Here is a 141,457-nt window from a genome sequence, read left to right on the forward strand (position 1 = left end):
CTTATTGTACTGAAGAAAGGCTCCGTTGCATCAAGCTGCCTTGTTAAATAATCTTGAAGTAATGCAGCCTGACAACGTCTTCAGTCAGCACCATATCCTTCAACAATGCTTTAGTTTAACTTGAGCCAGTATAAAAAAACACTGTATGACAAGTCAAACCTTCTTCCGTGTTACACCGTTCAAAAGCATTCAGTGCCTCAGCCAGGAAGCCAGAAGGTAATGCAACAGCTGTTAAAGTATCAGAAACGCTAGTTGCCCTCATTTTTTCCCTTTTTGCATTTAATTTTGGCTACTTTAAAAGATATCTCCATGAGATACTGGGAGAGCACTCCTCGAGAACTGAACTATGAAACCAGAAGGTTTTGCACCTGAACAGCTTCCTGCTTCACCACTGGTATGTTTGAACTCCCACAAGAACAGATTTATACATCAGAATATAACCACAGGGTTTTGGTAATCAGGTAGAGTTTAAACTTTTACTTTTAGAAACCAGTCCTGCATGTTGGAGCCAGACTACTTAAAGAAGCATTTTCTTATTGCCTCCATATGTATGATTACAAACCAATTTTTCCCCATACCTCCTCTTTTTAAGTACAAAATGCAGCAAAATAAAACATCATCCTGATTTTTTGTTGAATCTAAGCCTACTCATCCTTTTAAGACTTTATATGTTCCTCAGCATTTTAAGTGTCTTCAAAGAAAGGACCTCAATAAGCATCGCACACAAATACAAGCTCTTAGCTTTCTTTACCCCTTTTCTGCATCACAGAGTTACGCTGCTTCCTGCATATCCATTCACTGTCCTTCTTGCATTGAGCAAGTGCTGCATATATGCAGTAGTCTAATTAACAAACACACTAGTGCTTTAGAGAAAATACCAATGTTACTAAGATAATGACATTTTTTCCCAGTATTTTTGTGAAATCATGGCTTTGAAAGCCAGCTTTTAAGCTGTTAACAGCAGCAGCACCATAGTTCTGGGAAATGCTCTCTTCATGTTACCGCCTTGTTGCACAACTAGCCACGCGTCCTAGGAAATGGCCATGCAGATGCTCCACACTCAGGCATGCCTCCTTTCTTTAATCAGCTCAGAGCACAGAGCAATTCCTAAAAATAATTCAGCAGTGGAAACAGCTGGAATCTGGAGGAAGGAAAATAGAGATGTTTTGGTTTTAGGATTTTGTCTTTTTTTTTTTTACATGCTGGTTGGACTAATAATACTACAGTTACACCATTCTGGCTTTAACTGCATTATCAGTGTGAATTAATGGATCTGTACAACTGATACATACACATGGACTTGGATGTATTTTTAGTTTAATGGAGATAGAGCGCAAAGGTATAAAGTTTTAAGTTACGTTAGATACCTAAGGAAATGAAGGTTAATTTCCTAACTGGGGAAAGCAAGAACAGGATTTCCCACATTCCCTGTCGCCTACAATCTTATGACAGATGATTTGGCCTTGAAACATTTTAAATCCAAGCTGCCAACAGAAATACATAGCCTTTGACCTGATTCTCTTTTCTTTCCTAAAAGAATGGATTTTCTTCCAGGAGTTACTGAACTCCTCAGAATGACTGGCAGCCAATGGGTCTTATGAGTTTTAATACAGATCCAGTTGCAGGTTCATTAAAAAAAAAAAAAGTTAAGTTACTCTGGTCTTGTAGTTTTTTGACATACTGGAATTATTTTGCAAAATATTTAGTGAGGTGACGTATTACCTAGAGTACTGTGTCCAGTTCTGGGCTCCCCAGCACCAGAGGGACAACTGGAGTGAGTCCAGAGGGGGACTATGGAGATGACAAGAGGCCTGGAGCACATGTGGTACGAGGACAGGCTGAGAGAGCTGGGCCAGTTTAGCCTGGAAAAGAGAAGTCTGAGGGGAGACCTCATTAATGTGTATAAATATCTGTGGGGAGGGCGTCAAGAGAATGGAGCCGGTCTCTTCTCAGTTGTGCCCAGCGAGAGAATGAGAGGCAACGGGCATGAACTGGAGCTCAGGCGGTTCCGGCTGAATATGAGGGGGCGCTTCTTTACTGTGAGGGTGACAGAGCACTGGGACAGGTTGCCCAGAGAGGTTGTGGAGTCTCCTTCTCTGGAGATATTCAAAACCCACCTGGATGCCATCCTGCGCAACGTGCTCAAGGTGATCCTGCTCAGCAGAGCGGTTGGAAGAGATGACCTTCAGAGGTCGCTTCCCACCTCGGCCGTTCTGTGATTGACATACTTTCCGCCGCACAGCTGAGAGGTACCACCCTAGCACCCTCTTAAAGCCAACTACCAAATGCTAACAGGTTATTTGAAGAGATCCAGTTACTGGAACACGGGTATCTGATGCCACCTGAGATGCCCTGCTGTATCCTGCCTGGTTGCCAGCTACCGCTCCAGAGTGCCAGAACTGATGGCTGCCAGTTCCATACACATGCCTTGGCTATCCAACCCACCTGAGGCGGGCACCTATGTGCATGTTGCTAAATCTGACCTACAAATGGTTAAAATAAAAGAACTTTCAAACAGATCCTTAGTAAAGGGACAGAGCACATGAGTACTCTGTTACTACTTTTCATTCAAATCAAGAACATTAAATAATTTACTTCCTTAGTTTTATATGGCATCTTTTCTTCTACTTTCATACATCCAAATCATGGCACCACAATTTCATCTCTGCAGCCAGTGAATGCCGGGTGGCTGTATACAGACACATCAGCACATTACATGTTTACACTTACAACATTCGTATTTGGCTCTGACACTACAGTCATGTGCTTCACGTGTACATCTAAATCAAAACTTTTTTTTTTTTTTTTTTTTTACTACTCATACCAGAAGAGCCAAAGCATTTCAGTTAGAGGCAATGTAAGATTCTGGTAACAAAAAAAAAAAAAAACAACTGTATTTTACATACCCCATTCACCACAACGGGGCAGAATACGTAGCACACTGTCATACACAAATCACAGTTCACAACTCAGACCACCTACACATGCCCCTAACACCCCTTCTCTTGGAAAGGATCAGGAACAGACTTCATTCCAGACAGACAATTCTTCAACAACCATCCACTCTTAGGCAACTCTTTTTCTGCATGACACAGCGTACACGCACAAACAATGAGCCTAACTCCACCATCAGGAGGAAGTTCCGAACAAAAGAAACTGCTGTAGGACAGGGCTGCAGCTGCTAAAATACCTAGCCCAGCCTGTTGGAAAAGCCAGCGTGAAAGCAGGCTGACGTAAAAACAGATCAGAAGCAAGGTTTACCATCCTGGCACTTAATTGCTTCTATTCACACACTAGTTCCCATCAGTTCCTGTGTGCACGATCGAACAAACAAGGTATTGCTTAATGTTGCAGAGGGAACAATACAAAATTTCATAAAGCATTCTTTTATTACTGATAACGTATACCTAATGTATAAATTTGATATTAACTACAGCAGTATCAAACCACATTTTAGACCCAAGCTAAGTAATGACCTATGGATATTTGGATGGAATGATGTAGTTACGACTACTGATCTAGCACTAGGACAATACTAGTACTTGCATTTATTACCTACCTAAATGAAGGAATACATCAAGTGTTTTGGAAAGATTATAGCACTTCTTTTGAATTTCAGGTCAAGACATTAAGGCCTAATCTCCAAAATACATGGATGACTAGAAACGCCTGTGGGTGCTTAACCAATATATCAGAAGCATTTTGGCTTGGCATTTCTTTAGTATTAGACCCACACACTGAGGACATCCAGAAAGAACTCTTTGGAGTAGATTTCAACTTTGTGGCAGAGTTGTTCTGGCACTCTGTGGTGGCTTACTTTCTCTTCTGTGCCCTCATGCAACCAAACTAGGTAAGATTTTAGGTCATCTAAGTCTTCAGAATTCAGAGTTACATAAGTGAGCTTCCAAAGCATTGAAGATGCAGTCTTTGAAACATCCATGTTCATTGTACACTGGTCAAGTACTAGGAGAATCAGGAAGAACTGTATCTGACACTTTTTAAAAGGAGAAGCACTATACAAAAATCAACGCATTTAGTCCCAACACTGTGTGAGGTAGAAGTACTTTACAAATGGAGAAACTGAGTACAGGAATGTAGATGGAATAAGGCAACACAAAATACAGTGTGAAATCATTAACAGAACCAATCTGCTCCACTGAAGTCCGTTTTGATGAGTGAAACAATATTTACCCTTAGAATGCCCTTGGCCATCCTAAACACAGTAGCTCAAACCAGATTTTGAAAATGAACACAGTACTTTGTATAAAAATGTGGGAAGCAGCATGACTTGCTAAATAGTCTACTATATAAAATACCTACAACTAATTACACTAATACAAATGAAAAGAAGTTAAATCTAAAAGAATGAGTGTTAGCACCCTACAGTAAGTTTATTACATTGTTTTCTTCTAAGGAGTATGTGATCCAGGAAAGCAAAAGTGGTTTTTATACCTCTCATCTCATTGTGATTTTTTCCTTCAAAATCATTCCCTTAACTGCCTTTTCCAGCTATTTTACAGTTCAAGATCACAGCTAATAATTGCTCAATAGCTTAATTTAAAATATGCCAGGTTGCTCACAAGCTCCACAAGGATAAACAGCTATGCTTCAAGTTAATCCCATTCTTTTTGTAAACCCATTCTAAAGCAAGTTCAAAAAAAAGTACTGTCAGTTCAGATCCAGTTTGTGGTTTTCCTTTGGGGGTTTATCCAAAGCTCCTTGTAATACTGAAAGTGACAAATAGAAGTCAGTCAACACTGCCATCTTAATTATAAAGTGTACTACAATCACAGTCCTAAAGTCAGAACCATACAGACTTCAGAAGAAAGTTTCTGCTGTAAACAGCTGACTAAATAAACCAAGACGTTGTGGAGAAAGGGTACTAGTCTTCCAGGAGAGCATGGTATTTGCTTGTTTAATTCTTGTACTGGTTGAGCAATCACTGCTCTCTTTTGTTATTCAAAACGTTTTAGGAATTAATGAAAATAAGTGATATTATTTTATTTCAATACCAGATTTATGGTTTGTGTGTTACACTGGGGCCGGCTTGACTGATATTAAACAGATATGTCTGAAAGAGCAAACATAAATTAGACATGCCATGAGACATGTACAATTAACTTCTACTAAAACGTGGATAATGAAACCCACTTCTACAACATTTCTTTTACACTTTTAATGGTGATAATGACTAGTATTTTAGTAAGAGGGTAAAATTCAATAAGATGTACAAGGAGAGCCATACAACTCAAAGATAATGTTTGCACAGCTTCCGATTCCATTGTGAAAATACACCCCCTCCAAAGTAGATAGAAATAGGCACTTCATCTTTAAAAATGAAGCACTCTTTTTCGTTCTTCAGTCATCATCGACAGTTGGCTTGATTGTCACTCCTCTTCTGATTTGACCCCAACCAATTAAACTGTAAAAAGAAAAACAGTTTATATTATTTTAATAGCAGTTAGAAAAATCCAGAATAAATCAACGTACTTCTATTATGCTTAAGCCTTCAATTCACACATTTTGAATTTTTTCCCCACTTGCCTTCCTCACAAAACATCCTGCAAGATCTACGGATGAGAGACATAGAACATCTGCATGACTGTAATCAATTAAGAATGCACCTCGCACAGCGAACTAAAAATCTGAAGGTTTTGTAACATAAGTTGCAATAGCTGACCGTAAATATACTTACAGCTAAATGTCTTTCTACCCATATGAAAGTGCTGCATTACTTCCAGAGAGAAATAAAAATGTAAGGATTCAGACAAGATTGCAGTAAGATTATAAACATTATAAAGATTATAAACAAATCTAACTCTTAATGAAACTATAACCTAAAAAGGTAAATCAATTTTCAGGAAAGTTCAGTACTCTTAAGGCCCATTTTATAGGCCACTGCCACCCCAGAAAAACATACTTAAAAGAATTTAAGATTAAGTTCATTTACAGCGTCAGCAGGCAGACCGTATTATTAACACAACTATCTTTAATACATTTTGGATTTTCAGCAAGGAGATGCACAGGAACCACGTGCATTTCAGTTTCATTTGCTAACAGTAGGGGGTCTCTCCGGACATCAGCAAATTACCGAATAAAGTAACCACATTCACTTAACATTGGATTTCCTACTTTTTGGGACCATATTTATAGCTTATAACTAATCCACATTTGGAATCAGTGTTCCCTGGAATCACGAGTGCATCTTGTTTGCTTTGCCATTTGCTGCTTAACTTCTATGCCTTTATGTATTTATTTTCTATTTTTTCTCCTCTTCTTTTCTTGCTTTCTTACCACCTTTTCAGTACTCCATTCCCTCAGGAAACAAGTTCCTTCCCACAATACCAACTGTATAGAGACAAGTGCCCTTTTGGCAAACTTTGCTTATGTTTTATGAGTGGGAAGTACGAAAGACAGATGCCTTTGAACAAAACTTGCATTAAAATTTGCATAAGTTGACAGTCGCTGGCTTTAAAAAAAAAAGCACTGTTTCCAATACATTCTCCTCTTCCTTTTTGCTTTTGCTATCTTAATTTAGGTTCTCTATTTCTTTTCCCTTCTTCTTTCTCCTGTTCAAGAACTTATCTTTTTCTTTTCTTCTGCTCACCCTGCGCAGGGTTTCCTGATTCCTCTTTCCGATTTATCAGCTATCTTCAAGACAGCAAGCACCAAATTCTTGTCTATGCTTTCTTGTTGAACCAAAACACCCATCCACGGATATTAAAGCCTCAGTTCTTTTTCATACAGTAAGAACTTCTTGGGTGAATGCTCCTGTTCCCTTATACTTTCCCCTCATACTGCAAGAGCTGTGCAGGGTCAAGGAATATAAATACCCTTATGTTCTTACGGAATAAATACATAACGGTTACAGTACGCATAATCATCTAAAGAGCAGTACAGCACTAAGCTTAAAATTAATCATCAATCGAATCCACTCATTTTTTGCCTCCAGATACTTCTGTACATTCAGCCATTTTACACCTGTAAATTAAACAGATCAAACCAGCTGATACATATTTTTTCTCTCTGCCCAGAGCACATGAAATACTGGAACCTTAGCATGTCCCTCCTCCACTCCCCTGCTGTTACTTTAAGGTCACACTACAAGTCACATTCAGCTCCACAGGCTGAACACCACTGACTTGTGTGTGCATAATGACAAGCTTTGGCTTAAGGTTACTTGAGTTTTCAAACCACTCCACCAAGATTGCCTGCTGTTAGCTCAATTACAGCATGGTTGTTTTGGCAGAGCCACGAAACCTCACGATGTTTCCTCGTCTGTTAAGGTGAGATATCTACCCATCTACAATGCTTCTTTTAAAAGAGGATTGGAGAATAAAATGAAGCATCCCACAATTACGGTGTCAGTGTGTTAGGAGAATCCATATCCATTTTTAAAATTCCTATTCTAGAGCAAAATCAGATCCACTCATTTTTTGTGTTTAGATCATAACAGCCAGATATTCTACCAATTTCCTGTCAGCTTACCGCCAGTGCTTCTCAACTCGTCGACTCAGGGCAATTTTTTCTCCCACTTCTGTGCATACTGGGTTGGTTAACACAATCTTCCCCAAATCAGCCTTTACTGCACTGACTCTCCCTCCAGTAGATAAGGATCCTATGTTTACCATTAAAACTTCATTCTTTGATAATTTTTGCACCTGAAACAAGACATACAAAACTCTGAAAAATAAGTTTTAGTATTTAAAATAACCTGCTCACACTAAGCCAGCATTATTTAGCAACACAATTCCTCAAATGAAGAAAAATACCACAGACAGTATTGAACATTATTACCTAACTGCCACAAAAACGATACAGCTGAGAAACGCAAAAACCATACATATCCCCCACAAAATATGTATGGGATGTGCATATGTATTTTATGCATATGTATATTATTTTATAGTACTTTAAGCTACTCTGACATGAACTCCTATTCCTCTGAAGAGCTTTATTCTGTAAAATTAGAGGTAACACTTTTGCAACAACCGTATACAAACAGGGAAACAAAATTACTACATCAAAAATGTAGGTATTAATAAAACTTAGCACAAGATATTAAAACAGAAATCAGAAAAAAATACATGAAATACCTTTTATTTTTTTTAAAAAAGGGTACAGACCTTTGCAGCTTTCTTGTCCCCTTCAGTGCGCACACCTAATAGTCGTCTCAGCAGGAAATAGGAAATTTCTAGCTCTGTAAATATTTCAGGCAGTGCTCCAACTGCACCAAGAACTTGCCCTACCATTCGGTCAGCCCGACACAAAGTTGGATCGATCTTAGTTCCAACACCTACAACATAACAAGGAAAGTCCCAAGGAGTAATCGAAAGGTAGGTGTCACATTTACGTATTAAAATATTTGAATGAAACCTGAAAACAGTAAACTGAGAATGTACTGTGAATTCCCTGTGAACTTGGACAGCCCTTTCAGAATGCCAGCAAGACTGATCTGTCTAAACACATGAAGAGATATTCTACCGTTATAGCTGATACAATTAACAGTTCAATTTGATATAAGTTGGCTAGTGACAGTCAGGGAAATTATTTCCTAAATATCTAATTGTCACACACATTGTCTCCTTCTACATCTAAGTATTTGAAATTGCTCATAACCCTTTTGGTTTCACTTAGCAATGAATTTCAGTAACCAAGTGTTTTCAACAAGCATTAAACAGGAAGATCTTTCTGTAAGAGAATATCCTTACCTATAAGACCTCCTGGAGCAGCATACTGTAGATCATTGTGTTCTGCAAAGAGTGACACTATTTTGGAAAAGATTGGCTTACACATGAGTTTCCCTTCACTGTCCTTGGACACAATACCAGGCCTGACCTCAATTTCCTGACCAACCTAATTACAAAAGTGAAAAAGTAGTTAACAGGTTGTTTCACAGGAACATGAAGAAACTACTAGTCGTAGGTAAGACAACTTATTCCAAGGCCTACTGTTAATACAAATCCTTTGTTTTGGGCTACTGTAGAACTTCTAAGACTTCGGCACTGCTTAATGCAAGCCAGAAAATACCTAAAGCTCTGTATCTTACAGCCATTCAAACAATTGCTTTTCCTTCCAATTAAATAACTGCTTTTGCAAAGGATATTTATCAGCTTTAATTCCAACATATAAATTTTAAGTTTTTTTGAATGACATTTCATTTAGAAGTGTTACAGCACCAATAAAAATTGAGTTAATTCGATCTGTGTAACTGATCATTGATAAACAAGACAAAGGAAATACAAGTCAGTCAAATAAATGTTCAAAGACAGTTTGCTCTCCAGCCTAATACAGTAACTTTTAAAGTTCCCACCCACTGACAGTATTCCACAAGAAAAAAATATTTACAGAATACTTAAGTAGGGAAGTGAGACCTGTGGGAACCCACATACACTTCAGAAGTACCTTTAAAGTTTCTCCCCTTCCTCCACAGAATAATTGAGAAAGTAAGAGTAGTGGGACAGAGAAAAAGTAATTAGATCCCTCAACTTTTGTTAAGCAATGAAAACAGTATCATTAGTAATAAAAGTTAATATAGAAATATATTTTAAATATAATTTTTAAAAAATCAGTGTTTCTTGTTACAGTATTTTAAAACAGGAAAGTGGCAATGAGGATAGGTGCCACCTGACCGTATTCTTGTTTAAGAGAAAATCAACTACATAGATTAATTTTGTACTAAAAATGTACAAAAACTACTCATTATCACTAAAAATCTCCAAAAAGAGAGAAAAGGTTACCTTTAAAACACCCTTTAGAATACTGCCACCAGCTACTCCCCCCTTAAGGTCATCCACTTCACAGCCAGGCTTGTTGACATCAAAAGATCTAATTACTGAAAAGGACAATAAACACGTTTATATTTAAGAGCCAGTTTTCAAAGAATGCGTGTTTTTTTCAACAACAATTTTGATTGCTTCCTTATCCTTATGAAGGTATACAACTATTTATGAAAACATAATTCAGAGAGAATAAAACATGAATATTTAGCTGATTCGTTCTCAATCCATTTAAGCAGCTCATATGTATAACAGTATTTTAAAAATCTATTTCTGCATAACACACATTAAGTTAAATATCAATACCTGAAAAAGAAAGCAATGATCAGCTATTTAGAAAACTTCAATATTCACAACGTCAACTTCTTTGTAACCTTGTTTTAATGTACTCCATTCATATGCACTATGAACATGTTCTGTGGGTTTGGGGGGGGAAGAGGCAAAAGTGTGGTTTTATTGTAGTGGAACTGGATTTCAAAATATGCTGTACAAGAACAGAGGTTTTTTAATACAGAAAATTTAACCAGGCTACCCTAACTATAGGATTTTCATGTAAATTATTCTTCAAATGAAACAGCCTGTCAATACTTTGTTAAATCAAACTTAAATTCGCAGCAATTAATGTGTAAGATACTGACAAATTTATCATCTTTATTGCATTTTACTACTGTTGGACACACAGAATATATACAAAAGAACAATTACCTTGGATAGATTTAACTGGATTGATTTAGCTATCAATAAATTATACAGCTCTCATAAAAGAGTTTTAAAAAGCAAACTGAATGCTCCTTTTAAGCCCACCCCTTTTCAGAGCATTCTGCAACATGCTATTCTGAGTGTAGGTAAAGGTAGGAAACATTTAATCACAAAAGCCCAAAGATAAGCATTTACATACCAATAAGCCTTGGTTCGGATGTGAAGTCTCGCAAAGGGACTGGGATTTTCTTCACTATATACTCACAGACTACCTCAATGTTGTATTTCAGCTGTGCTGAGATTGGAATTATTGGAGCTCCTTCTGCAACTGTACCTAGAACAAGTTCCACATCAAGTCTTAATATAGTATTTATACAAGCACGACCAAGTGTTCTGTCGTTGTTAAAAGCACAAATGAAGTTTGAAGCACACTTTACATATATTTCCCAAAGCAGTATCACAACATACACCCTTCCCTTCAACATCTTAGCTCAAGCCAGCCAGACCTACTTTTCAAGGCAGTCTGAAACAACCTTCATGTTGCGACTGGATAACTCCATACAGAGGAGTTTTACAGTTGTTCTATGAAAATTGTGAAAGGTAATCTGCTTCTTGGTGAGCAGAAAAAGTCTTGAGAGAATTTCCTCAGAGAGATCAGATATCTAAACATTTGATACATTGGTATTCATTTTACAGTCAGTTTTTGTGAACCAAAACATGAAGCACAACTCCAGTGGCTTTTTTTTTCTTAGATTAACAGACCATGTACACCAGTAACGTCTAAGTAAAGGGATTTTCTATATGTTTATAAAAAAACATCTCTATGTCCCAGCACTGAATAACTTCCACCACCGACTGGATTTCTGCTGGTGAAAACTTACCTTGTACAAATGCAAGAATCTGTTCATACTGTTCTTTAGCCTGGCTCTCTTTCACCAAATCAATCTTATTCTGCAGAATCAAAATATGTTTCAGTTTCATGATTTCTATAGCAGCTAGATGTTCTGAGGTCTGGGGTTGAGGGCATGACTCATTGCCAGCTGAAAGAAGAAAAGGGACTGTGATAAAGAAACTAGAGAGACAGACAAAACTCCTGCACTTAAGACATCTTTCTGTTGTGCCTTTATAAAAAAAGTCAGCCCCCAGTAAGCTACATGTGAAGTACCCACACTTTCCCAGAACTGCTGGCTTCAGCATCCACACAGTATGACAGATGAGTGGTTGCAAGAACAGTCTGCCGTTCTACTTGCTCCCAACAGAAACAGATTTAAAGTTTCCCAAGGTGCTGACAGCTAACTCACATCTACTTGAATCATGCCATCCTCTAGGTCTCTAGACATCTCAGTACTGACTGTACTGGACCTTTCAAGAAAGGTCTTAAAATTCTTTAATGTTTTCTTATCACTAACAATAAAACCAGCAACATCCCCAAACTGTATGACAGACAGCAAAAATATTAAGTTCGTGAAAAGGGCAGTTATCAGTACAGTTGGCCACCCAAGAAACCAACGCGCCATTATGATGGTTAATCTCACTTAAGTTTGGTCTATCACACTTTCCAGACTTAAACTGTCATTCATCTGTTTATCAGTTATCTCAGACTATTTAAACTTCAGTATCTGAAGTTGCCCTTCTTGTTTGTTGACATGCCCTGTCCAGATAATGTAATTGCTATGTATCCCTGTAGAGCATTACATTGTTTCACAGGCATATAAAAATGAGTTTTACTCACTTCTGATCAGTGGCAAATCAGAGCAATTGTTTTAATCAAGCTATATCTCCTGTATCCTGGATTTTGCCCATATTCACCTGGATTCACTGTTCATACTGATGTCTGTGTACTCTCCTATATGACTAAGACTACGTATTTAAAGCAAACTGAAGCTTCAGAGAAAAGTCAAAAGTAACTGTAGCCAATGCATTTCCATAAAATATAAATGTTACAGTAGTATTCTACTACAGAGATTCATCTTGGCCAACTGATGGCTACCAGGCTATTGAGTATGTATAGCTGTAGTTTAAAAAAAGACAGCTTGTTGGAGAGTATTTTCACTGTAACATCACTTAAGTTTCTTATACACATCTCAAAAGCATTCTCTTGTTTTATCCACTCGCCCCACCCCGCTGGATTTCAAAACCCATATAAAGCTGCCTTACGGTATTAGAAAAATAGAGCCCTGCTTTCGTGTAACAGTTATTACCTATCAACAGTAAAGCTGCATCCATTACTGCTGCACCGTTCAACATAGTAGCCATCAAAATATCATGGCCAGGACAATCCACAAAAGAGACATGCCTGTTGTAGAAGAAAGGAAGAAAAATCCAAGAGCCAATTATCAACAACTTCTCCAATTTATGTGAATGGTTAAGCAGATACACAAGTTAAAATAAATAAATAAAAACGAAGAGAACAAGTTTAAGTAAATAAAGAAGCAAACAAAATTTCAAGACAGTTGCTGAGAAGTAATATATTAAAAGTATACACAGAAGAACACAAAGACTATGGAAAGGCTACAGAAAAGCTTTCTGAGTTCTAAGGTTCAATACCACATATTCATACTAGTTATTGCTTTAATATTTCAAAAAGTTACATGGAAATTAGACTAGATTTAAATGCACCAGAACAAAAAACCACAGGATATAGCACATTATATGCCATTTCTCTCATCTCTTTTAAGATGTCTCACACTCCAATTTTAGAAAATTATGCATCTTTACACGGTTACAATTCACTTTAAAGATTTATCCAGAGACAGCACTGCAGTTGCTAGCTCCAATCTTATGGATTTGTTGTGCAGCTGATAACAGTCAATGCACTACATTCTTGTGTGAACCGATTTAATGAAGAAACCTTGCAGCATGCCACCAAAAAGCAAACGACTAATTTTCCGCTTCGCCAACAACATTAAAAATCTACAATAAGTAAATAAACAGCAAGATAAAGAACCTAAAGCTTTAAAGCAATAGCTTAACAACGGCTGCACAACAATCACACTCCGACAGAAGCTATTGTTAGAACTAGTGCTCTACCGGGAATCTGAGGAAAAGGAGGAAATACATGACTACAGCAGAATGCGTATTTTATACGTAAGCATGAGCCAGGAATCCTGTCATACAACTGCCTTTGTGACTACTCTCATTTGAACAATCATTGTACAGACTCACACAACCATGGCTGTGATTATGATGCTTGCATAATGACCATGCTATGCTTGTGAAGTAAATCAAGGACACCTGTCCTCCAGTACAAAGAATCAGGCTTTAACAGATTCCTTTTTAGAACCAGGAAAACTTTTCTGGCTCTATGGGAAAAAAAGGAGTTTAAAAGGTCACACATCAGAAATGAAATTTAACGATGAGTTTGCAAAGTCCATATTAGTTCTTACCCTAGTGGCTTGAAAAATGCACTTATGGTAAGAGTAGAACAAAGCATCGTTTCACTTCAGAGTCCTGCAAACACCCAATGACAGAGAACACAGTTGTGCTCTGTGCTGGATGGTGCACCACAACTAATAAAACCAACGCAAGTTAAATGATGCCTTAGATCAGGGGTGCCCAATCTCAGCATCTATGAGCATGCGGTCTGTTATCATTCAGCTCACAGCTCAATCCTGACTATTTTCACTTCTGTAAAGGAAATGCAAATAAAGAAAATACAATTTGTACCGCTCATTTTACAGCAGTTACCTGACTAGTTTGAAATTCCCTTTGGTGCCAGGAATATCTGTAGGGAACTCATCTGGGGTGCTACTTCCACAGGATCGGTAACACTCTGGTCGGGAACAGCTTGGGTCATCCAGCTTGTAAATCTGGAAGTAATTTTTAAAAATTGAGAAATTTAATTAACCTATAATTATTTATAAGCTTACCTCCACCCTGAAATATATCAGCAACATTTTTCCTCTATCTCTACCAATAACTCACCTTTGCATTAGCATAGCCCAGCTTGATTGTGATATTTCTTTCCAGTTCATTTTTAAATCTGACAGTATGAACTCCAGATATAGCTTTGACTACTGTAGACTTTCCATGGGCTACGTGGCCAATTGTACCTATGGTTTAAAAGCAAATATTTGTCAATAAGCCATTGTTTAATTTGCACAGTATTCAATTACGCTCAACACCTAATTACCCCAAACTCTCTGGAGCCAGTAAGCCCAGTGGTACCACCACAATAACTATGGGTTTCTTAAAGGCTTTTGTTTAAACAAACGACATCCTAGAACTGTCTCTCGATGCACAGATCTTTGCATTGTTGTGATTTGCATTTTCATGAAAGTAATTTCAACATGTAATCCTAAGGTATAATAAACTTTATTTTAGCAACTACACCCCCCATCATTCAACGTGGTGTTCTTGAAGTAAAATCACGGTGCTTTTCACGTTAAAATGGTCTGACAAGTCTCTTCCTGCATCTTGACAAAATTTATAATAAGAATACCTTATCTACATTACTGTGCTTCAGTAAGAATTTCTTAATTTTTTTCAACACGGGTACCATATGCTAACGCATGAGCACCACAAAGACTTACATTACTATGCCCCCGCCCCCCCCCTTTTTTTTTTATAGGAATTTGTTGTTACCTATATTAATTGTGGCTTGTCTGCTGATGACTTCTGGTGACAGAGGCGTCAGCTTGGTAACATCCTGTATGAAGGAGATTTTACAATTTATTCATCTTGGATTTAAATGTTTAGAGTGCTATGTGTATTGGCTTAAAATTTATCCAGTAGCTCCATTAAGCAAAATCCAACCAAGCTCATTAAAACATCTCTAGCATTTCTCATTTTTAAAGTATACAAAATAGGACAAAAAGGAAACAAAAGCGTACAGTCAGAAGAGATTGTAAAGTGTTAAAGAAAGAAGGAAGAAAAGTAAACAAAACAAAAAGATTCAAAGGAAGCTCTAAAACCAAAAATACCCTGCACCCATCCCCAAATTGAACTGGGCGCAACACGCAAATGCAAATTAACTTTCCATGGGTTACACAGCCAACTGTACTCATGTTTTAAAAAATGTCTGTCAATAGACAGTTGTTAAATTTTCTTCAAGATTAAGGTTCCATTATAGTAAGTATATAATTACGTGTATATTTGCAGCTTTAGAGTAAGTAGGTCCAGATACGTCATTAACACCACGGTTTTGATTCTGATTTTTTGAATGAGAACTTTTTCCTCAAATACTGTTATTCCCATCAGAAAAAAAAATTAAAAAATTGTCGTCCTCAGCAGAATGCTGCTGGAACCTACTGGTAGCACCTGGCCAAATACATTCAGTATAGCGACTGCACTGAATTTATGTGGAGGAGCTGCTGGCTTCAAGGGAAGATTCCACAAAGCCAGGAAGCCTTCATTGCAAACCAGAATGTAAGTATTTGTGAAATCCCGTAGTGTTTACAGGGCTATGCAGGCAGGTTCTCTACATAACAACCAAATAAAGTTAACCGTAACCTTGTAATATCACCCACTATATTCTCGAGTACTACACGAATAAAACGTTCGGGCTCAAAGCAAGTTCTGCCCACCTACCGCGGTCACATTGATATTTCTCGTTCGCCTGCCTTAGGGCGGCCAGGCTGGCCGAGGCCAGCGGCGGGACGGCGACCTGCAGATGGCACTGCGCCGCCGGACCACGGGCACGCACGGCTCGGTGCGAACCCTGTCACCGCCGAACTCGTTCCGCAAGCAGGCAATGAGGCGCGCACGCGATTTCTTCTTCGAGACCGGCATGACGCTAAGCTCAACTACGAGCTCCGGCCAGCTTGTGGGGCCGCACTGGAGGGCCGAGTGAAAAAAGGGCAGGAAAGGAGTGAAAAAAGGGCCGAAGAGGGCCAGCAGCTACACCCCAGCAGCGAGGGGAGGAGGCTCAGAAGCCTTTTGAAACCATCAGCAAGCTTCACTGACGGAACTAACGTACTTAAGCATGAGACTAAGACGGCCAAGTTTCACTGGCAGAGACTAACAGGCTTAGTTACGGCACAAAAAGGTTAAATTACGCTGAGGAAGATCCACGTATTTGGGTGTGAGGCTAAAAAGAAGGCCCGCACGGCCACGGGAGGAGACCGGGGAAGAGCCCGAGCCCCGGCCCCGGCCCCGGCCCCGGCCCCGGCCCCGGCCCCGGCCCCCGGCCCCCGGCCCCCGGCCCCCGGCCCCCGGCCCCCGGCCCCCGGCCCCCGGCCCCCGGCCGCCGCCCGTCCCGTCCCGCCCCGTTCCCTCACCAAGGTGCCGAGGTCCTGCCGGGAGAGGTGCGGCTGCCCCAGCGTCACCCCCGCCTCGTCCCCCGCCATCTTGGCCGCCAGAGGAAGCCGGGGCTGCCCGCGCGGCCGCCTGACCCCCGGCTCCGCTCCGCGCCGCCGCCGCCCTCACCGAGCCTCGCGGCGCTCCCCAACCCAGCGGGCAGGGCCCGGCGCGGGGCCGCCCCGCAGTGGGCGCAGCGGGGCGCCCGGCGGCACCGCCGCGGGGAGGGGGCGGCTCAGGCGCGGCGCGGGGCAGCCCCGGGAAGGCCCCCGCCGCCCTGCCGCCGGGTGATGCAACCCGGCCCCGCGTGCGGCAGCGCCGCCGGGGCGCCGAGGGCATCGCGCATGCGCGGGGCGGGCGGGGCGGGAGCGGCGCGCGTGCGCCGGGCGCCCGCCGCCGGGTAACGGTCGCGAGCTGAGGGGAAGGGGGAGGGGGGGGGCGGCGCGTGGGGCGCTGAGGTAACGGCCGCTCTAACGGCCGCTCTAACGGCCGCCGCGGGGACCGGGCATCGCCGTGGACGGGGGGGGGGTGAAGACGTCAACGTCTGTCACTGCGCGCCTAGCGGCTTGGACATGGAGGTGTGTTGGGGGCGGTGAGGGGCGCGACGTGACGGGCAGGTGGGCTGCCTCCCCCGCGACAGAGCCACGCGTGCGCTGCGAGTGAGCGCCCCCAGTTCGGCGGCTGATCAGCTCGGCGGCCTTAACGGCAAGATGTCGCTGTGCATGTGTTGGTAATCTCCGCTGGCCATCAGCCTAAAGCGATTTTGAATGTCAGCCTTTCCCTCGTTACTGGCTTCTGGAGGCTGAGTGCTGTAGAGAACTGATATAAGGCCCTGCTCCAAGACATGAGCTTTTTTTACACCAGACAGCCCAAAACCCCCACCAAATGCATGCTGTGTTCAGCAACGTAACGTGTTAAAACGTGTTTACAAAGTAAACGTGTTAAAAATGGAATAAAATCCCTGATCAGTGCTGACAGCCATTTTAGAGACTTAACAGAGACTAAACGCCAAATTCACAACCCTCCCCCATGGGGAGTTGAATTGACTTCTTCTCCATGGGAACTTCTTAAAGGCCTAGGGGATATTGCTACTGTAATAGGATTTCTTCAATGACCAGAGCAACTGGTTTCACAATAAGTAACCACTGTCAAATGCATCCACATTCATCAACAGCGGTTTTGCTTACTGGAAAATGTGGAGGTTCCCAGATTTTGCCTGGCTAACTGCTTGGGTGAAAACAATAGGTCTCGGGCACACAGCACACGTGTGATTGAAACGCGATGATGGAAATCTGTACAAAACTGGTATGCCTGGTTTAACAACGCGCGTAACCTCCCACTTTCACAAATACTATTTCCATACTTTCCTGATACAAGATCCAGGAGTGACTTCTGCTCTATATACCAATAGTAAATACATTGCCAGCAGTCTTGTTTTGAAGAAAAGAATACAAGAGTGTGGTAAGAAACCGTACAGTAATGATGTTGCCAGTGACAAAATGTATTCTGTCTTGCAACCCAGTAATTCTGCACAAAAATAAAACACATTTTCATTTCTAGTCTTCCATCAGGCCGCATGATGTTTTACATAAGAATTGTAAATATCTTGCTTTTCGGAAAAACAATATATGCTTATGACAGATATACAAATTGTAGTGAGAACACGATGTAGTACTTGAATGTGGTTGCCTCGACATCAGGCATGAAAATGAGCTGAAAATACTAGACTCTATAGTTACTTAGCTGTATACTTATGCAGTAATGCAGTGCAATATAAAATTACAGAAACAGCTTTTGTCACGTTTGCAGCAATCTTTAGAAATGATTTAATCCCTGCCAAGAATTCTGCCAGGAATCTGAAAAAATACACAAATGGTTGCTCCTATTTTAAACAATGAAATGCTACATTTTGCATATTCTGATGTTTTATTACTAGGGTTCACTGTATTTGGGAATATGTGTAGTATGAAGAAAAATGAAAGTCTAAAGACTGCAAATGTCAAATCAAAACAAGGTAAAAATGTTTCTAGGAACTGTCAAGTATATGATACACGCATGCATGAATTTAATGTCTAAATTATAGAAATGAAATAGTAAACTGCACACTAATATAACTCAAAAACTTATGTCCCAGATTTTATTAATTTCAATAGTCTCACTTAAGCCAATGGTGACTACTTAATAACCGAGGTTGTACAGATACCTAAATGAGAGGAGACAACCTAAATCTCTATGTAAATTAGTATTAGTTAAGGTAGTATTGACCCTACTGGTTGCTGACTAGGGCCCAAATTTAACAATCTTACATTTTTAATTAGGAGATTGCAACATTATTAACAAGTTTTGTCTTTTACACTAGAGGCAAATTGTCCGACGTGGAGGAGGAATGTTTTTTTGTCAATACTCTTTAATACGTTAATACATGTTTTAATAATGATGAGAATAAGAATGTAAAAACTGCTGGCTTGCTTTGTTTTTTTGCCAGGTTTGAGGTCCATTTCTATGGCAGTGTATAGGAGAGACCTGAAGATCATCTTACACCTCAGCTTGCCACAAACTGCAAACAGCAAAATGACAGTCAGGTAAAACCAAAACAGCCCAGCTAGCTTTTTCCGTCTTCCCTGACCCGTGAAGGTCAAAAGTCTGAAAAGGGCAGAGGGATGCGTGATGTTTCAGTTGTATGGTTTCTGCACGTGTGAAACGTATTCTGCAGTGATTCTCCTTGTCAAAGCATGAGATAGGAGCGGTGTGGTATGTGCTTGATACAGCAGAAGACATATCCTGTGAATAAGGGAGAGCCTGTCTTTTTGGGGCTGAGGAGGCAGGAATGGTAGCTGCTTCGGGATAGCGGGTGCATAAAGGTCGGTTGTTTCACTGTAACTGTGCAAGTAACAGGTTTTGAAACGGTGACCGGGGAAATGGGGCAAATTTACTGCGTGAGTAAGCGCATGAGGTGGAACGGTATGAAGTTGGCTGAGCAGAGAGAGGTCAGGTCACTGGTATGAGGGAGTGAATGGGAGCAGGGCGTTTGTAACGTGGAGTAAGTAGGCCATGAGGGAGCAGCAGGAGGTCAGTTGAACAGAGTGGGAATAGCAGTGGGAAGTCTTTTGTGAAGCTGAGCACGGAGTAACTAGTTGATTGTGCGAAGCTGTGAAAGGTGGGATAGACGTTCAGATTGGGGGTGGCAGTTCTAGAGGAGTTGTGCTGTTGTTTTATTAATCGAGAGTGGGGTGGGGGTGGTAACGAATGGCTGAAAATTGACAGCGAAGGGGATGGGAACAGCAGTATACACGGGGAGGATGGCAGCGTGCGTGCAGCCTGTTACTTAAAGCAGAGAGTGACATAGCAGGTAGCACAGGGTTTGAGGCTGGCAGGGCCAGACCAAAGGTCCAACGGTGCCCGTGTGGTGTCGTTAGACAGGTGGGAAGGTCGGGTTTTCTTTTGACCTCGTACAGTAAAGCAAGGAGGTGAAGTCTGGACTACGGCAAAGCCCCGTGCAGTCAGTCCGCAGGGAGCCGCGTGCAGGTCGTTGCTCGGGGCTGTGCTGTGCAGACGGGGCTGGCGGCCCTGACCCGCTGGGCTTCGGTGACCTGGTTCCCACAGCGGCCGCCGGGGCTGCCCGCGACGGGCGAGGCGGCTCGGATCAGGCTGCAGCTCCCGCAGCCGGCCAGCTGCGAGGGGGAGGAGTTGCGCCAGCTCCTGCGAGGGCTCGCTGCCGCTCGGAGCGCGTTCCGGTACAACATCCCCGCCGCGCCGCTGCCCCCGCGGTGCCCGAGGGGGCCGCTGCAAAGCCGCGGCGAGGCTGGCGGGCCGCGGGGCGAAACCCAGCCCCGGAGCCCCCACAGGTGGATGCTGGCGGGCGAGGAGCCAAGCAGATGACGCTCCTCGGCACGGCTCTCCCGATCCCCAGCGGCCGGCGGCCGCTGCTAGCCCCCGGTAAGAGACCTGCCTCCCAGGGGCCCGCCGGGCTCCGGGCCGGCTCCGGGCGGGGTAGGCGTGCGGGGCCGGGCCGGGCCGGGCCGGGCCGCGGGCGGGGGAGCGGCGGCCGCCTCGTGCCGCCCGGGGCGCGGCCCCTCCCGCGGGCTGCCGGCCGCTCGGCGGGCCCGCAGGTGGCGGCGGAAGTGACGGGCGGCGCGGGGCGCCTGCGGCGGGGGGACATGGCGCCTGCGGCCGCGCCGGGCAGCGCAGGAGGTACGCGGGGGGCGGGCGGCGAGGCCCGGCCGGGAGCGCCCCTGGCCGGGCGGAGCGGAGCGTGGCGCGGCGGGGAGCGGCTCCCCGGCTCCCCCCGGGCGCGGACCGCGGGGAGGAGGGAGCTCAGGGTCCCCCCTTCTTCCTCCTCCTCCGCCTCTTCTCCTCCTCCCGGCTTTGCCTCAGCCCTCGCCCCTCTCCCCAGCCCCGCGGCGCGTCCCGCCGCTGCCGCCGCCTCCGGCTGTATGTTACACGGAGGGCACCCTCTCCGCCGGTTCTGCGGGAGGAGCCGCGTCTCCAGCGCCGCTGCCGCCGAGAGGTAGGCGAAGCCGACAGCCTTGCCGCTGCCGTCAGCTCCGCCGAGGGCGGCCCGGGCCCCCTCGCCTCCACCGGTCTCCGGGGCCCTCCTCCTCCGCTCCGCCCGCAGAACCCGGCGGGGGTAGCGAACTCCGTGCCTACGGCCGCCGGGGAGGGGGCGGCGGGCACGGCTGGGCCGCGGCGGGCTGCCGGGAGAGCTGGGGCCCCCAGCGCGGCCCCGCGGGCCCCGGCGGCCCGTCCGGACCTGCCGGTCCTCCTGCCCCGTTGGTCGGGGCTGCTCAGCCGTGTGGGACGTGTCGGTAGGAGAGCTGAAGTAGGTCAGCCGAGCACCTGCCGCAGGAAGGGCTACTTTGCGATCGGCAGCGTTAGAAAATATAGTGGTTACTGGTAGCGGGAGTAGCCTACCACTCAGGATTGGTACTGAGGCTTCTACCTGTTTTGGTAAATGCATAAACGTCACTTAAAAACTTAAAGTCTTTTTCATTCCTTTAAATGAAGAATAGGGAAACTATAAAGCTGTTACCCGATAAAAAGGCAGAACTGCTGAGGTGTGGCGTCCTGTTGACTTCTTTGTTGTGTCATATACCTGTTCCTAAGATGTAACCCAGCTCTTTCACTGCCATCACCCCAGTTCACTCTCGGATCCCCTTGGCATACCACCATGTGTCAACATCCTTTCTGTGTTTTTTCCTTCCAACACCTAGCCAATGTGTTTAATTTCTACCACATGTCCTATAAACTTTCCCACCATCACTCATCTCCTTTCACTTTCCTTAATTATATCCTGTAGCTGGTTTGGATCTACACGTGCTGATTTGCCTTTCAGCAGGCGAAGCAGAACAGATAAGTTGAGCTCACGCTGGAGGTAGTACTGGGTCTTTTTGTTTGGGTAGCTGCCAATTTGGTGCAGATTTGTAGAAGTTTCAGACTTCTGTCCTGACAAATGAAGTTGGCACTTGACAGTGGAGTCAAAAGCTGTGCATCTTGGACAAAGGGCACAATCTCATCATTCTTATTTTCTCAGAGGACTACTAAAAAGGCATGTCTGAGTTAGCAGTAAATTTACTGATGATAACAAAAAAGTCAATGAGTTTTAAGAAGTAGTTAAAATATCCTAAGTTGTATTAAAATAATTTTTACTGAAGTAGTAACATACAGCTCATTACCTTTTATTATGCTAAATTGTATGTGCTAAAAGCCTAAACACTTTGCTGTAAACATGTAGGATTAGATTTTTTGTTATTGAGTAGGAAATACTTAATTTGATACTTCTGTATAAAATACACTGTGATGTTCTCAGTATCTTAACAATGAGAAAATCACTGGTCATAATAATTCTGACATTTGATAAAATTAATCATTACATACATTACAAACATAAATAATGTTGACGCTTAAGGTAGGGTGGTCGTTCTTCTTTGAGAGCAGTGGCAAATTCATAGTTTTCATCCCTGCCATCATGTAACTCTTACATATTAGTGTTACAAGTTTTTCTTGTTAGAGACGATTCTCATTCTTATGGCTCTATTAGAAATATTTTAGACTGCGTGGTCTGACATCAGTAGATGTAGCTGGAACAGCATTGGGCTGCGCTTGTTCTTAGCTCTGGTGCATGTTTTTTATAAAGGCGTAGCTGCAGTGATAGTTTAGCCAAATGGTTTAAAAATCTCTCGGTGTCTGCGAGGTGCAATTACGTCATCCACTTAATGTTAATTCATGGGACAGAAACTGAGTTTAGATTCAGTCAGGTGAGGTTAAACTGGTCAAGCAACTACAGCAGCTTAATATGTCTAGCAGTCTTAAAAGGCTTGTCAAGCATCCACTTTCATCAGACACCTTTTGATTATCGTCCTAAAGCTTGATTTAAGGGCTCATCTGGGGAGCATATTATTATTCTCTGGTTGCTAGCATTGTAAAATGCGGAGTTTCTGACAAAATCTGTTAGTATTCATCTAAATTGACTGTATGTGATACTTAAACTCTTCAGTAGTCTCTTGAAACGAAATGGTTCTATTTTTTGTGTGTGCTTATAACATTTGGATTCTTCAGTGCAGAAAGACTAAATTGGGTTGTAATGCCGTTTTTTAGGAACAGAAAGCAATACGAGTTGAGAACCTCATCCATTATGAATACATATATCTAAGAGCAGCGACACATCTGCTTTGGGTTAGAGGTTTTTCCAAAACAAAACACTCCTAGTACTGTACACTATCGTTGAAGCAGACTTCCAGTGTGACGTGTAAGCATGCAGAGCTGAGACGATCCGTATGTCATTTAAGTATGTTGGTTATAACTAGTTCTGATAACGCTTCTAGCATAACCATGATGACCTCACAGGCAACTGATGTGCTACAAAAATGCTGCTGCTGTTAAGAGCTGCTGTGGATTGCTTGGAGATAGCGACACAGGTAGAGGCTGTCAGTGTCTGATGTATGCCCCTAAAAGAAATGCCTCGTGCAGTGGCTGGTTTTCAAGAGTACCCAAGGTGTTAGCTTCTGCAGTTCTGGCAGCATCGTTTCTTTGGCTCTGTGACTGTTAAGCTCACAACTCTTCACTTCTGAAGTAACTGGATGCTTTTGGAATTCTCACCTTGGGCTGGGTGAAGTCCTCAGCGTGAACTACCAGATAATGCTGAGAGGTTTAAGAAAAGTTGTTTCCAAAATTTAGGATTATAAAGGATTTTACACATGCAGAAACTTGATACGTTTCTTTGTTTCCTGCATCTCCAATTATTCTAGCAATGGAAAGTTTTGATATCCACTCTTACTGATCCTTTTCATTTCTATATAATTCCTTCCAGTGCTGTTAGTGGGGAGCTGTGAGGAAAAATGGTGGTTCAGACAAAGTTTGGTGGGTTTAGTGTCAAACCATGTAAATAGAGGCCTAATTTGGGGGATAAATTATCTATACCGTATAAGCATGCTTATACACTCATTGTCTATCTGCATTCAAAGGCCCGTTTTTCAGTGACCAGTTCGTGCAATTGTGACTGCTTTGCCTGTATGTTGTGTATTTGCACATACATGTATAAAATCTGAGTATGGAGAAATGTTGCGTTCGTGCAGGACAGTGTTAGTTTAAAGTTAGTGTGAAAGAGTGCTCCTCAAAGCAGCTTTTGCTATGTGCTTTGCTATATAAAGCGTACGTACTGCCTTTAAAATTTACATTTAAATGCATGCATTTGACAGATGAAAGGAATGGCATAGATGGAAGAGATTTCTGTTTTTTAAGCTCTATTTTAGTACTTTATGTTACCAAAACACGGCTATATATGCCTTGTGAAATATCTTTTTTGTAACCTGGAGATAGCGTTGTATTATGTGAAAAATTGTGGTTCAGCTGTGTTCACATAGATGCTTTCTTAGAATTTCTATGAGGTAGGTGGTAGAATGAAAAAGTAGTTCATACGAAGCTTGCTAGTTCTGTCTCAGCATCACAGATGAGTTATTAAGGAACAGCAGGAAAGGAAAGCAGAAATTTGCCTTTCAGATGCTGTGCTTGATCATGTCAGTGCTTTGCTAGGACAATACATTTCTATCCCTAGAAAGTGCACACAAGCTTCCATATTAAATACAGATGCTTCTTTTTAGGGCACTTTTTTCAGGAAATACTGCTTTTGGATAGATTTTGAAATCAAGAGGGGCATGAGCCACAAGTAAGTATTCCATAACTTCCTTCTCAGTAGCCTGTGCATTTAGCCTCCATTTCTTCTACTTGTGACTAAAAGCCTCAGACCCTGAGGAAAGACGGTTCTCCTTGTTTGGCAAGAAAAAGCAGTCTGGAGCAGGCTTTTCAGACATTTATTACAACTGCAGAATAGAGATGAGAAATCAATGTTCCAAGAAAGAGCTTTTACAGTCGCAGCAGAGTAGACTCTGTAATGCATTATGTGCTGAAAGAAGAAGAAATGTCAGGAAAAGCTAACAAGGTTGAGCGTATTTCCCTTGGTTTTTTTTTCAGCAGAGAATCTTACTTCCTGTGCTGCATTACACTGATCAGCTCTAGTATGCGCAGGACAATGCAGAACGGCAGCTTTAGGTTTTTTTCCCTTTATTGTTTATACATTGGAATTTTTTGTTCCATTTTTCTTGCGGATCACTGTAGGCTACATGTCTTCTGTCAAATCAAGTGTGCTATTGTGACTTGCATGGGTGGAAAAAAATCTAACTCTGAATTTTGCATTTTTATTGAAAGTAAGAAAAAATTGTTACATTATTGTCTTCTGGGAAATAAGCTGCAGCATTTGAATAGTGCATAGAATTACATCGAAGATTGCAAGTGTCTGCGTGGGAGGAATAGGATAGCTGTGCTTTAGAAAAATGACTTCCATTGAGAGTATTTTGTATTGCTTTTTTAATATTTGAGCTACCATGTTGCTGTTTGCTTTTGACTTGGAATACTAGCTATAGAAATAAAGATTTTTGCTGGTTGGTCATAATATGCATTTAACTTTTACTCTTTCAGTCTCTATTGAAGACTCTATAGAAAACTATTTTAACCCCGTGTTAAAGTATATGCACTGGCCAATACAATTTTGAGTTTTAAAGAAAATTGTAACTTCTGATATTGTGTATGGCTTTATACTAGAAAAAAGAGTATTTACTCCTTTTGTTTAATAGAGGGAGACGAGTAGTCTTCCCCTTGTTACTTGTAAAATTCTGAGGCGTCTTTAGATGGGGTTTTGGTGAAGTCTTATTTGTGTGTCTTCCTAAGAAATCCATTAAATGCAGTGTGATGTTTGGGAGGAAGCATTCTGAGCTTGAAAATTGTAGACTTACTAAAAATAATATAAGCAGAGATGTGAAAAGAAGGATTAAGTGACTTAAAACATCACATTCTCTGAAACATTCTGAAATAATAATTTCAGAGTGTTGACTAGCTTGTTACTGTTGAGCTTCGTGGCTGACTTCTTGTTTTAATACTTTTTTTTTTTTTTTAACCAAATAACCACCTCTAGGGAGATATGAAAATTGGAACCTAGTAGGATTCCCTCTGTGCAGTTTTTTTTAATGCCTTTTGGTGATTCCTACCACCTTACTTTTTCGATAGATTTGAATTTGAATGGTAATAGTGTTTTTTTTTTTTTTAACTACTGTTTAATCAAATTTAAGAAAAAAAAAAGCAGTTGCTATACAAGCAGCTTGATCACAGAATCATGGGATGGCTGAAGTTGGAAGAGACCTCTGGAGAGGTCGTCTGATCCAAGCCCCCTGCTCAAGCAGGGCCATCCACAGTCAGTTGCCTAGATCACTGTCTGATGCTGGTTTTTGGATATCGTGACTTTATTTATCTAGATCATTAGAAAAACACCCGACTTGCTCCTCTCGAGTTGGTGCATTTACCTTCTGGGATTTGTCTCTGTTTATCTTCACTTGCTGACTTCTCCTTTTTGTTGCTTTGAGGGTGGTGAAGAGTACCCTTTTAAAGCCCTGAGTTCCTCTCATTTGCAGAGTATGCATAATGTAATTAACTTTCTCAAATTAAAGGCAAAGGCCCCCAACATGTCGTACTGGTATTGTTCCTGTGTGGTCTTTATGTATACAGTAACATATGTACTGTTTTGAAGAAATCCCTCCCATGAGATTGTTGCCTTTGTGATGGGAAATCCCATTATTTTCAGTTTATTATATGTTGCTTCAGTCATCTGGGGAATGTTCCTTCTCTTGTGACTTTTTTTTTTTTTTTTAATATTTATTCTTCTGTTGTTCTGTTCGTGTCTCACATTAGCAGATGTCAACTGTCCTTCTGTCCTGTCATCTCCATTCACCTTGGAGTTGAAGCTGAGGCGTATGCCGTAGTTATCTCCTAAAGAAATGTAGCTAACCCAGCTTTGCTGTCTTAAAATCCTACTAACCTTTGAACCCCTTGGCCAGTTTCAAACCAAATGGAGAGGTAGTTGTATATAGAAGTTGTTCTATATTTTATGAAAATGGGGAGCCCATTTAAAGCCCGTTTAAAGTAACCATTAAGTTTCATAAAGAGAAAAGAATTTAGTGTGAGCTCAGCTACTGTTAGACATCAGGGAACTGGAGGTGGAAGGGGAGGTGTTAGAAGTGCTCTAGTGAAAGAAAAAAAATCTAATATTAGTGCTTGTCTTTTATTTAATATCGCAGTTCCTATTGGAAAGCAAATTCCTGAAGCCAGGCTTTATGTTTCCTCTTCAGTTTGTTGCTTCTTCTTGAGATGGTAAGAGTTAGAAAAGTAATTTTATCCTTTCCTGCTTTTATACAAGAATTATCAACGGCTAAGAGGAAAATATTTGATGATGATTTACCTTTCTGGTAGGGATGTGGTTTATTCAGGATCAAGGGATTCACAATGGGAAGCTCCAGAGCAGTTTGCATTTTCTCTCTTACCTTCAGTTGCATTGAAAGGAGTGTGCTATCATGGATACTGGGTCACTGGAAAGTGTTTGGGTTGTCAGCTTTGTTCCCTTGTTGCTGCTCTTACTTTGAGGAATTTGAATTTTGTTTTGAGGCCTTAATTTGCCTGAATTGCTCCTGGCCTTAACTCTATTCTGTGATTGTCAGCAGGCTTCAACGGTGTGGGAGTGGTGCCAATTCCACAAGGCGCGGCTACAAACACCCACACACCACTGTAGTTTTGTGTAGACAAAGAAAATCTCAGGTTTTGTTTTCCAGAATGGGTGTGGATGAGTTAAGGAGAGGAGGTGATTATCTGTTCATGGAGACTCATAAAATACATTGCCGACAGAATGGCAGCAGTCAGGATGCGGTGCTTGGGGTGCAACATGGTAACTGCTCTCTGAAGTTGTGAAACCTCGGCCAACCTGGTCACTCTCTGGTTATGTTTTTCCCCGTGGCTTATTTTCTGCTAGGCTTAAGAGCTGAATGGGTTTTCCAGAGCAGTCCGATGAGCAGCAGAAATGGCACAAAGTAGGCAGCAGAAGCTTAGACTCCAGGATGAGGACAGAGGGAGAATGAGGTGCACCGTTGCCCTGCGAATAGTGATAAATAGTTAGGTTGGTTCAAGCTGTTTAATGGAACTGCACCCTAGCTAGCCCCCAGGAAGGTGAGCAAGATTTTGACAAATTCTTGGATTTTGAGTACTTTTTTTATACTGCTTTTTACCGATTATTGATCTTCCTTAACTTTTACAGGGCAAGATGGTGCTGGTCTTTATTTTCTTTTTAACTTAATTGTGGTTGACCCTAGCTTGCACAGAAGTAGCGTTTAAAAAGCAGTTAAGCTTCACTAAACCCAGTAGATAAAATATAGTAGATAGAATATTATTTATTGTGACCTAATCCTGTCAGTGCTTCCTGTGGCCTTTAGTATTTTGTAGGTTATAAATCTCATTATGTAAATAATTCTGAGAATAAGAAACAAGAGGGAAAGTTGAACTATATCTTTATGGGAGAAATGAGACGCAAAAAACTTAAATAGTATCTTCGAATTGCAAAATGTTTCATTTCCTAGAAATAACTTTTGAGTAAATTGATGTACGTTTTTTAAGGAGGGTGTTTTTTATTGTTACACCTCGTACAGTTCTTCTACAGCTTGGTTCTGAAGTTAAGGAAGTTCCACTTCCTTTCTGAAACCTTTGATATTCAAGAGTGGGTGTTTTATTGCTCTCTTGAGATACCTCCTTTAGAAAGATTGGGGGGGAGGGGAAGGAGGGAGAACAATGGTGAGCTTTTTGGCATTGTATATTCATTATCTGACCACTAGGTAGTGTGGAGTGAGGAATTACTTTGGTATTACTGCATAGTTATTCTTGTTCGTCAACCGATCTTTAAAAGGAGAATATTTGAGGGTGAAAAGTATTTGAATTCCGAGTCTTAAGTTGTTTCTTCAGTTAATTTTTCAGCTGAAGATAAAACCAAAAGGATGGGGAAGACTTTTAAGTCTCAGTGAAAGCAACTTCAGTTAGGATTTATCTGGTCAGGAAGAGTTTGTGATATGTTCGTTACTAGAAATAAAAATTTATTTTTATTTTTATGTTTATTTTTTTCCCCCAGGTGATTCATGGCAGGGGACGTGGAAGGGTTTAGCTCCTCCATCCATGACACCAGTGTCTCTGCTGGATTCAGAGCACTGTATGAGGAGGGATTGCTTCTTGATGTCACACTTGTCATTGAAGACCACCAATTTCAGGCCCATAAAGCACTGCTTGCCACCCAGAGTGATTACTTCAGGATTATGTTCACAGCTGACATGCGGGAACGAGATCAGGACAAAATCCATTTGAAAGGTCTGACAGCTACAGGCTTCAGTCATGTCCTCCAGTTCATGTACTATGGAACTATTGAACTGAGTATGAACACTGTTCATGAAATCCTTCAGGCTGCCATGTATGTCCAGCTTATAGAGGTGGTAAAATTTTGCTGCTCTTTTCTCTTAGCTAAGATCTGCTTAGAAAACTGTGCAGAAATTATGAGACTTCTGGATGATTTTGGTGTAAACATCGAAGGAGTCAGGGAAAAATTGGACTCCTTTCTGCTAGAGAATTTTGTGCCGCTCATGTCCAGACCTGACTTCCTTTCATATCTGAGCTTTGAGAAGCTCATGTCTTACTTGGATAATGACCATCTGAGCAGGTTTCCAGAGATAGAGCTGTATGAAGCTGTTCAGGCCTGGCTGCGCCATGATAGAAGACGCTGGAGGCATACGGACACCATCATTCAGAACATCAGGTTTTGTTTGATGACACCATCCAGTGTTTTTGAGAAGGTTGGTGCATTTGAAAAGCAATAGACAGGATTCATCATTTAGCTAGGGCAGCATGCCATTAAATAGGTAAGATTCCCAGTCCTGTTAGGAGGAACAAAAAGATACCATCTATTTTTCTAGTATACCTGTAGAAGATAAACATCTTAAAGTATTGTCATCTGATTATTAGACAGTAGTATGTACAGTGGCTGGAGAACAGGTAGGTTTACAGTACATGTGTTCTAAGTGATTTCATATGGAAAGGATGTTTTTAAAATAAGGTCACCTGTATCAAGTTTTACTTTAATCATTCTTGTTTTCTACAAGTTGCTTCTTGCTTTCCAGAGATTTTGGGACTGCATGTGTTATGTAGGGCATATGTCATGACAAATGTTACCAATATAATCAAAACATACTGACTGTGGAGTTTGTGTGTTTTAAGTACTTTTTTTAAAAAATTATAATTGTTTACAAATGAAAACTGTCATCTGCTGTTAAATCTGCAGGCCGTTTTTGTTGTTATTGTATCTTCAGTACTTGTGCTGTTACACAGCGGTTGGAAGTAAGTCCTGATCCCTCAAAGATACACGTACATTTGATTTTACACAAGGCAAACAATGCAATCAAAAGTGATTGACAGTGTGAAACATAATGACTTCGAATATCAGAGGAATCTTTGTAATAGGTTATCTAAAATTTATCTGATGATTATGTATGTTGAGAGGTTAAAAGAGAACTTGCTTTTTCCACTGTTCTGTTGAAGAATAAACAAAAAATGTTGTTCGTTAGCTCCTGAGAATCTCAGGAATATTTGTCAACAGAGAGCTAGAAAGCTTATAAGCAGCTCTCTCACAGGCTAGTAGCAGTGAAGGTATTCAAGTTAGGAGTTACTTAATTTGTGCTATTTTGTTTTAACAATGTTATTAATTTTGTGTGATCAGACAAACTTTAACTTGTACGTTTTTCACCACCTAATGAATTAATAGGATTTAAGGCCCTGTGTTGGGCCTTAAATGGGTTGGTTTTTTATGTGTGAATTGAGTAGACAACTTAATGCATAAAATATATTGGTGATCCTGTATTAGCCTGTGGACATAAAATAAATCTAATTACCTAGAATTGTTTCAGAACACCAATGGAATGTTTATATTGGGTTAAAACATTTCCAGCTAGTAAGAGCTGGATTCTGCAAGATACCGTGTAGTGCCTTGTTTTTTATAAAGCTTTTACCTTTTTATGTAATTTAAGCCTTTTAGTAGGAAAACTTGTAGGATTCACTAGGTATTCTTAAAATTGATTTAATAGGCTAAGGTTCATGTGAAAGAGGCATCAGCTCTTTGAGTTTTTGGGATAGAAGCTCAAGTATCAAGCTGTCTCCCGTCAAATTTCTGTAAGCACAAGTGAAAAGTGCGTGTTGATTTTTAGGATTATACTTAGGTGTAACTTCTGAAGTTGGTTTTGATATCACTGATATCTGTCCTGCATACACTCCTTTTCATGGTTTCTCTTGGCAGCTACCAAACAGATAGAACTTAAGGAGAGATGTTGTTTTCAGTGTCCTGGGTTATATACTCACATGTAAAAGACTTATATGTGAATGCCCTACCCATAACTGTAAGTGGCAACGGAGAGACTCCAGTGCACTTTCTAAAAGGGGGACAGTGCTATGTTCAGTACAGGGAAGCACAGCTAAATATGCATGTCGTTCGTCACTGCAGCTAGAAATGTATTTGTCTTTTGACCTGCTAGAGAGCACTGAGTAATCCAACGTGACAAGTGACAAAGGACATCTGCAGTTGAAGCCAATGTGAAAAAAAAATACAAACCACTTTTTTTTCCTAATAAAAGAACATGTCTGTTAACTGTTCTGTCAGTAACTTGAGGAAAACCTGCTACTGTGTGTAGAAGGGGGAAGATATTGATTACTCTGCTTTCCTGGAGATCAAAAATCAGACAAGAATTCCTCCTTCTGAAGCCAGCGCATGGTAAACTCCTGCATAAATGTACCAAATACAGTCTGAGGCTGACTCTTACGGTTCAGCAAGCTCAGTATTCGCAATACACTCACTGACATGTCATATGTACTCTTATGTAACCTTTCTAACAGGCATTTCTGAGATGCCTGTCATTATAGTACATAAATAACTTACATAACGTAATTTTGCAAGTCGCAGTAAGGATACTTTTTGCCTCTTAGGCCATTCTGTTTCTTACAGCGTTTTAAAAAGAGATCTACAATCTGAGTGGTATGGCTTGTCTTTTTAAAAAGGAATTGATGAGTGACTGAGTTAATACCTCAAGACTGACATGCATTTGGGATGCACAAGAGAAGGTGTAGCCTGTTTGCTTGTTCTAAATGGTCCTGGAAAAGCTGCCCCTGAAGTAGGAATAGGTGCTTCTGTTGTTGTTTGGCTCTTAAAATAGATATATGAGGAAAATGGAAGGATAGATATAAGGATTCGGGGAAATTGTTTGAAAATAAAGGAAAGGTTCATGACTGAGAAGCACAAGTTCCACTAGACATTACATTTGCCTTTATTTTAAACCTTCCTGTAACTCTTTTAAGTCTTGAGGAAAGTTGAGTTTTTCTCTGTTATTGTATGCAACCATGTTATGCTTTCCCTTCATATTTTGATTTTGATCTGTGTACTGCTCAGATGTAAATGTTTCAAAAATCTGTCCTTAAAACTTGGAAATTTTTTCAAATAACCATACTTTAGGGTGTGTTATGACTAGTCCATGCTGATTTATAAATTCTGAGTCTAAATCAGAAGCTTACTAATCACTAGGTACATCAATTTGTACTTTAGAGCTATGATGAAAAGCACATTAATTAGTCCATCTTTGAGTATGTGCTTTTCTGTATCTAGCAAATCATTGCTTTTGAGAAGATGGCATTATAATTTTGTCATTGTGATTTTGTCCTTGATAAATGTATCTAATTTTTTTTCTCACCTCCATATCTAGTAAATTACGTATCAATATTTTCTACATATTTCATATGCTGAGGTTTAGAATAAGCGTCTAGTGGATCAGGTTAGTGGTCCCCACTTCTCTTACATAGGTGCTGCACGTGATATTTTTCTGTCTGAAGGTTATCACTGACTTGGATAGACTTGCTAGCAGTATTTATTATGTGCTGAGCACCTCAATTCTGGCATATAGGTTTCTGGTTCTATCCTAATAGGAGAGTTCTTTGCAATTAGATTCCAGCTTCCCTGTGATTTCTCTTGCTGTTCCCCCCCCCCCTTTTTTTTTTTAAACTGGGATGACACTCTGAGGGCATTGTTCTTGCTGTAGTCTTTTTCTCTTTTTATAGCTAGGCTGAAAAACACTACGTGATTTGTAGCACTTGCAGAATAGCCCTTCAAAGTCCTATGCAGGTACTGACCAGTTTTCACACTGGTCGTGGGCTGTAACTAAGTAATCACCCATGCTAGGGAAAGGAAAAGTGAAGTACAGCAGTTTACCTAGTGTCATGTATACTGATACTTGGTTGCAAAGCAATTTTGGTTGCTGCCCTTTCAGAGACATACATGTAACTTTTCAAATTTGACTGAATTTTGACTTGGAGTAAGCGTGTCAGAAATTTAATCATGTTTGTTGACAGGCTTGTAATTGTGTTTAGAATATGGCCAGAGATAAGTAGATGTGAAAATAATATGGATTGTAGCAGGGTTGATGGATCTTTTGTTTTGAGTCAGCTTAATCTCTAGTCAAATCTCAATTATTTATTATTTATTATTTTGCAGGCAAGGTAGAGTTAGCTCTAGAAATCTGATATATACATCTTCTTTGAAAAGACATAGCATAGCTTCTGTGTTCCTGGTAGTTGAGTTTGAGCTGCTTCACTTAGACATTCAGAATTAGCAGTTTTAGAAAACTCATGTACAATTTTATGACCTTTGAAATAGTTTTCTGCTTATGTGGCTAGAAATAGTACAGTTGTATTATGAGCCATCCAAATCTTTCTGTGTTTTTACCAGTTCTACATAAGGAGCAATGCTAATATCTACCTCAGATAATAACGTGTTAAGAATTAGTTACTGAGTTTACAAATAATAGATGTTTATTTTGGCCACTTCAAAAGTAGCCTTTCTATATTTTTTGTTAGCTTTTTACTAAAAGACCGAGTAACAAAAATACAAATAGAGCAAGAGTGGTAAATGGCTGCTGAAAAAAAAAAAAAAGCTATGCTCTGAAGACAATCTTTTGTTAAAGAAAATTTACCCTGCACTTCATTATCTTTCCTTCTGCTTATTAATTTCCTTAATTGTTAAAGGGGAAAAATAAGACTGACATAGCATGGGGTATATTTGATCCTTTATAGGGCTCGCTTTTCAGACTAGATACTCTGATGTAAAGGCTTATATTTTGGGTTTATTCTTAGAATATATTTGGAAAAATTCTTTAACTTGCATGCATTGCAGTTCTGCAGGAAAATAGTCATGAATAGTTGCTTTATTTCGGAGAATGAGAAGTCTGTACTGAGTGTCTCATGGATTCAAACTGAAGAAGAGAAAATGCGTTCCAGCTCCAATTTACTATGCCTGGAAGGATGATGGTAATTTTGGTAAAGTTTTGCTATTGGCTACCTGTAGGATGGCTGTGGAGGTGAATGGCTTTTAATTATTTTCTTCACCTTTTTTATGGAATGACACATGTCATTTTGTTCATGCTGTTTTCTGACTGTGTGCCTAGAAGGCTGACTGTGAACCACTGTAACTAGTAGATGGTGCAATGAGATATTTCTCCTGTGGTTCTTTAGGTAGCTATGTCCCTACGTTAATCCTGTGTCCTAGCAGACCCTCTAGGAAGGTTTTGTCCAGAAAACTGAAGAGTAATACTGGAAAGAACGCAAAAAAATGACAGGAGGGAGGATTTATCACTTGGATTAAATTTAATTTTTACAATAAGACTGGTGTTGGTAAGGAAGTCTGAATCAAAGTTTCTGTGAGGCCCTTCAGCAAGAGAACAGAAAGTCTCTCTAAACTCTGGGATTACTGTGAAGCACTTCACATTTTTATTATCACTACAGAGTTGATGATGTACTTTTTACCATGCACGTTTGTTTTACTTCAGATTCATCACAGTTGGCGTACATTTCCATCTATCAGATGTTCTACACAAGCTTGTGAACATTCTCTTTAATTTTATATTATATGTTGGTAATTAGGTGCATGTTCTTTCTAGATCTTCTCCATTTGAACTTAACAGAAAAATATGGTCTGTTATTAAGCACTTAGATAATTTTTGGACAACTACTTTTTCTACTTACAGGTAATGGCAGAAGCCTACTCCTGAACACTGAGGGATTTCCTTCAGCATATTTTGGGTATCAGACAGCAGTTCTCACAAAAGGCTTGTTGTGAGCCATGCTTTTAATTTACCGAAACTAAAGCATATACAACTTTCTGTTGTATTTTAACCACTAAACACATAAATTTTAATGCTTGCTTCCCTTTTTTGATTATACACTCAAGTAACTAAAAGTATTATAAAATTATTCAAAAGTGTAGGTGTATAGGAAGTTTTCTTTACTGTGATCTGGATAGGACTTTCAAGTAATTCTAGAATATCTCACACAGGTGAGATGAACACAGGTGAATGTGAAAGTGGGCAAACTGTTCTACAGTTGCCTTGCCTTTGTTCATATCAAGCAAGTGTAAACAGTCTCTGCTTGTTCCTGTAGACACATACCAGCATTCATCTCAGACCATCATTTGAGCCTCAGGAGAAGTATTGCTCCTATATGGCAGAGGTGGTGCTGGTGGAAGGCTAGCAACACTGTTTTTCCTCAACAGCAAAGTCTAGGAAGCCTCCAAGTACCTTTTCTTATTGGAGTATAGATAAACAGCATATCACCCTGTTTTTTGTTTCTGAATATTGTAAGAATTCCCAGTGCCTACATATTTTCATCTGTTTAAGATTGTTTGTGTAGCTAATCAGACGTAGGTCAGTCTGAGAGGGTTGTTTATAATTGGTGGTTGCATTTGCTTCTTGATGTCTTTCTTACTGGTTTAAGGTAAGAGATTGAAGCTTTGCTTTGATGTTAATGCCCTTGTCAAGAAAAGTAGTGGTAAACTACTAATAGATGGGCTCCTTGGCCTTGAGAGGCTGTCTCTGAAATAAGATAGATCCCTCGTTTCTTTTCGTGTACTCTCACGGTGTGAGGTTTAGGCTGTCTAAATAAAGGAGTAGAGTGATGAGGATATATGAAGCTTATGCCAGTTTCCAGCTGGCATTTCCATTTCTAGGTCTAAAGACAGAGTTGTAAAGACAGACTGATGAGGAAAGAAACAACACCTCCTGTCTCAGCCAGCCTTTGATGGCATCCTTGTTTTATGCATGCTAATCTTCCATAATCTTCTAAGAAAACTTCAGAGGCATATAGGTAGAACAAAAATTGTCTGTCTTTTTGTTTAATTCCAGAAATGATAGCTTCAGTTTGGGTGCAAACAGTGTGAAATTGTAGTGCTGTATTAGAATTTGAAAGTAACTTTTGAGGATACCCACCTTAATTGTCATTTTTGTTTTACTTATTTTTATTTAACTTACTGTTTATTTTATTTTGTTTGAATCTTTAAGTCTTTCTATGTTTTACCTGTGGTGGGATGTGGCTTGAAAGGATCTTTTTAAATGTTTATCTGATAGCAGAACATCATGGTTACTATACAAGGAAGAGAAGCGATTAACAGAAAGCTAACATAATTTGCATAGTCCTTGTTTATGGAGCTATTTTATTCACAAGGTATAAACAATATTTGTTTCAAAACTGCTTTTCATATATGTGAAAACTCATTCACACCATAACCACTTACTTAAGTGGTGGTCTGGGCTTTTGTCCCCTGGGAAAGGGAATAGGAGGAAGTGGGGGAACAGATGTTGAAATACGGTAGTTTCTGATATTATTGTGTGGCTGCCTTGAAATTTTGGAGTTACCTGACACTATTTCAGAGCATTGCTCCTCTTTTTGGAGCTGGTAGGAACTAAAGGTGTTGAGAATGTTTGAAAGCAATCCATTTTATTTGCGGAAGATATTGAGAGATAGGATTAAATCTGATAGAGGATTTGTGGATTAGGCAACATTTGGGAGTGGTGGTTTTTTTTGTTTGTTTTTTAATTTGTTTTAGAGGTGTAATTCAGAATGTTGCACAGAAAGAGTGAAGCCTCTTTGAAGAGAGTCACATGGTAACTGAGCGCTTCTTGGAGTTACATAAATGAAAATGTTCAAATCAGATATGTTTTGGAATCATCTCCAGACCAGTTTCAGGAACTTGAATTAGCTTAGATACGAGGTAGAGTCCTGGGAAGGTAAATTACAATCATTCTTTCAAAAAAACTGAGCAGAGAGAGCTCTTTTCAAATTGAGAGATGGCAGCGGGAAGGAGCACTTCATGACTAGGCATTGACAGAAAAGTTGTAACGCTCACCGGGGAAGTGGAAGTTCAAACCTACATCTGCAATTTACCAATAAAATGCGCAAGCAAAGGAATATTTGTTGATATGTTTTCCTCTTGTGTTGAAGGTGTGTGTTAACCTGTGGAGATGCACAGAGGGGGAACCATAAGGTAACCATGATGAAAAGTGGTTAGTGTGATCACATGCTCTGAAGGAAGGGGTTTGTGTTCCTTCCCTTTCTACCACGATTAAATGGCCCTCTGAGCAGAGCCTAGTGTTTGGGAATACCTGCTTGGGCTCTGTTGTGAGAATTCATCAGAAGTTAGTCTAGAGTAGGCACAGAATGGGTGTGTAGAATATTTTTCAAAACCAGGGCAATAGTGCGCTTTTAATTTTGGCACTTCATTGATTAAGCAGAAGATGAACGAGCTTTTAGGGAGAAGGGATAATGATTTTTAAACTAGGGGACTTGAGTTGTGCATAATCCCTGCTTAAATTTTGCATGCGAGTATTCCACTGAAAATGTTAGCCACTGCTGTTAATTTCTAAACTGCCTTCTGGATTTTGGATAACAGTGCTTTAGCTTAACCTTCCGTACACAAATGCAATTGCTGTCAAGAATACCCGAATGAAACTAAGTAAAATAATCTTTTAATGACACCTAGTCATTTAGATTTTCTGGATTGTTTCTCTCGGTCAGAATTTTAATATCTTTTAAATGTATTCATAGGTAAAAACATCAGAGTTTTATCGATACTCCCGGCAGCTGCGACATGAGGTTGACCAAGCCATGAATTACTTTCATAGCGTTCACCAACAGCCTTTGATGGAAATGAAATCGAACAAAATTCGTTCTGCCAAACCCCAGACTGCTGTATTTAGAGGAATGATAGGACACAGTATGGTAAACAGTAAAATTCTTCTCTTGCACAAACCAAGGGTCTGGTGGGAACTCGAGGGTCCTCAAGTACCTTTGCGACCAGACTGCCTTGCCATTGTGAATAACTTTGTGTTCCTATTAGGTGGGGAAGAACTGGGGCCAGACGGTGAGTTTCATGCTTCATCCAAAGTGTTTAGATATGACCCAAGACAGAACACTTGGTTACGAATGGCAGACATGTCTGTCCCACGGTCTGAGTTTGCTGTTGGAGTTATTGGGAGGTATGTGTACGCAGTGGCTGGGAGAACCAGGGACGAAACGTTTTACTCAACCGAACGGTATGATATTACTGAAGATAAATGGGAGTTTGTGGATCCCTATCCAGTCAATAAGTACGGACATGAAGGGACTGTGCTTGGTAACAAGCTGTATATCACTGGTGGAATTACATCATCTTCAACCTCTAAGCAAGTGTGTGTATTTGATCCCAGTAAAGAAGGGACAGTAGAGCAGCGAACAAGGAGAACTCAAGTGGTCACTAATTGTTGGGAGAACAAGTGCAAAATGAATTACGCGAGATGCTTTCACAAAATGATTTCTTATAATGGTAAGCTGTATGTCTTTGGTGGTGTCTGCGTGATTCTAAGGGCCTCCTTTGAATCTCAAGGGTGTCCGTCTACAGAGGTTTACGACCCAGATACTGATCAGTGGACTATACTGGCTTCTATGCCGATTGGTAGGAGTGGTCATGGTGTAGCTGTTCTGGACAAACAGATAATGGTTCTTGGAGGCCTTTGTTACAATGGTCATTACAGTGATTCGATTCTCACCTTTGATCCAGAGGAAAACAAATGGAAAGAAGATGAATACCCGAGGATGCCATGTAAGCTGGATGGCTTGCAAGTCTGCAGCTTGCACTTTCCTGAATATGTTTTGGAGCATGTTAGACGTTGCAGCTAAAAACGAATGAACAACCCAGTGAAATTTGAAAAGCTGAACTCCTTTGTCAGAAAACAAACCAGTTGAATTCCTTCAGAGACATTAGCTTGTCTGTATGAAGAACTGCTAAATGCTTCAGAGAAACGGGATGTACAGGGAGAGTACTTACCAAGTTTATTAGAAAAGTGAATAGTTGGTCTGATATTGTAAAAGCTTTGTTTTTTTTAACAAACATAATTGTAAGTAGGAGAAAGAAAAATATATTTTTGGGTGTGTTTACTTTTTTTGATAGCATTTCATGTCCATAATACATTATTTTTTTCTTCTATGGCCATGATACCACACTGCATCTGAAATCAATTGAATTTAACAAAATATTTGTGGACGGAAGAGAAAAAAGACTTTATTCTCATTTTTTATTGAGCATCAAAGTAAAACTCATTAGCTATACTAGGCTACAACCAGGTTTAAAAGAAGAAAACTAAACCATTTTTGTGTTTTATGTTGTCTTTGGATGCTTTTCCCATTAATTGCAAAGTATTCTCAAATCTGCTAGGTGTTTCTGTTTTCCCTTAAATACTTTCAAGAATAATCCTGACCCCTTTGCATGGCTTTTTTCCTGGTTTTGTATAGTAGTACCAGTGAGTCTGCCAAAACGCAATTTACACATTTTCTACAAAATTGAAAATGGAACTTTTTTTATTCAAAACACTACTTCTGTGCTGCTTTCTATTGTCTGCATTGTGTTTGTTGGTGAGTAAGGTATTTACACACACATGCATACACTGTAAAAAAAAAAAAAATCTTTTCACGTGCAGCTATAATATATTTTAACTAGTGCACAGAGTCAGCCATATCTGTTGAATTTAACGTATAGTATTTTCAATTCGTGAACTACATAATTCAGAGTTCTTAAGTAACTGGAGGCCTCATCTGTTCTCTTCAAATTCTCATTAGCGTATACTATTGAGTCAGTAACTTCAAAATCTTTACATTGATTCTACGCAATGAACTGTTAATAATTTGTTATTTTATAAATTATTTTTTAAAAGTAAACATATCTTACCTGAGTTTCTTTTATGTTTGAATGTGCTGCCCAGTCATCATTTTTATGGAAATGGAAAATGTAAGTAAGCAAATGCTCATCAGCACGGCTTTGACCCACAGTTATTTTTGGAACTGGATGTACTATAGTTTATTCTCAGCAGTGACTTCACTTGTACTCATATTGGAGTGGTATAATCTTTTATTATTAATAATTTTTTAATTATCAGCTGCTGTGAACTACTGTGTTTTAAAAATGTGGAGCCTTGGTGGTTGGATGGTTGGTACCATTTATGTTTCTTTTACAAAAAACAACAAAACAACCTTCAGACCTATAGCTACTGACCTCAGAGTGCCTGAACTGAGTGAGATGTGTGGTCTAAGCGGGCTTTTAAAAACTCCATTGTGTTAACTTGCAGATATTCTAACACTGCATTGGTAAGAATTATCTGCCAAGGCATAAATAATAATGAGTAATTTAATCCTCATTTTCTTTAATTATATGAAAGTAGTCACTTCTAGAATCCGAATGAGAAATGTGTGGAAGTCAGAGGCTTAGTTCAGACATGCAGGGGCAAAATGCTGAAACGTGCACCTGCATATTTTGTAAAATCTTATGCTACTGTGTTTTTCTTTAAGCAAGAGACTCTACTTCATATGCAGCAATGCAAGTCCACTTTATTCAGCATCTTCCAGTCAGAAATCACTGTAGAAAAGGAATGTACCGTACTCAGGGAGTTCAAAAGAATGCACTTACAGAGGGACCAAAATCGCACAAAATGTCCTGTGTTAAAAATAACACCTACTTGCCTAAACTAAATTTGAAATCATCAACAGAAGTTAAAACAATGTGTAAAACTCCTCATCCGTATATTTAGCTATACCATTGTAGCAATTATGTTGGTTTCAGGTGTGAGGATCTGGAGCTACGTGACAAGTCAGCAGGATCTTTTCCGTAACAATGATTTATTGATAGAGTATTTCCTTTCCATAAATTTTAACAGAAAGAGAGAATGTATGCCATCGTAGCTGTGGTGATAAGTTGTCTATGCCAGGAGTGACTGGACCAAATATTGATATTCAGCCTTCTGATGCAGACTGAGGTTTGCAGTTATATTTAATTCTTTACTGAGTAAGAAATATAATTTAATTAATAGTTTAACTTAAAGCCAACTTGGTTTACACTAAAACCTCAGTTTCACTGAGAGACGTCTGTGTACATCGCCCTGCGTGGGTGCAGAGATACCTGATTCCAGGAGGTGCTGGCTGTGTGCAAGTTCTGCTGTACCTATCTCATAGGATATTAGGGCACAAGAAAAAAATACTTTTCTTTTTTTTTACTGTTCATATTCTTTTTGCTACCAGCTCGTTTCTTAAGTGTATGGGGCAGCAAAAACCTAATCCTGCTCAAGTAAGCTTTAATGGGCATAATGGGCACGGAGTACTTTACCTGTCAGTCTGGGGAATGGATGTGGTTCTGGAAACCTGGTCTTCCATGTTTCAGGTGTAGTAAATGCACATGGCTAAGACTCGATTAAAAATAAGGATGGAGGTGTCCCAAATAAAGTTTTCAGCTCTACATTTAAGTACCTTCTTAGTTTTGTGGGCTAAGCAACTGCCAGTGAAGTCATTGGTGAGTATCGACACTGACATGAACAACCAGATCATTTTTAGGCGCTCTGCTTTGAAGCAGATACAGTCTTCAGATGCCCAGTTCTGGAAGACCATGTTCAGGACTGTAACAGTAATTATTCCATGAAGTTTCAACTTGCACTGTTGATTTCAGCTTCCCTGAAGTTGTGTCTTTGTTGAGAAGCTGGCTGTAATCTTTGAGCATTAGGAATGACTGGAATTTGCTTGGGTTTAGAACGTGTGGGGGTATGTGAGAATGTTATGTTAATTTTGTTAACATTTCTACCATGCTTTTATTGTTTCAAACACAAAATATAAAATTAGCTTACATTCTCTTTTTCCACTGCAGTGGGAACTTTGGAGCTGGTTGTTTTTGTTACTTCCTGTCTCAGAGAGATACTTTATTGAAAGTTTCTGTTTGTATTTTCTTTTAGTATTTAGCTCCAGATCATTTAGTGTTTAAATAAAAACGAAATTAGTTTGGCTAAAAAGAATTGCTTATTACTATCAAATTTTAAGTGTTATGAGTAGGTTAAGATAAGGAGGGTTTTAAGACCATCTAAATGCCTCCCTTTCATCAAGGGAAAGGTAAGTTACTATGTTTGATTTGTAAGTTTGGGAGGTTCTTCTATTTCCACCCCACCCTTAAAAGAATACCAGCAAATCTGATCTTACCTACATACTTAAAACTTAATGTATCACCTGCTTTTAAATAGCAAGTGTACTTGCCTTTAATTTAAAAGGTGGACATAGTGAGTTACAGTCTAGTTGATTCACATTTATACCAAAATGTATCAGCTTCTTGTCTCAATGTAGCACCTAGCTCCAGGAAGGAGGTTTGTTTCCAAATGAGCCAGAACGGACAAAACCTGTAGTGCTTCTGTAAGTTGGTTAAACACTGCCAGTTGCCATTCAGCATCCTGCTGTATCTGTTTCTATGGGACAGATAACTCTTTTCAAAGTACCACATGAGGAGGAAATAGCTCATTTTTTCCCCACAGAGTGTTGGCAGTAGTTTCATAGTGGGAGGTATGAGGTGGGGAAAAAATCCTTTAGAAATTCTTTCCTCATTGATTCAACCGGAGGAAGGCAGTACTTGATTTTACAAAGGGTCAATGCTATTTCAGAAAGCAGCGCTAGCACGAAGGGCCAGCAGCAGCGTATCAGGTACCTGACAACCTGCTTTTGTGTTTCCTTCTTTTGAAACATGTGGATGCCCTACTTTCTGCAGTATGACGGCAGTCCTGCTGTACCTAGTTCTAAGGGGTTGCGACTTTAATATTGTGCTGCTCTCTGAGGCTTGCAGCCATTTTTTCTTACGGACCTCCTGCCTTACAAACACAAGTGCTGCCTTTTTTCCTGCTGATAATACAATATTTGCATCAGGGATGAAGCACTGACACTCAGGAAGCAAAGGATAAAATTCAGCAGGCACAAATTATAGGAAGCTTAAAAAGAAAAACATTGCTTAACTCATTATGTCCATTCTTTTGCAAAATGAAGGCAAGCATTATGAGGAGATGCTAATGGCTCTTTAAACTTCAAGCTTAAGTCAGTTTTGTAAGTGGCAGTCTTTTTAGAAATAATCACATTTGTAGGGGTGCTTAGCCTTTTTAATGTATTTTTTCCGTACGAAACTAAAGTAGTGAATTGGGCCCCTCATTCTTTCAACACTTCAAATGTGTTCTTCGCATATGTGAACAGTCCAATGTAAAGAAAACAGAACTGTAAGGTACTTAAAACATAAAGACACAAATGTTATAAGCTGTGCTTAAGTATTTACAAGGTTGGGTCATCAAAGAAAACATCCGTGTTGTTCTTCATTTAATAGAAAAAACAACTGGTGAGGTTAACTTGAGTAAGCGTGGTCCATCACATGCGGCAGGGCTCACTGAAGGAACGTGGGAAAGACATAACTGAGAAGTACGTGTAACTCATTTAAAACAAAGCTTGCCAGTGTCCTGTAGCTAACTTGTTGAGGTTTTAATGTTTGTAAAACAATCTGAAGCTGCTTAAAATAAATACTAATGACTACTTTTGCATCTGTATTCTATTTTTGGAAGTTGATAAGCAACTTAGAATTTCCCTTTGTATGGATGAACTTCATAAAAGCATAGTCAGTGTGGCAGGTGGCAGAAAAACTGATGGTTTTTTTGTGTACAGCTTTCCTGGATTTCTCTCTGCTATTTTTTTCCCCACTTCCCAGATTTCAATTAATGTTTATATAGTCTTTTAAAATAACTCTCAACGATCAAATATCTTTGGATTAATGTTAAGTTGGTAGCTAGGGGAAAACCACTTCTATTTGCAGACAGTAGTTTTTATTTATGGCTCTGGTAGAAAGCATTGGTGTAAGTCCAGGAAATACAGTGTTACGTAGGACTGCAAGGCTATACTTAGGGGGCTTTTATTACCTCAGTGGAACCCACCTAACTTTCATGTCAGTTATGGGAACAGGTGGAGGGAAGAGTGAGCTATGTTTTTTATTTTAAATATTTTTCCCTATATATTGTTATTTTTTTAGATCTTTTAAAAATATATTATTATATGCTGAAGAATGCAATTCTGCTATAGTATCCCACTTGTTTCCAGTGTACAATATCAGATTGTTTGTATCGAAAGGAATGTATTTGATAAGTTAATAGGAAAAGTTATTTTCAGAGTCTGCCGCGTTTATGTCTAGCAATTGGAAATACTTTTCCTACATAAAATTATATATATATATGACCTCATGTACATTTGGATTAACTGTCTAATGACTACCCCAGGGCTGCTATAAACTCTGAATAATTTAAGAATTGCCTCTTTTAAACTGTTTAAAAAAAAAAGAAAAAAAAAAACTTTTTTCTTGTATCTTTTTGGCAGAAGGTAATTTTCCCTAGCTATGGATACAGTATGCTCAGACTTGCATATGCGCTGTGTTTGGTTTTTAAACTGAAAAAAAAAATGTATAAAATGTGTATAAAGAAAAGTGTAAATAAAATATTTTTAAGCTTTAAACGCTCTTGTGTATACTTTGTAATACTTAGTGTAGTGTACCTGGATTGCAGGACTTTACTAAATTTATATTTAAACAACAAAAATGGGAACCGAGGCCAGCCTTTGGTGTTCCTCAGAGGCTGGGAGAAGAGAAAGTCCAACCAAATCTGTCAAATACATGGAATCGGGGGCTCTGAGACAACGTGCATTTATTACACGCTTGGAGCCTGAAAGCTAAGTCATACCACTTTGAGTTTCCCATAATGAGGTATTAATTTCAGGATTGGTGTGTCAGATTAGGACAACATTTGATACCAAGAAGGGAGGTAATACAGGAAGGAGGTTGCTTTCTCAAGCAGGCTGATGTAAGCCTTCCTTGTCAGTCCCTTGACGCGTCTTTCCTTTTCTCTGCAAGCGTTCTTCAGCAACTCTCTTGCTGTCAAACTCCCTGGTTTAAAAGGCTATTACGAAAAATGTTTGAAAATAACCGTGATGGTCTCATCACAGTCCAAAAATAGTACTCTAATGTTATTTTGGTACACAGGATGACTTAAGACTTTTTGCACGAAGTGGCTTCTTTTCCTCCCTCTTCGGTGACCTGACTTCGTGCCACATTAAGCAGCACAATTTAACGGAGAACAGCGCAGATCCGCTGGCCCCAGGGAGCGGGCCACAAGAAAAGGGGCCTCTTTGAACTGCGGTGTGTCCCCCATTTTTGGTTCAGACCAAACGTAGTAGACAGATACAGTGGAACAGAAGATGACAGCAATCTTTGCATGTCACAAATTTGTTATTTACAATTATTTTTGTTCATCTTTTAGCTTCCTTTCTTTGTGAGCGAGGTCACATTTCTGGCAGTACCTTTCTACCACGATGCGACACTTGGCTGCCTTTAGCACCTGCTTAGTTGATTAGGAACCTCAAATAATGCTTCCATTGTTTCACTATGGAGACTCGGATTAACTGGCTCATAGTTGTTCCTATCAAATTCTTTACTTTTTGGAGTATGCGGCTTTATTTTTCAGTGGTAGTTCACTCATCTGTGTTCACTTGCTTTGTGTGATATTAAATTAACATTAGTTTGGCAAAGGTAGTTTTGTTAATTCCTTCTAGATTTTTGGTATGTTATCCACCCCCGTTGACTTGAAATTCTTAATTTTAACAGATGTTCCCTGTTAGTTATAGACTTTTTTTTTCTTATTCCATCAGCTTCATAATATTAAAACAAAAACTGTTGATTTGAGTGTTCCACAGATGCTGTATTTCTTTGGTACCTTTTGAGTTCATAATGTACTTGTTGATGTATTCCCTCCCTGCCCCCAGGGTATCAAGCCTTCGGCCTAGTAAGTCTTGTTGATGTTTCAGTGTCATCTTTTGATCATAGCACCACCTTGGCCAATGCAACTTTCTTGGCATGTGCAAAATTTTTGCTCGTTCAAGTGAGACGGTAAGGAAATATGTGTAAAGATGGTCCTAATTTATTTTCATTAACATTTTTTACGTCTACGTTTGCTGCTTTGGTTGAAAAGTTAGCTTTTGGCAATGCTTACAGGTAAAAATAAATCTCGTGGTGATCTCTGTTTAAATACCCAGTCTTCTGTCGATGACATTCATTCCAGCGATTAAGTGCCTCATGCTGAGCACCCAGCCTTCTAGATTAATGCTATGTATTACTTGAGAGAATAAGAAAAAACTCTGCCACGTATCTGGTATCCGTCAAATGTGTCTCACGGTGATGTCGCCCTTGGTAACAGTTCTGTAACGGATAAAAGTTCAATAAATTGTGCTGAATAAAATACTTGTTTTCTAAGGAGATAGATGGCTTTAGTGGTTAACCCTTTTGTTGCAGTATTTAGTTTTACCAGACAGATACGTCTTTGACCTAAACTGGCACCTTTCTTTCCCCCACCCATTTTCAGTATGTCCTCAGGCACAGCGCAGGCGTTGTTTCTTTTACTCTTTGTTGCCGTGTTGCTCATCTCACAAGCTTGAGTTAAACCGACCATAGAATTCTTTATTCTCTGTGACAATCTACTCTCTCCTGTGGTCAATCGTGTATGTTATGGGTGTGTTTACATGTTTTTGAGAACTACTGATGAGAATTTCACTTCACCATCCCTTCTTTGTCAAAAGAATTGCCTGATGCTAACTGAAAACAAGTATTTCACCCACGTGCTGCTTTTTTAACTTCCATAATCTCAAGGGAGGAGTTCCAAGGTGGTCAGTATATTCCCCTCGTGTTTACCTTCCCAGATTCCTGAAGTCATACAAAATCCACAGGATGGTATTTGTGGTGGTGACACTGCTAGCAATATAAGGGACGACCAAAACGCTCTCCCCTATTGGGGGGAAATTCAGTTCAATCCTAGAAAGCAAGAAATTGCTCTGCTACCTTCTTGTGCCTCTTGGAAAGCCTTCTTGGCTAATTTGTGCTTGGGGTGGAGTCCTAATCACTTGAGCCTTCCTCACCAGCTGTGGATGTTCTGTGGGATGTGCCTTGTGTAACAGCTCTTCTGGCTTCCTTTTCTGGCTCTTGCAGGTCATTCTCCTCACATTTCTTATCTAACACGGGTGGCAACTTAATACCAGGAATATATTTTAGCTTCCAGCAGTAATTTTTAATATGATAATAAAACCCCAAACATGAAAAAATTAAGTTTCAGAAGGCATTTTACAGTGCAAAACCTCCCCATCCCTGATCCTCAGTTCATTTATTGCAACCTGGAAGTGTTACTGTCATGTGATATTTTTCCTTCACTGTTTCTCCTGACAAATTATCCAAAACACTTGGATAATAAAAATATCCAAATTATTCTATGAAAAGAATCTTGTAGTCAAGAAAAAATAGGTAATGGTAATTAACCAAACTAAAGTTTTTATTTTAATGAAACTTCATGTCCTTAAAGATAGGAGCTGATCCAATTATTACCAAACGTATTAGAAATTTTTAGCTGAAAGAGCTGCATTTTGGCTCAGTACTGTTCTGTGAAACCAAGGTAAGTGAAATAACCTAAATAATGTAGCCAGAGGAATCTCCATACAAGCTTATTAACACTCAATCAACCAACTGCTCTTCATAGAAGTTCTGAATCTAAGCAAGTGTAATAATTGTTTGAGTTATATCCTAGGTTTGCAGTACAGAGTTGTTTTTTATTTCATATTTTAAAAATAATTACAATGAGTATATCAGTTCTTCTAAACTTAATAAGTGTAGGAAGCCGTGTTTTCATATTTGCAGTCTGTTCACAAAGCGGGAGAGAATGTGTTAAAGCGACTACATGGGTTAGCAATTTTCTAGTGCTTTAACTGCTGAAGACTTGTGCTGAGGATCAGCTGAGGATGCAAAGCATTGAGTGTCCTCAAGAGATAATGCCTGTGACCAGGCATACAATTTAGCTGCTTCGTATTCCTGTTCTGCTGCAACAGTAGACTGATCCTCAGGCTTTTCGGTTTGTGAAATTGCCTTTTCTTGATGTTCAGCAAAGTCATTCCTATTCGTAACGTTCAGTTTCGGTACCTGTGTAGTACCAAACATTGTTACAAAAATATAGGAATAAGAATCTGTTAAATCGCACTTGAGAAACATGACATTTTCCTCATCTATAAAACTGCTAAAGCATTGTTTTCTTAGCTGCACTGGGACCTTGTTGTACTACGCAAGACTGATGCAGCTGACAAGTTGAAGAGGTGGTTCCAAATGCTGTACTAGAGAAAAACAGTTAAAAGTGAAGCCTGTCCGTCTGTATACCACTACTCTATGCCTCTTTAGGTCCTACAAAAGAAACTATGATCTTAGCCTTGCTCCATAGGGTGTAGGGGCAAAAATGTAACTTGCTTCCCATCAGAAGTACTAGGTGATAACACGGTCAAGATATAAGGTTGCCAATGATTGCTCTGAAAGAAAAAGCTGCAGCAAACTATGCGGATGAAGGTTTCCTTTAATGCTTTTGAAAGACCCCTGAAACATGTCTTAGAGCTTCCTAAATGTGCTTCAGGATTAAATATGTGTGAAGCTGAGTATTGCTCTTCCTTGGAAAATGTTACGCTTTTGTGGAAAAGAGAAACAGAATGCTCCCAGAACGGAAACAGTAGTTGAAGGTAGCAGATGTGATCTTTTTTGATGAATGTAAGGCAAAGAAAGCAAAGGAAATGCGAAGGTACAAAACAAGCCTGAACAACCATGATTTGCCACAGTACTAAAGAGCAAGAAACTGTAGTGGGACTTCCTGGCTAATGACTTCTCTACAAAAATGCTGGATTATATCCTGAAAAATGTATTGTGCTTCCAGTTTTGCCTCATACCATTCATTCTTTTTCAAACACACCCTCTTATTTTTTGCTATTTTCTGTCAAGCTTGAGAACAACAACGTTTGACTGCGTGGACACCATAGTGGGCCAATAAGAGTGAAGTGAAGAGGTGACTAATGAATTATATGGAAATGAAGATCTAGAAAAGAAAACCTTTTAATAACCAAATACATTTTTTGTCCTCCCAAAAAGGGTGTTACTCCAGACTGAACAAATAAAACCAAGAAACTAAATTTTACCTTCTAGCAACAGAATAATACAGGGTTTTTGTTATGTTATTTTTCCTGTTATATCAAATAATGGTGGCAGCATCAGGGGAAAAGAAATACATGCTGTTCTTAATATGCTACTCAGCTCTGTCTCACCCCTCATTTACGCTGTACAACAAACCTCTAGAGAATGATCCTCTTCTCTTATGATCCCTAGGATCCTCCAAGGTTTCAAGCCCTACCCTAGGGGCTTAATAGGAAAGCAAATCAAAGTTTAAACCAAGAGTTAACTAACAGCGTAAGTATAGGCTTTACTATTTAATATATACAAACCTATTTCTCAAGGAACAGCTAACTTGTATCATGCAAGATGTAGCACAGCATATAGTAGTTTACCTTGCATTCTCCAGGAGCTGTTTTTGTGTATGAGTTGGTAAGTCCCATGGACTTCATGTAACTCCTCCTGTCCTAGAAGTGTGAGTGGATACTGTTAGAATATATCTAGATACCAATAACAATGTATTTATAGGCAAATAAAGTAAAGATATCCCATTTTCTTGTTAAGAAATGAAGCATTACTGTGAGAATAACATACTGATGAAGTTAAAAGATGTGATGTAGTAAATAACCTAGAGACTGGCAACAGTTGCAACATCTGTTACATTTTAGCCTCAGTTAATGTGCAAAATGTATCCAGATCTACTGAAATATGAGATGTAGTTAAATTTTGAAAAGAAGTTGGCCTTTGTTGTGATGGGTGCCAAAAAATACCAAAAAAAAAAAAAGTTTGTTAATTTATATGTTCTCACTGCTGTTAGTAGTGTTACAACTGTGTACTTGAAGATGATTGTTACACCACACTCTTAGCTGACATCTCTGTTGGTAGCATCAAGAACTTGTTAACAGAACAATTATTCATCACTGCTGGAAGGGTGTAATACAAAAACGTGGAACTAGAGCTACTGATTGCTGCAGTAAGAAGACAAGGATCTGAATTACAGAAGGAACATCGGGGTGTTTAACCATAGCAATATCAAAAGTGAAATTATATTCAGTTGTATTACTTTTTTTTTAGCATACATTTCTTTCTTTTGCCTGGCATCTCTAAGGATTTAGAAACCACTGAGTATATTTTGGATGCTGTCAGTATGTGACAAAGTTGATGACACAGCACATACTAAAATGCAGTAGTGCCTTTCATGCAGTTAAAGGTAGGTCAGTAGGAAAGCAAGAAGAAATCTGCAATGGTATCTCTATCCTTCAATTTACTTATGCAGTGTATTATTTCAGACCTTTCAGCTTCCAAAAGAGCAACTCTGACAAGCATTAAGTTCAAAATACTTTAAGAACTATTCATGTTTAAGAATGAAAAGCAAAAGCACAAGGTAAGTTTCACTTCAGATAAAACAGTACAATTATTAATAATAATAATTAATAATAATAAACGTATTTAACACGTGTTTTTTGCTGTTGTTGTTTTTTCAAAATAAGGAACAAATAAAACAGAATTAAATAGGATGCTTGTGAATACACAAATTACCCTTCCTTCAGAAAGGAACTTGGAAAAGGTCCATCATCAGACACCCCTATAAAAGGCAGTTCAATTAGCTGTTTAACAAATATGTGCTAAAAGTGACAGGAACATGAGAAAAGTGTTGTGTGCTTTGGAGGCCTACCTAGTAAAGCTGTATACCTGATGTGTCACATCCGACTGTGCTTTGTGCAGAATATCTAGAAAGCCCACCAAAATATACAATCACTTTCAGTTCAGTTTATTGGAGCCCTTGTGGTTATATATTTTCTATTAACTACATAGTTTCACAGTAACTTGAAAGGAAAAGAGACCTGCCAAACAGCATTCCTTTAACTTAAAGCACACAAAAAAAAAGCAGTGAGAGGCAGAAAAGCAGCTTATTTTATAAAGATTTTAAAAATAAGCTTTAAACAGGCTGGCAAAACAGTAGTGGCAAGTCCTGGCATTAGTGAAAAATGAGTGAAGAATATAATTTCATTTTAGTGAAGAAAAAGTGCATGAAAAAAAATATTAAATACATACAAGATTTATCATGAAGGAGGACTGCAAAATAAGCCAGCCTTTCATGTATATAATGTTTTCCAATGATCAGTGTCAGTTGGTAATGACACTGATATTTAATGGAAAGATGTTACGACCTCATATTTTAACAGGAATGTGCAGCAAATCCATTTTTTTTCTACTGTAACTATAAATGTGTGGCAAATAGCTGTCATGTTGCTAGAGAAAGGATTGTTCTTATTTTACTGACAAAAAAAATTGAACTGTAAATAAGCAATCTGATACAACATTATGAAAAATCAGACCCTAATAGCTAAGGCAAAGGGTTAGCATCTTAAATTTTATTTCTGCCTGGACTGAAATAATTTATGAATTGTGACAACGTTTTCAAAATTCTTTGAGCTGCAGCTTTCTAAAGGAAATATTTATTTCACAAGTATTTAGAAAAGCTAATTACCAATGAAAGGGAAGAATACTCCTTGCAAATTAAAACTCAAGCTTGGTATAGGTTCTTACCTAACATTAGAAGCAGCCAGGAGTTGATCATTCCAAAGGTCTTTATTCTGTGGCCTCAGCAGCAGAAATTTCAGCTCCTTTTTAAGTTTGTCTTACAGTGTTTTGGAACTGGCACAATCCATTATGTCATATATTATCACTGTCCTAGAGAAATTTTGCAGTGACAACCTTTTTCAGCAGTTATTTGGGCCACCATAGTATGCAGGGATCTCATCCAGATTACTGTAAAAGAATAATACATCTACATGAAAACTAATACATTTCCATTGGTCTTTATAAAGTTTTTCCCATTTTTAATCAATCATATTAATCACTTAAAAGATGAACTTTCACAAAACAAAAAAAATGAACTCAGGATAAAATTGGAGCCAATAAAATTGTCTGCATTAGAAAATTTTATAAAACAATTATCTATTCTTCAAATATTTATATCTGCATTATCAATAATTGCTGTGTAGTTACTGCATATACACAGATCGCAAAAATGTGTATTTGTAACACACGCACCACTGATGAATAAAACACATCAAGAAATGTGCTTGCTTTGCAACCTACCCTGTCACTCTCCACACTCACAAAGCTGCCATAAAACACTGGAGAAACATTTTTCCACAAATGTTTGCTACACCCTGACTGCTTATTTTCTACAGATTTAACTGACGGCACAAAGTACAATTCAGTGGTGAAAGAGGCCCATTCTTTAACCAAAGGTCACTTGTATACATACATTTTAGATACAACTCTTCATTGCTAAAGAGAGAATGTTTGTAATCAAACCTGTAATAAAATATCTGAAAACATTTCCTTCATGAATGTAATCTTTCACTGTAGCAATATGCGTTTCATCTGTTATCATATGTTTTGATACCAAATCTCATCTTGTACCATTTGTTCGAAATATTTCCGATATCCCATTAACTTGCAAGCATCAGCTGCCACCTGTAAAATATAGCAGAAAAATACAATAAAGCTTTAAAAAGAAAAGGCAGGCACAAACTGCAGTCTTCTTACTTTACTTCAGATTGCTTCCGACAATAGTTCAATCTATCAATCTAACAAATAAGAAGGACCATCTGCTATTTTTGTAAACATCTCATTGAGAAGCATTGCCCCGTTCTATAATATGATGGCTAAACTTCCCCATTAGTCTGGAAAATATTTATTTCTGCTACACCTGGTTTCAACAAGTCTGCGAAGAGACTACAATAAACAAATGGAGGAATTTTCTTTAAGATGGAACTATGAAAATTGTCATCACAAAGAAAATCTAAGATTACAACAGAGTACTTCATCTATCTTTCCACAATGAATTTCCTGATGAAATTCATTTGATTTGATTTGATTTGATTAATTTGATTTTGATTTGACTTCCTGATGAAATTCATTTCCTTGCTGCCATGTTCTTTGTGTGCTTTAACTTTTTTAGGTAAAAAGTCTTTTTGATGTATTTTTTCCAGAACTAATAGGACACTAGTTTTTGTATTCTAAAAGCAATATTAACTATTTTAAATTACTGTAATTTTTGGACTTGACAAAACTCGTGAAGAGAGGATCAACGTTATTTTCTTGGTGTTCTTATCTGTGCGTCTAAATTAGGAGCGCAGGCTTCTCTTCCAGTCCCAGGAGAAAGGCCCAGAGGAGAGAGCACGTTTCAAAGCAGAAAAACGGTGCTCTTAACACCCTCTGCTGGAGTCTGCCTTGAACCCACACCTGGGCAGCAAAGGTTCCTGTTGGGTTGCAGGAATCAGGCGCTCTGAATCGCCCCTTGAAGGCAAGTTGTGACAGAACGGCATCACGGCAGAACTGCGACGGCCGCTGTACGAGGAGCCTGCCTCTTCCAGGCGTAACAGTTACCCTGAGCGAAGAGTGCAGAGAAATGATTTAAAATGTCTTTCCGTGTTAACCTTAAATAGAGTTTTTCATCGCCACTGAAAATTAAGATTATTCAGTAAAAGCAAGTCACTCGTTTGCATTCGAAATGTTTTACTGCTGTATGAGCAAAATAAAACCAGAGGATAAATATCTAACCAATTGTTAAAAATAACGAGCACCAAGATGCTGGTAACTGATCAGAAAATGATGACACACGAAAAAGAGCTAAATAACCTCATTTGTTTGTTCATTTTCCGCTAGTGTATTTGCTGCCTTGGTCTTGAGTGGTGCAAAAAAAAAATCAGTGAAAGGTGGAAACTCACGATCAGCAAATCTGAAGAAACAACGTGTTTTATTACCTGATGATAGATTTCCCATTACTCAGATCAGAACGTGGGATTGTTTTGGCTTGTCTTAACTGAAGGGAGTTTATTGCTCGTTAGTTCTGATACTTTCCTGCGGCTGAGTAAGAAGCCAGACGGACTATCACAGAGAGGAGACCCTCCCTCCCTCCCTCCCTCCCTCCCTCCCTCCCTCGTAGCAGACGTGAGCTTCCTCCACATTAGCGTGCCCAGATGAACCGGCGATCCCCCGCCCCGGGCTGGAGGAGCCAAGGCACGCTCAGGGGCAGGAGGGGGGCAGCTTTATCCCACTGCCCCATTTCCCGGCCCGCAGCGCCGAGGCCCGGACCCCCAACATGGCGCCGGGGGCGCGCACGCGCCTCCGGGACACCCGGGCGGGGCCACGCGCGGCGCGTGACGTCACGACGGGGCTCCCCCCCCTCCCCCGCCCCCGTTCCGCCGCTCAGCGGCTCCCGTAGCGGCGCGCGGGCCGGTGACGTCACAGCGCGGCGACGCCATGCTCAAGGTGAGGCGGCCGGTAGCGGCCGGTAACGGTCGCGGGGGACCGTTGGTGGCCGTTGGCGGCCCGGGTGGGGGGGGAGGGGGCTGAGGCCGGCAGGGGGCGCCTCGGGAGCGAGCCCGCTTCAGGCTGGGTCGGCCCCGCGACAAGCGGGATACGGGGTCCTGGTGTACGCTGGGCTGCTCCGCCCTGACAGGCTGCGGTAACCGTGCCGAGGGAGCGGGGAAGCCGCGGGGACAGGGGAAGGCAGGGCAGGAGTTCTGTCTAATCCGACAGCCCCTGCCCCCATGCTTGCTCCCAGGGCTGGCGCGGGGTCTGTTTATCCCCCCCGTGGGCCGCGTGCGGTTAGGGACTGGAGAGAGGCTGTAAGGGACGCCGGTGGCGGGTGGAACATTCAGGTTTCAGGGATGGTTTCCTTAGGAGTCGTCCCCTGCCTACACGTAGAGGTGAATTCTTCAGTTTGAAAAAAAAAAAAAAAAAAAAAAACGCACAACACCACTCTGTTTGTTTTTAACTAATGTAAATCCAGAGCACTGCCTAGGCAGAATCCTTTTGGTTTTGTTTTTTATCTGCGGAGCAGCTGTAAGGCAAACAGAAGGCACAGCACCACCAAAATGTTTTACTGAGCCACTTGGCTTAGTAACATGTGGTTAATATGGAATTAAGAGATGAGATCCTAAAGGTTTTATTGTGTGCGTGTGTATATACACCGCTTCAGTGCTGGTCCTATCTGTCCCGTAAACTTAGCTGATCTAGAGGACCACTGCAGGATAGCTTGAACACTGCGTTTAAGGAGACATTAATCTTGCACTTCTACAGGTTAATTTCATTCTTTTTTTTTGTTTAAAATGTAAATGTGAAACCTTTGGTAACTACCTGCACTTCCATATTTTGATTAATGTGAACAGTGGAAGTTTCTTTTTGAGTAGTCGCTTTGGGAAACCAAGGTGGTTCCGTTCTTCTGCCCTGCTGTTTGCATACTTATTAATATAAAAAGCACAATTACTTAAAAGCATTTGAACTTGCTACTTCTGGTGACATTTAGATAAATTTCAAACAATGTAAATGTTGCTAAGTAACAGAAAACCCCACACCTGCTGTTTAACACAGTAGACTGGATTTGTTTTTCCTAAACAGAGGCTTTCAACAATGAATTATACTTTTAATTAAAGTTTTATTTTGGGATGTTGCTGTGTGTTGTTGTTTTTAATACAGGAAACACTCATCGTAGCATTACCCTCAAGAAGATGTAAAAACTGTTCATGTGTATTCACATAACAAGCTTCTGCCGTATTCAGGAATTATATTTTATATACTTATATTTTTGAGTGGCTCTCTTTGAAGTTGTATTTTTCAAGGCTCATTCCAAAAGGCTCCCCCACTGCTAAACTCTTTGGAGTGTAGTATATGCCATTGATGGAATAGCAGTTCTGACAAAGCTATTTGGAGTTTATTAGATTTACTTGAAATTTAGGCTCACACAAAATATTTCCACTGAATATGGCTGTTCAGGCAACTGTTAGGTGCAGTTTAAATAAATCTGAAACTGCTTTGAGGAAAGTCGATGGAGTGGAGAATATCCTAATGTCTTTTCTGGCCATCTGTTTTGTTTGTAAGCATTTGAAAAATCATAGAAAGTAATATTTTACTAAAAGTATATTTTTCAGAATGAAAATGCATTACAGATTCTTGCCTTTTCAGTGGCAGAACAGTTTTGCAGTGAGAAAAGGAAAGGATGAGGAAATATATTCCACAATTCTTAATGGTTAGTGGCATTCATGTAGCTTGGCTAATGGAAGTACGTGAAGAGTCTTGAAGCAAGCACTTTTGCAGATGGTTCACGTCTTTCTTTGGCTGTGAAACAGAGCTGACCCGGTGGTCTTTGTGGTGTTCATTATTGTGCTGTAATAATGTGTCCATAACCACAAATAAGGTAAAACTTCCACTTTAAGGAAGCTTTTCCATACCTTCTGATCCATCAGATCCCGTATGTTTTTCTGAAAAGCAGTCCTGTGACCTAGTTCTTGTGTGCTGGTTCTTTGCCTGTAGATGAACATTTTCAGAAAGTTCAACAATTATATATTCTGTTTTTGAATTTGAAGGAATCTCTTGGTTACTTTACATGGTTAATATACATATATTCAATTTGCAAAGCAGTGGAAGAAATACTGATCTGCGTGCAGTAAACATATAGCCTGAATAACGTTAAAGCTGTTTTCTAGCAGTTCTGCAATGGGCAGAAACAAAGCTTCAGAAGTCATCCAGCTGCTAGGTCAGTTGTCGTGAAAGATGAATTGATTTAATCACGGCTTCGGTTTCACAAGCAGCAAGGTCAATGCGACGTACCCTTGCAATTACTGACGAGGAGGAGGTCTTGCTGCCTTCTCCTCCTTCATCCCCTCTTTCCTGGTCACACAGCCCTCTAGTGCTTGTCACCATGAATAGGTTCACAAACAGATTCAACTCTCTCACCCGCACAAAGCTCTCTGCTTCTTTTGCAGGGCAGATCTTTTGCCAAACAGGCGAGGTAAATCGCCTTGTGGTGGAAACGTCCGGCCACCAAAGCTATGGCCAGGTGGGCAGCAGGACTTTTCGGAATGGATGCCATGGGCAGAGCCAGACCTCTCCAGTCTGGTGGGCACAGGCAATTAGGTTCGCTCACGTTGTGACCTGATCCAACCAAACACGGGCTGCTGTAATGCTGCACATCTAACTCACGGGTTTATCTGAGCAGTAACGAGAGTGTGAGGCACTGAAAAGTTTCCCGGCTGAACTGTGTTTCGTGAGTAAAGCAATGCTGTTAATAAGGATAGGCATTTGCTGGAAAAGGTTTTTCTGTGCATTCTTTATTCACTACACAGCTAAGATTTTTATCTTCCATTTTTTGTTAAAGCATTCTCTTCTGCAAAGAAATACAGTTTAGTGTAGGTCATGAGTCCAGGAAGAATTATATTCACTTTCCACATAGTGGTTGAGAGCCTGGATTGAACCTGAAATATTCAAAAACTCTCAAGTGTCTGACATGATGTACTGTAATTCACATTCTCACATAAAAGTAGGAGATGTTCCTAAAATTCTTAGAAATTGGTGATTATGTTCTGATACTTTCAACTGTAGGTCTCATTTTTTCTTTTCTGAAATCTGGATGTAGGCAATAACTAGAAATAAGATGCTGAACTCTTTGGTACTAACTGCAGAAAAACGGGAGAGTTATGGACATTCATAAAGTTGTTAAAATATGAATATCATGTTGTTAGTGTCTATACTGGCAAAGTTGACAAATCATATTTCACATGAGAGAAAACAAGATCTTTTTGTGAGATGAAAACTGATGAGGTCAGCATTTGTATCTACTTCTCCTTTAGCATTAGGCTTTTCTGAATAATTTGGGTGTTATCATATGGGTGCCTGACAGCATTAGGTTTTGTACCACTGACCCTCCTTTCTCCCAACTTCCAAGCATCTTAACTCGTCACTTACTACCATACACTGCGGCATAAACATTGTCTGCATGGGGTGGGTTCAAATATGTTGCCATTTTGTTTGGACTTAATTTGCTTGTCCTCCTGTAATGTTTCTAGATAATTCGACTGGGGGCCACCCCTGTAAGCCTGAGCTTGCTCTCTATCCAAGTTTATGCTTCCTCTTCAGAGAAAGAAACTGCCAAAAAAGAGTTGCTGAAAATTGATGAGGTAAGTATGGTTAGAGCCCCAGTGCAGAAATATCTGCAGAATTCTGAAAGACGACACACTTTGATGCATGAAACCAGTTAGGTGCTTCCCTTTACTCTTTAGATTCTTACCTTTAAACTTGCTTCTCAGTTTTTCTGTATTAGAGATGCTGATATGGCTGTGCTTTTTTTTTTTTTTTTAACCTGAGGGCAGCATCTGATGCCCTCTGCTTAATAGTGTAGACTTTTTTGTCTGCAAGCTTTTTCCTGCATTGAAGCCTTCTGTTCTTCATTCAGAAATTTCCTTTCCACATTTCTGGATTTACCGGTGATCATGTTTAAAATCCACGGGACTATCTGCTTTTTGTCCAAGTAACACCATATATTTTAAATTACAAATACTGTTGGCAAGTTCTAATAAAATGCCATTCATTTTTTCCAATAAAGCAGCAAAGTCAAAAGTTTTTTTCCTAAAAATACAATAATTCTATTTTTTTCAGGCAAAATTTCTTGCCCTAATGCTTTGAATCCTGTGTCGTAGCCTACAGGCTATGCTGTATCTGCCCAGAATTATATAACTTTTCCTTGCTTTTCAGGATTCAGACCTAACTAACAACAAATACGATAAGCAATGGTATGGATTTTTCTTCTCTAAAGTGTTACAGATGTTTTGGTTACCTCACAACCAGAGCTCTAAGACACCCTATTAACTGTAGTGTAGTGACTCACCAACATTGTTGCATAAGCTTTTAACAATCTCCAGCATTAAAAGACTTGTTTTTTTGTAATTCGTAACTAAATATGGCTTTATATACATGAGAGTTTATTTTAAAATTTTAAGTACTTCAGCTTAAGTGTTAGACAAGCAGTGAAACTAAATGAAACCGATTTTAGTGTAGATGTAGGTCTTTCGGATGTGCCTACGTCAGCAGTTCACATACGCAATTTGAGAGGATCAATAGTCGGAGCAACCTCCTGGCTTCGCCTCAGTGAAGGAGCCTTAGCTGGGGCCTCTCCGTGCCCTGTGCCGCCACTGGCATGAGTCAGTGATGAGGCAGCAGGGTGAAGTTGTGTGTGTGCTGCATAATTGGCTTCCTGATCAGCTTCAGCAGAGCAGAATGGGCAGCAGTGGATTTCTGGTGGCCGTTCTTAGCGTTCAGTGTGTGTTAATTGGGACCTGCCAGCTGTCCGGTTTCATAAAATGTATGGGAATTCCATTATCTCTCAGCCTTCTGTTCTAGTGTCAGACATGTCTGTTAGGGTGTCTAACAGGATCAGAGTTAAACTGGTTGTGAGAACAATTGCCAGAGGTGACAGACTTCCTAGGGAAATGAGACTTCAGGTGCTTGTCTTTTAAAATATTGTGGGAAATCCAGCTGGACAGATTGTTATATTCTTTGACAAATTCTGTGTCATTATGTATCTTGTTACGGTTAGCAGCATTTTTTATTATGGTAGAGACACCACTGTTTTCCAACTTATCTTGAAAAGAGGTCTAGCTGTGCTTTGAAGCAGTAATATGTGTCAGCATTAATTGAGAATAAACTCCCAAAAACAATAGTTTAAAATAAACTCCCAAAGTAAATGTGGTATAAAATAGAAACTTTTCATTCTAAACATCAGTGCAGGATATAAACTGCTTGGAACAGTTTTCATTTTGCTCTGAACTTTGCTGTTCCACATTATGGACTTAAGTCTTTTTTTAAATGGAATACAGTAATCTTAAATGTGTTCAGGTAATAAATACATTGTGATGCTAAACCCTGAACACTGTGGTTTTGTATTTACTACATAAAGATGCCCATTGCTCTTCAGGTGGGTGTTACAGTGCCTATTTGCTCAGCCATATGGTGCTGTTAGTGGTGGCGGTTGCTAGTGTGGTTAATGACTGCAACATTGGGATGCAGTACCATTTTCCTGCTCGGTAACAGCCAAATTTATGTTGGATGTTACCTTTGTTAGAAACAACTTAGCCTCTTTAATGATGGCTTGTACAAATACAGAAGACGATTGATTGTGATTTCAGAGTTCTAGTACATGTAGTATGTTAACTGGGAACCAGAAGTGATGATTAAGACCAGAAACATTTTGCACAATTATGTTTTGTCTTCTTATTAAACTGGTTTAATATTAATTTATAACCTGTGAGTTGGATCATATAGCAGCTATGGATGAATTGTGTAGCAATTAAAGTCATCTTCATCATAATGTATAATTAAATTTTGCTCATAATGGTTGTCTCACAGCTGTACCTGAATTTATATTATGCATTGTTTATACAGTAAGCACCATGTTAGGTGTTCTCTGGTTAGGCTGTTCATACCCTGAAGACTTACTTACACAATTACACCTCTGTTTTTAACCTCTTGTTTGCTAATATTCACAGCTGTCACTCTACTCCTCTCCAGCTCGTGAGACTAAATATGTGGAGAATCCACAAACCCAACTGGAAGAGGGGGTTTCACATTTACGGCATGCTATGGAGCCATACACAGCCTGGTGTCAGGTATAATGGTTTTGTGTTGCGTCTGGTAGTGATTTGGTGGTAAGGGTCGAGCTGGGTTTTGGTTTTAGGTGGATAATTAATAGACAGCAGCAAAAAAAAAATTTAGAAAAAATTAATAGCTATACAAACGGTTTTCCAAAATGCTGCATGACTTAAAATTTTCCACGATTCAGCTCATATTTACCCCCTTTTCACATGTAAACTATTATTTCTTTCTGTTAATTTGCTGAATTAAACCTCTGCTTTTTCACATTTTCTGTCCCTCCAAAAAAATAACAAACTAAAGCTTAGAATTGCTTTCTGTAACATTTTTTAAGTGGTTAACTTTTAAGGTAGTTACATGGAAGTAGTTATCAGGGAACAAAGTTACTTGAGAGGTTGATAATTAACTTCATAAACTAAGAATCAGCTGCTGTTGCGGAAAGAGCTGATGTCTCCACAAACAAATCTTCCCCGTGGCTTTATTTTCATTTTTCACAACAGGAAAAGCTTATTGTTTTGGAGTCTCATTTCAGGTTAGCTTTCTGATGATGTTTGTAAGATAGTTTTTAAGGTAATGTTACCTTTAAAGTAAATTTCCTGTGCAGGGAGCATTACAAAGCTTTTTGAAGTGCCTTCAATGATAACTAGATGTTAGAAACTTTTTGACAAAAAACGTTTAAGTACCTAAAATATTAAGCACACAAACATTAATCACGCAGAGTCAAAGTAACCCTTGTGTAGCAGGCCTTAAGGCTGGCTAGTAAAAGCACTTATTTAAGAACTTGTGCCCAGGCCCATAACTGGTACTACTGGGATTTGGGCTGATATGAAGTCAGAGTATCAGCTTCAAAACCAGCACCTGAACGTTTTGTTTTGTATAGTTCACTAGCTGCCTACAATTCCATTTCTGTGTGCAAATTTCATAGTTGCCAGTTTGTTAGGGTTGTGCTCTTTGGTATGTTACTCGCATCTAAATCCAAGTGTCCTGACGTTGTATGTCCTTCACCCCTATACCTTAGCTTTTCTTGCTGTGCTGAACACATTCTGTGTAGAATTTATTTCTTAAAAAAAACACAAACAAAAACAAACCACAACCAGCAGTAACTTCAATCAGGGGAAAAAAAAGTCTAAAAGAGGCAGTGGTAGCATCCACTCCTATATCTTGAAAGTTGACAGTGTCACAAGAAGTGGGAAACCTGGATTTGGTACAGTCCTGTGACTGTACAGGAAGACAGGAGAGTGGTTAAACTTGCATTTTGCATGCTCACAGAGAGTACCGTAAAATTTCAAGCAGTGTGTTTTGAGGGCAACGATACTGAGTTGTCCTCACTTCAACTGTGATACATCACGATTTTGGAGAAAAAAAAATAAATCAATCAGTATTTGCTGAACTGGAATGTTGAGAGAAGGAACATGACTCTCCAGAAGAGGGAAAACTCTAGCTGCTATTCAGTGGCAAACCTGACCTCTAGGTCTTAACCCAAAAACTTCTTCTATATTTTTATTAGGTATCATGTTGATAATAAACAGTCGTTAAATACAAAAGTAGTCTTTGGAGCACAGAGGATAACCAGGATCTTTGTAATCAAGGTCTAGAATTAGAGCAGTGAGTTGTATCGTGGCTTTCTTGCTCTCTCCTGACCCGGTGAATGTTGGAGCTTACTTCTGAAGCAAGGGCATCCTTGTCATCTGGTTGCCTCTTGACAGCTTGAGGTGATGCTCCACTTTGCACAGTGGCTGTCCTGAGTCCTCTTAAGCTGCAAATTGTTCTTCCTGCTCTGTACAGACATTCAAGATGTTCAGATCAGGGTGTCCTTTGCTTAGGAGTTCTGTGTTTTGGTACTAACAGTTCCGAAACTTTTTTGCGGAAATATTCAGGGTTATTCAGTCTGGTTACATGTTTCTAAAGTGCCATAATCAGCAGAAGCACTGACTTCAGTTTTGAAGGGGAAGGGGAATTTTCTACAGTTTAGTTAGACCTCCTAAATGCATGGGTTCTGTTTGGTTGCCTGTGGTAACTGTAACTGGGAAGGAGATTTGAGACAAGTTTAGTTTCCCCATTGGACTGATTGCAGGTAAGCCCTGAGCACTGCGTATGTCTCGCTGACCTGTTGTCCTCCTATTTGACTTATTTATTTTTGTCTCATAAGATGTTCTCTTCTGCTTACACACAACAAACCATTTCCTGGCAGTGGTTTACTGACTCATTTTATGAAGAGAACATGCAACCTGTATAGGCTTGGGGTCATCATGCTTGCTTAACTGTAGTCAGAGATCATTTTGGTTTTTACCCTCCCCCTACCTATGCTAAAAAAAATCACGTTTTAGTTGTCTCTGAGTTGACTTTTTTTTTCCCCTATTTTTTAAAAATTTTTTTTAGTAAGACCAACACCTGTTTAAGGTTCTGTTGTGTGTCACATGCTAATGCTTCTTTTTTTTTTCATCACATTTTTGTTAGGTCACTATTGGCAATGAGGAAACGAAAGTTCTTCTAAAGATGATATCCATGTGCAGTATCTCAGACAACTGCTTTTATTTCTTCACAGATGCAGCTCAAGTGATATTGCAAGACCATTCTCTTTAGTTTTGGGCATACACGTTGACGAATTTGTTCCCTAATCAATGGACAGTCTTACACTGTCTAACCTCTAAAGGATTATTATCAAAATAACAATTAGCAAGATTGCTTTTACTCTTTTTTTTCTGATTTGATAAAAAGTGAGGTAAATTCTGCATGTGTATGTTAAATCTGCATATCTGTTATATCCTGCATATTTCAGCCCAAGAAAAATCTTGTGGAGTTGAAGCAGTGCCATCTGATTTATTTTGGGTAGTGTAGGGGCATCTCTTTTTCCAAGTCACTTCAGAAATACGTTTTTGTTAGATACAGTTCCTTGGAAAGGGTAGTGTAGCACCTTGCCAAATGAGTCATGTACCCCCTGTGAAGAGCTAGGAACGAGTTTGTTGCAGTGTCGTACTTGCCTCCTTTGCATTAACTCAAGTATTTTTTTGCAATAATTAAATAAACTGAAAAATCTGAGGAAATCCCAAAATTCAGTTACTTGTTCAGGAACTCAATAAAATATTGAAGCAGACTTCCGTGTTTTGAGGTATTATACTTGATCTCTGTCCAAACACTACTTTGAGAAAAACATATGTTACAGAAAATGTAATGTTGAGCAAACGTAGTCCTGTAAGTGTATGGGGGAAGTGGGAATAAACAGAGTTAGCTTTGTTGAGATGGGTAAAATTGGAACTGCAAAGTTGTTCTGTTTTTCCTCAGTTTCTTCATTGTTTTTGTGTATTAGTATAAAACAACTCACAGTTTTATTTCTTCTTTTGACAGAAGTAACTGCAGCTAGGTTTTACAGGCCCAAACCTACAAATGCATTATGGTTAGCTTAACCTGGAGGCTATCTTAGGGACCCCAAATTTTTTTATTCCTCTTTTTTTTAGGTCAGGTCAGTGAAAATCTGCAGTTAATTTACTTAATTGATATCCATTTACCCTTGTTTTCTTTTCTTTTTTTTAGGATCTTTATGCCAAAGCTAAGCCCCAGTTAGAAAAAGCTGTTGAGCGTGGTAGAGGTAAATCAGTTTAGTTTTCTTAACTAGCTATTTAAAATGCAGGACTGTACTCTATCTTCTCTTAAAAGGGAATTTCGTTATGCATCATTCTGTATGTTTTCTTGTTCCATTTGAGACTATTTTTCTGCGCACTGTATATCAAATTAAATTTCCTTTCTAGATCATTCCTCTTCTAAACAATTAAAATGTGAGGCCTGCATCTATCGCAGCCAATGCCATTTAAAATGACAGACCATAAGAAGAAGGAAAAAGGTTCTGACAAATTATTCCCAGCCAAAACCAAGCATAATTTATTAGTGTTTGTGTGACTCAGCCCAGTAACTAAATTGTACTTCATGTTGGTTTACTTTGGATCTCCTAAGAATTTTGAATTAATTCAAAATAACTTTTGTTGATTTCTGTTTTGGGAGCATCCTTTCATAGTTAAGTTCACCAGGACTGAACATGGATGCTATTTAGACCTTATTTCAGGTACTGCACCTCTATATCCCTGAATTTAGTACTTTCAGTCTTTTGAACTCCCTTAATGGAAGGTTTTCCATAGTTTACCATTCCCCCATCAGATTCCCATCTTGAAGTGAGCTTTGTTTTTGCTGTGTCTTTCCTTTGTTCTGTGGTTTGTTTTTCGTACAGTGTTTCACTGAAACTAATTCTTGTTAACACGTAAATGCAAGAATCCATTTTGCAAGGGTTTTTATCACTAATTTGAAAAAGATAAAATCGAGATTCAAAAGAGCAAAGCAAAACAAATGGCCCAGGAGCAAAGGCAAAATCTTCTGTGAAAATTGGTAAATACAATACGATGTTCAGTTTCATTCATTTGTCACTAGAGAAGATCTCAAAGGCTTTGAATTTTCTGCCAGCAGATCTGAAGTGTGCATGATAGTTAAATGTGTTTTGATAACTCTTTATGTTTAGTAACAGTCGCCAGCATGTATTGATGATTTCTTATCATAAAAACACTTTCACATTACATTAATGCACTGTGTTCTGACTTCTTTTCAGAGGGTTGTGAATTTCTGCAAAATCCCCCTGATGGATTTTATCCAAGGCTTGGTGTGATAGGTTTTGCTGGAATTCTTGGATTGTTTCTTGCTAGAGGTAAGTGGGAACCTTTTGAACTGCTTATGGTTTAATTTGGGATAAATCACTTATTTGTGGTTTTGTTGTTGTTGTTGTTACTAATTTTTAAATGTGACACATGAGATCTGACTTAACTGTATGAGCATGTTTCTACAGTGTTCCTCCAATTATACAGAAGGTATAATGTAAAAGGTGTGCAATAACCATTAATTATTGTTTATGAATACTGTATTTGTTACTGGAATCTAGTCTTTGATCTTTCTCAGTTCTAGCTTATTATAACAAAAGTGGGAAATGATTTTTTTTAGCCTAAAAATCTTTTTAATTTATGAAGTTATTGATCACATATGTACTGTAGAAAACTACAGAGGAATAAATTATGGTGAAACACAGAGGTTTCTGAATGACGATGCATGTACAATTAGTTGTATGTTCAAGATCCTTCAAAGTATTGTGTGTGCAGGCAGAGAGTTCCTGCATATGGTGATATCTAGGGAAATGCTTGTGAACTGTGGGTGTACTATAGACGTATCCACATTTTGTGACATAGAAATGTGATACAGCTAATTTCATAACACTGGCTGAAGAAGCTAATATGTTTATCTTTCACAGAAATAAAAGTTATTTTAAGAAATGTTAATTATGAAGAATATTTTGTATTTGTAGTGATATATTCGTAATACAGTGAAATGAAGTAACAAGAAGAATGCTTGTAGATAAAGGAACTGTGGATTTGCAGAACTTAAATACTAGGGAAGACATGCTTTGGTTAAAAATACATCTTAGTGGGCTCCATATGTGTTGAAGAAAGTGTGTGCTTGGTATTCAGAAATGGAAAACATTGTGTGAATATATGCAATCCTGAAAATATTCAAACAAAGCACGTTTTTCCTAGCATATGATTTTGAATGAAGATCAAGGTCTCTTAACATCTCTAACTTCTAACACTTGACATTCTTTCTCTTCAGACTCCCATTTCTTGAGTTATGTGGTTATGGCTGAAATCAGTTTCCAGCTTTTATGACTGCAGCAAAATTATGGGGAAAAAATAGCCATCTTAGGGCTGAATCTGAAAGATTAGAGAGTCCTAAATTTAACAACAACAAAAAAAAAACCTTTATTGAACAAGTATCTGAGCTGTGAATCTTTTAGGACTGAAGCCCTAATCTGTTAATTTTTGTCTGGCTGTAGTTCAAAAATACTGTTATCTCAAGAAGTAATTCAAGCTGTAAAAGAAAATGCCTCTTATTTTTGATGCTACAGAAAGTTAGAACCAAACTTTTTTTTTTCTTTTTTTCTCCCCCTTCCTCCCCTTCACCCTTACTTGCTCTCACTCTAAAAATTGTCCTCTTGGAAGATGCAGATCAAATCTTCCAGGTCTAACCACAACACTTGAAGATACTGCTGCCTGCTAGGGAGAAAGTACTGTATTTGGAGTAGAGTCATTGTGCTTGGTTTAAAATGCTTCATTTAAAATGCTGTTGAATGTAGTTAGCTCTAATCTTGGTGAGTAGCACTGGACAGATATGGGAGTATTCCTGAACTTTCTTCTAATGGATGTCTCCAGCAGGTAGCAGGCTGATGGAAAACACTGTTTACAACTATTACATTTATTCCTAAAGTAATACTGTAGGCACATTCTGAAGCACTATCACTAAGGAAGATTTTCTTGTTCTCAGGTATTACAACAAAAGCATAATTTTTCTGGCAGTAAAGACACAATTAAACTTGCCTTTTCTGTGCTTTCTTATAGCTAACTGGTACCAAGTTTCCTCTTCATGAGACAGAAACACCACTTTCTGAAAGTCCCTCTTCTTTACCATTCAGTTCCTCATCTCATTATGAGCATGTGTTGTAGAAACACTTTGGATATACATTTCTGCTTCAAAGTCCATTCTCTCCCTATTAGCATATATGGCTTTGCATATAGAACAGGCTGTTCTTTGAGGAACAGAAATACTGCATCCTGACCCCTGTATGTCTGCTCTGTGACCCCATTTCCCTTTTTTCTGCTTTACTGCTTATTTTGCTCCTATACCGGCTCCCATCTATATCTCTTTTTTGCCTTGATAAACTGCAGGGTGCCCTGTAACTGATTCCGTAATACAGTGTCACTGGCCAACCAGGATATGTAACCTGTGGCCAAGCATAATAAAGGATGAACTTTTTAGGCAGTTAGATCATTTTAGACTTGTATATAATTGAATAGCGAGTTCAAAATGATTAAAATATTCAAAATTTACCTGGGGATTGAGTAGCAGGAATACAGCATAATTGTAAGTAGTAGTCGTGGAAGTATCAATACTTGTGAGTCAAAGTAATTTACAAACTTTGTAGCAGAACTTTTCTTGTTCTGCTTAATGTATTGAAAGAATGCTGACCTAACCTTTCTTTGCCTCAGTTTTTCATTTTGGTTTAGAAAAGTGTATCAGTTGGTATAATTCTCTTAAACATTTCTGAACTGTGACTTTTACTTCATTATTTAGTACCAAAATAAATTATGTATTATTATAGAAAATATAGTTGTAAAGTAAATTGTCACTGTGGAAAGATGTTGATGATTTTGTAAAAAGGTTACTTTTATCAGCATAATAATGTTTATCATGAAACCAGCTAAACTGTATCTAAAAAAAATATGCTAAGCTCTATATTAAAAAAAATTAAATCGTGCTGCTTATAAGTAAAAGTTGAGTAGGGCCACTCAGTTGTCTCAGTTAACATATATTCTAACAACATATTTTTTGTTGTGAAACAGGCTCAAAAATAAAGAAGTTGGTGTATCCTGCAGGCTTCATGGGTATTGGTGCTTCCATGTATTATCCTCAGCAAGCGGTTGCTGTTGCAAAGGTCAGTGACTATACCTTTTTGTTTTGGAAAAGTGTCTTTTATTTTGATTGTTGCTTCAAATTAACTGGTAATCCATTTTCTTAAAAGTCCCGTCTGCGTGCTTGACACTTAACAAGATAATAGTTTTTTCACAAAAGAACATGTAGTCCAGACTGAGTGGAAGTTGGGTATTCCATTTCTTTTAGTAAAGTGTTTTTTAAAATCTGTGTAGAATTTTCAGTATGAGGTACATAATCTCCTTTCTGAATCTTGAACCTCAAGTAATAATAAATTAAATAATGCTTAGTATGTACAATTTGCATGTTCAGTTACAATACTAAGGACACCTGAAATGTCTTGAGAGCAAAAGGAGTAAAAGGGCTTAAAGAAAAAAATTAAAAGGAGGTTCTACAGAGAAATCATAGGAACAACATTTTGAGATAAGCATCATTAATTAGTTTTTCTGTGTTTTATTGGATAGTTTTAAGAAAGGTTATATGCACATTCTGGAATGGGGTGAGAATTCTGCTGCTTACTGGATGCCTTTTCTGTTGTTGCATTTGCTGTTTCATGCACGTACATGTCGTGCTATCTTCCGGTTACAGCACCTTTCCTGTGAAAGAAAGAACTGAAGTGACCAGACAATTACTTAAAGTCCCTGTTGATGTCATTTCATGTGACTTGCCGTCCATGCACTCTTAACTGTGCTGACTGAGATTTTTCAGTTCTACAACATACTCTTTTTCAAATCCAGCTTTTAACCACTCAAAGTGCACATACTTTAGTGTATCAAAAATGCTTTTTATTTGGGGCTTTGATAAATTGGCTTACAGATGGCCTGTGTATGATGCGGAGATGTCAGGAAGAAAACATGATGTTCTCAAGAACATATGGTGTTCTTTGAAACCTGAAAGGTTTGAAAGGCTTAGGGAGAGTTAAAAATGCTGTGTTTGAACTTTTACAGCACAGTGATACCCTCAGGTATTTTTGTTAGGAATTTGTTACTGATGCACCCAGAATTCAGATGCTCTAAATACAGAGTGGCTTGTCCTCGGGGAGTGAAAATTATACAACTGGCAGGGGAAAAAGAAAACATTAAAATTTAAGAAGCTTAGACATTTCTGTTGGGAAATTTGAAATTCTGTTTGTCTTCTGAACAGTGAATTGGGAAATGATTAAACGGTGATCAAACTGATGTTATTGTTTTTAGAGAAGCTTAATTCAGTCTTAACTACGGATCTGTTACTAACAGCTTCACAATGCCATGTTTATTTTACCATAACTTTGAAGTGTATGATTGCACTTTGATCAATTCATGGTTCTTAGTTCAACCATAACAAAAAATCCAGTGAGAGACCCTGAGCCTGGAACTTGATTGGAGTGCATTTAGCTTTGTTGACTTGGTCAGGGCAATAGATGCAAGAGCTTGGAAACTTCTGTGGAAAGAGTGATATCTTAGATACTGTTTTGGTTCCTCTAACCTCACACATGCTTTTCTTTTCTTCAACAAGCAACATTTAAGCATACCACGTCTTACTATCTACTATTTTTATGCCTTAATCTGGAATCAGAAATACTTTCTTCTCTAGTAATTATTTTGAAATGCTTAGTAGCATTTGAAAAAAAGACCTGTAAGTGTAAGAAAGAGGTCTGCAGTACAAAGTTTATGTGCCAAGTTAATAGAACACTATAGGAAGTATTCTGCAACATATGTTTTAAGTTTTTTTATTTGCTTTTTATATTTTTTTCTTCTACGTTTGATTACTTCACTGATTTTCATTTGCAATGGAATTGTTCCCTTCATTTGGTAAACTTTTGGATTTGGCCATACTTTTTTCCTTCCCACCTTTACTAATCATTTTCCATTGGAAATAAACACAGTACACTTGCAGTTGAGGTACAACATGTGATATATCTGTCTGGAAGAAGTCTTTTTTTCTTTGGCTAAAATGTCTAAGTTGTTAATGAAGTCATAGCAACAGAGCTCAGTGTTGGCCATATGTAGTTTTCAGACATTGTTTCTCTAACTGGAAATGAAAGAAATGCACGGACTAGGTGTTTTTTATTTTGATTTTTGATTTTTTCCATCCTTTCATAATCATTCTAGCAAATCATAAATTTGTAAGGGGTTTATTTCATCACTGCTAGCATTACTTTCATTTGTATAACTTTGAACAAACGGTCAGACTGTTTCTGTGGTAAGGGGACTGAATTTAATACTAATGTTTATTTTGTTGTAGTGGAACTTTAACTAGTGTTTTGGAACCACATTGCGTTCCAGCTAATCATAATAAATTTCAAAATGTTTTGTATTAACTGTGGTTTATTTTCCATCTGGAAAACTTTCCCATTATGAAGTTACTTAAATCAGTCTCTTTATCATTAGAATTATTATTTTTTCTTTGGTATTAGGAGTTCCATAAAGCAGCATGTGTTTTATGCTTGCTTCTTGAAAAATAAAAACCTCCTAATACAGAAGTTTGTTTCTTTGACAACAAAATCAATTATATTTGTATTTCTTTTGAACGTACATCTCTTCCCTCGTCCAGTTTAGTCTCTAAGGCATAAACAGCTGTAGTGACACAACCGAGAGCATGACACAATTACAGGAACTAAGGATTGAAAAGAAAGAGTTGGGGTCACGGAGTCCATGTTCGCTGCAGAATGAAAGGCATTTAAAATTGTACTATTGACAACTTTGTTAGCAATATAAATGTGGAAAAGACAGCAGATTCTTAATTTAGTTTCTCAGCATACAGTTTTGGTAAGGAATTGCTGACTGTAATTCTGCTTGATAATCTTGATGTACAGCATACCGAATATTCGATATTATATACTTAACTACCTTGTGTGGAGTAGAAGATGGAAGCTTGTTCGCAGGTACATTTGGCCTTAAGAACTGCTGATGCCACCACAGCAGTATCTAATATGGGTATTCGTGGCCTAAGGTCATTTTCAAACTATTTCAGAGTCCATGCTGAGAACCGCTTAATTTGACTTTTGAACTTGTTTGTTCACATTTTAGCATACAAACTTTCTTACAGTGTTGCACTAAGCAGAGGTGGTATTTTAGCATGTGCTAATTTAACATAAGCAAGCTAGAAATTATCTTCCAGAAACTCAGAATTCCAGATGACTGTATGGAAAAGCATGTCCCTCTTTTGAAAGGAACTCTTTGTATTAGTGTTCAAATGAATACTTGGAACAGTTGAATGAACGGTTTGGATTGTTCCTGTGCCTTTACTTTTTCTGGTCGGTACTGTCACTCACAAGAACTGTAGCGGCAACTGCAGTACCTGACTATTTCCTCTTAAACTGCTCCATGGGGAAGAGAGGTGTGTGACATACAAAAGGTATAAGATACAATACACAACCTCCAGTGTCTTGTTTGTGAGAGTATGCATCAGGTGGTTATCAAAAATGTCTTGGATATGTTCCTGCTGACCCTGTAACTTGCAGCTTACAATCTCTCTAGAACTGTATTTCTCAACCCCATGTGAACTGTGAACCTGTGCGTGGGTCCAGCCTCCTGGGGGGCGTGTACAGTGTTGGAGCAGTGGTTGACCAGAGCAGAATAAACTTTGTGAGTTTCCCTACCTTATGATGTAGCTACTTTGCTCCAGCAATGTGAAGGGCCAGTTTCTCATTTAGGATAATTCATACTTGACTTGATCATGTGAGTCCTATAATTAGAATATATTTAAATTGTACTGTTAAGATTGAGAGTGTTTTAAAGCAGGAACATGAGATGGCTTATGGATACCTGTTGTTTCTCATTTTATGTTGATAGCCTCAATGACATTGCAGACCAAAACAAAAATCAAAAACAAACAAAACAAAACAACCCGCTGGCCTTCATTTGTTTTTTGTTTGTTTATAGTAGTCACTTTCCAGTCCTGGTAGCTTTGCACTGCTTGCACCACTGATCGCACTGTCCTTCCAGCTAAGCCATAGGTTTTCAGAAGTAGTTAGTTAAAGTACTTGAGAGTGAACGCTCCTGAATACTGAACAAGAAAATAAATATTTATAACTGTAAAGCCTCCATTGAGGGATTTTGGAGGTTTAACACGTTCATTTCCAGAGCAGTTGGTGTGCCTTTTTTTCTGATGACCTTTATCACCTTCAAATATAGGGAAAACTCAGTGCATCGTACAAACTTTAAAATCAAAAGATAATTGTATCTGTCAAAGGTGGTTACAAATAGGCTTGCTCTTGGTATTTAAAACATCCTACATCTTGGATTTAGTTGTGACTCAGAAATGTAGTTGCTGATTTGCGTTTGGGTTTCTGTTTTTTTTTGTTTGTTTCGATTCTAACTACGTTCATTATTAAATAGCATCTTTAGTAAAGTGTGTGCAGATGTGGCTGACTGTTGAGATCGTCTGAATTTCTCTATGAAATGATACAAATTAAGGAACGAGGGGTTTGTTGCTGAGATGTTGATGTCTGTTGCCTGATGGTTGGTGAATGTGTGATTTTAGTGTAACAGTAGAAGGTCACGCTGATGCTGCATAAAGCCAAAGCCGTTGGGCTTTGAATGCAACAATCTTGTGCGTTTGTGGACGTAAGCTGGTCTGATATGTACCTAAAATCCTTTCTTACTGATCTGAGTGGAGTTTTAACTGCTATCTAAAAAGCACTCTACGATCTTTAATCTACTGCAAACTAGTTGTCCTTGTTTGCAGTTTGTAAATGGGCAGGATTGTATTTGCACTCTACCTAAAATCTAACGCAGCAGTAAAAATCATGTTACAAAGCTAGAGGTCTCAGTATGGTTTGAAAATGTGTTGTGTGAGCTGCAGTATATAAAGGTGGTAACGTGGCTTGCCCAGAAGTACATCTGTTGTGGTGATGGTGCACAACTGTTGTAGTTAATTTTTGTTCAGACAAAGGGAAGTGGTGCTTTGCATGGTACGTGCCAAGTGGTAGAATTCCTCAGCACATGATGTTTTGGATCCAAAAAAGTTGTTTTGGATCTAAAAAAGTTACGTGGTGCTTATTAGGAGACAGGGTGAGTTCATAGGAGAGAAATTCACTGGGCATGATTATACGTATAGAAATCGCCTCCGGCTAAGGAAATCTATGAGCAGCAAATTGTTGGAGACGGGAAGAAACGTAAGGAGAAAAATCACTTACGCTTGCCCTGTTCTTGTAGTTTTCCAGCTTTGTCCCCTCTTGGAGATTGGGTTATTTCTTGATACCATGTTTGTTTTTTAGTTTAATGTCTGTCTAGTTGGGCAAATTGTCCATTTTTACTTCCGATTTTTTTGGGGTAAGGAAACAGATGTTAATCTGAAAATTAATCCTTCAGACTGACATGAGTCTGGAGCTGTAAAACCCTACTGCTCTTAGGTGTTAGAATGCTATGGATCTACAAATGCTATGAATATTGTGGTTGCGTATGATGCAAAGGGGCAGGAGATGTTCTTTTATTAGACTTAGGGATTTTTCCTGTCATAAAATTATCTGTTGGTGTAATATAGCAAACACTGTCTTTCTTATGTCTTCAGTTTTGAACTTTGACAGCTACTTATTTATTATAGCCATCTATCTGCAAATCAGGTCTTTCTTCTAAATTGCAAATAAAAAGAAACAAAGGAGTACTCCTATTGTTCTGTCAAAACAGTGAAAACTGTAAAACTGCAAAAGAGTGACAAACTAAGTAGGGATATTTTTTCTTTAAAGCAGGTTTGGTCAAATTAAGAAACAATTTGCATATATTAAATCTATTGAACATAGAATGCTAAGATTGTAAAATCCAGAATTGTTTCCATGCAGCATAATCCCAATCTTTTATACAGATATATTTCATGTAGTCTTCAAACAGTTTTTTAGCAGGTTGGCTTTTCTTATTCCTTATGTGTCATTTTTTTCCCAATATGTTAATTAACGCTGTACACATTGAGCTTAAGTGGGAAGATGTTAAGGATCTTGGATTCTGAGATTTCTTCCACATGAACAATCTTTCTCAGATTATTAAGTTCATGCTTTGTAATTATTTTGTTTCAAAGGTTGCTGGTACACACCTGTATGACTGGAGTCTTCAGGGATATATTGCCGTAGAATCTCTTTGGAAGGATAATCCTAAGAAGAAGAAATCTGGGAAAAAAAATGATAAGGTAAGAAGTCGGAGGAACTTGATTTCTGGATTAGGAGAAAATCTGGAAGAATGCCAATAAAAATCAAGTTTCCTTTGAATCAATCTGTGTCCTGATGCAGTACTGAGTACAGTCATTGTTGAAAGTTTCTGCTTGCTATATATCCATTTGTTAAACATTGTTCTAATGGTCAGGTTAACATTCACATAGTCAATTTATTAGTTAGAACAGAAAATAAAGATGAATGTTATTGTACAAGTTGCTTTTTTTTAGTCTGATATTACTATTTTGTGTTATGATAAAAAGTAATGTGTCAGACTGCTGCCTTGCTTTAGAGGTTCCTGCATCTGATGACAGAGCAAATGCTAATGTAATAGCTTTGTAGTCAAGAATTTGGCAAGCACTGAAGTTTCTCTAAAACAGCATTTTTGAATTAACATTGGTAATACAGCTAAGTGAATGTCTTGCATGGTTATTTTTAGTTTTAGAATGGAGCAGCTCTCCTTATTTCCTCTACAGAGCAGCTTTCCCTAGTCCCCCTGCAAAGCGTCAGTGATATGATAAGATTTCTTGCCTTTTTGAATGCTAAATTGATACTTTGCCTGTAGAGGTGGTCAAACATCATATACAACAGCAGTGAATTAAACAAACCTAAAATCCTTCATCTATGATTGTTTACTTCTATAAAATGCTACGTGTTGTGACTCGATACTAATGTCTAGTAGAGCAGAATGCAGTGCCATAATTATGCTAGAGCAACTATTCATAAATACTGTGGGGAAAAAAATAAATAAGATTCTATTTTGCTGCTTCTAATGAATTAGGAATTTCACATTCTACAAAATACTAGCAAGTTTCAATATTAATGCAATATGATTGGTTAATGATACTTGCTGAAGATTAGCATTGACTTGTGAAGACATGTTTTAATGAACGTTAAAAATGAACTTGCTTTAATGAACATTATACTATATAATGTCTAGGTCATAATTTATAACTTGTCTGAAGCTTCTGCAGTTAATTATCTTAATGATGTTTTGGTTTTTTATCTGCTAGACATTTCCATTATCCCACAGGAACAAGCTGTCTCAGTAGTTGTACCTCTCTGATACAGATAAGCAAACTGACTTCTAAGAAATATATGTAGATGGCTCAGTGAATTGGAGTGTACGAGGCTGAAGAATTGTGTGTGTTGATAAAATATATTTGAGGGAGAGCCGATAAGGTTTTCAGGGATTTTTTTAAGTGAAGAAGTAAAAATTCAGAAATATAACATAAAGCTTCAGTGGTTTTAAATCCACTGCGAGACTTGCTACGTATTTAATTCCTGATTTCTAAGCAAAAAGCTTGTTCTAAGCTTCTTCTGTTGATACAAATTGCTGCCTTAGCAGCAGACTGCTTCCCATCTCTTATTTTAGTTGTTTAAGGCAGCAAAGCAGAAGTAAAAGGTGGTTTGAAAACAACTTTGAACCAGCAGAAAACCTTGGTGTTTCATTGTGGACCTCATGATTGAGCCCTAGCTCAGAACTTTTAACAGCTCATCCTAGGTTGACAATGGTGTATGGCTTTAATGGTGGTGTTCTGGGTTGCTGGAAACCAGAAGTCCTGTCTGACCAGAACAAGGTATTTGCAACCCACAGAGGTGTAAGAAACAAGAAGGGTAGCCACCGAGGGGGAGATGCTTTGGGGAGGCAATTGCACTTGAGGTTGCAGGGATGGAACCCTGGAGTTCCCTGGGTGGGTCTAAGTGTGGGAATAGTTCCAAACAAACAGGATGGGGGAAATGTTCACATGTCCTATCAGTTGCTGAATCTTATGAGAATGGTCACCAGTTGAATACTGGTGGAGACTTTCATCAGGGGATACTCGCCCTGTATTGTCCTCTAGGCATTTGAGTAAATGTACTTGTGTAATTTTGTGAATAAACAAAGGTTATTTAATCATCCTGTACCTTTCGTAAAACCTAGGCTGTCAAAAAATGTCTCCAAAAAATAAGCAACATTAAAATATTAAAATATTTCAGAAAGATAAACAGACAGCATCAATAAGGTTTAGCTGAGCTTTTTATTTTATTGTGTCCTAGGCTTTCAAAAGGAAACACATGATTGTTATTGGAAGGCGAAAACTTTTGAAGCTTTTATCTTACTATAAGGTTTATTCAAGCACTTGCTACTTCAGCAGAAAAACAAAGGGCATGTGAAATTGGAGAGACCACTAAGTAAACACAGCTCTTTCTCTTCCTCCTTGCAGAATCTTTAAATCACACCCTTTAGATGCCAAAATGTTATTTGGACAAACAATTGAAATGCCATTGAACAGTTTCCTTCTAAAGTTCATCTAACCAATCAGATGTTAACTATTGACAGTTAACTTGGTGAATTAGGCAAGATTAAAAAAAAAAAAAAGTGACTGAAGTGAAGAAGCAATATGAATTGGGTGAAATTTCCTGCATTTCAGGAGTTCAGTGATCGCTTACCACTGAAGTATGCAGCCTCTTTTTTTTTTTTTTTTTTTTTTTTTTTTAGTCCTCTGAAGTTGTTAAAGAGAGGCTTTTGTCTCTGTGACTTCTAGAGAAGCCAAACAGCAGTTCGGAAGTCTCTGGAGTGAAAAGTATTTCTGATGGGAGAAGTCTGCTGTGAAATTTCCTTTGGTCTGAGTTTATGAAACAGTATAAAGTATGTGGCTGAGAAGGTGTTTTGGTTTTGTGGGGGAAGGGAGAGGGAGATTTTGCTTGTTTGTTTGTTTTATTAAAGACCGTGCAGTGCTGTTCTACCAGGATGTGGTCAGTCACACTTAATAATGAAAGCCTCTCCTTTTTTTGTATGTACAAGCCCCAGCGTGCCACTACAGTGAGAGAGGAAGTCTACCCAAGAAAAACATTTTCAGTCTATCTCTAATGCTGTGTTACACTAGTGCAAAAAAGTACTTCCTGTTCATATAGCTGATAAGATTCAGCTCATCAGCATCAACTATTCCAGCAAGAGGATTTTTGTTATTGCGTTTTTATTGAAGCTTTTACTGGCATAGAAATGCCAAGGAAGAAAAATAAATACTTCTAACTCTCATGTACTAAAGTTGGCAAAGCTTTCTGGGATAGGTTGTAGGACTTCTGCCCTAATTTGACAGCCTGGTGAAAGAATCATGTTGGTTTGGTATATTTGTTCCTTATTGCCATAGTAGGCACCTAGATTTCTTAACTAGAAAGGCAAATACAAACGTTACTCTTGAGTTGTTACGGCAGTTGTAACCCAGCTCGTGAAACCACGCCAGAGCAAAAGATGTTATTTTTTGGTTTTGTGTCATCTGCTCTAGCATTTTCCTGTTGCTACACAAAGGATCCCTGCAAATAGTCAAACAATATATGGGTGGCTCTTCTTGGCTTGTGATAATTTGTTACGCTGCTCATAATTTGTTTGATAGTCATAGGTACCACAGCTGCAAATAACTTCATGTTTGTGCAGCAGTAGGTCATTAAAATAGATGCAGTACGTTAATTTTCTGAAGGTTTTATGAGGCAAAAAGCTATGCCAAACTGAGGTCATCATCAACTCAAATCTAAGTTCTGCCAAGAAAGATGAATTCCAGGATCTTCTGCTGCAACATTTTGAAACACTGGCTGGAGCCCCTCCATACGGCAAGTCAGTCTGTAAAGTTGTGAATACACTATTTACAGTATAGATGTCTAGTATTCTGAAGCCAGCTCGTTGTAGGAAGTAGTTGTCAGGATGAAAGTTCTCTGGTAAAACTATGCAGGTATCATAAGTGACAATCTGTGTCCACATTTTTTATTTACAGAAGGATGAGATCTTTTCCTAATAAGGGATGGCAGGAGTAGTTATTTAGCTTCTGTATACATTACCTTGATGTAAAGTGGACAACTTTACTACTTCTTCCTCCCAAAAGAGAAGATGGTATAAGAAATGTAACCAGCTTGTTGATAGGCCAGGTGTATTTTAAGGGTTTTATCTTCTGAAAATTTTTTGCTTACCTGAGTCATATTTACACACAAGAAATAATTCCACAAAAATCAGTGGAATTACTGTTAAAATTTATATTGCCAGGTTGTGAGTCTTCAGGAAAAGTGATAGTGAAGTGGAAGATACGTCCTTTGAACCTTGTTTATCCTAGTTTGCAAAATTTGTAAAGCATCATATCTATGCCTTTGAACAGTTTTTAAGCATGATGTCTAGTGTTTGAAACCCTTTCGAGTAGTCTTAGGCAGCATCAAACTTTCATTACAGGGGTTTTGCAATTATGAAGGCTCATACCCTGCAGTGGCTTCAGCTAGTTTGTGTGAATAACTGTTCCCTCTGCCCAATAACGTCATGCAAGATCTTTCTCTACTCTTCTTTTCTTCTACCTTTGCCTTATAGTGCTAGCTGAACTGTTAAGCCAGAGAATTGCAGCTTCTTTTTTTCCCCCCGCACGATCTCTTTTTAATTCTCGCTGCGTTTCTCAGCTTTAATACCTGCTGTTAGGTCAGAGGGCTGGACTGACCATAGCAGCTGGAAGATTTTTGTGCAGCAGCATAACTTTAAGGACTGTAGTTTTATGTATAACAGATTATAATTTGTTTACAGAAAAGTGCTTCGGCATCAGTATTTCAGAGCAGCGGTTTAATACAGATGACTTGTAAGTTGTTTGTTTGTCAGTCAGCTCATTTGATGATTACCGTTGTGAAATGCAGCCTTCCTGCCCTTCCTCTTCTGCCTCTGGTCTCTATACTTCTGTCATTTGTACTGTACTGTAGGGTTGTCAGCTCTTGTACTACAGTGGTTTCATCTTCAAGTGACAAAGGCTTGTGTTCTGATACCAACTCGCTTAGACCCAGGTTTTGCTCCAGCCAGTGAGCTAAAACATACTGAAACACATCGAAAAAGCATTCTCTTCGGTCAGCTCTGTCTTTTCTTTACACTAATCAGTGTTTTGCTGTATTTTCAGCTATTTTGGATTCTTCCTCTTGCCGTGACACTGAATCAGGCACCCATTGTTTTTACCAAAGTGGCAGAACAGCGCTAGAGCTCTAAAAACATCCCCTTTTTTCAGTCCCTGTTCATTTCTTTGCGTGCTCTTCCCCACTTTCTTCCAATGAGTAATAAGATCTTGCAGAAGACTGCTTCTTACTGTATTTCTTCCTTTGTTGCCTGTCACGTGGTTGTTTAAACAACTTCAGAAAAAAAAAGAAACTCTTACAGCTTATTGTTTGGTTTTCATTCCTGATCTGTTGGTAGAAACCACCTGTGATTTACCAATACTCTCTGCGTATACATGATGTAAGTACTTATGTAGGTATGTATGTACACACGCTTAGTTAAGCACAGCTGTTTGGGTATTTTATTAAGTATCTGCTGGTGACAGAGTGCTTCCAAGTGCAAAGACTGCTCGGCCTCAGTGGGCTTGTTTCCTGTACTTGCCATAAGGAAATGATGAAAGTGGAAGTTGTGGTGTCGGCGTCTTGACTGGGTAGCTTTACTGTGAACAGCATAAACTGTGATCATAGCAGACCTAAATTGTCTTTTGAGTATCTTTTAAAATACAACACGAGTGGCTGATATATATAGATAGATAGATAAACAGCAAAAGTTTGGTCATCTGATCTAAATGATAAACATCTACTGTGGACAGAAAATGGTGTCACGCACACTCGCTTTTGGTACTAAGAACAACAACAGAGTAAAACTTGTAAAAGTTATTACCTGTTAGTTTGGGTGGTGATGAATTTAAGTGTTAAAGAGGTGGGAAAGGAAGAATCCACCCTACATAAAGTTGTGCTTTTCAGAGCAACTTAAAACACGGTAATATTTTTCAAGCATTCCATATTTCTAAGAGAGTAAATTTCAACCTCAACTAAAATTACAAAACTGAGAACATGTTGTCTTTGACTAGAAGAGGATGAATAAGGTTAAACAGTGATGTTATCTTTATTCTAAGCAGTACATTGCAAACAAAAGAGACAGAAGAAAGGGTAAATTATTAATCTGTGAGCCTGAATGCTTTGTTTTTTCTTTTGTAACTGTTGTTCTTTTCTGGTGGCCAGACTCTACCTTTTAAGAGTTTTCCATAGACATAAGAGACACGTATGCCTCTCCTTAGGGTTATAATTTCTGTGGTTAGGTGCCGCTGTAAAGGGGCCCAGCCATCTGCTTGCTCCCGTTCAGAGGGAGCAACAGAAACTGACTTTTGCATCAGAGTAGGCTGTAATGTAAGGAGAAAGTCTAATTAAAAAAACAACCAAACAAAAATGCTGGCTAAGTTCCTTTTGGACTGTTTTTTTCATACGTAAGTAAAATTGGATAGAAATAATTTTTTTTTTGAAGTTTGTTTAAAGTTTAGGTCTCGATCCATGTCTGTTAGACACAGTGAGCTAAGCTGACATTTTTTTTAATCACTTACGTATTAAAGCTTTATAAAGAGCGTTGTGTACAGTCCCCTTAATTCCAGTATTATCTTGGATTTCAAATAATGATTTTTTCTTAATCCTGTGGAATCCCAGCGCCTTGAAGACTTTATGAATGTGTTACGGAGATTTGTTACCAGTCACCGTTGAGCTGAAGCTCGCAGTTGCGTAAGAATGCAAAACGTTTCCACTCCTGCTGCGGGGTACGGCTCTGACGCGTGAACTCTGTCCACCCAGATGCGTTACCAAGTGGCTGTGTTCCGGCAGAAAGTAGAAGGACTGTGTCTTGAATACGCGCCTGCTTCTGACGATGAGAATGCCACGGGGGAGGCGGTCTTTCGGGTCGTTGATCTAGGCACGTTTTTTGCTTCTGATTTGTTTTGGGTGTGACTTGAGGACTTTGACACTTTGTTAAATTAGGTGTGTTCCCTTCCCTTGCCACCTCAAAGGACTTCTTTTTCTGGCTACCCATATTACTGCTTTATCAGTCTCGCTCACTCTGTGTTGATGTAGTGGGCACGTACAGCAGATGGAGTTAAAAGACCTTCTTAATTGTTAATTGAGCAGATGAGTTTGTGTGTGAGCAGCGGGCTGATTTGAGCCCAGAACTCAGGCTGATGGATCAGCAAAGACAAGCCCTGTGATGAGACCTACCAGTCTCACAAATACTAAGGAACTGAGCAAAACCCCTGTTTTCCCATAGGTTTTATTGCTAGTTGTCTTGGTCTGTTTGTTTGTTTTTTTAGGATGAAATACCTTACCTAGGTGGTGGTAATTTTTTTTTTTCCACAAGTCAAGACAAGCAAGTGGAAGAACACAGAGCCCCTCTGTGAACAGCATATTTTTAGTTCTTTTGTTCAGAATTGAGTAATCCCTGAGATGAGGCATCATGAGTCAGATTGTTCATTGTGAGTTGTAAAATGTCGTAATTTGTAAGTTCCTGTACTGGGAGGATTACGGAGTAGGTCATTACTTTGAAATGGGTGTGCTTCATGGATATGATTTCATTTGCTATGAAATATCCAGGATAGTGATCAAAAGAATTATTTTTTTAAGAAGGGGTTAGCTATTTAAGATCTTGCTAGACATATTTTGAATAAGAACTTCAAGAATTATCTCCATAATTGAATCTTGGTGTATTGGATCCATATATCCAGCACAGCATATACTGGTCTCGTGTGTGTGTGTGTGTATATATATATATATACATATATATATATATATGTGTGTATATATATATATACACACACACACACCATATGACCATAAATATATATAGTCTCATAGACTCAGTGCCTTTACCATAGTGCTTAATGTGTACTGGAGTGTAATTTCAAACCATCCTGTAATTTTTTTTTTGTTTTCCAATCTCTTCTGGATTCTTTTGGTATATTTTCCATCACATTTATTTAAGGCATATTGGTAAAAATCTGTTTTTTAGAATAAAAAGAAAGCACAAAGTTCATGTTTCGAACGTAAGAATAATTGAGGTTGGGTGCAACCTCCAGTCATTTCATCCATCCCCATGTTCAAAGCAGAGCCAGCTTTGAAGACAGATGTGGTGGCTCAGGTCTTGTCCGATCAAATCTCCAAGGGTGGAGATTCACTAGCCTCTCTGGGTGACCTGCTCCTGTGTGTGATCAGTGCAGTGATATTTTTTTTCCTTATATCTAGCAGAAATTTGCCATACTACAACTGTGTTCTGCTGTGAACCTCTGAGAAGAGCCTGGCTCTTCCAAATATGCAAATACTCATTAAGTAAGGGTGGATAGCAGTTAGATTCCCCCTTTGTCTGGTCTTCTCCAGGCTGAACAGACCCAGGTCTCTGTCCTGTATGTCATGTGCTTCAGTCCCCTAGCCGTGTGTGTGGCCCTTTAAGTATTTTCTTTATTGATATCTATTTAAAACCATAACGAAGAGAGTGTTCGTTATAGCATACTTGGCAAATAGATAGACCAGATGCTCTAACAAGCCTCTCTTCATTCTTTGATTTCTATCATTTATTTCAGAGAAAGTGTAAGGACAGTCTTTCAAAGGATATGTGCTGAAAGCGGCCTATTGTATAAATCCACACAGAATTCAAAGAATGCAAAATAGCAACCACTCTGTGGGAATTCATCCTCTCTTATTAATGCAGGCAAAAATGAGTCAATTAAAGCATTTCTGTTGAACTACTTGTTCTTTCAAATCCTTTAATTGCTGAGCTAACTACAGGAAGACTAAAATCCTAGAAACAGTTTGAGAGATCGTTTTTGGGGTATATCATAATGAATTAGCCTCATCAACCACTTGATTTTGCAAGAAGTTTTTGTTTCATCTTTTTAAAAGGTCTGCTGTTGTAGCAAAAATACTAATCATGGATTGTTTTTGCCGCCTCAAGGGTGATGCAGAGGGTGACAAGCCCCAGGACATCCATGCTGCTTCAAATGAAGAGCGAGCCCCGAAGTAGAACACCAAATCACTTGCCATCAAACAGGTAAAGGCTAAAGACTGGTAATAGTATATAGCTGCAGCAGCAAAATAACCTGGAAAAGCTGAACATTAGGTTTGACTTGTAGTTATCTTCTTCATATTGATGAAATGGGGAAGAGAGGTAACAATTTCTATTTTGTTTTTATTAAACTTCACATTTGTCCAGAATATGCATTCTTCTTAACAGTGCTTAAGTTAAATTATCTAAATTCTTCTTCTTTAGAGTATAGAAAGTAAATGTAAATGTGTCCTCGATGGGTTATGAATTCTTTTAACAAGGCCTTTTTAATACATTGTTAGTTTGGTTTTTTTTTCTTCTCTTCCCATTTCTGCCTCCTGTACCAAAACCAAAAATCTCTTCGCCTTCTTCGTCATGGCTGTGCAGGTGTGAAGGAGGGGAGAGGAACCTCTTCCCTGCTCTTACATTTTCACTAAAGTTTTGTCAATGTCAGGGTACAGCCACATTTTACAGTTTGTAACAGTCCATGATGTGCCTGACCTTTCGTGTTGATGCGCCTCACTAATGAGACATGCTTCATCAGTTGGGAACTAGTGATGGAGGAAAAGGGGTAGCGTTTCCCAGTTCTCTGAGCTAGAAACTAGAGCTGAGACTCCAGTTCTGGTCTGACTTTGCTACTGAGTTGCTTTCTAAACTCATGCAAGTCCCGTGATAGCTAAGGAAAATAAGAAAAAAAAAAAACAAAACTCTTCTAGCTTCTAAAAGTAGTTCTAATTCGTAGGACAAAAATAGCTGTGTGTCTGAGGCTTGTCACAAACAGTAATGTAATTGGACAACATTTAGGACAAAACATCAGATTGTTATCTTCTCAGAGAACAAACGTTAAGGATATCTTTTCTGAACATGTTTTGTAGTTGCTTGTTTTTGTCCTGTATTACTTTCATGTTATGCTAAGAATTATTTTTCATCAGAAAATGATTCTAGCATTGTAGAGACTTCATTATTTTTTGTTCAGTGTTCCATTTACCAGTAAAATTATTTTTTCCCTAACTGACAACTGTGTAAATAGAGTCCAAATTTAGAAAACTGTACCAATTTTTTCTTCCATGCGTCACCACCAGTCACAAATGTTATGCAGATGTGATGAAGTGCAGACATCTGCTGAGCAGCAGCGTTCTACCATTACACAGCCAGCTTTAACAATAAAACTAGTTTCTAATGTTGTTTCCATTCATGTATTTTTAATTGCTATAGCTAGTTCTCATAAGTGCAAAGGTATTTGAGTGGCTGATTTACTGAGTACCTTAGTTTTTCCTTCAGATGTAGGAATTAGTTTTCCTCCAGAATGTGAAGTCTCTAAATACATTTTGCTAGTATTTTATACAATAGCCACATAAAATATAAATACATGAAAATAGGAAGAACAGTCTTGTTTTGAGTAAAGATATTCAGGAAAACCAAGTGGGAGGAAAGCTTCTCTGAAACTCACTAAAATATTGTGCTGCTGGTGAGTTAGGGTAGAGCTACTAAATAATTAAAAAGTCAGGAAAATTGAATTTTTCTTTATTTATGTGGGACACTGTACAAATACCGAGGTTCAGTACAAACGGAAACCCATAAATAGCTTTTATTTTCTTTCAGCATTTCTTACCGCATGAACATAAATTTTGAGGAATGCTTTTTAGTGGCTGCTGTCTCAGATGCTCTATTGTCTTTCTTTTTAAAGAGTTAAGATTACTCAGATGTTTAAAGTATCTGGGTGCTGCTGATTTTGAAATCTACTTGCTTTGCCTCATGTTGTTTCTGGAGGAGATACATAAACAAAACCACTAGATTTTTGACCTAGAGCAACCAGATGGTGAAAGTTCAATTCAGTATCAATTTCCATCTGTTCTGTGGGGGTGGCAATTTGTTCCTTCTGCTTGAAATCAAACCTAGTTATTTAACTCCATACGCAAGTCCAGATGTTTTGCTGGATTTGAGTGATCCCAAAGGTTGGGCCACTGCTGTGATCTTTGAAAAGACATGTTTGTTTATTCTGCATGAGATCAGTCATGAAAGTCTCACTGTATTTTAAACCGTTGTCAATGCTCCTAGTTGAATCTGGTTACTAAAATAAACACAATCGCACTTTCCTCATAAGGATTTGCCCCAGCGTGGTTCCTTGAATTGTGAATTGTCAGCCAAGCACAAAATCGGCTTTTCTTGGAAGCAGTAACGTATTTCTCCGTTCCAAAAAACAGGAGCATTGCACCTCCTTTAGTGCATGTTTGTAGTTAATAATTATATGCAAACTACAGCTCAAGCTACATCCCTTCATAGGAGAAGCAAGGTTTAATTTTACCCAGCTGTTGTACTGAAGAGTTTCATGAAAGTGACACAAGCTTGTGTTTTTCCATGGCATATGTCACTTTCACCCTGTTCAGGTTTTTTTATCTAATTCCATTTGTTCCCATTGAATTACCCTAGATTTATACCAGAGAAAGTGAGATTAAAAAAATGCACTTGGTGGGAATTAAAAAGAATTCCATCTGAGAAAGTTGATTTATTACAAAAGACTCCAGTTGGGGTTTTGTTGCTGTGAAGTGTTCTTTCTCTTTTCTATTTCTATACAGCTCAACTACAGGAATCAAGTTCTCTAGAGCAGACAGTGATGTACTGTCAATAATATGAATATTGAAATCTCTGTACTAGAATTAAATCTGTACTGAGTGTTCCTGAAATAGGTTTTGATCAACCTACAATATCAAAGCAAAAAGTTGTAGTTGCACTTATGGAAAGAAAAGGCCTATGATACCATAATTCTGCTTTCTCTCTCCCTTTCCCCCTTACCTGTCCCTTTTTTTTTATTATTTAGGTGAACAAAAATACAGATGTAAGCAACAATTTCCCAAGAAAAAGAGGAAAACCATCTGAATCCATTTTGATTTTGAATGTGACTAATCTGCCTTCCCTCTCAGGAAAGATTGAGAGTGTGCTGCTTGGGCTTCTGGAATGGAACCTGTGAAAGGACATTACATTTGGGTCAGTCTCGATACCCAAATCCTCAGTTCTGCGGTGGGACTCAAGTTTGCCATGCTTGTCCCATTGCAGGAACAGCACTGCAAGTAGCAAGTCTCAAAATTCTTTGGTCTTGTTATTATTTATATGTAAAATAAAAATCCAGTTGCATAAACCGGTCATGATTTCTTTTCCTCTTCCCATCTTCTTTAAAGTCATGTGTGTGACCTTTATACAGTGTATGAAAGGTTCTTGAGATGTTGTTGACAATGCCTGTATTTTTAACAGTGAGGAAAAGCTTAAAATAGCATGATGTTTTGGTTAATGTTAGCTAATAGAATTACGAATGAGAACAATTACAATGAATCTTGTGTTTTGTCTGAGTCTCCCCCTCCTTTCTATACAAATCTTCTGCCTCATCAGTGCCAGTGGAGGTATATAATGAAGCATCTGTGAGCTCCTGTCTAGCAGATGGATGGGAATGGAGCTGTTAACGTTTGTCCTTGTTTTTGCTTGAATGCACAGCTCGATGGGAATCAGAACGTGGCAGTGGTGGGAACCAGCTATAGAATAACTTGGCTGTTTCCTCATTCCTGGCTAGGGGAGGGGAGAAAAAGCGAGGCGAAGGGAAATATAAAAGGATTTCCAGCATTTTGAAATCTTTGCACAATAAAGCCCTTTCATCATTTGTTGCTGTTTCCACTAATCTGTCTTGGTGATGCTTCAGAAGATACTGTAATCCAGGTTAATTGTGCTGCTTCACAAGTTACTGTAATCCAAGTAGCTCAGAGCTCCTGGAGCTCTGTTGGTGAGCCTTAAATGTTCCTAAATCAATCATTAGTGAACACGAGGAAAGTGGGAAGGTTGGAACTTAGACGAGTGCCTGTATGATACATAGGTTATCTAAAAGGAACAGGCAAGAAAATACAAAGTAAATAGGATTTAAAACATTTGCAAACATCTTTGTTGTTACTTGGTTGGGTATTCTGGCTGGGCATATTCCACAAACTTGTAGAGAAAAACAAACAAATCTTGGCAATGCAAATACGTGGGCATTATGAAACAGGCAGGTTCTTTAATACCAACATAAGGCATGTAGTCGCCTCAAGCAGAAAAGTAGCATCTCGCAGCATGTTCGGTGCTTGTTATTGTGAATCCTTCAGGCTGGGAAAGACGGGATGTTGATTTAGCAGAGGGAGCTGAAGTCTTGCTTGAATTTGCTGGTGTAGTTTCAAAGAGGCTTGGGAGGATCAAAGTAGTGTTTTTGTCAGTAGTGGAAGTGAACCTGGGCAAACATCAGTTGAGCTATAACTGCTGTTACACCACTCTCACAATACAAGCGTAGATTTCTTTCTTCCCTTAAAGACAGTCCTTCCCTTATGCATTCTCATACCCTAAAGAAAATGATTACCACTGAGTTAGGAATACAAATTTAGATACCTGTGTTTTGTTCAGTAATATTCAGCATATGCCACATTGGCATTTAAGAAGATAATTACGTGGTAATTCGGGTGTTTTGACCCCCCTAGACTCCACTAACATGTGCTTTCTCCTCATTCTCCTTCTGATGCAGTTATTGTCTGTTTTGGTTCTCTGCTGCCTGTGAGAGCAAAATGAAAGTCGTCGTGTCATCTGCTGCATTAACTAATGCTCACTCAAACAGAACAGCTTTTAATCTGTATATACGAGTGTGTGGGTGTGCTTAAAAAATCCTGGGTTAACTCAGAATCACTTGAATCAAATGCTTTTCATTTGATCATATCTTTCTTCGTCTTGGCTATTTATGCTGCTGCTTAAAAATGTCCCAGAACAATAGACTGCAAAGTGGAATGCTTTTATCTAGCAGGAAGTGACTGGCTTCAACCACCTGCAAACACAGATGACAAGCGGGTGGTTCCAAAATGTGGTCGAGATAGCCTTAACTGAAATCATTCCTTTATGTCTTCTAGCTACAGTTTTTTGTGCAAGTACGGAAAAATAATGTTTCGTGCTGCTGAGAGTGCAAGAGATTGTAAACATCCAACTCACTTGGCACAAGCCTTCCTAACGAGGAGCAGTTGGCCGCTGTTCATACAAATGTATGTGTATATGTATGCATACACAGATGCTGGGGACTGTTTTTATGTTTTATGTGTGTGTTATCTTTTGCCAGGCTTTGCCTGTGGGTATTACAACACAAGCTGAAAACAGTATATTCCCCACCCAAGTTTCACATCGGCAGTTTGGTCAACCTTTTACCCTAAGCCCGTCAACTTGGTAACCGAGTCTGTGCAAATGTGGAAACTCCTCTCTATACCCTTGGTGGCAGTGTCAGCAGATATGCTGAGGACAGGTTGCAATGCTGTCTCAGAAACACAGTCTTTAACCACTGGATTATGTAAAAATCTTAGAACTGGAGATCATCAGGTTAGCTGATGCAGCCCTTGTGCTGAGACAGAGTTTCCTATAGAAAGTTTCATATTTGAGTAAAAGAGGACAAAGTAGCCTCTCCTTTTGCCAGAAATAGCATCACCAACATCAAATAATCATGCTAGGCCAGGTAAATGTGGACAATCTTGCAACCTTGAATAAGAACACAGTACTTTGGCACAAGTGTTCATTGTAAAAATCAGACAATGTTCTAACTTCAGGAAGCTCTGGACAGACTTAGTAGCGAAGGTGTTAGCTGAAGTACTTTGGAGCCTTCCTCACTGCACCTGTCACCATTGCAAAGAACTATAATTCTGCAGTGCAAGAAAGAGCAAGACTGGCACAGAGGGAGTTATTTCAGAGAGTTATTTCAGAGCTGGAGAAAAGAACACCTTGGGAGTTCTTGCTTGGGAGATGCTTGCTACAGCTCTGCTCATTAGTCCTGGCAGAAAAATCCATGTGAGCACATTTACCTCAGAACAGATATAAGCCCCTTCTGTGTTCATTTTTTTTTTTTACTGTTCTTTCCATACCTTCCCACAAACTCCACACTCCTTGTGAAGCCAGTTTTGGCATAATAAACTGCTACTAACAGATTGCATTTCAGCTCTTCAGGCTTGCCAGAGAAGCCTACATAACCTCCCACGGGCCTTCCCGGGTGCAGCATCTCAAAGCAGGAAAGAGGTTAGCTCTTGCATCTGGATAGCCTGGCTAGTGACTAGGTCAGCACCACGGTGCAATGTTTTTGACAGGTCCAAAAGCTTCTTGTTTACAAGGAAAACCTTGGATAGTAACATCATAAGTACAAAGCAGAAAAGGTTTTAGCAGAAAAGGTTTTAGCAGAAAAGAGATGCCCCTGTAACAACATCCTGTCCTTCTGAGTCCGGGCTGCCAGCTGATTCTGGTATTTCTTGTCGGTGTATTGTTTTTAAGGTGACTGGAGCTGACAGCTTTCTCAGGGTCTCTCTGGAAGCAGTGTTGGTGTATCAGTGCAATTGCATTGTTCTCTGCCATTCATTCCTTTCCAGCAAAGTTCATTATTGGCAATCTCTGGATAAAGACCAGAGTCTGATCTGGACTTTTATCCCAAGGTTTATGGATTCCACCAGAGTGCTGCTCTTACTACCACATTTTCACCTGGTGTTACTGGTAGCTGCTACATTGGGGTTGAAAGCTGGAGAAATCAAAGGTGGGCTCAGGATATCTCACAGCTGGTTAGCAGTGTGCTTCCTCTGAAAATGGCTTTCCTGGGTGGGAGACAGAGCTACAGGGTCTGCACCAGACTAAGCTGTCAGGCTCTCTTGACTTCTGCTGGCTTTGTTCAGGTACATTTAAAGGTTTACATCTACCCACAACCAAAGCCAGTTGGTCTTGTGAACCATATCCAGCTGTGGCAGGAAAGTGGGATGTGATGTTCCATCACCAGGCCCGGTTACTGAGGCATGATCTTCATAACTGGTACAGTGTCCTGTGAGGCCTGGGCTATTAAAAGTTTGCTGGTTTGGTTTTGTTTTGTTTTTTTGTTTTCTATGGTCCTGGAGAGAGGGAGACAGATCCTGAGCGGCTTGCTACTGTGTTCCCAGGAACAGCCATGCAGCAGCCTGAGCTGTGCACAGACTCACGATCCCAAAGTTCAAGTCTCCGCGCCCAGCGTGAAGACAGCAGTGGGGGTTGATGGAGGAGCTTGGTCAGGGGACTTCTCTTTGTGTTTATACTGTGAATAAAGGACCTGCTCAAGACTCAGGAATTTAATTTGACAGGGACTAACGCTAAAGGATGTGCTTTACACGTAACACGAGTGCTAAGCTGAAGTTTGTGAGACAGCCGCATGAAGTAGTAAGATGGGTCATCTGCTACGTGCTTTATGTGTCAGAGGGCAGATGCTGCACTCAGAAGTCTCTTACTGCTGTCCTGTAGCCACTTGGCTTCATCAGTGGCATCGTCCTACCCAGGGAAGGTAGCTTGCAGATGAACACCAAGGGGCTACGTGTGAACAGGTCCAGGTCTTGGTCTAGGGGCTTGCTCAGCATGCATTTTAACCTAACAGCAACCATATGCCTGAGTAAAAGCATAAACTTAAAAGGAGAACCTCATTCTTCCTTATCTGGATATAACTGTGTGCTGGCTACACAAACACACCATGTTCCGTACTGAAATTTTTCACAGTCCTGTGTTCTCTGTCCCACTGTAACAACAAAACAAACCTCTCCTGAAGTACCTTCACGCAACTCCGGCACCCCTGCCACTACAGAAGTCACCTGCTGCTTCGAGCTGACCACGGTCACCACCTGGCACCCAGCCTGAGCCTGCGAGGCAGAGGGGGAGCAAGCAAAGCCCAGCGCAGAGATGTGCGGCAGTGCTCCCTTTGTGCCAGGTCACAGCTTCCCCCGAGGGGTGTAAAAAAGCTCTTTCATCTTCCTGGTGGTAGGGAAAACGACAGAGCATTATGCCAGATGAGCCTAAGCAGCTGCACGTACACATCAGCCAAGGGTCATAAGCAGGAAGCCATGGAGTCAGCCCTCACGACCACATTTCTGGCCCCTTTCCTTATTTTTTTTTTTGTTAAAATGTGTGTACAGAAATGCGGAGTTCTGTATCCAGCCATAGCAAAAGGGATTCTTCCCTTCCCCCACCCCCTGTCCTAGATTAAGTTCACTCGCGTTGTCTCTGTAAATTTAGCAAGCCTCAGACTCACTTCCTTTTGTAGCAAGACCTGAAAGAGCCATTTCCTGACTCGTACGGCGCTCTTGTATGCGCCCAGAGACCGCTCATTCATACAGTGAATCATAAAGGTAACCTCCGTTCACAGCGCTGCGCTGATACTTTGGCTTCGTACAAAAAAGGGGGGGGTTGTTATTCAACACAGCCTGCTGACATCATCCCTGCGTGTACCCACGAGCTGTGCTGGTTGTTGTTTTTTTTGTTATTGTTGTTGTTTTTTTCTGATCTTCTATCTTAAAAGCTTCATTTACAAACTGCCCGAATGAAAGCTGGCTGCTGAAAGCACGGAGGCTGGCCGGGCGCAGTATGTTTGCTGTCGTGCACCAGCCTTGACAGCTTCTACATGCTGCCAGGGTCTGGGAACGGTGTCTGGAGCTGGGGCCGAGCCAGCCCTGGTACCGTGCTTGCGGTGCAGCCTCCCTGCTGAGCCCGGGCGAGCTGGGGGCTTGGCGCAGCCCTTTGCCCCCTAACGCTGGCAAAAACCCCACTTCAGCCTGCGTGGCTGGCATTTAAGGCCTTGTTTTCAGGACTTGGGGAGGAAATGTGTGCCTGCTCGCCTCCCGCTGGTCCTGCCAGCAGAGAGCCCCGTCCTGCACGATGCTTGGGTCCATGCCACTGACTTCTGCGTTATCCGGGCTGCCTGCCTCTGTCCTCTGAGGCACCGCCGGAGTGCAGGAGCAGGTGCAGGAGCACCCTCAGCCAGCCCATGACTCACTCCCGAACCGCAGGAGGAAACAAACCCCAGCGTCTGCGAGCCTCCAGCAGGCATGCGAGGGTGCAGCGGAGGCACAAGGCACCTGGGGCCTGCCGTGGGTCGCCAGCCTCCAGAGCACGATGCTTTGAGGCCTGGGCAGGCAGAGGGGCGAGCCACCACGGACAGGCCCGACACTGCCCGTTGGTGTTTCTTGCAAGTCTCTGGGGCAGCTCAGCGGCCAGCAGCCAGCCCCGAGGGGCTCCTGGGCCGGGGGGACGAAGGTGGCCACTCTCCAGGGGGAGCTGGGCCATCCCTGCTGGCACCCGACCCTGGGGTTCCTCTGCCAAACACCCCACAAAGTTTCCACATTGGGTCTTTAGTTCTCAGCACTGGCTTGTTTTCCCTCGCCTGCCCCCCCCCCGCCTTGCCCTGCAGACCCCTGTCTCTGGCGCCATCTCAGTGCCCCCCGGCCCTGGGCCCTGCCCAGCCTCTCCCAGAGTGACTCCAGGATGGCTCCTGCTTCCCCTGCTGCCCAGGTTCCTCCTGCCCAGATCCCTCTCGCTCCTCGAGTGCGGGTACTGCCAGCAACTTTTATCACTGATTTTGAGGCAGCGTTTCCTTGAAGTCTGGTCAATTATTATCTCGAGAGCTGGAGAACAATAAGCTCACTCTTAAGCAGGCCCCACAGCCTCTGGGCGGGCTGTGCCAGCGCTCCCTCACCCACACAGCAAAGCAGTGCTTCCTGGTGTGTTTCTTTTTGTGCCCTTTGCCTCTCGGCCTGGCGCTGGGCACCACTGAAAAGAGCACAAAATCCCACACTGCAGAAACGCCTTCCTCCGTCACAGTCACAAGGCACTGCGGGCCGGCACCCGCGCTTCCTGCAGCACCAGGTTCCTTCTAACAAGCCTTAGAAATACCGGCCAGGAAGCCGAAACCTGTCAGTTTCTTTTTAGGCAGAGGCTTTTTTCCTTTCTCTTTCCTGCCCTGAGACAACCCCTCGCTGCACTGACCCACCTTAAGGTAAGCGGCCTCTGGGCAGCTCAGCACTCGGCAGGAAATCCCTGCCTTTGGGGCGGCTGCCACAGAGCCATGAGATGCAGCTGCAACCTTCAAGTGTGCACCATAAAACACAGCTGGTGCCCTTTTCAGCAGGGCATTCAACAACATTTATTCATCCAAAAGCACCATTGGGCCGAAATTATCATACAATAAATTATTTCAGAGTGTTGGCTCTTGGTTTCGGTAAGGTAACTGATGGCTCCAGCTTGTTAGTCTATAAAATCAACTAGAGTACTGTAATGGCACAGGCATACTTGGAGAGGCCTGGTTAGTTCCTTCTTTTTTATAAGCACAATGTTGCTTGTCTCTTCCTCTTTTTTTTTTCTTCTTTTTTCTTTTTTCCCTTCCTTTTTTCCTTAGGACAAGTTAAATAGACTTGGTGAATAAGCCTATGGCTAAATCTCCATCCCAGGAGAAGCAAGCTGCTTGCTCTTCTGTACACCTTACTACACGTCAGGTTCTCTAGGAATGTTTTTAACATCTCACATTAATTTCCTTTTCCTGAAGTCAAACTGTTTAAATGCCAAATTGTTTAGAGAATATGTTACCTGGAACAATCAAAAGAAATCTCAGCACGAAATATGCGTTTAAGCATTGCCTTTGAACAGTTAAAATTCGATCTAATTCCCACACTTGGTACCAACACACTGTCAAAGAATGCTACTTCCAGCAAATAGTAGGTCCCACCTAAGGAGGGGGAAAAGCCCTGTTAGGAGATCTACCAGCTGGCAGGGTTTCTCCAAGCAAGCAGCCAGCCCCCGCCGTGCCCTAGCCCAAAGCGAGCAGCCTGAAGCCCTTTTGGCACTGCAAGGGCACATGAGGAGGAAGCCAAGGCTTGCTCAGAGGCTGCTGTGGCACCTGGCGCACCCCCAGCCCCGTGCCCCCCGCAGAAGCCCCATGTTTTGTTTTCCTCTTACCTGGCTGGAAGTTGCCCATGAAAATGCCACCGGAGCTTTAGCCTGGGGAGGAGCGTGGCCCCCTTGGAGATCTTCAGGAGATCTTCAGCATGGCCCCGGACAGCCTGCTCTGGGTGTCCCTGCTCGGGGACATCACCGCTCAGGCACTGTGCTTGCTGGGAAATAGCTAAGGGTCCACTATATTTATCTGGGAAATGTCTTGTAACTATGCCTTTAACAGAGCAAAAGAAGAGGAGCTCACACCCACCTTCTAACTCATCCATTACGTGAGTCACAAATAGCCACGAGGCTCTACGCTTGTAATAAATTAGTCTGAAGAAGGGCTGTAATTAGTGGAGGCACCTCTACCGGATGTCCATGAGAGGTCACTTGTGGGTGCCAGCAGCCAGGGCAGACCAAGGTCAGCCCCGAATATCCTCCTGACAGTGTGCTGGTGCCTGTTGGGGCGTCTCGCCCTCGGCATGAGCTGGTGTCATCCCTCAGCGGCTGTGGGGCTCCCCATGGCCACCAGCACTGAGCCCTGGCACAACCCCTTGGTATCAGCCAGCGTGGGGGCTGGCCTGCCTGCTGACCCCTAAACTTCGTAAGGTTAGAGGGCACCTCTGGGGGCATGCATGCTGTATGTCTTGGCTCATGAACCTTGCTGCCTGTTTCACCAAGGTGTCAGGCATCAGCCTGCAACAAATGCACTGATGCGGGTGATGCTGAAGTCTGATTTTTGGCACCTTTCTGGACAGACCTGCGCTGCCCCGGGACGTGAAGCAGGAGGTCAGCCCTGCAGTGGCAGGGAGGGGTCCTGGGGGTCTGGTGGGTGCCCAGCTCCTTCCCTTCCCTTCCCTTCCCTTCCCTTCCCTTCCCTTCCCTTCCCTTCCCTTCCCTTCCCTTCCCTTCCCTTCCCTTCCCTTCCCTTCCCTTCCCTTCCCTTCCCTTCCCTTCCCTTCCCTTCCCTTCCCTTCCCTTCCCTTCCCTTCCCTTCCCTTCCCTTCCCTTCCCTTCCCTTCCCTTCCCTTCCCTTCCCTTCCCTTCCCTTCCCTTCCCTTCCCCTCCCCTCCCCTCCCCTCCCCTCCCCTCCCCTTCCCCTCCCCTCCCCTTCCCTTCCCTTCCCACCAGGTGAATGAGGTGCCCCGATACCTCCAGAGGGATGAACTCCCTGCTCTTTGGAGCTGCATGAAGCAAGACTACCGTGGCTGAATTTATATGCACAGAAAAGATGGTGAAGCAGCCCGAGGCCCTCACAGCACAACTCACTGCATGCAAGCGTGTCTTGAGCTTTTCTTTCAAACTCCACGTGGCTTAAGGCAGGTCTGCATTTGCTTTGCATTCTTTACTTCTGCAAACAGGAGCACTGGATGGTTTATATTTTAAGTGAGAGAAGCATCACTTCTTGGATCCTGAAGGCCCAACACCTTCTCTAAGAATGGGAAGTAGTGTCACATATTCCACCCCACACAAACCCTTCTCACTTTCAGAGGTGAGTTAAGAGGACCTTTGACTTCTGCAGCCCCGTGCTTACTCCGTAAGTTAACCCTAGTTCAGACACCAGAGCTAAGTGTGTAAGCAAAGCTCCGGCTGCCCGAGCTGTGCTGGGGGACACGTGGAGGCAGACCTGGTTCTGCCTGGGAGCGGAGCAGGGACGCCTGAGGACGTTGAACCGCAGGGGTGAGAAGTGCTTTGGCTTTCAACAGCACAAAGTGACAGCTTGCTGACACCAAGCCCAAATGGCAAGAGAAGGAGCTCTGGGGTCCTGGCCGTTACACAACTTGCTCGCACATGCGAGGCTTCCCCTGGGCGTAACTCCCCGCAGGACTTCTGCAGTCAAATTTCTGACAAAGCTCGGTGATGGCAAGCTCGGCGTGGAAAGGCAGGATCATTTTGTTACTTCCCTGGGCTGAGAAGGTAGCTGTCTGATGCCTAAAATCCTGCGTATCTGCTCATGGAAAGGTTTTCTCCTCGGGGATTGCTTAGCCTTGGCCTCACTTCGCTGTCATTAGGACCAGCTGCACCTCGTCACGCGGCGGGCTTCGTCCTGTCAGCCTTACTACAGCTCTCAGAGATGTCTCCTTACATAAGGTGGGTGTGTTTCCTCGCGAGGCTGAGGAACAGCGAGCGCTGGCAGCCATCGCCCCTTGACTCTTCAGCTAGTTTTGTTTAAAGCCGGGTTAAGACAGCTTCATTTCTTTGATGCTAGCCCTTGTGGCTGCCTCTCTGCGCCGGCTCTGCCCCGTGCTCCTCACCTCTGTGCACCCTCCTCCTGCCTGATCTTTCCTGCACGTTTTCTGCCCCAACAGCAAAGCCACAGCTCTGCACAGAGGCTGGTACCCCTAGGAGCGGCGAGCACAAGGTTTGGCCCCTCTGTCCCCCCTGCACTGGCAGCCTCCACCTCCTCGGGGTTAGTGGGCTTGTCCCAGCACCGCTCTTGGCCGTCCCCATGTTGGGTCCCCAGGTCTTTATTAGCTGTATTTGAAATGTTTCCTCCCTTTCTTTGCAGCTCGGCCTGTGCTGCTTAAGATCAATCCAGTAAGCAATAAAGAAGTAGTGATAATTAAAAACAACAAGCAGTAGAAACACAAAACATTTTGGAAATTCTTGGTTTGGCTGGACCCTCCTTCACTACAGACATCCCATGTACCGCAAGGCCCCTGGAGCATCACCTCCTGCTCCTGTAACATCCCAGGCAAGGAAGGAGCTGCTCCTCGGCACAAATCTTGTTTTTTTGAAGCAAAAAGGAGTAAGACGCACGTGCCTGCAACTGCAGCAAAAATGAATTCAAGCTGTGTGGTGGGAAGTGTTCCTACAAATCTGTGTTAGCTCATAGTAGGAAGTTGGCTTGGGGAAAAAAAGCACAATTCTGCTGTCCAAACTGATTGCACAAGGCACGAGACCGTAGACCAAAACCGTGATGTTTTTCTGTTTCCTCCCGTCCACCTGTTTGTTGTTGTTGCTGCGCCAGCCACTGAAACAGGGCAAATGTGAAGGTTCAGGGCGATCCTGGAGTTTGACCATCGCAAGCACAGTTAGAGGAGGACAGTTCAAAGATACCTTCGCAGTGGTAGAAAAGTTAATTACAGCAACCAGCTTCGAAAACCTCCCTCTGTATTCCCACTGATGTATTTTGTAAACACCTAAGCACCTCTGCAATAGTCAGGCGCCTTGGGAACGCCGCTGGGCTTCCAAGCAGAGCACTGCCGCTGCCTCCCGCTTCTCCCCCAGGTGGAGGATGGCTTTGGGATCAAGCTGCAGGTGGCTGTCACCTCGCCTCCCTCTGCCCCCCCATGGGATGGTGGCCAGGGGACATGGGGACACCACCCCGTGCTGTTAAGGGGGAACAGGTGCCAGGTTTTGCCTCACCACAGCCAGTTCTTCTGAACCTGTTTCAGAGAAGGAAAAGAGAGCCTTGGGAAATGGAGACGTCTTTTTTTTTTTTTTTTGAGTAAACACAATGGGTTTACACCTGCTTGGTGAATGGTAGAAACACGCAAACTGCAAATAAACAAAACCATTTAACTCGGAGCAGGTTCTGCAGCTGGTGTTTGTTTTCTGCCCTCGTGAGCTAGCTATCCCCTGGGGCTTTTTCTTTTGGTTTGGCCTCCTGTAAATCTGTGAAATGAAAGTGAAACCGGTTTGAAGATTGATTTTTTTTCCCCACCCTATTTTTGGTCAGAGGGTGTACCTGTGCTTTATTCTGCTATCAGATGTGGCTATCGTTTCAGGCTGCAAAGGCTTCTGATCAGCCAGGTCCTGGGGGAAAGGAGAGCACAGGGAGGGAGCCATGCCCGGACGGTGAAGCTGCAGCCTGAGACTGAACGTCAGCAGCCAAAACACTAGCTGTGTTTGGTTTTGCTTCAGAGAGCACCTGATGCCTTTATTTAAATTGCAGCCACTTCTCTGAAACCAAAGTTCCCAAAACCCACTGAAGCAGCCTTGCCCACGGAAGCAAAGCAATTGTGTGAGCTCTGTGGGGTCCCCTGGAGAAGTGGCTGCAGAACGACCCGGGTGGGCCAGGGGGCTGCCGTGCCAGGGCGCAGGGGCACGGGGGATGCTTCCTGGGCAAAGGGCAGCTGGTTCCCCTTCGGCTGAAGTTACACGCCTGGTTTTGCAGCGTTTCAGGCTGCCCCAAGAAGTTTGCAAGCTTTCCTCCTTCGGGGCATTCTCGTCTTCTGCGTTTCCTCCCTGTCGCCTCAAAAGGGAGCGAGGTGAGAACCCAGCCCCTGGTAGCGCCGCGGGGAAGGACGTTTTGCAATCACTTCCTGTGTTTCTGCTCCGTACGTAGCTGGTGTTTTTCCCCCTGACACCGGCATCGTGTCAGCGAGACCTCCGCGGTCAGCTGGCGGGGCTCCAGGCCGCAGAGCTCCCAGGCCGGGGCTGGCGCAAGCACCGCCGGGCTGCTCTCGGGACAGCCCCGCAGCCACCCCTGCGAGCAGAAGGAGGGGAGGGGGAAGTGGTGTTCTTCTCGCACATTTTTATGTTTTAACTGCAATGGTGTAGACAAAAAGCCTCCCTCTATGCTGTCACTATGGCTACGGTTGGGAGGGAGCCCGCGAGCAGGAAAACCACAAGCAGCGAGACGGTGGCGAGCGTCCCTGTCCCTGTCCCCTCAGCCCGAGGCCACATTTTCAGACCCACCAGATGGGAAAGGCTTTAATTGCGGCGACTTTGCTGGCTCGCCCGGCATAAAGAGACTGTCTCCAGCCTGAGAGCAAGGTTGATCGTTGCCCTTCCCCACAGACGTCACCGTCTCTGTCGTAACACCTGCTTTCTAACTCTTCCCCAGAGGCAGGAGAAGCGTAATGAGGAAATAAGATAAATAGGACTGCGATGCCTGCAGCCCCCACACAAGTCCTGAGTTGGTTCAGCATTTCCTGCGCTGGAAGGAATTGCTCCCACAATAACTTGGGAAGAAGTTATTGAAGGACTTCTTAGCATCGGTGTTTCCTCGAGCCGTGCCATCGCCACATCACTCCAGTAGAAGCTCTGCTATCATAGCCGCAAGAGGATTGCTGCCGATTTTAAAACCCTACTGCCGAATGCAAGTCACATCCAGAAAGTTTAGTCAGTGCCTGTCCTTGCAGGTGTGAAGGAAGGTTTGGCACGATTACGGGTGGCTGGGGAAGGTCTTCTCATTTGCCATTACCTACCTTGTTTTCTGTGGTTCCTTGAGAACCTGTTTCAGCAGAATTCGTTTAGAAAAAGCAATGGTAAACTGCATTGGCAGAAGATGAGCAAGATATAAACACTTTCAAGTTGCTTGAAAATTTGCCTAAGCTGTTTACTTTCCTAATTACAATGCCTAATTAGTTAACTCATTGCATTCAGTCATGCAGCTTTGATAGCTTGATTATGCTCCAGAACTCTGGGGCTTGAGTGTCAAGCAGTTCCGTCCCAGATACCTAATGAGCTGTTAATTTGAGAATAAAAGCATTCTTAAACTACTCCACTAGTAACCTAAGCCCGCTGGACCGACACACGGAGCAAAAAGAACCAGCTTAAAGTAACTTAAACCAGATTCCACTCGGGTTTAGGTGCATGAGCGGGTTACTGCAGCCCACCGAACCACCAGTGAATCGGGGTAATTTACGTGACGGACTCTGGGCTCAGCCTGCCTGTTTGTCCAGGCAGCCCCTCGGACACGCACTACCTCCAGCTGCCTTCCTAGAGCTCCTCTACTTCTTACCGGTCTTCTTGCTCCTGAGGCGAACAGCTGGCAGCAGCGCCTCACACCTGGGCAGAGACTGCACATGGCTGCCCACGCCTTAGAACAGAAAACAAGAAAAGCAGCTAAATACCCTGCGCAGTGCAGCCTGCTGCGGGAGCTAGGCAGAGGGATACCTTGTTCTCCCATTTAGGTTAGGGTTGGCTACCCATGGCTGATGCAGTCACTGCCCACTAAGACATCTTCCAGATGACGCGTGATTTATGCAATAGCCAAAAATCGGTTCAAAACCTTGTTTCATTTAACCCACGGAGTGTTACGAGGCACTTCCTCCCTCTGAAGTGAAAGCAGTGCCAGCCAAAAGCAGCCTCTCATTTGGTGGTTCTTACAGGGCGAGAGAAGAGCAACGTAAAACCAGCATGCATCCACTTTCACCATCAACTTCGGAGAAAGGCAGAGGCAGCATTGCAAAGCCCAGTTGATACATTTGCTTTCAAAAGGATTAGAAGGTTGGTGAGAAGCACTGATTTCACTCACCGCCACACAACAGTTGAACGCAGGGTGTGAGCTTTCCCCTGTTCAGCACTAAGCTACCCAGAAGCGCCTCACCCCTGCTGCCAGCTACACACACCAGAAGTGCCAGCACTCTTATCTGGAATCACATGCAGGTAGGACTTCCAGAAGCACTTAAAGTTACACATTAGGGATGGAATTTTTTGTTTGTATACTTTCTCTCCACACCAGTTGACCCCGTGTCTGTGATTCAGGCTGCACTAACAGCCAGGTGCAGCTTTCCCCCAAGGCCGACCATCCCAGCTCAGTGACAGCCCCAGGGAAGCAGCACCACCCCCTCTGCCCCCAGTGGGACCGCTCACCAACATGCTGGCACCAGCAGCCATTTAAGGACTCCCACCAAACCCAAACCAAGTGCAACTCACTGGCACAGCCAGCACTCCTCTGCACACAGCATGCCCTGCACTAAAGAGGCTGGGATTGGCCTCAAAACCCTCTGAGATGCTCAGATTCACCTCACCACCAGTCCTGCAGGGAAACAAGGTCACCATCTCTCAGGAACCATGATAAATAGCACTCCACTTGTGAAGGTATGTTTGGGTGACTGAAGTTACATAGGCTGTGTGTGAGAATTAAAGCCAGAACTACCGCCATGAAGTGAAAACTATTTATTTTTATAAAAGGAAATAATTAAAACAAACCCTACCAGTGTGTACATTGTACACATTTGAATGACTTACAAGAATGAAGTTTTACATACATTTCAAAGATTACAAGCCCACACTGGTAAAGGATGCATACGAGCACACTCAACTTCACAGATGCCTCAACTCCAGCTCACGGTACCACTTACTCTATGACCACGCTTGCATAGCATTTGCATTAGCAACCACACTACTTTATTCCACTACTAACACAAAGCAAGAAGTTTATTCAGAGCACATATAGGCAGAATTTAGTCGCTGGAATCATCTCACTCTTCTGTTGCCATCTTCAAGAGATACTCCTTGTCAATCTTGAAGAGCCTCCACCCCTCCTCCGTGGACAGATCGGAGGCCCCCCTCCTCTTGTAGAACCGGATGGACGGTTCGTTCCACTCCGCGACGAGGAAGTGCATGCTGCTGCAGCGGCACTTGACAGCAACCTGCGAGTGCAACATCACCTTTCAACAACAGCCCCAGGTAAGCCTAATCGGAGCCAACTGCTATCACTGCGAGTCATCAAGTTCATTCCACCTCTCAGCTCAGCACTTGTCACTGTTTAACAGCCTAGACAATGTGTATGTAAAGCTGCCTGCTGCCCTGTCACCTTCCTTGAGCTCAGACATGTTAATGAGTAACACTCCAGGAGAAGCCTGCATGCAGTTAACAGAAGCACACCACCACTGCGGTCATGTGTTTAGCCCTATCACTTAGACATACCTGACTCAAGTTCTTCAGAATTTCTGACCCAATGCCAAGTCCTAAAAGAACAAAAACAGCAATAAGAAAGTTTGAATTTTAAAGAAGCCCTGGGGGAAGCAACTTGTCTGATTCCGGAGCACATACCTCTGTACTCAGCCATCACATAAAAATCTTCAAGATACAGCAGTTTCCCAATCCACGGATCATAGGTGAAGTAGTACATGGCAAAGCCCACGATGCTGTGTTCTGAAACAAGATGTGCAGCTTTAGCCAGTCTGAATTAAAAAGGCAAAATACTATTTTCAAGTCTTACATGCATGTTTAAATATACAGATGCTGTGACATGCAGCCATTTGCTATTAGGTTAGAGTAAGAATTAAGCACACAACTGAAAATACAAACAAACTTTTATCAGCCTAACAGAATGAAGACTGCCCTCTTCGCACCCTGAAATGCTCAAGAGCAATGTTATATTAAGCACCAAACAAGCCTTTTTTCTACAGATACATACCCTACTGATTTATCAGTATTTCCATTCTGGAATACAAGTAAAAACATTACAGAGCAGTTCAGAACCTAGAAAACTGCTCCAACTCCGCTTTCTTGGCAAACAAAACAGTCCACTGAACTCTAAAGAAAACTTCAACGTGTATTCCTCAGTGAATACTGATAGAAGGCATGCTCACAAACAACTGTTACAGCAGCATTTCTAGCACCTCAACTTGCACTGATGCTATCACACTTATCTTCAGCACCAACAAGTCAAGCTAAGTAAAGCTAAAGCTTCACATAAAATTCCATGGCTCAAGAGGGAAGAGAAACCAACTCTTCCAACTGTAGCACACTCAAACCTAAACCCTGAGAACTGTAACTACATCTGCTGTAACGCTCTGCACAGACTGTAAGAGAAGCGTGCAAACAAGTTTCTGATCTACTGTGTCTTTGGTAAAGGTTTGGGAATAGCGCTTGTCCCTGTAGACCTTACCTCATGTTATGATCATCTACTTTATTGTGTAACGGATCTTTTAGTTACCTCCCCGCCCATCCATGTACACAGAAGGGCCATGTACATGGCGAAGCTAGAGACTGTAACCTGAAGATTGGGGACAAATTAAAGAAAAAATGTGATTCAACAGGATTACATAAAGTTAAGTTAGGGTCAAACAAGAAAAGCCATTTAATTAACTGGAATTAAGTACATTGTTTACACCTGATCTTCCCACATCTCCAGGATTAGCAACTACTTCAGGTGAGTATCACTATATGTTACTGCATTTAACAGTTAGCCTGTTCCTCCTACCCCAACTCGTTGCTGAAACCTTACGTATCATGCATAGCATTAAGTATAAGACATCTCTGGTGTACTTAGCATCTAAAAACAAGCGGCAGGAAGTCTCACCTTCGGATGACCACTGCTCTTTCGGCAATTCAGCAACCAGACAGTGGTAGAAAGGGTGCTCGCCGAAGCCATCCTCAAGCAGCTCTGGAAAAAGCAGAGCAGAGCGGCCCCTAAGCCTCGAGCCACGGCCACCGCCCCCCCCCCCCGCCCAGGCGAGGCGAAGCCGCACGCCTACCTTTCTCAGTTAGCACCACTTGATCCTCCATGTCCTCGTACTTGGCCAGTTCCTGGAAGGGAGCGACATGTCAGCGGCCCTTCCCCGCGGCCCTCACCCGCCGCCCGCTGGCCGCCCGCCGCCCCCCCGCCGCCCGGCCTTGCGCAACGCCTTGTTTGCGACCAGGCGGCGGCCGAAAACACGTCACCCCCCCCCCAACACCCCCAAAAACCCCCACAACGCCCCCTTTCCGGCCCGGCCGCCCCCCTCCTGAGGCCCCAGCGGCCTCACCTTGATCAGTCGCAGCAGGTCGGGGCAGTCCTCGGGCCGCGCGGCGCGGATACTGAACGAAGCCATTTTCGACGGCGTTTCCCCCTGCGGCCCCCTCGGCTGACGAGTCCCCGGTGCGTGAACAGGAGGAGCAGCTGCTTCTTCATTCGTGTCCCGGGCGCGGCGGCCACCTGCGGTCAGTCAGGCTGCGAGCATGTCCCGGCGGCGCTCGGCGAACAGGCGTCTCTCCTCCTCCTCCTGCTGCTGCTCCGGCGGCGCTCCGACCCCGACTGGGCGGCCGTTCGCTCCGCCGGCCCTATTTATAGACGCCCGCGCCCCGCCTCCCCCGCGCACAAGCCAATGGGAGCTCCCGCTCTGCTCGCCCTCAGCCAATGGCGGCGCCGCTCCGCGGAATCCTGCCTGGCCCTGCCAGCAACAGCTGGTGCGGGTGTCTCGTGACAACTGCCCCCCCCCCCCCCCCCCCCCCTCCCGTTATGGCGCCCCCCGGCGGGGCGCTGAGGGAGAAGGGACGGGGCCGGGGAGGCCGGGGGGGACCGGGCCGGTGGGGTCGGGGACGGGGCCGGGGCCGGGGGGGCCGGGGAACTGAGTGACAACCAGAGCTAGGTGGCCACTATGTGACCAAGCAGCATCACATGAACTGTACCCCACGAATTTCCCCCGGCACAGCCCTCCGGTCACCACAGGCACGCAAAGCTGCCCAGGTTGTCTGCGCTCCCTGGCAGAAGGGCCAAACACAGACCCCATAAATAAGAATAAATAAATCATAATACAAAGGCACCCGCCTGGAGGAGAGGTGGAACTATGTAGGCTGTAAGGGGGCTGGCACAATACTGAGTCAAGCTGTTCACAGCCGGGGCTAGAATTCTTCTATTTGTTGCAGCCCCACATCTTTAAAATTTTCTTGCTATGTTTGAATGAAACCTAGTAATTTACATGAAGTATTACTTGTGTTTGTTTCCTAGGACAGAGTAGGATTTGCAAATAGCTGTTTATATAGGGAAAAAAAGAGTTCAAAACAACCAAAAGTTTTGCCTTGGGCACAGGGTGTATTCCTGCCTGACAGGAAAAAAAAAAAAACATTTACAAGAACCGTAAGCGACCAGGCTGACTAACCTTACCGCGGAGGGAGGAGCAGCACACAGACAAACACAGAGGGCAGCAGCATTTTTACAACAGGAGGAAATCTACCAGGAGTCTGCTCTAAGGAAGGCTGAGACTCTGTCCAGGACGTATTAATGTCCTTGAGGACAAAAGTGTGTTAAAGAAATTCATCCTGAATAAGTAGAGCTCCTCAAGGCAGCTTTGGACTATGAAAGGAAGGAGAAATTATCCCCAGCCCTGGTCTTCTTCCCCTGAACACAACGTAGAGATAACAGAAATGCATACTGCAGAGTGAGAACTGGATCCTGACCTCGATGATGTGCGTGTTTATAGGCCCACTAGCAAGGCTGCCTGGATGAGAAGTATAGAAGTAATTATTCAGAATACACATGGTTTTCTTTACACCCTCTTCTATAACCTTTGCAACTATCATGTCCATGCTTTGTTATATATTTAGCTTGATCTGTCTTGTTTTAAGAGTGGTTTTGGGTATGGGAAGACATTAAGTCAGGCAGAGTAACAGTCCTTAAAACCTGGATTCCCAAACTTACAACACTCACACCCTATTTTTCAGTATGCATACATTGACGCAGGAGGTTCACGTTTCATTTAGACATAGGGGCCGGTATGCAACATGATACTGCAAAAGATTTGCATGGAGAAATGTGTATTCTGGTGGCCACTGTGAGTCAAGAAAATCCTGTGGCATGCAGTGGGACAAGCTTAGAGTCCTGGAAGAGTAATTTTGAATTTATGCAAATGCCCTAAACTCAGTTTACCCTCTACTGGAGCAAAAATTGAAATGCCCAAAGAACAACAGCATTTCCAAAACAAGACATTACAGCCAATGGCTAGTGGAAGAGAAGATTTGTACAGTAAGGGATCTGGAAATCCTTTGGGACTGGTCTTCTGGTAGGGAGACTGAATCAAAACAAACTACCAAAACATAGACCTAGCCAAAGTACGAGGGATTTCATGAGCATACGTCTTTCCAAGTCCTAGAAATAATCACTCCGGGACCAGAAATGGGGAATACTATCTTTGTCAGACAATGCTTGTGTTGTCTTAACTCTTTTCCATTTTAAATGAGGAAGGATACTATCAAAAAACTTACTGTTGTGTAAGAGCAGAAAGCACCTGGTTTCTTTCACTTTCAGGTCAGAAAAGTCATGTGATTTTAGAAACTGAAGTTTCAGCAAAAAAAAAATACTTTCCAGATTGACTGTTTTTGAGAGTCCTGCTTTAACTAGCTTAGAAATACACTGATGTTGTTACCCCAATTCACTGGAATTAGCTCTCAAAATCATAAGGCAGAAGAAAAAAATATTTAAAAAACTCCTAAAGTGTCAAAATAGTTTTGTGAACCAGTAGGAAATACAGAAAAAAAAATAAGAAAAAAAAGACACAAAAAAGAAAGATGATAAAACACATGACTAAAATACCTAGATTTCAGAGTCTATGCTGCATTTTTTTAGATATATATTACCATAGTATTTTTTTTTTCAGTGTAATGGCAAGCATATTTTACAAAGAGCTTCTGAAATAATTCAGTTTTGTGAATAAATCAGACTGCTGGGCCTTGTACTTTAGAGGCAGCTTCTAGGATTTGCCTCAGGTTTGTTCACCTTTGAGAATGTTTCATAACATCTTGATGTTGCTGAAGTAAATACTGAAATTCCTATGACTTCCACAGGGCTCATATTCTGTCTTTGAGTGGTCAGCCTATTTATCTGCACTTTGGACAGGAATAAGTAGCGTAAGATTCCTGAAAAGGATCAAGCTTTTTCAAATGATGCAAATATGTGTGCTGTAAAGTGGTTAGCAAATGCCATTAACGTAAAACAATGTTGAAATAACCTGTTACAATGAAATATGCACTGAAGTCTGGATTAGTTCTTTCTTCTGGTAGCAACCAGCAGCTTCTTGCACACAGAGCCTGCTGGCTATCTATCGGTGGTTTCACCAAAAGAGATGATACTTTGGTGCTTGAGGGGTAAAATGGTTACAATTATCTGAAAAGATCCTACACATTTTATCTCATTCTCATTTTATCTTCTCTTTTAATCTTACTTGTAAGTGAGGAGACAGCAAATGTAATTTTCTGTACATTTTCTTTACAGTGATTTTGTAAATTTGCACCAGGGGAGGTTTAGGTTGGATATTAGGAAAAACTTCTTTACCGAAAGGGTTATTAAGCATTGGAAGGGGCTGCCCAGGGAAGTGGTTGAGTCACCATCCCTGGAGGTCTTTAAAAGACATTTAGATGTACAGCTTAGTGATATGGTTTAGTGGAGGGCTTGTTAGTGTTAGGGCAGAGGTTGGACTGGGTGATCTTGGAGGTCTCTTCCAGCCTAGATGATTCTGTAATTCTGTAATGCAAAACAGAAGCAAGCAAGCAGTAATTTCTTTTCACGCATGCAGCAGGAACTAGTATTAATAAAAGCATTCAGAATGCTATATATGTTACTGAGGCATGTTTTCCCCACATCCTCAGCAGATGGAAGTGCTGTCTAGTCTCAGGCTACATGAAACAGCCATGCTAGTAGTTCCCCAGGACCCTGTCATGGTGACGTGACTTGACAATTTATCAGAGTTGGGGAACCTCTGCTGGACACTCATACTGTTAACATATTTTTTACTTGCATCTAAATATCTGAATTTCCTCTTGTCTTGGAGACCGGAGGGAAAGGCTCATAGTGGGCAACAGTTTGCTTTCTTCAGTGTTCCACTAATCAAACTCTTCTTTACTTCTGGTATTTTAATTTTTGATTTCCTCCTTCGCTGGAAAGATTCCTCAAATTCCTATATGAATGCCTCTCTCATGCCTCTAAGGTTCACTATTTATAACAAATAAAAGAGAGAAGGATAAGATCTGCTCATTCCACACTAAAATGCAGTGAGTGAATCGTTTTTCGATTACAGTATTAATTGTTCTCAAGTATTTCAATCCAAGTTGTATCTCTTTGTCAAATTTCTGGAGCAAAGTACAGAGAATGCATGTTCCCTTAGTATTCACTGTTGACCTGTTATTTTCCTGACTAGTCTCTGGACAACATTCGGGATTCTCTTTGCATTTTCAGCTTTTTTTTTCCCCTAATATTCAGAATTTGAAATGATGAGTTCAGTTGCTTCCAGTTCACAGTTGCTTATTTTTCAAGCAACTTACAGTAAGAGTTTATCTACAGTAGGCCATACATAGGAAAAATACTCTTTCCTGTCAGAAAAGTAAAGAAATATTGCAGTAGCACTGCTCTGAATTTGGGGCAAATGCAAACTTGTAATAAACATGTAGTAACAGGACGGCGGGGAATGGGCTAAAGTTGCGCCAGGGGAGGTTTAGGTTGGATATTAGGAGGAACTTCTTTACTGAAAGGGTTGTTAGGCATTGGAATGGGCTGCCCAGGGAAGTGGTTGGGTCACCATCCCTGGAGGTCTTTAGGAGACCTTTAGATGTAGCCCTTAGTGATATGGTTTAGTGGAGGACTTGTTAGTGTTAGGGCAGAGGCTGGACTGGGTGATCTTGGAGGTCTCTTCCAGCCTCGATGATTCTGTGATTCTGTGATTAAAATGACATGGATGTCCATGTACTGGAGATGAAAGGATGACCACTTTGGACTGCTGCTATGAGGACATGTTTTAGGTCATTAGGTCATTTAGGTTTTAGGTCATTTATTCCTGTAAGCTGGTACATTGGGATGGTCATTGTAATAGTGCAAGGTGATGAATTTGGGATTTAGACACCTCCCGCTGCATCCACAAACCTCCTGCAGCACCCACACACGCGATAGGGGGTATAACATTATGGAAAGAAATGCTGGGGGTAAGAAATAGCGATAGGGGGTATAAAATTAGGGAAAGAAACGCTGTAATAAGCCACGGCAGGCGTTGATTCAGTCTGTTTTCATTCTGGGAACAGCGGCAGCCCCGCGGGGCGGTGCCGGGGCCTTCCAGCGGCTCGGGGCCTCCCCGAGCCCGGCGCCTGTCGGGCGGGGCCGGGCGGGCGGCGACTCTGTGGTGGCGGAGGAGCGGCCGCACGGTGAGGCCGAGGGCTTCCCCGGGGTCTCGGTGCGGTTTTTTCCCCCCGCACCGCCCCGGCAGCAGGCGGAGGGGCTCCTGCGAGCAGGGCGTGTGCGTGTGGGCAGCCGGGGAGCGCCCGCTGGCACCCCGGGACGGGGGCTGAGGGCCGGGCACACGCCGCGCTCCTCGGGGCGGTGCCCGGAGCCGTGGCCGGGGGTTGTTCTCCGCCAGCCCTCGGGGTGAGGCTCCCTTGCGGCCCTGGGGCTGCCCGGGGGCGCGGCTGGCGGCTGGGCTGCTGCGACGCGCGGTGAGCTGGGGGGCTCGGGGCCGTCCCTTCTGGCTGGGTTGTGGTGCAGCCGGCAGGGCCGGGGGGTGGTCGTCCCCCTGTGCTCTGCCCTGGTGAGGCCACGCTGTGCTGCGTTCTGCCTTGGGACCCTCACTGCAAGGAGGACATCGAGGCGCTGGAGCGTGTCCAGAGAAGGGCTGCGGAGCTGGTGAGGGGCCTGGAGCACAAGTCCTGTGAGGAGCGGCTGAGGGAGCTGGGGGTGTTTAGTCTGGGGAAGAGGAGGCTCAGGGGAGACCTCATTGCTCTCTACAGCTACCTGAAAGGAAGGTGTGGGGAGCTGGGGGTCGGCCTCTCCTCACACATAACTAGTGACAGGACTAGAGGGAGTGGCCTCAAGTTGCTCCAGGGGAGGTTCAGGTTGGAAATGAGGAGACATTTCTTCTCAGGAAGAGCGGTCAGGCACTGGGATGGGTTGCCCAGGGAGGTGGTGGAGTCACCGTCCCTGGGGGTGTTCAAGGAGAGGTTGGACGTGGTGCTTAGGGACATGGTTTAGTGGGTGACGTTGGTAGTAGGGAGGTGGTTGGACCGGATGATCCTGAAGGCTTTTTCCAACCCTAATGATTCTGTGATCCTGCACGTTAGGCTTATTTGGAGTTGCACCCATGCTGACCCATGGGGTGAATGCCAGGGCTAGCTGAATGCACTGTGTTGGAGGCCTTGTGATCCCCATCTGAGGGGGTGCCAGCCAGGTGCCGAAGAAGTGAATGTTTTGGGGTCACGGGTACCTTTTTAGATGTGCACAGCCACCATCTGTGTTAGGATGTCTGTGGTGTAAAAGCTGGTATTCAGTCTGAGCTGGTTGTTCCAGAGCCTCTGAATAGTCAGTGAAAAGAACAGATGCCTCCAGTGAATCATTCTTCCTTCCTGTGTGCAGGTAATGGCAGATGCTGGTTTGAATTTCGTCTGGCTTGAATCGCTGTGTGGATTGGATCTAGTTTGAAAAATCAGGCTGATAATAAGGAGTGGGGTTTCTGAAGTAATCGGTGGCATTCAAAAATAAATTTTAAGGAAATCTTTATGAAAAGATCTTAATCTTTATGAAAATAACTTATTTTCGTGACGTTAAAACTAAAGACACCAAATTCTTCCACTCTGTCTATAGGTTGTGCACCATGTGGAAGCTTCCTTCTTTTCTGGCTCGGACGCTCACTTCTGGGACCAGTGGCTTGCCATTGCTTCCAGATATGGCTGAAGGTAAAGTAATTGGCCGTGCTTCGGAAGAAGATTTAGAAATGTTTCTGAGGAGGTTATTCTTTCAGGTGGTGGCCCTTGATTAGTTGATATGGTTTGCACACATTGCATCTGGGCATGTCCTTGACTGTTTATATCATGTATACGTTTGTACCATTTATACCATAGCTCATGGTATAAATGTTTAGGAAGTATCAGAACATATGTGTTTGGAGATCAAATATGTATAGGTCACTGAATTTACAGGCTTAGTGGCTAGTCTGCTTCTTTAGACTTGGAAGAGTATGTGATTCTTTTTCAGAGGGACAGCTGCTTCTTGAGGAGGCTCTAGATGGAAAGTCAATGCAATACAGAGAGGTGCTGAGGAGCCTGGCTAGAATGGCTGAGAAATAGAGGAACCGAGTGGAAATAATGAGTCATACAGAACTGTTAGGGTGTCACTACTGCTAATTTCATGTAGTGAGAGAAACCTTTTAATCAGATTAGTTTCATGAAAATGCATTTTCTCAGTAGAGCTTTGTGTGGAAAGATTGTTTTAATGCTCTAATAATAATAAACCAGTGTTCCTGTTTCAGAAACTTTAAGAATGTTTTCTTGCATTCTTATCCCATGTACTGAGAAAAGGAGAGCAGAAAAAGAGCTAAAACCAGATACAAATAATTCCTTCATGGAGTTCTGCTTGTTTCTGATGCTTTCTTTTCCCCTCTGTTTCTGAAATAGAACCTCAGGGTTATCCCGTAAAAGAGAAGAAGAAGGTTATTGGTTGTTAGATAGACATTTATCTAGACTATTGAAAAAAAAAAGCTATAGGTTAAAGATAGTTATTTGGGAGGTCAAAGGAGAGAAGCAAGGATACAGGACATTGCATAATTGCAAATGTTACCCTGCTCTTTTATTTGGATGTTTTGTGTTGATGCTATCTGGAAGGCCAGTAAAAGTAGTGGAACCATCCCGGCCTTGCCTCTGTTTCTGTTCTAAGGAATGCTAATATTTCTTGGACTATAATAACTGTAGATATTTGAGATTCTGTTCTAAAATTGCAGCATTTAAATAACATTTTGCAAACTCGTGTTGATTAGTAAACTAATTCACTTTAATTTAGTATACATGCTTTCACAAAACACCAGATACTTATTCTTACTAGCTTTTCACATGCTTCGTCCCAACGGTGGGTCCCAGTTGTGAACGCCCTCAGTTCTTCCATGGTACTCCTAGAGGCACACCGAGTGGATCTTCTGAAGCTTCCTCTGAGTTAACTCATCCTGCTTCATGAAAAATGCTGCAGATAGGCTTTACAAAACTGATAGTGTTTGTCAACAATAAATGGTAGCACCCAGTCTGAAAAAACGTTTGGACTTAGACTGCAAGCAGGTACTATGCAGAGCCAGTAGACGAAGGAACTGGAAAGCTGTGTTTGAAGGAGATGGCTGGCTCAGTTGAAATCACAAAGATACTGGCCATAAACCTTGGCAGTGAGCAAGGACAGGTTGCTTAGAGTTGGTTAAAATTTAGGGACATGTACTTAAATAGAATTTAAGCAGGTGAAATAATCAGGTAACCCCTTAATGGACGTCATTTGCATCATTTCTTGTAATTGTTATCTAACCTGTGTTTTCCACTCCACAGGACACTTACCCATTCATGTGAATAATGGTGTGTTGTGGTAATCTGAACATATTTTAATATTTGCTATAACACTAAACTTACTTAGCTACTGTTTTGCCTTACTTTATTGCTCATGAAAAATGAAAACTTCTTCTTCTCTGTAGACTTGCTTAAAGACCCTTTGCCTTCTTTAATGTTGTGAGTCATGACAAGTGAATGTCTCTGGTCATCTTTGTGGAAATATTGTACTGAATCTTGGATAGCACAGTGTATTTCTGATAGCATGCTGGATAATGCATTTTTAACAGCCTTGTGGGATACAAAATCTCTTACATAGCATCTCCTGCAGTACATAGCTTCATTTTAGACATTTGAATAAAAAAAAAGGCTGTGGTCCAGACACAGTGGATTTCTGCGTCTTTCACTGAAGGCCAGACAAAGCTCTATGCCAGACTGGTGGTAAAACACACCCGCGTGGTCTGCCTGAACCTGGGGAGGCACCAGCACCAGGGGCTGTGGATGGCAGAGATGGATGCAGTGAGCTCCTCCAGCTGCCCTCGTGTCCTTCGTTACCGTACTGCACAGCTCAGATAAACTCAGGCCCTGCTGCTCTGGTTTTAGACCGCAACGCAATGACCTCAGCTGAGAAGTTAGTGTGAAATATGCAGTGTGTCAATGATGGATAAAACCCATTTGCTGGAATTGCTCTGTGTGTCTAAGACATTTGCCAATAAGAAAAAAAGAGAATGCGTGAATTATTATGCTTAATTACTTACGTTTCTGTTATAAAATAATTAAAATCTAGAAAAGCAGTATAATTTTCCCAGGGGAAAGAAAGAGAAGATATACAGGCCTTGAGCCTGTAAAATGGACTAGATTTAGATTGGCAAAATCTTAGAAACACTTTTATACTTTGTCCTTTTATTGTTCAAATGAAAGTTATGTGGTCTCAGCCTGGCAAATGTTTACTTGTATGCCTAAAATCAGAAATATTAAATGGGACTAATGGTATATACATGTTTGCAGGTTTGGACTCGAGGTTTTTCAGAGCTTTTTACGTCTCTAAAGCTGAAATGGAAGATGAACATAGTTTAAACCAAGACAGAGAAAGTGCTGTTTATTCCCCCTCCGTCCCAGCACAGTCTGCACGCTATTGGAAAATCGAGGTTTTGTGTTCTAGAAGCTCTGACAGTGTTTCTGCTAACACTGTGTTAATCAATGCATGCTATGGCATCTTCACAGGTGGAGTGTGAGTAACAGGAAAGTAGTACTTCGTATTATGTAAACAAGCCTGTTGCTTCTTAAGAAAAAAAAAAAAAGAAAAGAGAATCAGATCCCTCTGGCCCTTCCAAAAAAAACGAGCTCTAAAATTTTCAATCAGTTCTTTCTCACTGAATAGTTTTTGTTATTGGAATTAGTAATGGAACTCATCTTATTTCAAAACGTATTTTCAGCTTAATTTCCTAAAGAACCCAGGCCTAAGTAGTTTGTTTTTGTCTTTGTCTGTCTTCTTTTCCCTCTCTTCTTCCAGACTCCTTTGTTGCTTGCTGCCAGCCGAGATAGATAAGCACAAATCCCAAACTGTGTTCCCCCAAGGTTTGTGAAAACCAGCTTCTGAGTCAGAGGTTCGTTAGGGTGCCCGAGTTAGCGCTGCACGTGGGTCAGCCTGTGTTTGATGGCAGTTGGCAAGTACCTGGGGTCTTTGTAGTGGCCACTGTCGTCTTGGCAGAGCCCTGGGCTAACCACAGCTCCTGCCGGTGCTTGGCTGGAGGCCTGGCAAAGCAGAGGTAGGTTTAGAGGGTTGGGAGGGGAGCTGAGGGTTTTGCAGTAGGGGATGAGCAAGGAGGGCTAGAGGGAGGGACATGTGATTTCAGTCCATAGGGAATCAGGCTCTGTTAGCTCCAGGGGTCACAGAACAGCTAGCTGAGTGCTGTGAGTACTCTGACCTGGCATTTAGTTTGTGATGTGCAACGTGTGATGATGTCCCGTAACTTAAAAGTAAAAAGAATCAGCTCATGAGTCACCAGCAGCCCTCTTTCTGTTTGTGTGACACTTTATTTTTGTAACCCTTCCCTGATGTGTCACTATTTTATCCTATTGTTTGGGCCCTCTTTATTAAAAATCTTTGTGAATAAGCAATGAATTCCTGCTATCCAATTCTCAGCTCTATTCTGTTATGAAGTTGGGGATTGTTGCTGCTTGTTTTCGAGTGTTTCCGAGTAGCACATATTCACCTGCCTAACAAAGACAGAATATCTTGGTAGATTTGGTGAGACCCTAGCACATTTAATAGCCCCATCAGGAAAGAGTAGAATAACTGCCTGTGCAGAGCTAGTATTAACTCTGATAGTGCAAACAGTGTGAAAAGCAATTTTACAGGTCTCACTTCAGTGTCTTGATGTTGTGTTCTTTGAGGCTTCTAGAAATTCAGGCTATAAAACCCTCCTGGCAGCAGTCTGTCTGCTGGTGTTACCCGCCCTTCATGTGTAGGTCTAATCAAAACATATTTTTTTTCACTCCCAGCTGTACTGTCCTTTTAATGTTCCTTTTACGACTTTCTGATCTGTGTTATCTCCACTGTTTGTTTGTGGTTAGGCTGAAATATTTTCACATCAGAATTCCTCAATCCGGTCTTGATCTGCTGTCTCTTTCAGTTGTTAATGCAATCAAACGCCTGCGGTGCTAATTAACAAACTCTCTAAATGCATTCTTTATTGGCTGTACAAAATAAGCTACACAATCATGTTACTCAGTCCATTATTGTGATATGCCTACTAACAGCATCAGCGAATTTGGCCAAACTTTTGTTTTTCAGGCTTTTATTTGCATGAATTTGCTTAATTTTTGTTTCTTCTGGGATGAGGATTGTGCCTTTTTGCACCAGGCAACCAACCTCGCATTCTTCCCTTGCCGAACTAAGCTTTGTTTGCTTTGATTTTTTTGTTTGTTTGTTTCAGTGCGAAGCAGATTGAGGGATATAGTGGGAGCATCTACCAACTGGAGGTACAGTGTACATTAAATGTATTTTACTTCATCTGTCAAACATGGAGAGAACTCAGAGCTGTAGCAGAAACGTGAATTCAAACTGAAAAGTAATGCAAAGTCTTGGATTGTTACTTTGTGGATCACAAACTTCTGAGATATTTCTAGCAGATCTTTAGCACCGAGGGAACAAAATACAAGGTCCTGATGCTTACAAGATTCTCTTGTTACCTTGGAACCTGATGGAAGTTTAGGAGCTCTAGGGCCTTACTGGAAACATTGTGTTGCAGTTATCTCTTGATTTATCTGTTGGTGGATTAATCGTGGTCAGATGTATCTCAGGCATTTCTTTTCTCTGCTGGAACTTAATTGTAGATTAATTTACATCTGATTTAAGTCATCTAAATTTTGGCTTATCCAGTTTGCCTACCTCCCCCTCTGTTATCATGGATGAGGCAGAGTTGCCTATAATCCTGCAGTTGTTAACGCTTCTGAGTAAGTCCGTGTAGCGGTCAGGGAGACTTGTGTTGCTGATTGGTCGGCCCCGCATTTATTTTCTTGATGGGTGATTATCTTATGACTGTATTTGATGAGCTCTTGTTACACATTTTGAGGACTGATAAGGAAAGGAAAAGGGGCTTGCCTGGATGGAATGTCTGATATGTCTTGGCCTTCTGAATAGGTTTATCTAAAAGGCATTATAGGCCCGCTAAAGCAAATGCCTGAATCGGGGAAGTTGAGCTTTGTTTAGGAAGACTGGTAACTAAGCATCATGGGGCTTGACATTTTTGTGAGGTCAGCTGGTAAGGAGTCTAGAAGATGACTTTTAAAAAAGCCTTTCCTGCAGCCCATAGCGGCTGGGGAGGAACCATGCCATGTGGAAATACCACCTGAGGAGTGAGGCTTTAGAGGGCCCTGGTCAAACCTGATCTTCCATCCATTTTTTTCCCCGTGTGGTACCGAGTTTAGGTACATTTCTTGTGCTGTAAAAAATGCAACAGAAATGGTTTGCAAGGTACTGTATGCTTTAGCTACCATGAAGAAGTAAAGTCAGGGAGCCCATTGTTGGGAGTGCTTGAGAATGACAGGCTTAATATGGGGGGAGGTTTGGAGAATATGGGTTGTGTAGACTTTGAGAACCCACTTTTATGTTGGACTGACACAGAGTTGATAAATGTGGAGTGTGAACAGCCAGTGCTTTCATCGAGTTAGACCATGGAATGACTAAAGAGGACCGACCCAAGAAAACAGCCTGATAGGGTTGTGAAATGGGAGCTAGGGAAGGACTGTGAGGGCCTGATGCATATGAGAGGGGAGAGATGCGTGTTGGAAGAACACTTTGGGCTATTAATTTTGCTGAAAGGAAACTTTGGTTCATGATTTCTCTTGTAAATGGCAGTGGTGTTTTGTATTAAAAAGTAACACCTTGCTTATAAATGTCTTCTGCTTTTGTACCCATGTGACTAAAACAATGAATTTGCTCATTGCTGATACAGTGCAGTGATTCTTATTATAGGTCTCACATAGGTATTAGATCTAGATTATGGAAGATTTAGACCTTACTGAAGTCAGTAGGAATAACTAATCCACTGAATTAGAAGGCCTGTAAAATTTGTCTGGGGTACAATCTGATGACAGATTTGTGGGATGACTTGCATTACAGTTTAGGCAGAGTTGTAGCCATTTCTGAAACAAATAATGCCATTTCCCAGAATGTTTTGGGCAGTTATTAGTTAGTACTTTGAAATATTGTTACTGTATGACTGATAACTGCAGGATGTAAAAGTACTTGGCCATTGAAAAACGTTATTGCCTTGAACCCAATATTTCTGCATGTTGAAGAGTACATTCTGAAGCCAAAGTGAAGGGTGCTGCTGCTGACCTCAGAGGAGCCAGGATAGGACTGGTGAAAACAGAGTATAGTTGCATTTTTATCGCTTGTTTTCTTTCTGTGTGTTTGTAGACCAATTTTTTATTTACTCTGTGACTGATTTCCCTTAAACCTTGCACTGAAAGCCCTTGAAAGCAAACCTTAAAAAAAAGGCAAATAAAAATACCAAACCACCACCATGAAGGAGCATCACCTTGGACATTGCACCTTTCCTTAGTCATCTAGTATATTCTATTTCTATGCAGTGGCCCAACTTCAAACGTAAACACACTGGAATAGGTTGTTCTCTTTTCATTTTTTCTGAACTCTGCAGTTGTCATGTTGCCGAGATGAGGTAAGCTGTATTTCGTATGTTTATAAACAGTAAAATTTAAAAGAAAGACATTTTCTGCTAAACCTTTACTGTCTTTGATTATGGATTCACACTTCCCCCAGAATTATTTAAGAGCAAAGAGGGAGTATAAATAGTTTAAATGTGACTTTTCTACCCCTCCTCTCCCAAACATAAAAACCAAAGCCAAAAAAGTCATCATCTTAAAGTATGGCTAATACCCAGAATTCATCCAAAGTCAAGACTTAAAGACAAATTTTTGATGATCTTGGTGAAAAGGTTCTTTCTGTTGTTTGTGTTAAGATTTTTTTTCCTCATTAAACAGAGTGGCACTCAAATCACAATGCAGCATGCACGACTGAATGAATGGCACACATTCACTACAAGTTTAAAATTATGTTTGGTTACTTAGTGCATGAGAAGACATAAAACACCACAAAATTGATTAATAGTTGTGCACACTCTTTTACTTTTTGCCTGAACCGTTGCATGCTTAACTTTCATTTATTTAGTGCTTTGTTATTGATTCTAGGGATGTTATGAAATACTTGCTTTATTAGTTAGGTTGCACTTCTAAAGGGAGGGTGCTTTGGAGGAACAGGTAAGAGAGTACGTTGGGCAAGGTTGCTGTTATATATCACAGGTATCTGTGCAAGGAACCACCTTGGAAAGAATTGGAAAGAAGTGACAGTACGTTGGCACTGTCTCCCTTGTGAGATTTGTAACCCCTCTGGACTCATGGTGCTGAAAAAGCAGCTCTGAATTATTGTTCCCTTTTCTCTATTATTTATTTTCACAACTTTCCTGTGTAGCTTTGAGACTACTGGGTAGAAAGGGAAATATGTAGATTAACTTTCCCTTTTTTTGTGTGCCTCTTTTGTGTATGCTGCATGAACTGTAACTGTTGCTGTAAAGGAAGAAGTCATCTGTAGGTGATAGCAATTCTTACCAGATTAGCTCTCTTTGTTGTCAGTGCTAACCAGTACTGTACATCTGCTTTGCTTCTTGAGAGAGATTGTAAATTGACAGTCGTGTAAAATTGACTTTGTAGGAAGAGTTGTAATACAGTAGCTATGAAAGGTGTGAATACACACAAAACGTTATAGGTTAAATTAGGCGTGATCTGAGTGTTCTTTCTTTTTTTTTTCTTTTTTTTTTTTTCCTGTTAAAACTAAGTTGTTTTCAAGGGGAATCATTTTTGTAGCATTCTGAATTGGATAAATTTCATTTGTCTCTTTAGTACAAAGTATGTGCTTGCAACTGGTACACAAAACTATTCAAAACTTTTTGGCAGTAGTGTTCCTTTATCTGATTATGTGCATTTCTCCTTCTTTTCAAGACACACTTACTTTGTCGTATGATCTTTAATTCATTTTTTGTTTTGGTAATTTTCAGTGTGACATCTTTTAGCTAGAGAGAGTTTCAGCTGTCTAATATACTCTTCTCATACTCCAGATGAAGCGTTTCTTTTCTTACTAGGGATCATGTGCAAGCAATGCAGGAAAGAAAAGCTCTTCATACTTTACTGGCAAAACGTCAGGAAGATCTCCCCCCTAGAAGAATGAAAGATAGCTATTTGGAAGTTATTCTGCCTCTAGGAAGTCAACCTCAAATAAGAGAGAAGTATCTGAATGTATACAACAGTGTAAGGTAACAAAGTAAATATATTGCACGTACAGGAAAGTGTTAACTTTAACGTATTTTGGAAGCAGTTATTTAATTGTCAAAAAATGTATCTTACAGGTTTGGAAGGATACTTGAAGATCTTGACAGTTTAGGAGGTAGGTACCTGTGCCCTTGAAAAGAAAACACAAATTGTGCAGAGTGAGTGAGTACCGTTTGAGTACGGATACAGTGTGACCTCAGCAAGGATTGCATCAATGTGCTGTCTCTGAGGGGAATTAAAAAAGATACTGATGCTGAAAGAGGATGAAGTATGAACAGGAACAGCCAGAAGCAAAATGCTAAGCTTCAGCTTCTGCCAGTTTGTAAAGGACCAGCTGTAAGAATAATTATACTCAGTTCCTTCACGAGTTAGCTTTCTAATTTTTTTCTCCTTGTCATTTGTTCATGGTCTTTAAAATATCAAGATCTTTGATTCCTGTTTTGCAGCTAAAATAATTGCTGGGTTGTTAATATGACTTGATGTTTTTCTCTTAAAAGTCCTTGAAAGTGCCCAGAGAAGGGCAACAAAGCGTGGGAATGGCACAAAGCTGTGCCGGGGAGGTTCAGACTGGACATTAGGAAACGTTTCTTTGCCGTCACACACTGAAACAGGCTTATTAGGGAGGTGGTTGCTGTCCGTGCCTGTCAGTGCCCAGGGGCGTTTGGACAATGCCCTCAGTAATAAGCTTAAATTTTTGGTTAACCCTGAAGTGATCAGGTGGTTGGACTCCACAATCTTTGTAGGTCCCTTCCAGCTATTCTGCTCTGTCTTAAAATGTCACCACATGACATCTTTCTTCAGTAAAGTTCTTTAGCTGGTCAGTAGCATTTTGATGGAGGTTTCTCGCAAAAAAATGAGTGCTTGTTAAGGGAAAGGTCTGAGGGAGAAGTACGTATGTAATGGTTCCTTCAGCAGGACAGAAAGACCTTCTGTGGGTCCAGATGGCCAAGAGTGAGGCAGGCAGAGAAACAAGTGAATGCAAGTCACCTGTCTGTGAGGATAGGCAAAAGAGCTAGATGATTTGTATTTTGTACTGGGATATGGAAGATAGGACCTGTCCTAAATTAAAAAAGGAGACTTAAACCTAGTGTCTCATTTCAGTTGATAAATAAGATGAGCCTTTTTTTCATTCTGTGCCTTGCTTAGTTTCTCTGTAGACCTGTGAAGATCTTGGATTTTTCCTGGTAAGAGCAGACAATGTCTTTGCCTTGTTTGTAGTCATACTTGTCTTCAGTCAGTTCTACTGGGGTTATATTATTTTGGGGAAATCAAGATTACACAGTGTTCAGAATGGTGGTAAGCGGTTTTCACAGAAACAAGTACCATTCCACCCTGTTCCCAGCATATCCAATGATCTTGGCATGTGAACGATTGATCAACTTCTAAGTTTTTGTCTTTGGCATTGAGGTTCTGATAAATCCCATTCAGACTATTATTAATTGTATTGATGCCATGACTGATAGGCATAACAGCTTTTAGAATTATGACTCCAGTCATTTTTACTTACATTTCCTGGAAGGACAGAGTTTTTCCTTCTCTGGAAAGTATCTGCACCTAATGAGATGCTTTTGAAACCCTTACTGAGTAAAAATTACTTGAGTACTAGGAAGAAAAATCTTTGCAACATTACTCTTTATTATTGCTCTAAGGAGTCTGTTATTACTCTGAGGAGTCTGTTTACTTGCATATGCCCTCATGAGCAGAGCTAATTAATTTAAGTAATCACTTGGCTAGTAGTGATTACAGTGTGGTAAATACCTCCAACTATGCTTTCATACCTGTAAGGCACAGTTTATCTAATCTGCACCTCTTTAAAGCAATCAGTATCTGAAAACAAGTCTGCAGATAGTACGTATCCTTGAACAACCTGCATGAAATCAAAGTAGGAGGTAGGAAGGGAATGAAGAATCTGAGAGAGTGGGCTACAGGGATAAGGGAACAGATTATGTGGGATTGGAAGGAGTGGAGTGATGGGTTGATTTAAAGCACTCAGTTAAATTTCTCTTTGCAGTAAGTAAATATACATATAGCTGAGACAGCTGCTGAATCACTGTTTTCTTTATAGCAATCCTCTGAATTAAGTACATGAAAATGTGGAAGTCGTGCACTCCTACGCTGTGATATTTCGGTTTGTGTTTTGCAGGTACCTCTCATGCTTCACAAAGATGGTTTTGATCTGCTCTGCTAAAATTCTTGTTAAAATACAAGAGAACTAAATGCTGACTCCGTTTTTGGTCTCTCCACAGTTCTTATTTGCTACACTCACACCAAGCAGGAAACGCAGCCAAGGTCCCCCTTATCGATAGTTACAGCCCTGGTGGATAAAATTAGTAAGTGGCAATTTGATCAGCAGGAATAGTTTCATCTGTTTATCTTACTCATTCGGCAGCTACTGCATTCCCGTCGTTGTTACTGGGGATACCTTCTTCCCTCCCCTGTTGAGTTGCCTTCATGTTGTTTTGGCTTTGACCTCTTAAATACTCTGGCTTTTCGTGAAGGGAGGAGGGGAAGAGGGTTTTGTGGATGCTTTTCGGCATTTCAGATTTCCCTTCCTTTAAAAACACAACTTTTGTGCAGCCTGCACTTCTGTGTTTGGTTTTGTATTAGCATGTGAGTTTCCTAGCTTCATCTTTAAACAGCGTTCTGGTGAAGTTGGACCTTGCTTGTGTCGCATGTTCTGCTGACCACTTCTGTGGGTCTGCCATCCGTCTGCCACATGTGTGCCTGTTCCTTCCTCTTCTGGTTTTAGTGAAAGCAGATAAGGCAGGAACTGCAGGCTAGCAGTGTGGTCCCATACAACAGCTGTCTCTTCTGGGTTGTTTGTGTGCTTTGCTGCTTACACAACACAAAAAGATCTTAGAAGAACCAGTCTTTCTAGTATTAGACGTGAGTGATCCGTCTCCCAGTAACCTCTAACATTTATTCCTGTAGATTTGCACAAGAAGGTTGTACACCCTGATTGTGACATCAAATTCACGGGCAATGTTTCTTGGGTTGGAAAGACCTCAATGGAAGTAAAGATGCACATGCTGCAGGTTAGTTCCGGTGACTTCTGTCTCTCCTACAGCAGTTGCAAGGTGTTTCAGAGTGAATTCTGGATGATGACAATAACAGCCTAAATTACATTTCTAGAATAACCGAGATGACTTCCAGTAGTTTAGGTGCAGCGAGATACGCTGTTGCTAATCCTTCTGTCAAGACGTGCATTTTTCTTAACCAGAATTTTGTAGTTAACTTTGAGATCAGTAATACTCAGAGACAAAATAGGTATCTGTGCTCTGTATCTTTAGAAGCTTCTCTCTGCTTTTGAAAAGTGTTATTTTCCTTGTACCTGTGCATTTTATAGATTTATAAATTTTAATGCTGATATTCAGACTCAGTATTAAATTGTATTTTTTGTGCATATTGTCTACTGCATAGCGTAATTTTTGTAATAAGTTACTAAAGGCTAAATAATAATTGAAAATAAACGGAAGGTGTAACTACTCTACACTGTACAGGAAGCAAAATGAATATTAATTTAATTAAAAATCCCTAATATTTCTAGTGAATACTTACAGTCTGTTGATCAGTTAGCTGAAACATTCAGTAATTTAATTATTTAGAGAAGCAAGGATAGTCTACTTATGTGATAGGAGTGGCTATGAGTCAGGTAAACAGGTAAATATTTTTTGATTCAGTTTGTGTCCTTAAGTGAAGTCTCTGATGTAGAAGATAATGTTACAGCTTTGTTGTCTGAACTGCCTCCCAGTGCTGACAGTGGTGCCAATTTGGTATTAGTTATAAAATTGTTTAGGCATTTCTCAGAATAAAGAGTAAGTGGGCATTTTACAGTTTTATTTTATATTTTTCCCTAGCTGAAAATAGTAGTTAACTAGCGTTCCTCTGCTTAATGGTTTTGTTGCAGAATTCCTGAAAATGGAGTTTTAAGCTGTGTTCTTTCCTTCTGTTCAGCCTACTGTGGGAGATCTTAGAAGGGATGATAAAATGAAAGTAAACATTGCGATAATTATATGATTGTGTAGGGGATACCAACTGAATAGCTCGCTAAGCGCTTTTTATGATTTTTGAGTTTAAAGGTACAATTGTTTCCTGTCTCTCTCAGTTGCACGACGGTGATTACTGCCCTGTGTTAGATGCAACCTTTGTCATGGTGGCCCGGGACCCAGAAAACAAACGGTAATTTGTAGGACAAGGAAATAGTCTTCAGGCTCCTGTTGTGGTGAAAGTGGCAAATGTGGCAGCTATGTATGTGTGCAGCTGTATGGTGTGGGTTATAAATGAATTGTATAGTTGACGTTTTCTGTTGGCAAATGTTACTTCCCTGGGGCAAGCATCAGAGCTTTGAGTTCAGGAGTCAAATGATACCAGGCATTGCTGTTAGTCTTTGGATCTGTCCCTTTTCCGTAACAGATTTCCCTGCGTTTGGATGACTGGCCTGATGAACAAAGAAGTAAAACAGTGGACTACAAACCCATGTGCGTTGTACAGTAGCTGTTAAAATTGATTGCTTTCTTGCCCTAAAAAAAAAACAGAAAGATTGAGTCTCAATGGTTCAGAATCACAGAATAGCTTAGGTTGGCAGGGACCTCTGGAGGTCATCTAGTCCAACCCCCCTGCTCAAGCAGGGACACCCAGAGCAGGTTCCCCATGAGCACATCCAGGGGGTTTTTGAACACACTCTGTGCCAGTGCTCTGTCACCCGCACAGAGCAAAAGTGCTCCCTGATGTTCAGGTGAACCTCTTGTGTACCAGTTTGTGCCCATGGGCTTTTGTCCTAGCATTGGCACCACTGAAAATAGCATGGATCCATCCTCTTCTCACCCTCCTTTCAGGTAGGTTAAATAGCCTTTGAGTGTAATAGTATCATTAATTCTGTAATTCGTTATGGTAGGTGTTGTCAGAATACTTCAACCTAAATTATATAAAAATTTATGTAAAAAAAACACGGACCTGCTGAGTATTCTCACAAAACAAAACAAAGAGAAAAGTATATAAAAAACAAACAAACAAACCAAACCAAAACAAAAACCCTTCTGGTTTCACCCTTTCTGTAATATTCAGTCATTAAACAGACTGCTCAGTTTCAGTTTTGGTTTATGTGACTCCAATACTAGAAAAATCAACTATATTTCTTAGATCTTGTATTTCTTACACCTTGTGTAGCCTGCAGAAGTAATAAACCATTTTCTGTTTCTGACTAGTTTAAATAATCGCATTTATTTAATGAAGAAGGATATTTATTGGAAGGATTTTGCTTGACATAATTATTTAATCCTGATAACATTATAAGTAGTTATTAGTATGGTTTTCTGTATCAGATTTGTGTTATTTTTAGATTCTATTAGTGTATTTATACATTAAAAAAAACACATATATATACTTAATTTTATGGTTCCCCCTCTTTTTTTCCCCCCTAAAATTTCAAAAATGGCATTATACACTAGTAGACTGACTAATGTAGTAAAACAAACAAACAATAGTACTCCAAGCAACTATCCAAGGCAGTATTTTTATTCTGCTTTACAAACGGGCTAGGGACAGCTGAGGAGATATGCTGTCTGCATAAGTCCATGTAGATAAGACTTCACACAGACTTTAGTATCTGTTCTTCGAGCCAGCTAACCACAAACCCGGTGTGTTCTGGAACTATTCTGTGTGAGGTAGAAACCTTTCAGAGAGGTACAGGGTATATTAGATTGGGTATAGTGCCCCTAAATCTGGTTGTATGGCTTTTGGACCATAAAAAACTTGCGTCTCAGGGGCTTGGACAGGATAGCTAATGGAGATGCATCCTGAGCTGAAGAGAGGGAGAATGAGCTGTGCAATAGTGCTGGAGCTGGTGTGTCTTGAAAATCCAGAGTTCTAGCAAACAAGGGAAAAGAGCAGGCTGTTCCGAGTGAAAGGTCTCTTTGTATGCTTCTTGTTACCAGCCCAAATAAAGCCTGAGGACAGAGGTGAATTGCTTAGCAGATTTACATATTTGTGTGTGTATGAATGTGTATATATGTGTGTTTATTTGCATATATATCTTGTTTTGAGTATTTGTATAAGCGTTTAAAATATAAAAATAATCTGTGGAAATCATGAGGAACAATGGGTCTTGAAAATAAGCATTTGCCCTGGCTTGTGAGAAGAAATAACTAAGTTTTATGCAGTTTTGTTAGAGTAAATTTATTTGTGCAGTTAAGTAAATGTATGAATTGGGACTCAAGGCAGCCTTGTATCATCTTCTTTGATAAGTGGCGTATGTGGTAAACAGCTTTTGGCTGTTGATAAGGCTGTCATGGGAACATGTAGATTGTAAGAACGCTCGCTAGCTACAGCACTGTGCTCTTTCTATTCCAGAAGGAAGGCTGCTGTTCAAGTTTTGTGTATCTATTTTAGACTATCCTAGATCACCACTTCTTCATTTGCCGAGTTTCTAAATAGCTTTCTGCTTTAATGATCTCCATGTAATCTATGGGTACAGATTTAGCTCTTTATGAAGCACAGATGTGTCAATTATTTTTTCTTAATTGTACTAGATTGTGGTTGGATAGCTTCAGTTCTGAAGAGGCGGTTAATTAAGCAAGTGTGATATTCTGTTGGCAGCTGTCAATTATGAAATAATGTATTTATTTCTATGATGTAATCTGAAGGATGTCTTTTAATCTTGTGTAGTGTGTATGTAAGCAAAAATGAAACACAGTGTATTTACAGGACAAATTCTTGTAAAGTTTGTAATTTACAAATCTCTGTCCATAGGCCGGCATTTGTTAATCCACTCATTCCTGAGAGCCCTGAGGAAGAAGAAATCTTCAAGCAAGGGGAAAGTATGTCACATGTTGATGTAGTGCTTAGTGACATGGTTTAATGGTGGACTTGGCAGTGCTAGGTTAAAGGTTGGACCAAATGGCCTTAGAGGTCTCTTCCAACCTAAATGATTCTGTATTTTCTGGTAGCATGCAAGTCTGCCTTAGTTTCAAGTTAGTAGCTGGAAGGAAGTAGACTTCAGAAGTTCTCCTACTTAGAAATGGTCCTCATTTGTTCAAAAGCAGATTTTTGTCATGTCTTGTATGTCAATATTGCTAAGAGTTTAAAAGCCTGCTCTCACATTCTTGGAAACTCTTTGGCTAAACCGACAGGCACTCCACGTCAGTACTGAGTACTGAAAATGAAGGGGAGAGCAGAAGAAATAGCATAGCTTTGTTTCCTTTTGTTTCAAGCTGGAATTTCGAAGTGGAGAATTAATAAGAAACATTAAAGTTTGAATAAACTGAACAAAAGATATTTTAAGTTAAAATTTCAATCATTATGGCCTATGGCAGTGAATTTATAAATTTGCATTCTTGTACCATTGACAAAACCTGAAGAAGGTTGCTATTTAGTGATTCTTGCTTGATATGTTTTTTCTGTACTTCAAGGGGAATACGTAAGTTTCCTGTAAGGGGACTGGGTGTCAGCATAATTGGGTCTTTATCTTTTTTCTTAGATGCAGTCAGTTCTAAAAGCCAAATTTGTTTGAGTTAGGACTGTCAAGCTCTAGCTTTTAACTTAACAGAGGAAAAAAAAAGGAGTCAGTTGATTCCAGATTCAAATCGTCAGAGCCAAATCAACTGTTTTTTTTTCCTTTGAACTCTAACATACTTTTTTTTTCTACTTAGTGAACAAGTTAAAGAGGATTGATTTCAGCACTGCTTCCTTACTGAAAATGGCTCCCACTGCAGAAGAAAGAAACATTGTTCATGACATATTCCTGAATACATTGGACACAAGGCAAGAAAGGGAGGGATGGAGGAGAAATGGAGTCTTGAGGAAGAAAATTAATGTGCGTTTTGAGTGGGCTCTTAGAGGGCATACTGGCATAAAGGCACATGTTTTGTTTTCCCATTTTTCAATTTAAACTCTGGGTCATTTTACTTGAAATACAGGTACAAACTTTGACGTGTCATCTGTGCCTCTTAAGAGTCTTTCATCATTCAGGAGTGTTAGCTCTGCCAAGATGATGAAAGTGTTAGCACAAAGAGCTTCTGAGTAAGATGTTAGGAATAATCCCGGGGAAAAAGGTTAATGATGTTTAACCAAATAAGGGAATGCAATGGTTTTGCAGCTGTGTGGTTTACACAATATAAGAGTTTTCTGCCAGGTAGGTAGAAGAAAGCCTGTGAGGGCTGGAATCGGCCATATTTTGATCAGGTAACTTAGTGTGTTTTAGGAATAATTCTGGGCAACATTAGTTGGGAGAGACTAGTGTTGTCACACTTCTCTTATAGTTCAGATTTCTGTGAAATCATCCAGTGCCGAGGGTTGTCAAGCAATGTTTAATAACATTAGCATGTTGTTGTGTTTGTGGATGATTTCTTTGCCTCACTAACCTTACACAGTTGTTATTTTCAAAGCTGTTCACCAAAGTGAGACTTACCTTCCATTAAAAATAACAGAGGTGTTTTGTACACAGTCTGCCTGGGTTTGAAAACCTCAGACTGTCTGTATGTTTGATGTTGAATTATTCTGTTAGCTCATTATGTGCTTTTAATTTATACTCTGATTTAATAAATAGTGTAAGGCTTTTCTGGGAAAGTGTGTATTTTGTGGATGTGGCTTATCTTTTCTTTCATGTACCTTTCTCAAGTTGAGATTGTTCCTTCAAAGGAGTTTGGACATTAGCAGAAGTTTCTGAAAGAAATGTAGACTTCGTAGATTTATTATTGCAATCATAAGTATCTCTTTAGATACAGCTTCAGGCTCAGTTGCAGCAGCTTTCAGTGACATCATTCCTGGATGGTGGCTTGTTTGGTTTTGATTTTTCTATTTTTTGTGTTTGTCTGCATTTACTTCTTTTGCATTTCTGACCTGTTGAAATCTGCTCATGTAAAGTTTTTTTGTTTCCTTCATAGGACAGTAAGTTTTCGGAGTCGTGTATTACCGCCCAATTCAGTCTGGATGGAAGATGCAAAGCTAAAAGGCCTACAGATTTGCCATCCTCAGGTATTTTGAAAAATATGAGTAAACTACAGAAACGGCTACTGAATTATGAGTTGTCTTTTAAGACTAGTTAATACATTATTTTGGTTAGGTCCTGCAGTCCTTGCAATGTATTTAGATCTTAGTTTCTTTTGCTATTTTTCTGTTAATGGAATAGAAAATCTGTTTCTATTTGGATTGCCACTGCGAAATAGGAAAGAAAGTAATGAGAAGTCTTCTATGACTGCTTATTTTGTTTAAATAAATTAATTTGTAAATTATTTAATTTGGGCTTCCAGTTTATGACGCAGTCTAGAGTTTTATCAAATGAGTCAGTTGAGTGCCTATTAAGTAAAGGTTCCTCAGCCATTTGGACTTTTGCATGCCTTTATACATCAGATGCTCGGAGTTCTGTTAAATGCTGTGAACTGAAGCGCAGACTTTAACACAATGCTTTGAGAAGATCATACGTGATGCAGCAGTCTGAGTTTTCTGTTTCTACATGCAGGAGCGCAACATCTTCAATAGGATCTTTGGGGGTTTTCTAATGAGAAAGGCATTTGAACTGGGATGGGCAACTGCTTGCAGCTGTGGGTGAGTTGCAGACTTTTTATGTGTATAAAATCTAGAACATTGAGCATGTATGGATAGGTCAGGAAACCATGCTAGCCAACCTAATGACAATACAAGTAGAAAAGACCTACATGTTCAAGAGGAGGATGCTGCACTGTTATTTCACAGCACTATTTTACTTAGAGCACCTGTCATATTTGCAGGGATTTGCATCATGCTCCTTGGAGCTTGTTTTTTAAATACTAAACATAGGGATAGAAACGGAATCTTTTGTCTGTTTTGTTCTATCTTGCTAAGCTACTGAGACTGACTTTGAAGATATGGTTTTTTTCCTAAATGTATAAAATAAATGTTCTCCTAAATAAATACTACATCTTATAATTATGTACTCAAGAGGAATGGTTTCTGAACAACTTCTAATAACTACTTGTGCTTAGAAAGTGTGACTGTTCATCACCCAGCAAAGATCTACGCCTGAGTGTAATGGAGCATGTGTAGCCTAATAGAAAGGTGCCTCATGTCAGTGCTTGGAAAACCAAGGCCTAAGCAATGGTGGCATGAAGTATGCCTAGCCAGTGTAAGTCATAAGATACAATGATGATGCAGTAGCGTAATCTTAAAGAATGTCTGTTTTTATGTGTGAAAGAGGTTTCCTCCTCTTATTTTTATCTTGGGTGATGGCATAATTCTTTAGCACTTCCTGTGACCTGCATTTAAATAAGAGATTTATTTTCTAGTAACCCATCATTGAAATGCTGGAAAGGAAATAGTTTAAATTTCTCCAAATACACTAATTGTTCTTGAGAAGAAATTCCTTTTTTCTTTCTCAGGGGTTCCAGGCCTTTTATTGTATCTGTTGATGATATCATGTTTCAGAGGCCAGTTGAAGTTGGATCTCTATTATTGCTTTCTGGACAGGTAGGAGTTTATTTTTCTTTGAAGAGCAGAAAAACGTACCCTTCCTGTTATCACTGTTAATCACTGATAACGAACTGTGCATTATGAATGTGTATGACTTTTCTTGTTAAACACTAAAATTGTCTGTTAGAGTTTTTCAGTGCCAGTGATGAAGTATGAACTGTAACTCCTTTCCTAACTGTGCAGGTCTGTTACACGGAGAAAAACTACATCCAGGTTCGAGTGCACAGTGAGGTGTATGATGCAGATACTAGAGAGCACCACACAACCAACATCTTCCATTTTACGTTTATATCAGAAAACGAGGTCCCACGTGTTGTCCCCAAAACATACGGAGGCAAGTACCCAGTTAATGCATTGCCATTGAAACTGTGGGAAGGAACACTTCCTTTCTGTTGAAACGTTTGTCATTTTAATAGATGAACTATTGGCATTTGAATATTTTAACAGGATTTTGTGGCAAAGCACATTTATTTTATGCTGTGATGACAATGTGGATTGCTTCTTCATCTTACCATTCTGTGTAGTTAGTTGCCCAATACTGATACTAAGTTGTAAATGTGTTTTTTATCTTTTCTTCACCTAATTTCAGAGTCCATGTTGTATTTAGACGGGAAGCGACACTTTGCTGCAACCATGAAAGAAATCTGAGAGGCACTGAGTGCTGCACCAGCAGTATATCAGCATGCTGTCTTAGAATGAATGAGTCATCACCAAGGATGGCTAACAAACAAGTGCTCTCAATACTAAACCAAAATAAAAAAAAACAACCCCCCCCTTTTTAGTACTATTTATGTATTTGCATATAAGTGGATTTTTTATTCTCCGCTACTAGGATTTCTTGAAATTTCCTTTGCCACACCAATTCTGTTAGGAAATGAGGCTGAAAAAATACAATCATACTTTGCTTTGAGAGATCTTGTTACATCCCCCCCCTTGCTGTCTTGTCACCATCTGCCTGTTTTCCCTTGGTAGCTTCCCTTTGTGCTTCTCTGACAACGGATAGAAGTTCTATCAGAAAAATGTGTGCAATAAGTAGATACAGATGAAGCCATTGAACCTGTATTCTCATGTAAATTAGGTTTAGGGTCTTGTTTTTCAAGAAGGACACGGGCATCTGGGTTGCAACAGAAACTCAGAAGTTATTAGTGTGCACAGTGTACATGCAGGTATTTTCCATCATTTTGGATTTTACGAGGTTGTTGCAGCTTCTTTTTTATATGGTTTCACGTTCACTTGGTAGACTTTTTTTGCAATGATGTGAGGTTGCTAGATGGTCTGTTCTGACATTGTAGGCACACAGCCAGCCCTGACAGCCTCTTCTAATTTTTTTGTTCGCTGCTGTAACTGCACGCTAGCTCCTGAATGAGTAATTTCTTGTAGCGTATGGAGTAGTGATCTGAGTGGTGAAATTTTGTAAGACTGGGAAATGGTATTGTAGAGCAGAACTGGGAGCAGAGAAGGAAAATGCTGCTAAAATGGTAATGGTTATGTTTGGTTTGTGCAGGAATTAAGGGCCCAGAGGATCTGTGCTGAGCAGCTCCTGAGTCAGGTGCTGAGAGTTTTTTTTTTTTTATTGGACTGAGCGGTGGAGATGACATCCTCCACAGCTGGGTTATTTGTGTGGTTACTCACACTTCACTACAGTCTACTGAGGACTGCACAGCTTTTAAAGTTGTTGAGTTTACCTATGAAGGATGGAGCAACTGAGCACCACAGAATGGACACCAAAGTGGACATAACTGTGGTATGTAAGTAGCAGGAAGAAAGTAGTTGATACTGAAGTGCTTCTGATGTAGTGGAGAAAGCTTTCATCTGCAATATCTGGCAGATTGAGCCCAACATACTGAAATTAGGAGGATGAGTGGATGGAAAGCATCAGCTTTTAGCAGTGGGGATGATGGGTCACAAGCACAAAACGTGGCCTTGGATACCTTCAAATCAAGACTGATGTTCTGTGTGAGCAAGGAGGACACCTAAACTGGAGTAGTTGGGCTCCATGGCAGGTTAAATGGATGAACTGTGGTGTTTTATGATCCAGGAGAATAGACTTATCTGTCCCTTCTAAGTTTAAAGTTTGTGAAATCAGGAAGCACTGGGTAAAAGTGGTGTGACAGCACAGATGCACGAAATGAGTTGATAAAACAGGGTGTTGAGATTTTTATTTCAGAGTAAAAAAGTTTAAAAAATTAATGTTTAGAAGCAACTTTATTTTTGCTGGAAGGATAGTGTGAGGTTCATGGCTCCTGAAAGCTGACTGTTACTCCTGTAAAGAGACTGAATGTTACAACCACTAGCATGTAACACATTGGCCTTTCTAAGAATTTGCTGCCTGTATTTGTAGGTTAGGCAGCTCTCCAGTGCAGGAACAGGGTTGTTACCTGATCCAGATGGGATTAATGCATTGCAGAGAGATCAAGCTTCCAGATCCCGACATAGTTTCTCCCTTCGGTTACACTCTGTTGCTGATTCAGCTGTTTTTAGTCATTTTCTGTAATGGTTAATGCCGCTCTGGGTATGTATTATATTTTCTGTTTTCTTTACTTTTAAAACTCTTTTGAAGCTGAATATACTTGACTGACCAAACAAATAAAGAACTGAAAATCTATCCCAGCTTTTTATATGTATCAATATTTAAATATGAATTTGTCATAATTTCTAAATTCAGCCTTCGGAAGGGGGTGGGAGAAAAAGGTTATAGGGTAGGGAGCAAGGCTTGACATCAAAACCTCTGGATGCAGTGAAGAAAACAAATCCCACAAATGAAGTTGCTTAAAAGAACTATCTCATGAATGAAGATGCTTGAGAGAATTGCTGTGTTTTTGTACTTCATGATAATGTAATCACGTACCACAATTGCAGTAGTTATAGAAATGTATCTACAGTCATGCAGAACCTCTGTGTTTATATATACAAATATATATATATGTATATTACATCTTTTACATATAGTAATAAATACACAAAGAATTTGTGTCGCCTATTTTTTGTCTGGGACAAGAACTCCAAGCTGTCACCATCTTTGATAATAGGTAAATGAATCTTTGTCCAAGGAATATTATTTATACATGTGTCTATGTACGTTTGTGAGAGATAAAAACTACTTATTCTTAGATCTCACATTGAGAATAGAAATATTTTACTGTAGTAATTAATGCTGAGTTTGTATTGTAACTTAATGACCAACGCCTCAGTGCTGTGATGAATCATTACCACTCAAGCCTAGAGTTATTAATAGAAAATCTTTTTATTTATAGTGAACATATCTGTGTAACTGGCTGTAGCTCTGTAATGGAAATGTTTCTCTGCCATCGTGTCATGGAGTACAGCAAGGAGGAGATCTGTAGTAGCTGGATTGCCTCCCCTGGCCCTCTCAGTTGTTGCTGATGTAAAAGAGCTCTGGGATTGACTGAGCTCAGTGCCTGAAAAAGAACTTTGTTTTAAATGTCTCTATTTTCCCATTTTTCCCATGTTTTAAAAAAAAAAGCCTGAAGTTATTTACTCAAACTCACCCTAACAGCTTCTGGTAGTCCCTCTTCAAATATTCACGATACTTTTGCAACTAAATCATGGAAGAAACTTGCTGGCACAGCATAGCCAGGGAGTGAGGGTTTTAGTTCAGAAACATTCTCTAAAATTACTGCGTATTTAATTGGTTTTACTGTATGTTCACTCTTTGTCTGCTGACAGGCTTGTTTGACTGTCAGTGCTCTGCTGAATGAATTTTAAACTAGGTATGTACGTGAGAGATATGGCTTCATGGGCTTGGGCTCGAGGATAGCTTTTGGTAAGGCTGGAAGAAATTGGAGCCCTGGAAATTCTGTCTTTTTTCCTTTTCAAAAGACAAGTTCAAAATGGCAGTCTGCATCTGCACCTCATGGACTCCAAGAGAGGCCGGTGAATACTGGGAAGTATTGGCCCTGGGAAGGGCTCGGGAGGCAGAGTTGCGTGAGGTGCAATTTGCCACCATTTCAGATCTCAGGTGAAAGTGTGGGAAGAGCAGACCACTGTGTCTTCTGCAAGAGACCAGTGCAGATGGCACTGCCCAGGTTATATGCATTAATTTGAGGTTGTTTTGATGCTGATCGGCATTTTCAAAGCAGCGGCTGGAAATCAGATTCTTAGATCCAACTCTGCACTGAAATTGGAAAGGGGCATGTTTCAAGCAGTGGTGAGGATGTTCAGTGCAACCTCAGTGAGTTTTGCTGGTGGTTTTTCCTTTCAGAAGATAACATCGCTTTTATTTGTTGCCTAAAAAAATATTTAGGATTTTAATTTTGGTCCCACTTGCACTTATTTGAAGATCTTGATCCTACAGCTGGGCACGAACCACTTCCAGGTATGCTAACAAGACCTCAGAAACCCTTAAACCAAGCAGTAGGCAAGAGTTAGTTGTGCACGTAGAAGAGGGGTGGGTACCTACTGCCTCGGCATTTCATTACCATGAATGAGTCAGAATTAACTTCAGGAGTTTAATTGGAACTGCCTGTATTTTGTGTTTGTCAGCTGCAGCCCATGTGTGACACTAACGTACTCAAATGCTGCTTAGTCTCCCAGTAAGCCTCCTTCAGCTCAGGCGTGTTTTAGATGGGCTAAATATAAGAGGCAGAACTTGAGCCCCAAAGTAGGAGGATGACTGCAGCACTCTGTTGATCACGACATGGAAGGGCAAAGCAAACATTTAAACTCCTTTGCCTGCTGGATAATCCTGTCCAAGGTAATGCTGCTACTAGACTGATTTAAATTTTTTTCGTCTTAGTGGTTTTGCTGGAAGATCTCAAAAACCCTCCGCATGCTGACTACACTATATAAAACATTCAACAACCACTTAAGTCTCTGAAATGGCAGCTATCACAGCATCATCCTGAAAGTTACCTCATCAATTCATTGCTATTTTACCGTGTTTGTCAGATATATATATATATATATATATATATATATAAAAACGTGTGAAGGTCAAAGACCATGATCCTTCCCGCAAAGGTCAGTTCAGAGCAGAGGCTCTGATACACTCTGAAGAGGTGTATCTGGTCCGTTCATGTCCTTTTAGTTTCTACTCCTGCTTTCTGTCACTGCTTCCTGGAGCTGGGGGAACTGCTACCCAGGGAAGCTCTGGACCGCTCAGAGCTGCTCCTCAGGCTGTTGTACGATGATGGAGGACAGCACGAAATTCAGCTGATGCCATTAAATGGCACACGGGGGCTCAGGCTGCTTGGAAACCAAGGTCTCAATAGTAGAGCAAGAGAAGGGCTTTAGTAGGTGACGAGAGCAAGGTCTTCAGGGCTTCACAAGGTCTTGCCTCGTGTTACACCTCTGCGAATCCGAACAATGGTCCCAGAATGACAGACTTCAATGTTTCTTCCCCCTCAAGTTTCCAATATTCTTTCATTCATGGATCTCACCCTTAGTTGTCCCTCTCGTCCCTGGAGGCAGTGTGTAGCTGAGCTACTGCCTTTGTTTCTACCAAGCCCCAGCTCTCACCTCTCCCGTCTCAAACACCACCATGTCTGTATATTTTTTTTATTCAGTCTCTTTCTTCTTAAACTTCCCTGCCAGCATACCCAAATCTCCCATCTATTTCCATGGAAATAATCTTTCATTTCAAATATGTAAGATAACATGGGGAGTCAGGTCTTTGCTCAAGGACTATTATTTCCTTAAGGCTTGTTGTTCCTATTGTTTTTTTTAATGATTCCTTAGCCCATTCCTTACACGTGTTTAGAGGACTGAGGCCTTTAAACTTGGCACAGCTACATTGCTGTGGACCTAAATGTGCTATTTTCAAAGAAGTGTGCAGATTAGGATCAGGGTTTTTTCTCAGTAAACGTCTTGGCGCTGTTCTCTTTTCCTTGCTCAGGGTTTGTACAGCCTTCCATGTCTGCTTTTGTTTGACGCTGTTGCTGCTGTTATCTGCTGTCGTGACACAACCCGTGGTTTTGTTCTTCTAAGCTGCTACTCACCTGGCTCAGCAAGGGGCTGCAGGCTGGAAAACGTTTAGAACACAGGCGATAACTTATCTCCGTTTTTGTGTCTCATTTGCTGGCTTGGTGTAACAAAGGTTCCTTCTGCTAGTACTTGGTGTGAACGAGTGGCCTGGCCGGAGAGGCAGGGAAAGTTTTACTGGTGTTGCTGGAGAGGAGGGCACAACTGCTACAGTGCAGGCACGTATGTCGGGCTTGTTCTGTGCCTTGGGCTGCTTACGAATAGCCATGAGGCCGGGCCTGCATTAGTTGTGCTGCTGTTGCTTGGAGTTATTCGAGCAAGTTGACGTCTTTGGTGTTTCAGGGTTGCTAAAGGCTGTAAGGTCCCTCTGCCCAAGGTGTGTGCTTAGGCAAGTACTCCTGTCGGAGCTGAAGCAGCCGCCTCTGCCGCTCTCTGTGCAGTGACTAATCCGGGCAGCTGGTCAATGCTCACCGACCTTTACAAAGCCAGGTAACTTTACTTCTGGTATCAGGCGCTGTTTTTCCAGTTGCACAAACCCTAGAATTCTATTTTAAAAGGAGAGGTGGGAAGGAGCACGAAAAGACATTCTTATGAAAGGGATCTCCAGTGCACGCAAGAATTATGCGTGTCTTACAAGGTGATTGTATTGTTTGCCCCTTGAAAGAATAAATCTGTGTACGTTAGCCACAAGAGTTTCTGATGGCCATGGGGCATGTCAACACTTACCTCGAGGAAGACGACAATTACTCCCTTAACACTAGGAGCCATAGCTAATGAGGGGGGCAGTGCAGGACACTAACCAGTGCGTACACGACCTGGGAAAGTTCAGACCACGTGAAATGGAATTGTCCTTATCAGCATACCTGCTACAAATACAAGCGTAGAAAAAGGATTCAGCTCTTGAATAAGGTGATCTAGAAGAGCAGTACTGTATGACGTGCAGTTGTACCGAGTTACGTAGCCTTGGCTATATGCTTAGGAGCTTAATGAAAAATATTTTCCAGCTTTGGACAAACTGGAAATTTAATCCAGCAACTGTATTTCTGGCTTTAGGGTTAGCTGCTACTTCCACTGGACTATGATCTCACGTACCGTAACCATGTAACTCTTTTCTAGCTTTAGCTTCTAGGGTGTGACCAAGCTGACAAGATTTTTACCGAAATTAAGCAGTCTATCCAGAGCAGTCTGGGCTTAGATTCATAAGTTTTGCTAAGAAAAATATCTTTTGGGAAAACCAAGTACCTAACCAAAACTTTCAGGGAAAACATGTATTTCATAGGAATAACTAATGAAGTATCGGTGCTTCAAACAGGTTAGACTTGCACTTAAGCAACTAGAGTTATATATTAATCAAACTCATGAAAGTTAACAAAATTAAGGAAATTTTATTGGCAAAAATCAAGTTGAACGTGACCTATGTAATTCAAGAGAAGTGAGCTTCAGTTTTGTTTATCAAAATACTTCAGTTTTCCAGCTGGATCTGGAATTATCTGTGCAAGAAACAAAAAGGGAAATGTTAGTCTGAAAACAAACCCATGCAAACGCAACAAACTGTGAAACCAGAACAGCACAGTATTTCAAAAGATGATGCCAAGGCCAACCCACAAGCAACACATGGAAGAGTAATTTACCATCTGACCTGATATTAGATTACTGTTCATCTTTAAAGACATCTAACAGCAGTAGCAGCAATATTTAATTAACTGGGGGAAGAGAGAGTGCAGCCTACCAAAGGAAGAGTTTTGGCAGATGAGAGCAAATACCTCTATGTCACTTGCCCCCAGAACAAGCTATTGTAATGAACTAGTATCTGTAATCAAGTGCCTTAGAATTTACTTACAGTTCTTCCCTTGGCCACCACACTCTCATGGCTTCCTCTGGTTTGATCTAATTAAATCAAACACATTTACAAGGCATGGCTACATCTTTGAGAAAGTGTTTCTGAACTACCCTGCTATTTAAGTTATCTGCACCTTTTGCAAAGAGGAGAAAGAGAACTGCCTATGTATTATTAGGTAACCTGTGGTTATGCAGGGCAGAACTTTTCAGTGCCAGAAAGCGTCTTTCTATGAGGTCGGCAAGCCCTCTTTCACCTTATGCTCTTATTATACAGCTTTGTCCACTAAGACAATCTTCCGCTGGCTTTAAAGAGGTGACTCCAATCGTCCTGGAAAATTTTCATATCCAGTAAAGAAATATTCTTGTTTTTATTATCATGCTTTTATTAAGATGCTCACTGCTCTCCTTAGTTAGAGGCTGCGGGACCTGCTTTTTGTTGAGACAGCTCTGAAACAACAATGCTCAGTCATCACCAGACGATTCAGAAGAAAGCCGCATTCTCAAATTAACGACCATGATCTCATCTGAACTAGGCAGCTCAGACCTCTAGTAAAAGCTTCGTTATTCTGCTGAGGCTTGACCCAAGCGCAGAGAAGACAAACGAGTTCAATGGGTGTTTATCTGAACCCCAGCTCTTCTGCTTGCGTTCACTCATAGGCGAGTACTGAGAAAGGCAGAAGAGCTCCTGCACAGCAAAGCAGTGCTCTCTGCTGGAGCTGCGACAGTAGCACACTGTCTCTGTCAGAGCTGAAAGCAGCCTGTGAGCTTGCATCATTTTTCCTGGGGAGTGCCTAGGATCCATACGTAGACTCCACAGAACCAAGAATTTGTATGGTCGAGTATTGGAAGCAGGAGCTTCCAACTTCCACTCAAGCTTTAGCTATAATGTTGTGAGTTGACTTATATCACCTTATTGGAAGTTGCAAAGTGTTTGGATTTGATTTTAGTGGAAATGATAATTGTGTGTTTTCCAAGAATACATGCATTTAAATATCAAAAGTGACTTACTGTTTCACTGCCAGGTTTCCAACCAGCAGGGCAAACTGGAGGAAAAAAAAGAGATAAGTTTGTAAAAATAACACACTTAAATTTTGTACTCAGTAAAGTTATACATGCTTCCCTTTCTGAATTCTCTTCTGAACTTGAAGTAAAACAGCACTAAGTGTCAGATTTAAGTATCTGCCACTAATAGATACACAGTTTTTGTTATACAAGGGATGGTGTCAGTACCAGTTCATGACTGATACCACCTAGCACTTCTGTTAACTGAAAGCTGCCCATTTCTGGGTGGATGTCTATACCTTGGTTTAATTCTCATGCTGTTTTAGACAAAGTACTGGCAAAATAGCACCTGAAAACGAACACCCATTCTGTCTGGACATGAAAGTTTCATGATAAAGTTCAGGTGGCTACACAGAGACCTATCTACCTTTCTCAGTTCAGAGTTCCCAGAAGAGACTGAGTGGTTTTATTTGAAGCCCTGTTAAGGAGAAAAGGGACTACAGCATGCAGTTCACATGCAGTGCAACTAAATGCTGTGACTATCGGTACAGTTGCACATCTATTCAGAACTCTCCTTGTGAGGCTTTAGCCCAATGAGATATGTTGTGTTACAACGGTTTAAGGTGTGCTATCAGATAAATTACATACAACAAATACAGTTCAGGAACTGTGAAGAACTTTTTCTCCTGTTCTGTGCAAAGAATCCAGTAAAACCTCTAGGGAGGCTCTCAGCATTCATGAGGAAGCTACAAAGTTTTCATGTACAGGTGGAAAAAGTGATATCCTGGAAACACACTGCACAGATCAAGATTCTCTAAGACAGCTTTCTATCTAAATAAGAGACTCAATTTCCTTACTCAAGTACACAAATCCTAAGTATCAGCATTTAGCTTTTAAAATTCCATACAGCAAAGCATAATACTGATTTGTACCTTCAGCTAAAGGTACTTCTAAATACCAAGTGAAACTGAGTTGAAATGGAGGCTAAGCTGCTGAATATGTGTATTAACAATTGAACAAACGTTCTAATTGATGTATTTGTTTAAACGTATTATTTAAAAAAAAGTGTGAGAAGTTTATCCTATGCCTGAACTGTAGTGGGGGAATATAGCCAGCCATACTTGAGACAGAGTAATGACAAGTCAGTGAAAGCTTCTTTGTCTGGGGAAAGTGATCACATAGTGCTCGTAAAGAACACAGGAATGGCAGCCTAACACAGTAACACCGTGTTTCTTGACGTGAAGCGCACTGTTATTTGTCACAGATCATCAACAAATGATAAAGGACAAGGACTGCCTGCATCTCAATTCTTTCAGGATGTCAGAACATATCGAAATATTTGGCCTGGTTCTTCAGGGCATGGTGTTTTTAGAGCTTTCTGCTTTTGACATGTAGCACGCAATGCCTCTGTTCAGGCTGGGGAACGCTCTATGCTGAGTTCACATAGATGTGAAGCAAAATGAAAATTAGTACACTAGAAACAGCCTATGGGGGAACAAGGACCACAGAATCTTGTCGTGGGACAGCCAAACCACTTCATTCGGTTGGTAAGGCTAGTCTCTAATGCTACTGAGTAACCTTCTTCCAAAAGCTACAAAGACAACTTTCAGGGTAAGTAAGACTATCTTCAACTTGAAAGAATTTAAAAGAGCACCTTCTCCATGTTTGTCTGTGTACTGGAATGCTTGTACCAAACGGAGAGTTTCATCCACTGATCTCCCAACGGGAAGGTCGTTCATGGTGATCTGTCGAAGAATTCTCTTATCGTCAATTATGAAAAGGCCTCTGTGGAAAAAAAAAATATATATATTTTGTAGGAAACAGAACTAATTACATTGTTGTGTTCAAACACACTTTTATGTCTGCTGGATGGGAGGAATTTGATCCCTGCAAGTCCTATACAATACCCCCACCTCCTTAGAATACTACTGACCCACTGTTCTCTACTCAGGCTATCAGACGAGCCGAGGGCAAATTAGAAATGAACAAAAAGATACTTTCATGCAGAATGCAAAACTAAACTTTGGTACGCCCTACCAGGGGATGTTGCAGATGCTATGGCATTAGGCGGTTCCCAAAAGGAATTGATCAAGTTTACGAAATATACAACTTTTAAAGCTGTTAGTTACCAGCAGTCTTGACTCTAGTCTTGACCTGGGAGGTCCCTGAGTAACAGCAATTCTGGGGAATTCTCGCTGCGTGCTTGCCTTGCCCTTGCATCTGCTGATGCCTGTTGTTACATTGGGTTATCAAATATGCCCCCTGTTCTGACTCATTATGGCTATTTTTTTTGGTGTGTTCTTGAGTACTTATTTTGTCCCTGGGCATGAATTCGCAAGTCAAAACTGCTCTTGCTTTGCAACAGTACCACATTCTGGTGCTGCATAGCTCGTCAACAAAGAAGTATGCCTGTATCTGTGGGGGGTTACTATGACCCCAATCAGGCTGCTGAGTCCTCATATTTTTCAAGAATTAAAGGAAGACTTCATATGAAAGTTCCTTAACACAAATTACTTTCTTTGTACAAGGGTATAGATAACCGGCATGATGTGTTATTGTAACATTTAAACTGTGTAAATGAGAAGGTAAGCTCTTTTGTATGTATATGCTGCAAGTGAGCGGCAGGCTTGCTAGTATACCATAAACGGGAGCTTGAAGTACTCACAGTGTAAGATCATGGGATGTGCTATTGCACACACACACACAAAAACCACTTTGGTATTAATATATATCGCTCAATGGAGGGCATAAAAGAGAAATTCCAAATGCATCTTTAGATATGAAATAGTAAGTACTACTCCAAGACAACACGAACTGTAACCAAGTGAAATACCTAAGGGTATGCCCTTGATCTTCCAGATATACACCATAATCCTTTGAAATTTGGTGCGTCAAATCGGAAAGAAGGGGAATCTTCATAGGTCCAAGTCCTCCTTGTTTTCGCGGAGTATTAATCCTTTGAAAGAAACGAGATACACATGTATTCTTCATAAAGATTTATGTTCTCTTCACCAACTTAAGTCAAAAACCAGAACAGTACGGACAGAAGGATTTTGTGCAAGTAACAGTTCTCTTTTTTGCTCTGCACACAAGGAAGATGAATGCTATCTATGGTTCAGTAGATCTTTTGCAGTATTTGGCCGTATCTACTAATAAAGACCTCTTTCTTCACAGTCGTATTTGCTTTATACCAGTGTAGTCCAACATACTAATGAACTGGGAGAGTGCAACTCACTTTTACAGAGACTGGCGTCCTTATCTCTTTTTTTTGTATTTGACGTATTTTGGACTGGAACATGACATATTTCAAGCAATGCATATTAAACAAGCTTCAAAGATAGAGGTACTTTTCACACACTAGAGTTAACATTTTTTACCAATGAAAAATATTTTTAACATTTGTATCAATAGCATCATGCTTTTACACATTATATTTATACACGCTATAAATCTGGGGACACAGTTCCTCAGCTCAGATGGACCCATGAATAATTTTTAGTAAAAGACAAGCGTAAGATACATACCATGCTAAGTGAGTGAACTTTGAGTCCACAGAACATGCTACTACTTCGGTATTTATTGCTCTGAATTCTTCAATTCTGTCACTGAAGGCGATTATCTCAGTAGGACATACAAACGTACTAGATAATTTAAAAGAAAATATAGTCAAAATTTCATGAACATCCAGTAAGTTCTCAGTTTAACTAATAAGTTGCTTTTTCAAAGCAGTTAAATTTTTTAAGTAA

The 141,457-nt window shown here is 40.9% G+C and overlaps 6 protein-coding genes and 2 long non-coding RNA genes across 37 annotated transcripts in view; 4 read left to right on the top strand and 4 right to left on the bottom strand.

The window, feature by feature from the left end:
• Positions 1-5,161: 5,161 nt before the first annotated feature.
• Positions 5,162-16,969, bottom strand: EIF2S3 (eukaryotic translation initiation factor 2 subunit gamma). The gene is made up of 12 exons (XM_083846814.1): positions 16,697-16,969; positions 15,063-15,126; positions 14,403-14,530; positions 14,166-14,287; positions 12,680-12,774; positions 11,360-11,518; positions 10,678-10,812; positions 9,741-9,835; positions 8,712-8,856; positions 8,127-8,296; positions 7,489-7,661; positions 5,162-5,422 (listed from the first exon to the last, which is right to left on the bottom strand). The coding sequence occupies exons 1-12, from the start codon at positions 16,763-16,765 to the stop codon at positions 5,359-5,361; spliced, it is 1,419 nt and encodes a 472-aa protein (XP_083702940.1). The 5' UTR covers positions 16,766-16,969; the 3' UTR covers positions 5,162-5,358.
• Positions 16,970-17,092: 123 nt separating this feature from the next.
• KLHL15 (kelch like family member 15) lies at positions 17,093-44,789 on the top strand. 13 transcript variants are annotated; one of them, XM_083835927.1, is made up of 5 exons: positions 17,141-17,293; positions 19,201-19,297; positions 27,335-27,407; positions 29,203-29,914; positions 38,025-44,789. In XM_083835927.1, exons 4-5 carry the CDS (start codon positions 29,210-29,212, stop codon positions 39,132-39,134), a joined length of 1,815 nt encoding a protein of 604 aa, XP_083692053.1. In that variant the 5' UTR covers positions 17,141-17,293; positions 19,201-19,297; positions 27,335-27,407; positions 29,203-29,209; the 3' UTR covers positions 39,135-44,789. The 13 variants fall into 13 exon arrangements, with proteins under 13 accessions (XP_083692048.1, XP_083692042.1, XP_083692053.1 ...); XM_083835926.1 differs by lacking the exon at positions 17,141-17,293 and adding an exon at positions 17,302-18,176; XM_083835922.1 differs by lacking the exons at positions 17,141-17,293; positions 27,335-27,407 and adding an exon at positions 17,093-17,115.
• On the bottom strand, positions 40,819-54,271 carry LOC310899569. Of its 7 annotated transcripts, none has more exons than XR_014584388.1 (6): positions 53,548-54,271; positions 52,615-52,776; positions 51,838-52,059; positions 49,683-49,754; positions 47,014-48,285; positions 40,819-46,524 (listed from the first exon to the last, which is right to left on the bottom strand). It is a non-coding gene; the product is annotated as an uncharacterized lncRNA (long non-coding RNA). The 7 variants fall into 7 exon arrangements; XR_014584389.1 differs by lacking the exon at positions 40,819-46,524 and having other exon boundaries at positions 47,365-48,285; positions 53,548-53,692; positions 54,069-54,271; XR_014584390.1 differs by lacking the exon at positions 40,819-46,524 and having other exon boundaries at positions 47,365-48,285; positions 53,548-53,692; positions 54,033-54,271.
• Positions 54,272-54,427: 156 nt separating this feature from the next.
• APOO (apolipoprotein O) lies at positions 54,428-86,325 on the top strand. 3 transcript variants are annotated; one of them, XM_083836034.1, is made up of 9 exons: positions 54,428-54,576; positions 58,152-58,262; positions 60,627-60,746; positions 64,261-64,315; positions 65,321-65,416; positions 68,154-68,245; positions 74,236-74,343; positions 83,100-83,195; positions 86,008-86,325. In XM_083836034.1, exons 1-8 carry the CDS (start codon positions 54,568-54,570, stop codon positions 83,166-83,168), a joined length of 660 nt encoding a protein of 219 aa, XP_083692160.1. In that variant the 5' UTR covers positions 54,428-54,567; the 3' UTR covers positions 83,169-83,195; positions 86,008-86,325. The 3 variants fall into 3 exon arrangements, with proteins under 3 accessions (XP_083692160.1, XP_083692158.1, XP_083692159.1); XM_083836032.1 differs by lacking the exon at positions 54,428-54,576 and adding an exon at positions 54,721-55,016; XM_083836033.1 differs by lacking the exon at positions 54,428-54,576 and adding an exon at positions 56,291-56,335.
• Positions 86,326-95,081: 8,756 nt separating this feature from the next.
• On the top strand, positions 95,082-101,201 carry LOC310899580. Its single transcript, XR_014584409.1, has 2 exons — positions 95,082-96,020; positions 96,439-101,201. It is a non-coding gene; the product is annotated as an uncharacterized lncRNA (long non-coding RNA).
• Positions 100,767-103,642, bottom strand: SAT1 (spermidine/spermine N1-acetyltransferase 1). Its single transcript, XM_083836065.1, has 6 exons — positions 103,361-103,642; positions 103,091-103,142; positions 102,916-102,999; positions 101,661-101,762; positions 101,535-101,575; positions 100,767-101,257 (listed from the first exon to the last, which is right to left on the bottom strand). The coding sequence occupies exons 1-6, from the start codon at positions 103,424-103,426 to the stop codon at positions 101,087-101,089; spliced, it is 516 nt and encodes a 171-aa protein (XP_083692191.1). The 5' UTR covers positions 103,427-103,642; the 3' UTR covers positions 100,767-101,086.
• A 4,718-nt stretch (positions 103,643-108,360) lies between these two features.
• On the top strand, positions 108,361-131,899 carry ACOT9 (acyl-CoA thioesterase 9). 9 transcript variants are annotated; one of them, XM_083836105.1, is made up of 17 exons: positions 108,682-108,972; positions 109,927-110,018; positions 111,642-111,668; positions 112,647-112,786; positions 114,578-114,623; positions 118,304-118,474; positions 118,568-118,605; positions 120,737-120,820; positions 121,422-121,525; positions 122,596-122,669; positions 125,238-125,305; positions 126,137-126,248; positions 127,370-127,460; positions 127,945-128,030; positions 128,840-128,927; positions 129,114-129,264; positions 129,520-131,899. In XM_083836105.1, exons 6-17 carry the CDS (start codon positions 118,320-118,322, stop codon positions 129,576-129,578), a joined length of 1,110 nt encoding a protein of 369 aa, XP_083692231.1. In that variant the 5' UTR covers positions 108,682-108,972; positions 109,927-110,018; positions 111,642-111,668; positions 112,647-112,786; positions 114,578-114,623; positions 118,304-118,319; the 3' UTR covers positions 129,579-131,899. The 9 variants fall into 9 exon arrangements, with proteins under 9 accessions (XP_083692234.1, XP_083692228.1, XP_083692232.1 ...); XM_083836108.1 differs by lacking the exons at positions 108,682-108,972; positions 112,647-112,786 and adding an exon at positions 108,361-108,497; XM_083836100.1 differs by lacking the exon at positions 112,647-112,786 and having other exon boundaries at positions 108,497-108,972.
• A 4,336-nt stretch (positions 131,900-136,235) lies between these two features.
• Positions 136,236-141,457, bottom strand: part of PRDX4 (peroxiredoxin 4) — an 8,889-nt gene continuing 3,667 nt past the window's right edge. Inside the window, exons 3-8 of one of the 2 annotated variants that reach the window (XM_083836198.1) lie at positions 141,236-141,352; positions 140,545-140,667; positions 139,366-139,496; positions 137,718-137,752; positions 136,711-136,757; positions 136,236-136,360 (exon numbers count right to left, since the gene is read on the bottom strand). In XM_083836198.1, the coding sequence (XP_083692324.1) occupies positions 136,357-136,360; positions 136,711-136,757; positions 137,718-137,752; positions 139,366-139,496; positions 140,545-140,667; positions 141,236-141,352 (457 nt within the window). In that variant the 3' untranslated portion in view covers positions 136,236-136,356. The remainder of the gene's footprint in view (positions 136,361-136,710; positions 136,758-137,717; positions 137,753-139,365; positions 139,497-140,544; positions 140,668-141,235; positions 141,353-141,457) is intronic. The other variant, XM_083836197.1, reaches the window with a different exon arrangement.

Source organism: Anser anser (genome assembly GCF_964211835.1).
Source record: "Anser anser genome assembly, chromosome: 1".
NCBI lineage: Eukaryota > Metazoa > Chordata > Aves > Anseriformes > Anatidae > Anser > Anser anser.

What these genes read in the sequence shown, in the direction of transcription:
- EIF2S3 (XM_083846814.1), bottom strand. Translation starts at nt 16,765, where the DNA reads ATGGCGGGGGACGAGGCGGGGGTGACGCTGGGGCAGCCGCACCTCTCC. An exon ending in TGGGCTATGCTAATGCAAAG is followed by an intron (nt 14,288 to 14,402) that starts GTGAGTTATTGG and finishes AATTACTTCCAG; the next exon opens with ATTTACAAGCTGGATGACCC. An exon ending in GGGACAAGAAAGCTGCAAAG is followed by an intron (nt 7,662 to 8,126) that starts GTCTGTACCCTT and finishes GTCTTGTTTCAG; the next exon opens with GTGCAAAAATTATCAAAGAA.
- APOO (XM_083836032.1), top strand. Translation starts at nt 54,858, where the DNA reads ATGCTTGCTCCCAGGGCTGGCGCGGGGTCTGTTTATCCCCCCCGTGGG. An exon ending in AGTTGCTGAAAATTGATGAG is followed by an intron (nt 58,263 to 60,626) that starts GTAAGTATGGTT and finishes TAATATTCACAG; the next exon opens with CTGTCACTCTACTCCTCTCC. An exon ending in AAGCGGTTGCTGTTGCAAAG is followed by an intron (nt 68,246 to 74,235) that starts GTCAGTGACTAT and finishes TTTGTTTCAAAG; the next exon opens with GTTGCTGGTACACACCTGTA.
- ACOT9 (XM_083836108.1), top strand. Translation starts at nt 109,937, where the DNA reads ATGTGGAAGCTTCCTTCTTTTCTGGCTCGGACGCTCACTTCTGGGACC. An exon ending in GGAGCATCTACCAACTGGAG is followed by an intron (nt 114,624 to 118,303) that starts GTACAGTGTACA and finishes TTTTCTTACTAG; the next exon opens with GGATCATGTGCAAGCAATGC. An exon ending in CTGAATACATTGGACACAAG is followed by an intron (nt 126,249 to 127,369) that starts GCAAGAAAGGGA and finishes TTTCCTTCATAG; the next exon opens with GACAGTAAGTTTTCGGAGTC.
- KLHL15 (XM_083835922.1), top strand. Translation starts at nt 29,210, where the DNA reads ATGGCAGGGGACGTGGAAGGGTTTAGCTCCTCCATCCATGACACCAGT. An exon ending in CATCCAGTGTTTTTGAGAAG is followed by an intron (nt 29,915 to 38,024) that starts GTTGGTGCATTT and finishes ATGTATTCATAG; the next exon opens with GTAAAAACATCAGAGTTTTA.
- SAT1 (XM_083836065.1), bottom strand. Translation starts at nt 103,426, where the DNA reads ATGGCTTCGTTCAGTATCCGCGCCGCGCGGCCCGAGGACTGCCCCGAC. An exon ending in AGAGCAGTGGTCATCCGAAG is followed by an intron (nt 101,763 to 102,915) that starts GTGAGACTTCCT and finishes ATCTTGTTTCAG; the next exon opens with AACACAGCATCGTGGGCTTT. An exon ending in TTCTGAAGAACTTGAGTCAG is followed by an intron (nt 101,258 to 101,534) that starts GTATGTCTAAGT and finishes TTGCACTCGCAG; the next exon opens with GTTGCTGTCAAGTGCCGCTG.